This window comes from Telmatherina bonti (genome assembly GCF_933228915.1).
Source record: "Telmatherina bonti genome assembly, chromosome: 1".
NCBI lineage: Eukaryota > Metazoa > Chordata > Actinopteri > Atheriniformes > Telmatherinidae > Telmatherina > Telmatherina bonti.
In genome coordinates, this window is record NC_136619.1 from 28,566,655 (window position 1) to 28,691,719 (window position 125,065).

The 125,065-nt window shown below is 40.3% G+C and overlaps 5 protein-coding genes across 9 annotated transcripts; 4 read left to right on the forward strand and 1 right to left on the reverse strand.

Moving 5' to 3' along the window:
• The first annotated feature begins 19,324 nt into the window (after nt 1-19,324).
• Nucleotides 19,325-62,224, forward strand: cbfa2t3 (CBFA2/RUNX1 partner transcriptional co-repressor 3). Of its 4 annotated transcripts, none has more exons than XM_079240569.1 (12): nt 19,325-19,425; nt 42,956-43,111; nt 45,024-45,265; nt 45,446-45,535; nt 47,366-47,547; nt 49,286-49,569; nt 50,240-50,325; nt 51,412-51,694; nt 52,126-52,194; nt 52,875-52,928; nt 54,969-55,159; nt 56,908-62,224. In XM_079240569.1, the coding sequence occupies exons 2-12, from the start codon at nt 42,982-42,984 to the stop codon at nt 57,295-57,297; spliced, it is 2,001 nt and encodes a 666-aa protein (XP_079096695.1). In that variant the 5' UTR covers nt 19,325-19,425; nt 42,956-42,981; the 3' UTR covers nt 57,298-62,224. The 4 variants fall into 4 exon arrangements, with proteins under 4 accessions (XP_079096695.1, XP_079096696.1, XP_079096698.1 ...); XM_079240570.1 differs by lacking the exon at nt 19,325-19,425 and adding an exon at nt 28,944-29,049; XM_079240572.1 differs by lacking the exon at nt 19,325-19,425 and adding an exon at nt 28,944-29,049 and having other exon boundaries at nt 51,412-51,547.
• An 8,219-nt stretch (nt 62,225-70,443) lies between these two features.
• pabpn1l (PABPN1 like, cytoplasmic) lies at nt 70,444-75,041 on the forward strand. The gene is made up of 6 exons (XM_079245767.1): nt 70,444-70,706; nt 71,285-71,411; nt 71,839-71,906; nt 72,000-72,106; nt 72,191-72,278; nt 74,403-75,041. Exons 1-6 carry the CDS (start codon nt 70,635-70,637, stop codon nt 74,727-74,729), a joined length of 789 nt encoding a protein of 262 aa, XP_079101893.1. The 5' UTR covers nt 70,444-70,634; the 3' UTR covers nt 74,730-75,041.
• A 21-nt stretch (nt 75,042-75,062) lies between these two features.
• Nucleotides 75,063-77,223, reverse strand: trappc2l (trafficking protein particle complex subunit 2L). The gene is made up of 5 exons (XM_079245778.1): nt 77,180-77,223; nt 76,721-76,893; nt 76,026-76,113; nt 75,303-75,382; nt 75,063-75,221 (listed from the first exon to the last, which is right to left on the reverse strand). Exons 1-5 carry the CDS (start codon nt 77,210-77,212, stop codon nt 75,176-75,178), a joined length of 420 nt encoding a protein of 139 aa, XP_079101904.1. The 5' UTR covers nt 77,213-77,223; the 3' UTR covers nt 75,063-75,175.
• A 701-nt stretch (nt 77,224-77,924) lies between these two features.
• Nucleotides 77,925-101,365, forward strand: galns (galactosamine (N-acetyl)-6-sulfatase; the record flags this gene model as incomplete). The annotated part of the gene is made up of 13 exons (XM_079250646.1): nt 77,925-78,048; nt 79,981-80,055; nt 80,203-80,305; nt 81,188-81,331; nt 82,056-82,122; nt 83,730-83,857; nt 83,966-84,105; nt 84,215-84,318; nt 87,435-87,577; nt 90,107-90,209; nt 95,996-96,117; nt 99,586-99,703; nt 101,279-101,365. 13 exons carry the CDS (start codon nt 77,925-77,927, stop codon nt 101,363-101,365), a joined length of 1,458 nt encoding a protein of 485 aa, XP_079106772.1.
• Nucleotides 101,366-114,594: 13,229 nt separating this feature from the next.
• Nucleotides 114,595-121,837, forward strand: cmtm3 (CKLF-like MARVEL transmembrane domain containing 3). Of its 2 annotated transcripts, none has more exons than XM_079265123.1 (5): nt 114,595-114,739; nt 118,349-118,504; nt 118,605-118,700; nt 118,881-118,998; nt 120,426-121,837. In XM_079265123.1, the coding sequence occupies exons 1-5, from the start codon at nt 114,623-114,625 to the stop codon at nt 120,452-120,454; spliced, it is 516 nt and encodes a 171-aa protein (XP_079121249.1). In that variant the 5' UTR covers nt 114,595-114,622; the 3' UTR covers nt 120,455-121,837. The 2 variants fall into 2 exon arrangements, with proteins under 2 accessions (XP_079121249.1, XP_079121250.1); XM_079265124.1 differs by having other exon boundaries at nt 120,429-121,837.
• Nucleotides 121,838-125,065: the final 3,228 nt, after the last annotated feature.

Sequence of the window (125,065 nt, forward strand, 5' to 3'; positions counted from 1 at the left end):
AATGATTTTAACCCTACTAGGGCTCACACTTGTGTTCTACATTTTCCTAGTTTTATTTACCTTTTGGTTAAGTTTGGGTTAGTTGATTCCAATTAGTTATTGAATTGTTTTAAAATAAGACAATGACTTGTAATGCAACTTTCTCTTAAACCTGACTGAATGATTGTGATGTCCTTGATGCCTAAACATAACCAGTTAGTTAAATTTTTGTTTGTTTGTTTGTTTGTCCAAGTGAAGTTTAATGTTTTATTTTTAGTTAAAGTCAGTAGTGTCATGAGTTTCCTATGCAGTTGTCATCTGGTCTGCTTGGAGGAATGTAGTGTACAATCCAGCAAATTTTGTCCCGTTTTATCTATTAGCATTTTGTAACGCCACTGATCTTTAACCCTTTAACTTTCACACTAACAAAAATGCCAGAGAAAAATGATTTCTGTGTTTTTCCGTTTTTTTTGGACAAGAAAAACTTAATAAATATTTTTTAAACTTATTATTGACATTTTAAAAAAAAGTAGTTAATAATGTAACAATTGTGAAGTGGTTGAAATATGAAACAGTAGCGTTACAACAAACACTTACTTTGGGTTTTACATACCCAAACCAGTTGGTAGAGATGGCTCAAGCAGGTTTATTTCCACACATTTTAAAGAAATTCATCAAAGTTACTGCAAATTTACCTCTACCAAATGATGGACCAGCACTGCAAATGGTTAAATGGTAAAGGCTCTGTCCTTTTTCCGTGGACAATTTCTTTAAAAAGCTGAATTTTGGAAACCTTGTAGATAAACAAAGAAATTTAACATAATTCATCCAAGAGTTTCATTTGTAAAAAAAAATCATTTTGGGAGTAATTTCCAAAATTAACGCTGCAGTTCACAACATTTCTTTTTCTGAGTGTAGCGATAAAGGCCAATGTGCTCCACCTTGCTGCAGGTTTTAGACATTTACCTGTTGGAACATACATGAGTCAAATTAACTTGCTGTCAGGTTCTGCAAAAGCAATTTTTAAACTCATTAATAATTTGACTTAAATGTATTTCAGCAGGTAAACATGTAAAACTCTGCATTAGAGTGCATTATTACAAGAGAAACACCCAAATGTTTAAAGGACTTAATTTAAAACAAGTACTTGCGGATCCAATGAATATTCCTTACATTTCTAAATAAACACCTGTTGTAACTTTCTTAAAAAAAAAACCCATTAAAACCATGTTGTTTTAAAATGGGTCTGATCCCAGTTTTGTCCCAATTTAATGTCATCATGGCAAAGTTACAGGAAACTGTTTTCAGTAAATGGCTGACTCTTCTGAACACATTAAGTGAAGCCAATCTGATGGAGTTAACATTATTTTGGTACAAAGCATGTAACAAGCTAACATTTACATTGCTGTTGCACGCTTTGATGTTAACAAACATGGTTTAAATTTACAGTGACTCACCTCTCCAAGTGTGTTTTTATGTTTATTACTTGACACAGGTGATTTGGAAAAAGGGTTTGAAGGTTAAATTGCTCCAGACACCAGCTTGATGAATAATAATTAAAAAAAAATGGCTTTTACAAAAAAGTCTGGCATCTAAAAGAATCTCCTAAAGTGAATTGTGGAAGTCCGTCATTATCAGCTCTCCTTGCAAAGAACATCGACAAAGACGTTCATAAGTTCACATCGGGACCATTCATGAGACTTGCATACAAGAGACACATATAACACCAACCATGTATAGAGCATAGCAGTCATGCAATCCTAACAGAACTGACTAGTACAACTTAACTTAGTTAGCAGATACAAATTTAGTCTTCATGCATTTTTAACGCTGAGAATCGGACAGTATTAAGGTGGATAAGCATGGATGTGGTGAATCCAGCATCCTGGATTTTATTACCACAGATGTTGCTGTTTGCTGCCCTTTCATTTGCCCTTTTTATTATGTTTTTAATACCCAAAAGTTATAGCGGTGCTGGGGTAACAGATGTATTCACCGGTACTGCTGTTGTAATAATTCATGGTGCTTGTGGACAGCTCTGTGCTTGTGTGAGATTACGTCAGTGTTACATCTGGGGGAACGGCAGCACACAACACAGATGGAATACAGCAAATTGGACAAAGAGAAGATGAGGAAATAAAAAACAGAAAAAAATCAGATTTTTAACGTCTCAAATTGTGAGTTGAACCAACTCTAAATTAACTAAATTGACTTGAGTCCGAGCCCCAGACTTAAACCCCCATCTCTGCTTCAATAGGGTCTTGTTCATACAGTCATGTAAACCTCAGGTTTACTGGTTTACCATCAATGGATGAATCACCTTAGTGTAAAGCTGTATTGAGTACAAATGTGTTGCTTGTTCTATCTTGGCTAAGGTCTTAGCAAAAGATCTGTTGATCTTAGTCAGATCATCAGCATTTGTAAAAGTATGCTAAAGGGGACACTGTGAGTTAACAAAAATTGTACTGTGGTGATACTAACCTCTGTACTGTGAAGCATGGCATGGTAAAGAAAAAGACCATTCACAAAGTGGTCGGACATCTTTAAAAAAGAGAACGTCAGCCAAAGCTATGCATACTACAAAACGATTCGATCATATCTAAACTTTAAACTTATATCTAAGCTTAAAACTGCCTTACTACCTTACTACCATCAGTTTCACAGTCGCACACATTTTTCCTTAATGAATCTCCTCATCCTGGAGTCCCACCTGCATTAGTTCCAGTAAGGCTGATTCTTGTTAAGGTATCGCCCTCTGTTTCTGCACAAGATTTCTAACTGTAGCATATTCAATTCTTCTGTAGTCAGCACACTCAGGTGTGGATGCAAGTAAGTTCTCTAAAATGAGATGCCAGGTGTTTTTGTGTGTGTAGCGCATGTGTTGGTGTCTGTCCATCTGGAGGGGTCCTTAGGGCTGCAGTAATCTGGCACAGTGATCTCACACTGTAATCATTTCAGTGCTCAGCAGGTGGTGTGGGAGAAGGATGGGAAGAAAAGTTTTAGCCTGTTCTCTCTTCGCCAGGGTCTTTTTGTGATGTAGAACTGTTTGAAAAGTTAATATTGGACATGGCATGTACAGCCAGCTACAGTCGGGAAACGACTTCATTTGTGGGAACTTGAGGCATTACCCATGAGCTGCACAGAAGCAGCCAAGGAAAAATAACAAGATGTACAAAAGCACAAACAAAATGCATCATTACCACTATGTACAAGAATACGTTCTGAAGACATCAAAAGGCATATTTCCTGATAGCTGTTTACCTCGACGAGAAAACCATCATTTTCATCCAACGGAGGAGAGAGGATAATGATATATATGCTCTACCTCAGGATTTTATTTTATTCAGGACTAAGGCCTTAGCTCAATAGCATTGCTATTTCAGGGGATCTAGGCCTTATCAAGCTACCACACACAGGGATAATGAACTTGTCCTATCCTGGAACATTGAATACATGTGAGTGTGTGGGTGTATGTGTGTGTTCTGTTTTAACTCAGGCTCTGTGTTGTTACATAGTGATGAAGGGGGCTTGGTTATCTCTACCTGGCACCCTTATCGCATCTGCACATGTGACACCTTTCAATAAGCCTCAGTTCCCTCCTTTCACTGCTCTCCAAAATGGGTGCCAGAGAGATATAGAGTGTGCTGCACATGAATGTGTGTGTTAGACAGTTAAAGGGAGAAAAAGAAAATCTGAGCTCTTGCCTGAACGTTTTCCTTTATGGGACTTTCTACTGTAAAGGAATGTTCTACCTGATTAAAAAGTCTTTACATATCAGCTGACAGAACAATGACTAAATGCAGTCTGAAGCACATGGTTACTGACTAACATCTTGATAGGCAGCACATCTTCAAGACGGAAAATTGCCATAAAGTTATTCAAATTTTGTCCTCCTTGTAACTATGGGTTCTGGTTAATCATGTGAAAATAATGTCATCATATTTCAGCTGATACATAAAATGTCCTGATGTGCTTATTTGCTTTTTAGCCCAAAAAATCTTTAATTAACAAGACAATAATTTAAGAACGATACAGCAAATCAAAGATTTAAAATCTTGTAATGCATTTATTTTTGAATGAATAATAGTAGGGTTGCAGTCATGCAAACCTTCTTCAAATAAAACCCATCTCACCCCAACCAGTCGAGGCAGATGGCTGCCCTCCCTGAGCCGGGTTCTGCCGGAGGTTTTCTTCCTGTTAAAGGGGAGTTTTTTTCCTTCCCACTGTCGCCGCGTGCATGCTCAGGATGGGGGACTGGATCGAAGTCATGATTCGATTCAATCAGTTGGTTTCTATTATAGGATATGTATGAACTGGCTTAAAATGATGTGTATGTTGATTCGTGTATGTAAAGTGCCCTGTGACAACATTGTTGTGAAGTGGCGCTATACAAATAAAGTTGAATAAAGTTGAATTCTGTTTGTCAGAAACTGTTGATTTTTTATATATGTAGAGTACAGAGTAGATTAATCAATGACTGATGCTGTGAACTTTTGCCCAAACGTTCGGGGTCTGTGCTTCCAGCCTGAACTTTTCTGATGTGCTCTGTTACTGTCTCTGCTGTAGATATCTTCTTATGGATATTTAATACCTTTGAGGAAAAGCAGGTTATCTAGTTCTACTCTTCTACACAGGGGACCTGAACATCCACAGCTTAATCAGCCAAATGTTACAGCCTCTGCTTCTCCCCTCCATGTCATGTAGCTTCATTTTTTAGCTTATTCTCAATGAAATGCTGTTCAGAACAGCTAGTTGCTTATTATATCGTCAAGCAAAAGTCTGCTGCAACTTCATGTTGTGTCCAGGATGTAAAAGTTGAATAGTGCGGTTTCTCAGCTTTGGGATACTGGTGGGTAGCAGCAGCTCTAAAAATGCACAAATAGATATCACTGTGTCATCAAACAAGTCCGGGACGTGGAGTTTTGAGGTCAGAAAGTTATGTAATGTGTCTTCAAGGAAAAAAAAGACACATTAATTCCACAAATTAAGTTCTTTGCATTCAGTTGGACATGTCTTTTATAAATATCAAGTATACGAGTACTGGCACATAGAATTGTGTGATACCATTACTGGTTTTTGGTATTGGTGTATTGCTATTTCAGTTTTACTGGAAGTATATATTTCATAAGTTTAGTAATAAAATTGTCCGTACTGATGTGTCAATCAACTTGCTGACAGGTAATCATGTTTTTTGAAGACTTTTGAGGAACTTTCTCTTAAACCACCTGAGAAGTTTGGCATCAAAATTGTTAAAAATTCCTAAATATGCGAAGCAGAATTTCTGTTTTTGCTAAATGGATCCACAACAGGTGCTTTACTTATCCACATGACTTCTTATATCATTGTGCAAGAAAAAACTGAGAAGGGGCAGAAGGAAGGAGAAAAATCACATGAAGAAATCTAGAGCAGTGAGTCTGAGTGTGAATGGACAGAGTATGAAGCACAGAGCCAGGCCTGTTGGCCAGTTTCCAGTGGGGATAGTGGGTGTCCCTGTGCCAGCTGGCAGCCTGTCTATCCCATCTGTGGAGCCTAAGAGAGTGTGCAGTAATCTCCAGGAGACAGCGGCTCAGCCCAGGCCAGATTTAAAGGGATATGGCCAGCTGGCCAGGGATGAACAGGTCTGTACCACGGAGAGAAAGGAAGGGCAGGAGAAGGCCACATAGAAGGGAGGAGGGGGTGAGTGAGCTGTGATGAAGCAGGTCAGGTGTAATGGCAAGGATGATAGGGGAGCTGAAGATTGGTGGTCAGGGAGCAATAAAGAGCACTGGTAAGAATGATTATATTCCAGCTGCTAGCAAATAATGGAACTGGTTGAATGTAATGTTGTCTAACAATGAAAACTACAGCGCCAGATGCAGTAAAGTGACTGTCGTGTACCCATGTCAATACTGGTTTATGTAAAGCTGTATTTCTATGCTTTGCTGCCTTTTCTCGCAGTGTCACAAACCTGACGAAGCTGACTGAGAAGATGGGCTCTGTGTTTAGTTGAACAGGAAATAAAACAAGCTCTTGGCCAAGCAGCTCAGCTTTGCTCTACGTTTGTTCCGTTTTGTGATTATCACAGAACCCAGCTGGCCAGTTGGCTGCAGAAATCAGAATCAATCAATCAATCTTAGCAAGTTATCTAATCCAGTATTTGACCTTATTTTTGGCTGGAAAGGTTCCAGGAGCGTAAACCAATTTCATTAAGCTCAGTTCAGATTTGGTTTTATGAATTTGTGCCCTTTTTAATTTGGTTTTTCATTCTTACTAAACAAGCTTCCACAGTGGAACTACTTAATGAGAAATGAATAATCTTTATATAAAACTGCTAACTTGTTTAAAGAACATGTTTAGCTGTATACCAGGGCTAGTGACTTGTTAGATTGACTCTTGTTGTTGTGTGGGGCCAGCTGTGGGAAGGGGCATGTGAAAATGAAGACAACTGAGAGATTCAAACCCACAGCTGTGGCCTGACTACATTTGTTGACATCCAAGTGCAGAATCTCTGCATGCAAAACTACTTTAACACACAACTATACACCAACACACCTATTGCAGCAGAGTAGTTACGCATGCACATGAGTGCAGACTCTTATCTGACAGATATCTATGAACAATGTACACGTGCATGCACAGGTGTCCTCAACTAACAAGACTGAACCTCAAGAGCAAAAACACACACAGCCATATATGCCTGCGGCAATCTCAAAAGAATAAGTGAAGCCTTGCAAATCCCCAGATGTGCTGGAAGACAGGGGCAAGATGAGGAAAAAGAAGACTGGGAGGGGGAGTAGAGTGCCTGGAAGGAGGAGAGAGGGGGTGTCCAATGGAGGGAGGGAAGGAAGAGATGCGAGGGCTGGGTGTTTACCACTACTTAAAAGGCAGTGGGTGCTGTGTGCAGATTAATAAACAGGAGGTAATAGCAGAAGGACTCTATATTTATTTTTTATCTTAAATGTTGCTTGTTTGTCGGGCTGGATGAATATTGACTGTGAAATTGGGATCAGGGGCAACACATGCCAGTGCTTGGCCTTATCTCTGGGATGCAGGCAGGCCTGGGGCCGTTATCGCTATGCCACAGTGGCGTGCCGGCACTCCAGCGCTCTCAAAGCCGCCACATTCCCTTTGTATCTGCCTGGAGAAGCCTGTTTACCTTTCACTAGCTTGATATTCCTATTAGAGCCGCTGACTATTTACTCACTGCCTCCTCCTCTGCCTCCACAGGGCACATTGCTGTCTCTCATCTTTTCCTCTTTCTCTTTCTCTGTATGGCTGTGCCTATCTTGCCCTTTTTTAATGGTTGTCTCTTAGCAGTATACTTTTTTTTGTCCCGCCTCTGCTTTGACCTTCACTGTGGCACAAAGTTCTGGACATATATTAGACAGCCTAAAAGCCTGAACCCCAAGGAGCAGGCTTTTGTCATTACCTATAAAATGAAGTCAAAACCACTCAGGATATGAGACTGTTCTCACTAGGAAATATCAACAGTTGTTTTTTTTTTTCAGCCACTTTAAATAAATAATATTTATAATAAACACGTTTTATAAATGAGGGTTATTTTCAATAATTCACCTTTGAGCAGATAGTTTTAATCACTAAGGCTGTCTTTGTTACATAATGGCTGATGATGCACTTTCACTGTGACATCAGTGAAACTTGATATTTCTTATTTATTTAATTTTTGTATTTATGTTAAGCTCTGAACTAAATGTGAATGATCATCATTCAGCGCTGTCCCTGAACTCATGCAAATATGAAAAATCAGCCTGCTGCTGCTCTGTTTTGTGTATACACGGTGTTGTAGGTAACAACAAAAAGAAGTAAGGTAAAGGTTTGGATGATGAGGACAGCTGCTGTTGCAAACAGAGTTCATATGTAGGTATTTCACATTGAGTATGATTAGTTGTAATGCTTGATCAGAGCATTTATGGTTAAGTATAAGTGGGATTAAGTCAAACAATTCTGTTGATCAATCTGAATCTTTTCAAGATGTTTCTACTAGGGGCACCCCTAGCTCACCTCGTAAAATACGCAATTTAAAAAAAACAGTAGGAAACAGTGAACTAGATTGCAGTGAACTGGATTGCACCAGTTTATAAATAGATCACATTTGGATCGTAATTGAATTTTTTTTTATTTCCTCAAGAATAATTTTGTTGTGATTGGTGCAAGTAGAATTTAATCAAATTTAAATTAATTTAATCTTCATTAATTGAACTGAATTAAACTAAAAAGAATTAAACCAAATTTCCTTGATTTTATTTGATTGTGTGTACAAATGTGAATTATTCACAATGTTATTGGTTTCCAAAATCAGGATTTGTACCACCTTCTCCATTGGCATCACAAATATTCACCAGTGTCCTCTTTGTTTGCCTGGCTATAGCTGACTTAGCCATGATAGTGCTGATGCTAACCTAGACCTATTACATGTTTGCATATTACTGTACCGTTACAAGACAATGGGAACAAGAAACAATGCATCAGAATATGTTATGGAGAGCACTGTTAAATACAGCAGCTCTCAGCAGCAGAACTTGACCCAAAATACTTTGTTTTAACTTGGCTGTTTGGTCAAGATTTGATTCTGCTTCTCCAAACTGAGAGTGTTTTGATTGTTTTCCTTGTAAGAAAAAGACTGCACTTCTCAAATCTCTCTGACAATTATGTCTGACCAATCAGTGTATTGCACTTTATGTTGTCCTAAAGTATCAGCTAAAAGTGTGGATCCACCTTGGTGAAAAAGCAGCATAGCTGTCATTTCTCAGAAGGGAAGCACATTCAGATCCGTTAAATGACGACAGCTCCTTCTCGCTGACTACAGTCTTCTTGGATTCTTTTTTTTTTAATCTCACTCCTCCATGCGGGGTCTGCTCTGGCGATTGAGGCACTCTGTGCCACATGGCACACCACAAGGTGGGATAAGGAGCAAACAAACACACGGACAGCACAGAACAACCATGATCAGAGTGTCTGCCAAAATCCTGATAAGGTGACTGTCAGGAGAGGACAGCAGAAGTGGAAGGAGTGGGCTGTGGGAAAGCAAGCCTGTGACAACTGATGGTGCTTTTCCTGTCTGAGAACTAATAGACTACGAGATCCCATGGCCTATTTAGATCCCTACAAGCAGTGTGCCACTTCAGTCACATGGTGGATTTTTTACATATGGCATGCCATTTAAAGCTGCAAATAACAGAGAATTATTAGGATTAAGGCAAAGGTACAAACAAGATTGTCATCCCTTGACAGTACATAGTATGCCATAATATGAATAATGCAAAAATGCATCATAATGACACATAAAATGACATGGCATCATGTAAAGTAAATACACAAATAGGTGGAGAAACCATTTTCACACAATCTTACATACAGTTTCAGAGGAAATTGCTTTCAGATGAAAGAATAAACTGTTAATTATTGTTAAAAATACTGGGAAAAATTCAGTAGTATAATTGAAAAGAAAGATTAATCTCCTAGATCTGATTTTGTCTACATACTGCCCAGAACTGCAAGCTTTGAGCTGTGCTGGTTTTTCTTTTTGTGAGGTTTTAATCCTGTCTAATCCTTTTGTGGTGTCTCACTTTTTCTACACGGGACACTTGTGTAACACATGTAATTTCATGAGACCCGGTGAGAATACCTCTTACCCTTTTCGCAAAAATTTAGCCCTAACCCAGCGACCCACAGCCATAGAGTCATAAATGTTATGTAGGATAACCTCCTGGGATGTTACCAGATATGTTTGTTTTTATGTTTTATCTCCTCTGCAAAGAAATTAAGTTCAATTTAACTGTCTAACTATCTGAACATCTGCCTGTCTTTTGATGGTTAGTCAGTCCATCTGTCTGCTGATTAACACACATCTGTCTGTCTATCCATCTGCCAGCTTCTGGAGCCAAGGTGTGGGGAACATGAGCAATATTACAGTTCTGTTATGCAGCAGAGGGGACACAAGCCAGACACATATTTCAAATTCTATGACATAAAATGACATCTTCCTGTGAAAACTTGAAAACAAGAAAAAACAGGCAAGTAAGTGTATCAGATTTGATTTATTTACTTTTTAAAAAAAATAGTTTTAAAGTTTTTTTGGAGGAAGCTGGGGGAAGAGGTGTCCTATAACATGTTTGGTAATTCAATTCCTGTCTTCCCTAGTCAACATGTCAGTGTCCTTGGGAATAACACTAAACCCCATGTTGTCTCTGAAGTGTGTGAATGAAGGACAAAAGAATGGAGAATAAGTGTGTCTTATTCTTTTTCAGCAGATACATTCTTTTATACTACACTGCATTCAAAAAAGTGCCCTGCCAGAAGAGTTCAGTACTCTGATCAAAGAGTCAAGAAAGAAATAGTAGTTTCTGAATTTTTTGTTACAATAAACAACAGTACTTAATATACAATCATGTCTCTCATACAAAATACTTTGCTATTAGAAATGGGAATAGAATATACATTTTTTTCTAATATCAAAATCTATTTGAATCAATTTTCTAATCCTGCATAATCCTTTTAGTCAGTTTCTGTTAACTGCACAAACTTTTACCCGTGTAAAAGAAAAAGTGGATTTTAGTTTCATAAAAATGCGTTTCAGTGTAATCAATAGAATTTTGAGAAAAAACAAACAATATAGAAGTATTTGCAAATACTATTTGACCCCGCTCTGTTTCCAGATCAACAGAGTTCAATTGGCACCGTCAAACAATCTTTACTTTCAGGCTATCTGTTTCAATACTGAGACAATAACAGCATTATGCAGCTCAATGTCTCATATTCCTATGTGGCAATATCTCGATCCCTCGTCCTCTCAGTGCAAATCAATGCAGTGAGCTGGCCTTTGGCTTCATTTTTCATCTTTAATATTGATCGCTGTTCTACTTTGGAGTGCACTGTCAGTCCAATTACAGAGAATCTAATTGATTTTTTTTCTCACAAGCTGGATTAGATTGGATTGGTTTATGCAAAGCAGATCAAAAAAGAGTTCCCCCTTGACTCCCATCTATGTATAAAATACAACTCTAATGAGCAGGCGCACCCAGGCACATCTCACCCTGCTCTTCCTCCATAGTTCTCCAAGTACAAAGCAGCGCCGAACATTTACAGTAACATACATGTAAACAGGAGAATAACGTAGCAAGCTGCTTTGATGATTTAAGCAATGCAAAATGGCTTATTACCCTGCAAGATGTAATTGCCAGAAAGTATGTTTGGATGAGTTGTGCTAAGGTTTTACTCTGCTGGCAGATGAAATTAATGCAAAGTGTTGGGTGTGGTGTGAATAAAGCAGATGTCTCTACATTTCTAAATTCCACAATGACCTTTACAAGCAGCCTCTGCTAATGAAATATACATGATTCTGAACACAATATGTCAGTCAGCTAAACAAAGCTAATTAGCTGCAGGTAAATTCTGAACACCTTGCGCTTTGCTCTCACACAGACCCACCCTTGGCCAAAACACATGGAGCTTCTGTGTTATGTGATGCTGTTTTACAAGTCAGAAGTTTTAACTTCCACACATTTAAAATGATTTCGGTCACAAGCAAGTGCTAAACACAACTGCTTGCAGATGTGCATTTCAGTGCATGACATGCACTTTGAAGCAGCTGGTGAAAGAAACATCTTAGGTTTGTTGATGTCGGCTTTGTATTCACTCTACCAGAGCACTGCAATGTTTTTTTTAAATAAAATACTGTTATCTTCTAAGTTATGATTATTTCTTTTGCAGTTATGATGCCTTTCAAAGGACTGCACAGATCAGCATAGATCAGAAGCTGATAATGTAAAACCAGAGGACCCTGTTAAATGAAAAATGGAGGAGGCACCTGCTTGTATGTTTACTCAACAGTTTGAAATTTTTATTTACATAATTGTGTTTCTTTGTTTGCTTACTTTTTTTGCTTGTTTTGATAGCATGTATAAAACAAGGCCCAAATCAGTTCTGTTCTAGTCTTTGAAATATAAAATTGTGTTCAATAGTATCAAATGTTTTGCACAAATCAATGAGGTAAAAAAAATAAGCTATTATGTCAACATTCTGTATAGTTTAGTAGGATCAAGTACAAGTCTTAAATTGTTGGATTTGTCATCCTAGCATTATATTTTAAGCCCTACAGATACAAAAATGTGTCATTTTCCAAGCCGTTTAAATTTGTAGGGTGAAGTTACATCACTTCTCATAATGGTCCATCCTCAGTGATCTTCGCCATGATTGACTTGGAAGTGGGTTTTTGAATTTCTTTTAATTCATCTTTTTGCTTTGCTATTAATATCAAATTGCTGTTTGAGTTTATTGAGTGAACAACCTTTTCAGGACTGCCATCCATACTATGGAATGAGCTCCCCAAACTGGCCACCTGCTATGAAATGAATATTGGATGGCATTGGATTAAAGTAAAAAAAAATCTTTGTTTACACAACAAACAAAACAAAAAATCTAATAAATACCTACAAATACTTTGTTTTTTTATATTTCAACAACAACAACAAAAAAAAGTCCTATTTATTTATTTATTTGATTCGTAAAAAATTAGACATGTCAATCAGTAAATCAGTGGTAAACATCACTGGAAAAATTGGCTATTTGATATATATATATATATATATATATATATATATATATATATATATATATATATATATATATATATATATATTTAATAAACAGTTTTTATGGTGCTTTGCTGAAAACTCAATCAAAGCACAAAAAATACGATTGTCAGAGAAATTCCGAGTTAATCGAGCCAAAATGTGATAGAAAACTTGCCATATCGGTTCACAGTGATGTTAACAGCCATTGCAACACATTAACAGGACTATGCTTAAAATAGGAATTAATCGTCTTTTAGCTCTATGGGTTAGCTTACATAAGCAAGAACAATTTCCAGTCAAATATTTTTCCATGAATTTGGAATTTGGTTTGTGCTCTGAGCTTTCAGAATATTTCCCATAATCACTCCCAGACTATATTAAGATCTCAAAAGTCATGTCACTCCACCCTTTGAAGCTGCTAAAGCGAGGTCAACTCGTAAAACTACCATGCCCTCTTTTCTGTAGCCATTCACAGAGCTGTTCTTTTACAACTTAGATTTGTCTTTAAAACAAGTAAAATACAGAAAAGAAAAGAAAAAGAAGAGAAAAGGAAAAATAAAGAATAATCTGTGTTCAGAGCTTAACAGAGCTAGCATTTGAAAATTATGTAGAGCAGTTTCATACTTTTACTTAGATCAGTGCAACTGTTAATACAGGAGACTCCCACTCCCATTTCCCATTTGAATATCATGTACTGGTGATCACTTGTCATATTCATCTGACATGTGTCAGTGTGTCTATTTGTTTTGTTGCCATGGAGCTGAGGAAAAGTATATAGCTGTCTATCGCTTGTCTCCTCACCTAAATATCTACTTTCACATTCCTGGAGGCTGCTATTGGAGCTAACACTCCTTCATCTTTACACCTTCGCACAGCCTGCAAGTGTGTGCGAGATGGAGGTGGTGCCGTCTTCTATTTCTCTGGTGCCCCCTTGCTGAGCTGTCATCACTCCCTGGCACCCAGTACACAGCACAGCTGCAAGGGAACCACTCTGCAGGGAACCTTCGTTTCCATCTGTCCCCAATTCACAGCAGCACCTATTTAGAGCAGCTCAGCGGCTGCGCATTCCACGGGCCACAAGACAGGAGGGAGACTGGGTCTATGGGGGGGGGGGGGGGTCAAGAGAGGTGTGCATCAACATGTTTGAGTTTGGGGAAGAAGATTATGGGCTTAAAATGGTCTGATGCATTAAAAACCTGTTGTCTTTTACCCTAAAATTGATATAAACCTGAATGTGATACTGTTTTCTTCTAATGTGTCTTGCAATCATCTGTCAATTGTTTTCAGTTAATAGTCAAATATGTAAAAAAAAATTCAAACAAAATGAAGAAATAATGATCTTACCGAAGAAAAACATAATACACACAAAGTACTGGTCTGCAGCCGATCAGCCAGTAAAAACATCTTAACCCATATTAAATATTAGAAACAGTACTACTAACAGTATATAGCAGGATCTGTGTCCAACATATGTATCTACAATGTGTATATCCTGCACTAGTGTCTATGTGAGCAGGCTTGGCTTAATTTAGCAGGTGTGCTTTGACAGTTCTTGAATGAGTGCCAAGGCTGCTGTAAGAAGGATAAGAAAGAGGAGACGCTCAATGTGCATCTGTGTGGAGCTCGACTGTGACAGATGGGGACGGTTTAACTTATAGAGTTCTGTTAAGATCTGTAGGTTTTTCTGACGCAGTCTGTGCCAAACAGGTGTGTATTCTAAAAACACCACAGAGAGAAAAAGGTGAACAAGCCTCAACTGACTTATTTGTCTGGTTTTGCTGTTTCTACTGATGAAAGAACGCTGCGAATGTGTAGTTTGTTTTTCCCCTTTTTTTTTGTGGTGGCCCAAAATCATTGTGGGTTTTCCCTTTGGAAGACACTGTATTCTGGTGTTATTCATCTCTTTGCTTTTTGCAAAGGAAAACAAATTCAACAAATCTCTGTTGGAGGAAGTACAATAAGAGGTTGCCACTAATACAATTGTGATCAGCAAATAGCTTCAGCTCCCTGCACTACTCTTTCAAGCACCAATATTGTAGTCTAACAAGATAATAAGGCCCAGTGCTTCTGTGACGATGCAAATGCAATGCAACAAAGATGCAAATTATTTCAGAGATTTTATCTTCAAAGTTATGGCAGTCACTTTTCGCTTCAAGTTGTTGCATAATTGTGTTTTTCAGTTTTTAAATGTTGCACAACGCTGCAACACACATTGGCTCAACATGATAAAACAACGGCTGCAGGGTTGAAGAGTTCAGCCAGTTAGTGGTGGCCAGGTGTCTCACAGCCGGGCAAGACGACTCACCATATGGATGCTTCTCGCCACCAGACGCCAGCAGTCCCAACCACTGACTTTCACATGCCCTACTTTTGCTGCACAAGGTGAAAAGTTGCATCACTCCTGGCCAGCATGCCGAAGGAACTCCTGTTTTACATTCATACAAGTGAAACTTGTTCCATCAGTGCTGCAAAACTGTGCTGGTATTACAGTAGGATAATTAATAGGCTAGGATTTGAGAATGGTAGATTTGTGTGCATTCCCTGTGGATTTTTGATACACCAACAAAGTTGAAGATTATTTTGCTTTCCTCCTGCATGCTGATTGGAGTTTTAGAGAGGTAATGAAGTCCTGGTGTGTCCTCCTGCTGGGTTTGTATTTGGTGAGGGGTGCCTGTGTGTCGCTGATAGAGGGATCTCTCTGACACGGCTGCTCTAGCCTGCTGCATCTGGGAGCCAGTAGCTGCAGCCGCCGGGGGGAGATAAGGCAAGGCTAGCTGCTCTCCTGTAACTCACGTTTTGCCCCCCTCTGCCCTGTTCTCCTCTCCTCCTCTGCTCCTCCCTCCAACCATCCTCCCTCCCATCATCCCCCTGACCTTATCTCGAGGGAGAAGGGACCACTGGGTTGCTACTGTGATAGCACCTGCCAGAACCAGAGCTGGCCTCTGGTGATTATGGGGGAATCATTATCTCTCCTTTCCCAAAAACTCATTTTATACCTGCCAACATCTGAAGGGAGGGAGGGGGAGGAGGGCAAAGGAGCAAAGGCTTCTATAACAGGTAACACAGAAAAATGTGTGTGGGTGTGCACGTATGTTCAGGTGCGTATCATAAGAGGGGGTTGGGATACATATGTAAAAGGTAAAAAAGTACAGTCAATATTTCTTAGGTAATAAAAGTTAATATAAAAAGGACTGGGATTGATAGCAATCACTGACAGTCAGGCTTACTGTACTATTGTTTTGTATACTGTATAAAACCTCCCATATGAACAATAATGCTGTAGGGGGTCTTTGTCATGAAATGGACCTCTTCTCATATTGAGAGATGAGATTAAATCAGACAAATTGGAGGTGAAACGATATTCAGATTCTTTTATTATGAGTAATAATTGAAGAGTTGACACAATGTCAGTCATTTCTCTCTTTTGAATCATTTGCCTTACTGTGCAATCATCTTAACCTCTTTTATTTGTCTTTGATTAGTTCAGGCCCAACTCTTTGCTATTTTCGTCCAATTATCTAAAACTTCCTCTGTGCCTATTTTTTGCAGTTTCACTCACGTATGCGATTTGCTTCTGCAACTTGTTATGTGATCAGCAAATCTACCACCCCGAAACTACCACCTCCAATGTTCATACTTTTAGAGCATCTGTTTTCATTTAGCTGTTGCTTCATATAAAAAAAAAAAAAAAAAAAGCCAAAATGTAATCAACTGCAGAGGGAATTTGGCTCCTAAATGAGATACAGTATGCACTTTGAACTTGCAATCAATCAGATTTGCATTGGCTCTCTTATAGCAAATAAATATCCTCTGTATGAACTAATATAAATGGGGGAAATTCCAGTGGTTTAACAGATGAAAACAAATTTAAAAACCACCTAAATTTCATAAGCTGTGCAGAGTGTGGGTTTATAGAGAAATCCCTTCTCCGTCTCTGTACCATCCACACCCAAATACTGAGAAAGCCGCATGAGTTTCTCTCACTTCCTCTCTGCTAATGACCATCTGTGTGTTGGTTTCAGCCAGGCACTTGGCACATCTGTGTACTCACATCCCCTCTCGCTTCTCCCATCAGCACACTTCTTACATCAACAAAAATGTGTTGCAGTGCGCGTTTCTGTGTGTGTGTGTGTGTGTGTGTGTGTGTGGTGCATTGAGGAGTATTGTCGTCATACAAGCACAAGTCCCTCTGTTAGCTGTAGGGTATAATGAGTTCTTGGGGGTGAAAGGTCAAGAAGGTGATGACTATACTGCTGGAGGAGTTTTATGTGAGAGCTACTTTCAGCTGTTCAGGCTTAGCATTGTTTACTTTGTCTTATTTGACTCCAAATGTGTGAAAGAAATGTGTTGGCATTTGTTTCTCGCTCAAATCAGGCATGCATGCTTTTTTTCTTTTCTGTGGAGGGAATAGTTGCTGGTTTACAGCAAAGCTATGGATGAGACAGTCTAAGTTTATCTTTCCAATGACACTGTTATATTAAAGTGAACTTGAATGATTTAAACTAATTATAAAAACTTTATTTTGTTTTTCTGGCATTAATAAACATGGAGATGTAGAAAATGTTTGGAAATAAAATTTATTCAAATAAAAATAAAATGAGTTATTTATTTCTCATTAAATTGTCAGTTGAAAATCTCTGGTTTTGGGACACTTACAGCAGATCTTTCAGGTTACATATGTTTTAACATGAAGACTCCTTCAGTTTCACCAGTTTTAGCTCACCTACATATTTTAACTGGATTGAGATCTCATGTGATTTGATGCCAAAACTGAACTCTTTAATGTGTACCTCAGTTTTTGCAGTAAAGTGGAACAGATTTACCTGGTTTCAAAGGTGTGACTGATTTCAAAATTTAGTTTGATATTTTGGTCCTTACTTTTAAAGCCTTGCGTGGTGAAGTTGTTAATATTGTGTTAACACAGCAGTCTGAGTCTGAGATCTGATCTGATCAAAACAATAGACTGTGTATTTCAGGTTGTTGCCCCAAAACTTTGAAACTGGATTTAAGATCTATGTGCTTTGTGGACACTTTGAGGGTGAAAAAGCAGCTTAAAACCCATTTATTTAACAATATATTTTCTTTTTCTTTATATTTGTTGATTGTTTTTTTTTAATTGAATTTATTTACTTGATTTTCAGTGTTGTTTTTACATTTTTTTTTTTTCAGTTTTATACTTGTGGTTTACTTCTTATTATTGTGAAGCATTTTTTATATCTATTATTGAAAAGTACCATTTGAATAAAGTGTACTTAAAGGATTTAATTTACTTTGTTTAGGATAAAAGTACTCATGAAATTGTCACACATATCAATATTAAAAGCAGAACTAAAGTATGTATTCCTTCATATTGATCAGTTTAATTTCTTTTCCCCATGAGTGGTTTTCAATGTTGCAACTGATCAAAGTAACTATAGGCAGCTGCTTTCAGTATACAAGTTCATATAAGCTGCCTTGTACATGAACTCTCAAAAAAACATAACTGGAGGAGTTGATTTGATCAGCTTCTCGAACCAGTTTTGTTCTGTTGAATGAGTGATGTTCTGAAGTCTGCAAAAGTGATCATAACAACATTAATTTTTGCATTAGATACTGAACTTTCTACTTTACTTTGCTGTGAAATATCATGCAAACATGATAAAGTGGATTACAGGAAAAGACAAGCTGCACAGATTCAAACCCAAAGAATGAGACAACCGAGTGGTAACAAAAAAGGACAACAAAATTCTACGTTTTAGCCACTAGGCAAGGTGCATAGAGGCAAAAGAGAAGCCCTTCTAAACAGAGGATGCAGGAGGGGAAGAAGTGGCTGCTGGCCGACACAGCTGGTTCCTGACAAAGGAAGCCCAAACGGAGGCCCAGGTCCTGTTGCCTGCTGTCGTCTGCTGCTATCACTGCAAGCAACATTGCTGCCTGGCCTCCCTTGGGGCTGCAGACCTGCAACACAGAAAACAAAACACACAAACTGTAGCATTCAGGCGCACACTTCTCTTTTGAGCTGCAGCAGCAAGCAGGGCAGGAGGAGGGTTCAGATGAGAGCACAACCCCTCAGCAACAGCCACGAGACAAGCTGACCTGCAACTGACACTCACCCACTAACACCCGCTCTCGATTACTGCAAACACACTTTGCTGGAAAGGAGAGGAGACAGATCCAAGGACCTGGTTAACGGAAAAGAAGAAAGAAAAGGAGATTTACTTGCAAGAACTGCCTTCTGAACAGAATTAGGACAAAGACTGTTCCTGGCTATCACAGCAATGTAGAGCGGTTATACATTTTTCAATCAACAAACAAACACACACAAAGAACTACCAGGAAATTTCTGGAATATTACAACCAGGATAAGAGTCTTCGGGGAGGACGTGAAGCAAGGACGAGGAAATACCTGTACTTGTTTGTTTTATTTCATTATTTAGAGCTTGGACCTTGTCCTTGCATGGCATTTCAGCAGGTCACATAATGGTCTTTTAGGGGCCCAAAGGTAAAAATAGAAGAAAATAATGGAGAATAACAAGGAAAGCCCCTATCAAAGTTGTTGATGGTGAACACAGGCAAGAAAACCTGCTTAGAACTAAGACAGTCTCTGTTGTTAACTCATTTGGACTTGTGGGTTTGAAGTTTGTAAGCCTCCAAACCTACCACATTACAGACAGTCTGGAAAATACAAACATGTCGGCAGAGGTCCACTTGGAGCACCAAAAAAGGGACAGCCTCAAAAACAGGCCATCATCTTATCCCTCATTTGTTCCACGTGTCCCCACGGTCACACTGATCAGCCACCGAGAGCTGAGGGAGAAGCAAACTGTCCACAGACTCCAGCCTGGAAGCCTTGACTACAACCTGGCAGCCAGCAGCTACTACAGATGCAGCGAAGGTAGGAAAGCTTGTCATCGCACAGGACCTGCTTTATGAAATCTTTTGGCAGTGTGTTAACCATGGTGAATGACGGAGGGTCCCGGAGCTGTCAGGTCAGCTCATTAAGTTGGTATGATTGACGGGTAATCAGTTTGTGTTGACTTTGTGCCACATGCTATAAGGGCAGTAAGAGGTTTCTTCATTTTGCTGGTAGACCTTTTATTTCACAGTTGGAGCAAAGGTTTAAAGGTTAGAACAATATCAAACTTTCCCAGCTAAACAACATTTCGTGTTTAGCATGATTATGCGCAACCCAAGCTTTATAGCGTACAGCTACAGTTAAAGCACAACATCAGGACTAGACTGACCTCCAGGTTCATTTCAACAGCATGCTCTTATCATTGTGTCCTTATATGGGCTGTCAAGTACAAATAAAGTTGCTAACAAGCCCAGTGGAGCACATTTATCCTGTGGCACTGGAAAGGAAAGGGAAAGAGGGTTTTTAGAGCATTGGGTGGGGGTCTTCCTCTGGGCTTCCCCAGACAGTTACGGGGAACAGTAGATTCTTGGGTTTCATTCTTTGGCTTCAATGACTTCACACTGCACAGGCAGGTCAATATGGGTGCCAGACAGTGAATGGCAATAAAACATTTAAGGTAAGTGATTCATAAAGAACTGAAAACACTAAAGCAGTGCCTTCAGGTAAAAATGAAAGACTGACTTAGATTAGTAAAGGCTTTAAGAGACAGATGCATTAACAATCAGACTTTAAAAGACTAATTTTATGGACTCTAAATATGTAGAAACGGTAAGCCGGTGCGAGGTCTAATACCCAACGTAGTGAATTACCTGCAGCGCATACCGTCTCTTGGCAATAATGAGCTTTGTGAACGTTGCTGTGATAAGGCCTCTATAATTAGGCTTAGTCATAAGCATACCCCCTGTAATTCTGTGATAAAAACCCAGTAGAACTCTGGTGTTGGTGTTCCAACCAATTCCTCACACATGCATATGCATTCACTAAGGAAATCAAAATGTCCAATTTACAACTGTGAAGACATCCCTTTGTCTCAAGTAGTTTGTCTGATGTCTGTATGTATGTGTGTGTGGGTGTACAGTCCAACAGTATGTTCACACTGCATGGATAAGCAGCAAAGTTTGTGCACGTATGGGCATGTGTGTTTGCGTATTTGTATGAGGTGTTGTGAGCCACAGCATAGGCTTCCTGTGAGGGAGCAGATGTCGCAGAGCTCAGGCACAGCTGCGACAGGCGATAACTGCGGTAGCAAGAATATGTCGGCATGCTGGCTCTTCTCCCTGGGTCTTATCAGTCGCACACAGCATACAGACTATTTCACTTTCTCACTCTCTCTCTCTCTCTCTCACACACACACACACACATATAAAGACACCCTACAATAAGGAACTGCCACCCAGCACCAGCACACCCTCACAGCAGGCCCAGATAGAGCCAGTAAGGCGATGGAGAGTGGAAGAAAGGCAGCAAGGACTAAATCAAGGGACTTTGATGGTAAAGGTGCAGAGAATCCCCAACAAAGCCTAGGCTCATGTCTGCTGTATCATAGACTTCATAATTTGGTGCCAATCCTAATCCTCCATAGATATGGATAGAATTTTCTTTACATTTTTTCCCATTACTACACAGACCTGCATCCATTAATAACTCATACGGCAGATGTGCACTTGACTTTGCTGTTCTCCCTGATAACACTGTGATGCATGATCAAGTCCAACTAGTCAGGCAAAATGCACTTTTATAAAAGAAAAATAATTTGCTAACATTATTTTGAATGTTTTTGCTCGTCACCACAAGAATTAATTACGATTTATAAAAATAGCATTTGTCAATTCCATTAGAAAAAAAAACAAACTTGGTTTGCCCTGAGGATAAATCGTCCATATCCAACATGATGCATGTACAGTCCAAAGAAGTGTGGTGAGTCCTGACCTTTGTAGCTCTGAGAGTTGCTTTGGAAAGACTTGACAGTCCACTTTCATCTCAAGACAACATTGACCAAGGTACCAACAATCACCCACATTCTCTTCATCCCTTCTTCATGCACACCCCAAGACAGTTTAAAAACCATGTGCATATTGATGAAGTGATATAAATGCGGCTTGTTTCCACAATAAGCAAATGACCAGCATGAAATCTAAATTACCATAATAACATGTGAGTTGGTGGTTCAGTGACACACACGTGAGTCAATGACTTCAGTGAGTTTTGTGGTGCTAATGAGCCCTGAAGAGTTTAAAAACCTACAACCCCCTGCAAATCACGAAGCAAGTAAAGTAGTGAAACTACTTCAAGAGTCAAAAGTAAGTCCAATTCTCATAGATATCATCTTTGTAGTGATGAGATGTGAGAGAAAGAGAAAGATCTACAGACACAGAGAGAGCTGTTGTCCTCTTTATTTCCTCAGCACCAGCTTTGTGGTTTCTATGGGGAACAGATGTTCAAAACTTGATACAGTGCCTCAACCTCCTCTTCTCACTATCTTCACTGCAAGCACCACCAACTGTCTGTACACACACATTTACAACACCCCCCCCCCCCCCCCCCCCCCCCCCCCCACACACACACACACACACACACACGCACACACACATAAACACAAACACACAAAAAATTGTTACTGTGTTATATTTCTCTATCTATCTATCTATCTATCTATCTATCTATCTATCTATCTATCTATCTATCTATCTATCTATCTATACGTGTGTATATATATATATGTATAATATATATATATATATATATATATATATATATATATATATATATATATATATATATATATATGGGTGTGTGTGTGTGTGTGTGTATAAATATATATATATATGGGTGTTTTTCCCTTCAAGGCTAAGAGTTCATTTTTGGCCCAGATGTTTCTGTATACTATGCCATTTTCTTGTTTATGACATGACATGTGTTTTTTGCCTGCCAGTGTCTTGCACCCTGCTGTGAGGTTCTTGATTGTTTCAGGGATCTTCTTGAACAGTCTGCACCTGGAATCATTCCTCTGGCAGATCTAGGCCTCTATTGCCCATGTGTTTAACACTTGTTCCTGCTCAAGCTGCACATATTGCTCTTGGGTAACTTTCTACCACTCTTTGCAAAAACTCTGACTGCTCAACTTTGCTTGATGGTTTGTGACCGTTCATCTTCCTTTGATGCCATTCCAGAGGTTTTCAGCAGGGTTCAGATCAGGAGACTGAGCCAGCCAGGACAAGTTTTTGATGTGGCCATCCTCCATCCAGAGCTTGACTAGGTGCTCGGCAAAGTTGAAAACTGGACTCAGAGAAGACGACTTTACTTCAGTCTTCTACTGTGTAATCTTATGGTGTTTTTCACACCTTAGCATGAGGTCTTTGCTTCTGAATGATAAAGGTCAATTTGTTTTGTTTTATTGTGACTCCTGCCTGTTGGAGCTGGTTTCCAACTGTTCTTGCTGTCAACTTGATGTCACCCTTTTATTCTCAAGTTACCAATTTATAGTCATCCTTTTAATTTAACTGACTGATCCTTTTTAGATGTGCATATTGGCAGGTCCAGAGGCACGATTTCACCCCCATATCACTAAAGACTTTTAAACTGCATGCTACATCAAGTCTTCTTGTCCTTCAGTAGTTCTTATAGTTATAGTATATATAACTATATAGTATATATAACTTATATATAGTTATTTAGAATAAAGGATGATGTGTCCATGATTTCCAATATGAATCTCACGTTACTGATCCTTCAGTGTCTGTTTCTTTCTGCGCTCAGGCCTCATATCCTGTTCTTGAATCAACACTTGATGTAATCTGGTGTTGTTTCCTCCTCTTGCAGTTACTACTTGTCCTGTTCAGATGTTACCATGTGGACAGCCACCTTGTCTGGTCAACATACAGAGTCCTGTACTTCTACCATAATCCACATTTACTCATCATTAAAGTGAAGATTGGTAATATTTTCTAGGAGCATTTTATACTATATTGCTTAAAATCCCCTTCACATCCCAGTTGCAGCGAACTAATAAATAAATAAATGAAAAAAATGTTGGACAGAACTGTAAAAACATTTTCCAATAATTTTAACCGAACCGCTCTAAAAGATTGAATGATGACACACCTATCAAACTCCATTGCCATTTGTCCCTCCTTCAACTTCTCTGCAATATGCTCCTCTTCGTGCATGACTCATGCACTCTCAGAAGCTTAAAGTTTCCAGGATTTTCTACCCTACCATTAAATGTATCCTGTGTAACTAATTTGGGCTTTCTATTAGCAAAAAAACAAGTTTTGCTAACATAAAAATACATTTTACCAAAGTCTAATCACAATTGCATCCAAATGAAAATGTTTTTCTTAACTTAGAATCAGTTATTTATATACACATAGGTAGCAGCGCACCAATCAGAAGGCTGCCATGTTGCATGGACATCTTTGAATAGGGTAGCCGAAAAGAGACAAACATGTTATCCTTACGTGCTTTAACTGTCAATCCCTAATGTCCTCTCTCTAGTCACACGATGACATTAGCTAATAGCTTGAAACCAAATACATAGAGGGTGCATGCTTGTACCTTATCAGCTTCAATAACAACATAGACTTATGCATTGTTCTGTACCACATCACTTGATAGGACACTCAAACTTGTGCAAGATGATGACATCTTCATATTTGTGACTCCACAGCATCAGTAGTGGTAATAACATGCTTAAACCGTGAGGTGCAAGAGAGTACTACATAGTTGTTTGCATTCAATTAGTGCACCACTAGATTGGAGTAATTCTCATGCTGAGGCTTTAAGTTTGTGCCAAAATTTTCCAGCACACCTGTTTTTATTAAATTAAGTTTTCAATAGGACCATGGATGCATACAACAAAAGAATTAAGGGTAAAAGTTTACCATTTAACCTCATTAAGTGCAGATTCATTGTCTCCGTAAATAAAAGATAGGCCATGAGGCAATGTTTCTTTTGGCTGAGAAGTGAAAACCCTTAAGCACATGAAAGTTTTAAGACAATTACTCTGCATGAATCGAACATTTCAGCATTTAAATATGAAAAGTACACAGAAAGGACAATTTTACAGCCATGCTGGACATGCTGGAATAACTACCGTAATGCAATATGTCTCATTTTCTGGCAATACAAGAAGCAGAGCATCACAGAACACATATTCATATCCAAGAGCATAAATTTTGAATTCTCATCATGTCTAGATGATTCAAACAGCTGACACTTCAACGCTCAATTTCAAACAAAATGTCAGGAGGTCCGTAGGTTGCAATTTGTAAAAGCAGCATTCCAGCATATGTGCTTGAGTGGGTAGGTCAATGATCCATTACACCACACCATATTGCAGAGAAACGCTCACCCTCTTTAATGATATAAGTGAGCAGCTTAAAGACATACACATATTAGAGATGTTAACACCCAAAGTGAGAAGTCAACATCCTCTTAAGTATACTATCAGAGCTTAAATTACAAAACTCTAACACTAACACCAAGGGGTGTACGTGACAAAGGGGGAAATGTCTCAACAAATGCCAAATTTTTCCTATCAGTGTCACAATCAACACAGCACTTTTTTCTTTTTTTTTTTTTACTTAGTGGTGTAATGTTTACTTTTAAACGGTTACATTAATAGCAGCTTCATAAGAGTGTAGTGTGTTGAACCTCCCTGAGTGAGGAAAGGATAGTAGACGAGACAGGGACACAATGGGTCTAGCGTTCCTTTTCAGTCGGCTCAGGGCCTTATCTCCGTTCAACACACTAGCCTGTGACTGCCACTATAGGAAAGGATTTACAATGTGTGAGTCAAGGAAATGCTGCAAACTTCTCTCTTTCTCTCTGACTTACATATACACAGAAAGAGAGAGAAATGGTCATTTACATAGCAGCACAATGAACAAATTCACTTCTTATATCTCAGTGTGTGCTCAGTCATCCAGTGGATACTGTCAACATAATGGAGTCCAAAGCAGGGAAGGGGGTGTTTGTGAGGTGACAGAGATAGAAGCGTAAAAAAAAGGCCAGACAAAGCTGTCTTTGTCATTAATGCCATCAAAGGGACTTCCAGTCACCGTATTATGGTACTGGGAGTTTATCGAGGCGAGTTCTTACCTTGTGTGTGTGTGTGTGTGTTTCATTGTGCAGTTTATCATCCTAGCCACATGGAGCGTCAAAGCTAACCTGGTGACCACTCGACAAAAGGCCAAATTAAGAGGAGTGAGAGGCTGTCGTACAGGGAGGCTGACAGGTTGACCGACTCCCTTCCCTTAGAGAATAGCATCCTGTCAATCTTGGAGCTGTCACCTTGACAGGAGTCCATTCTTTGGATGTATCCCTCATTGCCAGCCTTTCTGTCAGTCAAGGCCATGCAGACGCATGTGTTGACCATGTTCAGTATTCAGCACAATTAGAAAAAAAAGCCACCCAGACAAAGATATGGAGAAGACACACTTACACAAAGAAATGGATGGAATGAGAGCGGGGGCATTCCCAGGATTTTGCTATATGAGGTTAATAAAACATTATTAAACAACTTTATTGCAGCAACCAACATCTTTAATACAGGTAGCATAAAAAAAAACTGGCACTTAACATGTTTTAGGTTGTGGGTTTTTTTTTTTAGGTTGACTCTTCTTTGTCAAGACATGGGACTGCGACAGAGCTTCTTGCATCTATTTACATGAATACTGGTTGTGCATTCCTCTCTATGTGTGTTTTGTCATATTAACATCACTAGCTTTATACTAAATCAGATCATTTAAATTGAGCAAGAACATCTGGACTGGACCTTTTACCTGCAGTTATTTCTAATTATTGTTCGCACATTGAATTGTTAGGCTCCAGTAACAAAAAGTAACAAAATTATGTAATTCCTGTTGCATTACATGATTTTAAAATGGTTTTATTTATGCTAGAGGATTTTTTTCAAAGATCTTTTGCCTCGATATGAAGGCAGCATTTGTGTTGTTGGATAGGCTGGTGTGACTGGTCTCGGGGCTCAGCAGCTGTCTGTGTGTACTTTACACGCTGGTTCTGTTTGTTCTGTAGAGACAGGTGGGGTCAGGAGGGTGTCAGCTTTGTCTTCTGTCCCCCTACATGGCTGTGTGTGTGTGTGTGTGTGTGTGTATGCGTGTGTGCATGCACAAAGAGAGAGGACAGGTGGGTTGGGCAAAGGGACTAACAGACCAGTGTGGACAGGTGGAAGATTCTCACTACAGAGGCAGCAGATGTACTGTACCTGCCCTTTTCTCCATCGCTTTTATATGTATTTCTGTTTACCTGTTTATTTAATGTTGTTTTTACTTTTTTGTTTCATTACACTGTGATGAATATTTCTGTGATTGAAAAAGGAAAAAGTCTTTTTTTATATGTGTTGAGTTTGAAAAATCAGACACACATATACACAAATTTGCATTACAATATACTTTTTAGGAAAAAGTCCATCATTGTATCTAACAATTCAAAAGTAAATATTTCCTGTCATTTTTCTCTAAACAGTTTGAGTTACTTTAAGTTCCAGAAAAGTCTGTAACTTTAAGTTTCCCTCACTTCTGTTAACACTTTACACGCCTTTTTTGGCTGTTCCCTAACCTTTCACAAACTGAATAATTTAGCGATTAAACCGAAAACTTGACAAAGTAATCAGAATAGATTTAGTTGTTATATGAGTGTGCAGTCATATCTGTTGTACCTTGCAAAGTATTAATCGTAAGAGTGAAATTCTGCAGCAAAAAACAATAAAATGTAAATATTAATTTTTACAATGCAACTAAAACCAGTACATCAGGAGCATTTTAATGCACAAAACAAAGGCCAATTATTAGGTTGATAAGAGTAATATTTACCACACAAGACACACCTTCCATCTGTCCATCTTCACATCAGCCGTCCTCACCGTTCAGAGCAGTTGAACACTTAATAAAAACTACAGTTTAACAGACTATGCACTATTTACTGGTATGTGATCACATGCCGACAAATATGTTCTTTTGCTTTCACTCAGCTCCCAGAAAGACATTGTTAAAATGTTAAATAAAACAAATAAAGTATGCAGCGTTGCGGTCCCTGTTACCGTGAAGGTCCTCGTGTGAGGAAACAGCGGCCCCTACAGGCAGACAGTAAAACAACCAAGCTCCCCTCAGCTCACGCTCCTCTTTGATTGGAGCTGTTTGCTTTCACCTGAAACAGTTTGGTGCAGTTTGTTACATGCAAGCCACACATGAGCCTAACTTACATTGTTTCGGATTTTTGTTGCAACTGACCCCAAATAAGTTGCCATTGAAAACATAAAGTTGCTCAGCTGATTGTGCGACACATTGTAGATTTTTCAGCCTCATTTGAAAGACTTTTGGAAATATAGGGTTAGATCTCTTTACTTTTAACAATTTCAGCTTTGAAAGGATTCCTGTACTAAAGCTGTCTGTTCTTGCTTCTGATGGTACCCGAGAGAGAGAGTGGGAGAGAAAGAGAGAGAGAGAGAGAGAGAGAGAGAGAGGTTAGGCGCTCCAGATGGTGTTTAAACGCAGACAGAAGGCTACAGCGAGGACACAGAGAGTAGGAGGAGGAAAGCGCCGCGGTTTCTGCGCACAGTGGGCTCGCCAGCTCCACTCATCACGAAGGACAAAACAAGTCCGAAAATCCCTCAAGTAGTTAATTAGGTTAGCAAATATGCTTCACTTAATGTGATTTCTTTTTTTTTTTTTTTTTTTTTTTTTTTTTTGGAGAAGTGAATATTTAGCACAACACTCTGAGTACAGCCCGGTGGAGGATCGGTGCGTCGGAGGAGGAAGACTACAGAACATAGAACCGTGAAGGTGGAGCAGCCAGTCCACAGGCTGTGAAGAAACAAGGGAAAAGGTTCATTTTTACGGATGTAAAGAACTTCCTCTCGACACCACAGACTGTGGCTTAACTGTCAACTTAAATGAAGACGCTTTTAAAGTTGCCACCGGAGGGATATAGACGCACGCCGCAGCCCGAAGGAGTCGCATCCGAACAGTTTGGCTCTGCGTGGCGAGGATTTGAGGACTTACAGTAGCAATAAGTAGCCTAACTAATCAATAGTTTGGGTTTCTTTTTAAAATAAGATACCAGAAAAGGACACATTTTCAGCAACTGAAACAACACGGCATCATTTTATCCATCTAGGATGTTTCAAATGTGCAGGAGAGCGGATTTACATGGGATAAGTTCTGAATCCATCACAAGAATCGGCTTGCTTTAAAACATAAACTCAAGACTACAAAACCAAAGACATCTGCTTGCGAAAGGATCGAAGAGCCCACACTTTGGTTTTGTTTGCTTTATCTTTCAACTTAACTTAGAAGATAAATACCTCACAACTTAATTTATTAAACCTGGACCCCGATTCAACACCCAAAGGAAAGTTCAAACATTTTCATGTGCAACTAGACTTCTATTTTCTCCTGATAGAAAGATAAAAGGGATAAAAGATCAGATGTTTTATTCTTTTTCTTCTTTTTTTTTTTTTTTTTTTTTTTTTTTTTAACAAAAGAACGATGAGGATTGAGACGATATAAAAAAGCGGTTTAGAAACTATTTGGTGTGGATTATCACCGTTACCTTTACCTCAGCTTGACCTCGCCCTTCATCCAAGTAAGTAACCCCTGCACCCCCCCCATGCATACACACACACACCAGCGCGCACCTTTATTTATTTTATTTGACTAAGTTTTCTTAAATACAGAGCATACCTGTGACGCACGGAATTTAGAATAATTTGACATGTTAAAAAAAAAAACCCTGGATAGCTGAGATGCTTTGGTCATTTTTTTTTATGAAATGTTGCGTTATTGATAAGCAACTGCTGGAAAATCTGTTTTTTTTTTTTTTCTTTCAAATGTTTTCTCTTACTAAAGCCAATTCATTGTCGTGGTCTTTTATATTGCCCTGTCTTCAGATGACTCATAAATGTGTCATTTAGTTAAACTATACTCTCTTTGCATGTGAAATAGCAGATTTAGTAATTATTTAGTTGTCCAATTAATTTCAGGATGTAAAGACCAAACAGAATATCATTTAGCCTCTGATAAGACACATCTGCATAAAAAATCCCTCTTTTTAAATAGAATACACGTTTATTTTATTTATTCACGTCAACAACTGATGTATGGCAAGCACATTGCAGGAGCTAAAAGAGGAAAACAAAAGATGGGCGATGAGTTGTTTGCCCCAGCAGACTGTGCTGCACATCAAAGGGATGCTGAGACAAAGTGATGACACCAAATCTGTTCTCTGTGATACTAGTGTCCATCTAGACCCGGATGAAGGTGAAGGGTGTAAAGGGATGAATCTAGTCATTTACCCTCAGGTGAACTTCATGGTGCCTCAAAATAGCTTCTACACCTTTTTTTGTTCGAGGTTGCATCATCACTGTCTGCTTTTGTGTGAAAAGAACTAAGAAACTGTGAAATGAAGCTCAAGTCTTCATTGTGAGTGCAGGGTTAATATGGTGATGGCATTAAGGACAGAGTTGGAGGAAGTTTACTAAAGGAAACGTGATAACCAAAGGAAATAAACAAAATACAAAGCTGAAATATAATGGAAGACGAATAACAACTCCCAAGAAGAAAACAACCAAATGTTTCCACCACTCTACTTGAACAGCCTCAGCAGCAAACTCCTCCACACACAAGTGCAACAGTAAAACACTTTTCCATTTTCTCTGCAGGACACAGCCCTGTATAATTGGCCCTGGTAAATATCATCTGAATAATTTAACAGTTGATAATAGTCTTGAACAATGGATGGGAGGTTGCAGAAGTGAAACCGCAGTGCAGACACCCTGCCTCACCGCACAATGTATTCCAGTGTCACCACCAAGCAAGCCTCCTTTCCTCTCCCCTTCCAACTGATCCGCAGGGCTTTCTGCCTGTAAAGGCAGATGTCCCTACTTCATCACTAAGTAGCTCTCTTAAAAGGCAGGCCATTCATTATGACCCCAGCTTGAGTGTTTATTCATTTCCCATTCACCACAGGTGCATGGTTTGGATGTCTTCTCTTTTTATATACAGGAAACATACCACAAGGCTTGGCTTGGCCAGTAGCATCTAGTAAAGCCCTAAACCAGTTGAGTTTGTCTGCACTCTAATGACAATATATATATTTTTTTGCCTCATTGCGATTTCCTCAGGTGCATCACAACTGTTGTACCAGCACTTTTTTCTTTATTCTACTGCTGGATCCAAACGTAGTTTATCAGTATCTATCGGGGAGAAGTGAAGATGGCTAAAAGTCAAGCATTTTTGGTCATCTCCATCCAACAGTGTCTGAGCAAAAGCAAACAACTCCTCTCCATCCTTGATGCTGCAGGATCTGGACACAGCTCAACGTGTTTATTGTGTGATTGCGTGGGCTTGTTGAGCGTGCTTTGTGTGCGGTAATTATTGTGATCTAAATGCGGGCAGTGCAGGTGAAACTGGCTGTCTCCTAATTAATGAGCAGAGCAGATGGCCTTGGGTGGGCGGGAGCTGCGAACATGCAGCAAGCTGGTCAGGTGGTCAGCACAACACAGACACCTGGGCCATCACAAACAAGGCGAGTCAAGCGGCGGACACAAGCCAGTGCATCAGCCTGTTTGCACTTGTGTTTACATGTCTTTGTAAGTCAACAGACAGATATATCTGGTGTCATGTTTGATATTTTGGGATCCATTAGAAGGGATTTGCTCACAGCAAGTCTTCAAACGTTAAACACATATGTTGACTTGGGAATGAGGGGGGTGCCTTTGCCCTTTGATATTAGACCATCTTTCCCCAGCTGTTTCTGACATGTATTAGCTGGGATCTCCTGAAATAAATGTAAATATGCATATTGAGACAAAGTTACAGTGCTTGTGTGGAGTCTTTTTCTTTCAGTGTGTTTATGTGTGAAGCACTTCCTCATTAAATTACTGTATTTATTGGAAAGCTGGAGAACTTAGCCCAGTTCTTAGCAACAAACTTTATGGTATTAATTCTTTGTATTGTAACATCGGTGATATTATGTAGTGGGAAGGGAGTAAGCAAAAAAACAAACAAACAAACAAAAACAAACTAAAAAGAAAAAAAGCCTGTAGCACTTCATGCAAGGATCTGCAGCCAAGTAGACAGTCCACTAGCATCTTCCTACGATGTCTTCTACTGTCTGATTTCGTGCTTGTGTTGTTCTCGCTCATATGTAAGTCGCTTTGGATAAAAGCATCTGCTAAATGACTGTAGAATAGAATAGAATAGAATAGAATAAATTACAGCTTTGGGTTTATATGATCTTTACAGGTAAATAACACTCTTCTTAATAAAAAAAAGAATACAGATTTCCCCTGACCACAAGTCTATGCTTATGTTACAGGTGTTAAGTGCAACATAGTTATTGTTTATGAATACATACTTCAAATTTTCTGCTCATCTGTGGCCCAAGCTTGACAAGCTTGGATGGATGAATGGAACGGTGGTGGTGGTGGATGAGGGTGTGTGTGCGTGGTGGAGGGGGGGGGGGGGGGGGGTTCTTTCATTAGCTGATTGCAGGAAGTCACACAATTCTGCCTCCAGGGTGAGATGATCTTTGAAAATAAGAGCGAAAGAACGTCACCTGTGTTTAATTAGTTCAGCATTTGACAATTGGAAGGGGGCGGGGTGTCTTTGAAGATAAGTTTGAGTGGAGTCATATTAATAATAGCTATGTTGTTTTTTCTTCGTTATTTCTACTTCCAGGGACATAAATCCCATCGCGAGTTCCTGCAGAACTGGTGAATTTGTGTGTTTTGTTTTTATATGGCAGCAACTCCTGGTGTGACTCGTCTGGTGAATGATGTGTGCTATGTGGAGCAATCCTGAGAAAATCAGTGTGGCTGTAGGTGTCTGTCTGCTGCCTCTTCTTTTGCCTGGTGTGTGTGTGTGTCTGTTGGTCTTTTTTTTTTTTTTTTTTTTTTTTACCGTGGTCTGCTCAACATGTGTTTGATATTACTGTGACAAGGCTGCCCGGCCTCTCTGGGGAGATGGGGGAATGTCAGAGAGCAGAGTCGAGAAACGAGCAGCTTCCCAACATCTGATGGAATGAGAAACACACTCGCTGGATGGTCGGCCTGCTGACGCCACAGCGTGGGAGCTGAGCGGAGGGTGGAGGCCATGAAAAACCACCAGTTGTTTGTCAGAAATGTAACTCTTTTACGTGTTTTCTCCAGCATATTTGCACAATTTGTGAAACACAGGGCACACACTCGGCATTTCTTCTGTCACTGGAATAATCAGGTGCTTTAGATTTCCAGTGTAAATGAGGGGAAATGCTTGAACTACTTTATGCAACAAATTTATTGAATTGACTTCTCTTACCTGAATTCGTCACCATATACGCAGCGCTGACAAATTACACTCTTGAGCATGCGTTTATAAAAGGAGGCAGATTTCCATCTTCCAGAAACGTTCAGCCATGAGTGGCTGCTAACAAATGTCACAACACATAAATTTCTGTCAGCTATAAGCAAGAAAAACACACATCCCCCTTCCTCCCTTCCATGTTTTGTGCCAAATTCACATCTTGCGCCTCCTGCTCACCTTTTACTTCTTCACATGCCAGTGACCCCCTTTTGACCATCTTCTCATTCTTCTTTTACCCGTCTTGCTGTACCTTCTCACCTCCCACCCTGCCTGCTTCAGTGTAGGAAGTGTGTTCAGATCACAGTCAGACAGAGGAAACAGCTGGGCTAATCTACAGTAGCATTGAGCTCTGTTTTAATCAGGCCAAGAGGACAGGCCAACAGAGAAAATGGGAAGTTCATATCGCCACCGGTACCAGATATAATGACTCCCTCCCTTTCCGTTTGCCCTACGCAAAGGCTTTTATCACAGGCAAGGAGTAAACAAGCACAAAAAGAACACAGGCCATTCCAAGAGGTTCTCTCTGGATGTCTGGGGAAGTGCTGCAATGGAGGAGTGTGCACACAGAGAGTGGGAAGGAAGGCATGTCGCTCACATTTGCTCTCTTTGTCTCCTTACAGTATTTGTGAAATTAAAAATGTCGTTATCTTCTGGAAACAGATCCTTTGCCACACAGATGGTTCCGTCTCTTCAGATGGGAAGCTGAGCCACTGAGCGCCGTTTTGTTACCAGTTAGTCGCACAGACCTTAATCTTGGCTCCAGTCTTCCTTCCTTTGCTTCTCCACATGCACACACAAACACATACAGACACATTCTGTCCCTCGATGTAAATGTATTGCCTGTGTAAAGTACTGGTTTAAATAGATTTTTTTTTTATATATATATAGCTGGACAAAGGTATTTGATGTGTGGAGACATTTCCATGGTCTCTTAAAGAGCAGTGGTGACTTTTAGGGGTAGGTTAGTGCTAGACTTTTTATAATCTCAGCACTGTGATAAGGGTTTGCTTTTCCATGCAGGCTCTCATAAATATAATCCTTTTGTGAATATTTGGACTTGGAAACTAATGAAAAAGGTTTAAACATGAAAAAGTGAAATTACAATGTTAGTCATCAAAAGGGACAACAACCTGATGACTTCCTTTAAACAGCACTTGGTTAAAAAGCCCCGGGAGACGTAGAGTTAGGGAAGAAAAGCTATCTGCTTTGAATGGCTGGGTTGATGTGACTGCAAAAGATTTTAAAAAAGAAAGAAACCAACAAACAAATAATTTCAAACTCAAAATTGCTTAATGACACATTTCTCATGGAACAGTCATAAAGTCATGAAAAAAAACTCTTTAAATCATAAAATGAGCAAAGATTAGTTTGTTTATCGTGCCATTGTTTGCCGTAAACTTTCCTTGACCATGACTTGACAGCAGGTCATCTCAATTTGCCAATTAGCTCAGATAATCAGCATGTTATTGGCACAGCATTCGCTCTTCTTCATCCACTCGCTCTGTTTTTGTGGCAGCGTCCTGTAGTCGGCTCGTGTCCCAGAGGAGGAGCTGGTATTTATTTCGGCATGAGCTGGCTGTAGGCTAAATGGAGAAACTGTCAGAGCTCCTCTCTAACCTGTCACATGAATGCTCCCCCCTCTCTGCTACATTCTTTTTCTCAGTAGTTTGTGTGTGAGGATGTGTGTTTGTGCATGTGTGTAAAACTATGGGGTCCTGAAGGATAATACACAACACCCTACCCCTGCCTGGCTAATGTCAGGCGCTTTTGTTACTGTGCCTGTGGGCCAAATGAAGAGGTATGAGAGCGCTGGCAGGCTGGGGAGCAGTTCAGGCTGCAGACAGTTTTGTCAGCAGTGACAGCTCCATAGTGACAGAGCAGACATTTAACACAGAATGAAATGAAATAGAAGACATCAAGCCGGAGAATGACTAATCTTTTGTTTGTTTTCCTATTTTAGCTGTAAACGATAGCTCAATGTCAGGTTTTTCAACCGCACAAAGCATTTCACACATTCCCTTTAACACTCACACAGTCGGAGTCAGGCTCTACGACAAGGAGAGACAGAGATGCTGCGCTTGCTGTGATGTGAGTGCATGTTGCCAGGGTCAAATCTAAGTCTTTTGTGCTCCATAAATCAGCAGGCAGCAGCGGTGACGTAAGAACAAACAGAGCTGCTCTCTGCTGCAGCTGGCTAGAAAGAGGGAGAAACAGGAGAGAGGAATACAGGAAGGGAAAGAGAGAACAGGACAGCAGCTGTCAGGCCTCCATCCCACACCTGTCACACAGGAAGCCATTGCTGGCCACCGTTTCCTGGACACACCTCCTCAAACACTGCTCCTGCAAGAAATGGAGAGAGGACATCTGATGTGAAGAAGACATAGCAGCTACGCTGAAAAAATCAATAAAGAAATTTGATTAGAATGAAGAGTAAATGCAGCGAAACTTGAAAAGAAATTGAATAGTTTTTCCCAAGTCTCTCTCATGGCAGCTGTTTCCTAGTCCCATTTGCATGTGTGTGTGTGTGTGTGTGTGTGTGTGTGTCCAGTTTGTACAGTTAAGAGGATGTTTGTGTTATGGCAGAGCTCTGTGACAGACAGGTCATTCTGTGAAGACTCCAGCCTAACTCTCCCACAAATACAATAAGCCCACATGTAATTCCCACGCTAGCTCCTCACAGCCACCCCAGCCACCCTTGCTCCTGTGACCAATATGAACTAATCCAGATGTGGAGTCGATGCTCACAGATGTATGCATAACTCTCTACAATGCCCCCCCTCCTTGGTCCAGCTTCTCCTTCCTCCCCAGCCTCTCTCATCACTCAGCTCCCAGTCTCGGCCTCCAGGCCGAACTGATCAGAGCAGGAGGTGATATCACTGTGCAACAGTGCTGCTGATGAGGCACTTGGAGTTATTGTCTCCTGTTTTGTTTCTTCTCACAGCCTCCAGAGCTGCTCTGTTGTGGCTGCTGTTGGTAGAAAACCTCCTCTTTGTTTGTCAGGCTTGTCAGGCTGGGTCCTCAGGAGGCCCTCTTTGTCCTATTCCCAGGCTGCCCTTCATGCTGCCTGTATGCAATTAACAGAGTAATTAAAAGCCTGATGAGCTAATAGGCATTAGTTGAGGCTCCAGGTGTTTGGATCAGGGAATCTATTAATGTAAATGTGCTCACTGCAAATATGCTCAGGCAAAAGTTTGCGTTATTCCAATCTCTTTTTTATATGTATGCAACTTTACTGTTATATGTGTGGTGAGGTGGTTTGTGCTACAGCCTCACAGCAGGAAGGTCACTGGTGCCTTTCTGTGTGGAGTTTGCATGTTGTCCCTATATTTGCATTCTCTCCATGTAAATACTCTGGCTTCCTCCCACCATCCAAAAAAGGTGCATATCAGGTTAACTGATCACTCTAAATCCTTCCAAGGATTGATTGTGAGTCTGAATGGTTGGTTGTCTCTCTTGGCACCCTGATGGGCTTCAGCTTCCCCGCATGACCCAGAACTGGACTAATAGGAAATGAATGAATGAATCATGTTCCTAAACAAGAAAAAAGGTTAACACAGATTGAGCATATTAACACATCATTGCAATGTTGTTTATGTTGCAAAAGGTAATCTAAAGAATTACATTTTCAAATTTAGCATGTGTTACTAAAATGCATTATGGTTATTGCTGTATGTCAGGATGGTGGAAGGCAAGGTAGCCACATGAACAAGATGATTTAGCTCTTAACAGTGGGTGGGCCTGATGCGGGGTGAGATCAGACATGCAGTCTGTCAGGCAGTGTGTGAAGACATTCAGACTTCACTGCACTGCAGGTCACTTTCTGCTTCTTTAACCAGTATCGACGCAGAAGCAGGGTATGCTTTTAAATTTTCAACAAATTCTGCTTTGTGTCCCAAAACCAGATAATTTTGTGGTAACCTGTCATGTTTGGCCATTACTCTGATTTTTGTCATGATTAATCAAAGCATTCCTTCTTACTCTTTTTTTTGCTGCCCATTCACGCCACCCTAACAGTTATATTCTCCAGCAGAGCTGTATCTCATACCACTGTATCAACAGGGTACTGGATGTCAAGGTGATTTATGTCATGACTGATGGAGTCTAATTTCTGTGCTCATCAGAGTAGAGACACAACAGAAAGTCTGATCAAATGTTAGTTTATGACAGCCCGAGGCTGAGCTCTCAGCTGGCAAAATTAGACACACAGCTGACAGGATTAGGAAAAGAAGATGTAAATGAGTGGGAACAAAGAAGTGTTTTCATTCAGAGCAGAAGCTACATGTGCATTCCCCTCTCTACTCATGTCTGTCTGTCTTTGCAATCCATCCCCAGATGCACACGCAGAAACACTCACTTCCTTATGTGTGTGTTTCTCTCTCACCTCCTCCCCCATGTCTCTGCTCTCTGTGTCTGTCTTTACCCTCACTCCCTCCCCTCTCTGTGGCAGCTGTGCTGGTGATGGCTGTGTGCCCATGGTGCAAGCTGGCTGTGGGGTCCCAGGTGGCCCACATGACAGTTATTGATGTTCAGGTGTTCAGCTTCTCTCACACAGGGACCCTGGAGCCACACACACAGAGAGACACATGCTGAACCAAAAAAGCTCAAGCATGCACTCAAATGTAGTTCACTTGCATACACAGAATACAAGCCAGTTGCTGTGTTCTAATAAAGGGCATATTAGTCAATGGCTTCTCAGGTAGTGTAAACAACACATTGACAAGTACAACAGAGAATTTGGGCGTGCAGATTCCAGGTTGTCTCAAAAAATATAGTTTCCAGTGTGACATGAAAACAAGCTTCGCAGTTCAGTTTGTATGTTTTCTCTGGGTCCAATGATTTTTCTGTGAATCTATGTGCGGTGGGATAGCCAGTGCCCAGTGCAGGCCTAACACACTCCAGATGTGTCTGGCTAGCCAGGGAGTTGTTCTTGGCACAGCCTGCCTCAGCCAAATGTCACAAATACTTTCCTTTATTTAGGAATGGCTCTTGGTTTAGTGGCTGGAGAGAAAGAAAGCGGCGAGGATGGATGGATGGTCGGGAGGGAGTCACAGGAGGAGAGGTGGATGAAAGGAGCATAATAAATGATTAGCAATGTAGAACGACGGAGGAGAGTGAGGAGGAGGAAGAGAAAGGGGCACTCTGAAAGGAGATGTGAAAGGACAGAAGATGGAAAGGGAGGAGAGAAGGAGGTGGGAGGGGAGCAGAAACTTCTCCAGTCTAGCATCTGTTTTTTTGTTGTTTTTTTTTTTAGCAGCCGTTGGGAAAATCTGAAAAGGAAGTTTTTTCTCTGTGAACACATCGGCAGCAGTGATATGCTGCACATAACCACTTCACTGCCGACGAGAGGAGCCAGGCCCTCCCAACGGAGAACAGATGGTCGCTAGAACTTCAATACAATTACATCAACAGCTCTCATAGATATAAGCTCAGTATGACGGGATCCCTGCAGCTCAGAGAGACAGAAATACAACTCCACTAACCTTAGCACCTTTGGCCCTGGATAAATTGTCTTTGATTCATCTTCACTCCCTGCTTGTTCTCAAGTTATTCTTGCCAGTTTAACTATTAAAAGGAAATATGGATGCATTTGACTTGAAAAAGATGGTGACTAGTCTATGATTTGTTTTTCATAATCTGATCAAAGACAGAACGGCTTTTCTTTTCTTGGGCTTATTAGGGGGAAGGGATGACCCCCAAGTCCTTCAATCCCCCTGTTTGTTTTTTGTTTGACATGTTTGTTCAGCCGGCACTGCATGTGTATCTCAGAGAGTCTGGAGTAACATCGGGGAAATGTGTCTTTGTGTTTGCAGCGGGAGCACATCCATCTGAACACTTGTGAGCATGTGTGAACGCATTTGTTTGTCTGGTATTTGTGTGTTTGAGGAAGAATTGGAGTTTGAATAAACAGGAGTGTGGACATTTCTGGAAAAAGAAGCGAGACTAACTTTTCTTAACTTTTAGTAATGCCATTAAAGGGCTGTTTCCACTGTTTAAGTTAAAGTTAGGCTTGTATCGGAGTAAAGGAAAGCATGTCAGTGAGTATGCTCACAAAGACAAAACAACAAATGTGTGTGTGTATATGTGTTTGCATGCAATGTGCTGGTCTCCCACCCTGTCATTAGGGAGGACTTTAAAGTTTCTGAACTCTAAATCAGCTCAAGATGAAGTGGAGTCAGATTTTTCTGTAGAGGCAGCCTCTGTGCAGACACATAAATATATCCACACTCATTTTCCCTTCCTACCTGTGTTGGAACACAAGTTCATACTGACAACAAGGCAATTTTAAAATACCAAAACATACTGGCAGACAAATAGAAAATATGCTTTTTTGTTTGTTTGTTCTAAGTTGAAATAATAGTTTTGTGCTTATGATGTATCTTGTAAAAAAAAAAAAAAGGGGGGGGGGGGGGGATTTAGCAGGTAAAATAGAAATAAATGGTGTTGTATCCCAAAGTCTTATGTCCAGGGCAAAGGGTTACAATCCCAAATGTTTTGATATAAAGGCCTGGTGGGGGGGCTGGGGGCCAGAGGCTCAGGCTCTGTTTGTGTGGACTCCACAGCGGCCTGATAGGGAACAGATGTGGAAAGGCAGGCGGCTGGGCAGCCAGCCAGAGCAGCTGGGAGAAATTAAAAACAACAGCATTCCTGGAGACTGGGGGAATTACAGTGGGAGGGAGGGAGGGAGGGAGCAAGAGACAGAGGGAGAGTTTTAGGCCTATGTGGTCACTGACGAGAGTCTCTGTGGAGCATGAGAGATTGAATAGACGGGGGGATTTAGGGGGACTGTTCTGCAGTGGTTAGCCATAGCTAATAAGTTGCAGCTGTATTTCTAGTGGAAGCACAACTGCACACTCATATTTATACACAGTACATACAGTCGACATGCAGATGTCTATGTAGAATGAGATAAAAGCGCAGTACCAGCACCTGAATGACCATCTAATGTGTTTTTTCATGATAGGACTATTTGTGCATATGTATGTTTTAACCGGCTTAAACAACAGCACGTGTCTTTAAATCTTTAATGGGACTCCAAAATGATTTTAGAAAGTTGGACAAACCACTGAAGTGTGCATGTGCAGTTGTACAGCATGCTTTATGTGGTTTTGTGTGTCTTGCAGTGAATTGTTTTGCATCTTGTTTCATCATGGCACAAGGGGAGAGTAGAAGACAGAGAACATTTTTAGAACACAGACTGTTTCTTTGGTGAGCAATCTTTTAGCCCTGATTACGTCAAACGAACAGACATACAGCTGTTCGGAGACTCTGAGAAACAGACAAACAGGCACAGGCTGCAGCGGCCAGGTAGGTAATCAGCGATTCATGCTGTTTTGTTTTCTACATAATAGTTGGTATAATATAAAACAGATATAACGTGACTGAGCAGATCTAGTTTAAGCTGTATTAGTTTTAGAATTGCTCAACTCAGATTCGGATGTGAAGAGGAGAGGCGGCTTGCAGGCAGGAGCATGGTTCATATGCTAGAGGTGATAGCAGTCTCTCTCTTTTTATATTTGTGTATAAATGTTTTGTCCTTCAGCACAAAACACAATGGGAGCGCAGATGGTCACAGATGGGGTTGCAGACCAAGCAGACTTGCTAATGTATTAAAGTAAAATCCAGAGCATGGTGTGTATGCGTGTGCCCCATCTCTGTAGCTGGTCAGATTAAACAGCTGTTTGTAATCCCACGGTGGGAGCAGACAGACACGACGGTCCCCTTATCCTTCTCGTCTTCTCTCCTCTCCTCTCCCTTTCTCTCTTTCATACCTTTTTCTTTTTTTTTTTTTAAAGTAAACTTGGATCCAGATTTTGTTTGCTTAGGTCAAACTGTAAAGTCAGATATTATAATGTAACTGGTCATTATTGCCAAGAAATTTTGCTATACAGTATATTCTGCCTGGAAGAAAGGGAATTTGCAATTTCCCTCTGGATTAATAAAGCATTTTTCATTTAGTTTGCAAGAGGAGCTGTACTGAAGCATCCATCCTGGAATCAGTGCATGAATTTAGAGGCATGGCGAGCTTGTTAAAACATTTAGAGCTCTAGAGAAGAGAATGGTTGCATCTATTTATATCAGCCGCCTCTGTCTTGTGTGTTTATGTTCAGAGTGTCTGGCATGGAGCAAACAGCAGCGTGCCCCTCGTGTTCTTGAGGATCACTGTGTCAATGGCCCGAGTACAGCACACTCCAGTGTGGTGCTCTTTAAATACAGACACCAGCTGTTGATCGCTCCTATGAGCTCTCAGAAATAGGCTTATACCGAGTACTGAGGCCAACTGACGCAGGTTTTTGTGGAAGTCGCATGAAATGAAAAACACATTATGTGATAGCGATTTAATATAATAGTTGATGACTACAATACATTTGCATACAAACATAGGATTTAAATCCAGAGTATAAATGCAAAAAGGTCAGGCCTTGCGATAATTTGCTTCAAAAGTGTTGCTGCTAGGTTTTCTGTGACATTTATTACATGTTCTGTTATATTTACATTGCTGTTATTTGGTAGGAGCAAACAACAAATTACATTGATTGAACAGTGTTTATCTGTTTTGGATTTTCACTTTTTTCTTCAAATAATAAAAGAAAAATGAGAACATGTCAGACATGCAAAGGAAAAATGTTAATTTCTTTAAAATAATATTTCATATGTTGTGTTTGATAAAAGAAACCCCCTTTAAAAAACTGCGGAAGTGGAAATTGTTTTCTTCGTATGAAATATTATGTTTTTATTTAAAACCATCATTTTGGGGTGCACAATATTTGTGCTTTTGCTATAATAAAGATTTTTTTTTTTTTTTAATTTCTAAAAGATACATAAATTTCCAGAAGACTCAATATAGTAAAACAGATTTTTTTTTTTAAGTGTCTTGCTATAAGAATCACATTATAGCCAATCAACTTCACCAGTGTTTTTCTAATGTCTACTGCTGGTTTGGTAGAAATGGCTCTTTCCCTTCATCCTTACATAAGATTTTTTTTTTATATTTATACAAAAAAGTGTTAAACAGTAAAGTACACACCTGTACTGATCCACAAACCGTGTGATATATTTTAAACCATTGTTTGTCACTGGATGGTGCACATTTCTTACAGTCTTTGAAGGTTACAGGCATATAGATCCCTAAAAGTTAAATTCTCACAGGCTGAAAAAGTCATCACACTCTCAGCTCAGGTTTGCATTGCAGAAGGATCTTGTTCCAGCAGCTGCACTGACAGGCAGACACATAGGGAGACAGACAACACTCCATAGATAGATAGATTAAGTCTAATATAGGGCATGCACTTTTGTGCATGACAATGATTTTGTTTTGTACATTTAATGTGGTCCTTTGCAGCTAAAACATAATGTAACACAACATTCCTTGCACATGCTGGTGGTTGTGGCACATTCGCCAACATGTTTTTCTCATGTTCCTTACCGCATCATCCATTACCTTCATGCTACACAGCTTGGCCTTGCCCTTGTTTGGTGTTGGATGGTGTCTGGCAGAGGACAGTGAAGCCTCTGGTAGGAGCACGGAGCTCTGCTGAAAGCCGGTGTGCAGTGATGGACAGCAGCAGATCCAGCTGCACTTGTCAGTGGCTGTCAAGCCGGCTGTCTGAGCTAGAGAACGAGAAGGGACAGGCGGTGAGGTGTGTGTGCCTGTGAATGCGTGGGTCTTGGGAGTTGGAGGTTACAGCGTGATGGTGGTGGTGGTGGTGGGGGAGGGGGGGTAGGGGCACTGATTGGGATGTCATTGCTACATGGACTGTGTATGTGTGTGAAGGAGAGAGCAAAAGGGAAGAGTGTGTGTGTGTGTGTGTGTGGGGGGGGGGGGGGGTCTCAGTCAGCAGCAGCAGCTGAGCGAGAGAGCAGGTGTTACTGTATGTCTCCCAGGCCCCATGAATCTCTAACAAGAAAGACAATACAAGTTTGGATTCATTTCCACTCTGCATTGATTTGTTGTAGTTCTGTACACAGGGCTTTTGGTTTAAGGAAACAATCAATGGCTCCCAGGTGAAAATGTCAGTGCTCTCCTCTTTAACCAGCTGTCTCTTTTTTGAAAGTATGTTTTTTTTTTTTCTCTCTCTCTAACCTGGAGCTTCATCTTGATAATGATTCTTTTTTATGTCTCTTTTTTTTACTTTCCTTTTATAATGCAGGTAGCAGAGTGCAGAAGGTTGGAACAATGCCAGATTCACCTGCGGATGTGAAAACCCAGCCCAGGTCCACCCCACCCACTATGCCTCCTCCACCCCCGGCTGTCAGCCAAGCAACGAGTCGCAATGCTTCATTCACCCCAACCACCAGTAAATCAAGTAAGGTTCCTTTATATTCTGAAGAAAAATAACACCTTAAGTCATCTTTAATCTGTGGAATAGATGTATTTACTGCTAGTATTGTCAAAAGTCCAAACTCTTTGCCATAAATTATCAGGCCGCACCGTGAGTAACCCACAGTTACTTGCTGCTGTGAGATATATGCTTTCTTGAAGTGTCATGTCAGCAGGCAGTTAACTGAGCAGGTGGGAGAAAAAGACTGGGAAAGGCATGTTGTATCAGACACCCATGGAAGAAGCAGCTCTAAGTCCTAATTTTAGAGACAACAATGGATATAATTGCAAATGATCTTATAGATAAGATCAGCAGCTTGCATATAATAACCTCTTCCCAGAGCTTACATGTATTTATTTTTCACTCTCTACTTGCTTTTTTATTCCTCAACATTCTGCAACCCTACATGCACCACATACCACGGCCATTGCATTAATCAATTTGTTCGTCATTTGATTCTAAATAAATGACTCTGTTCAGTAAATATTTGCAGCAGCAGCTCAGGAGCTGTCTACAATGAGCATTGCAGCATCGCATTTGTTCCTCTTAGCTCGACTGTCACTCTGTGTGCCTACAGAAAGAGGGAGTAGGGGGGGTGGGGGGTCCAAATATGTGTTTATTCCTTCTTCTAGTGAACAAGTGTTGCAATCATGTTTGTGTCAGGTGTGTGTCTCTGCAGGCATGTGTGTGTCTCTTAGTGTGAACAGTGCCCTTGCTGGTGGGACAAGTGTCTTGGGGCACATGTGTGAGTGTAGCTGTGGCTTTGTGTTTGCATGTGTGTGTCTGTGTTGTTTATCAGCTAGTCATTGGTCGATGGGGACAACAGCCAGGATGGTGTTGCAATGTGTAGACTTTCTTCCCTATATAGCAATGACAGGCTATGTTGTCTCACCTGTCGTGGCAGGCGGTCAGCAGTGCAGCTCTCTCCTTGCTGCTCTCCCTCTCCCTAAAACCAGAACACAAGTGCTGCCTGTTGGGGATCACATGGGTTAGTCCATATGTGTTCAGGCCCTCAACCCATGGATTAGAGCAACAAGCATGCCTTAGAGGAATCACAGAAACTAGAACAGTGAACAACTGAATACTATATAGGATTTATTTAAGAATGAGGACCAGGTGTAGTTCTGCACTCAGCAGTGTTTCTCTGTAGCATCCTGCTCAGATATTTGAAATAGATGCTGTATCACAAAAACAGAAAAAGCTACATTGCACATTTTCTTAGTTATTCCAGGAAACATGCAAATGCACAGATACATGTTGAGGAGAAGACTGAAGGAGAGCATTTCAGAGGAGAGGTCAAATTATTCCTGTCTGAATGAGCTTCTGTGTATTTACGAGTTTGTTTGTGCCTGCATTAAGAAGAAAATGTGAGTGATTATAAATGTGGATAAAAACTGTGTCTATTCTGAACCCCAAAGCTGCAAATCTACTTTCAGCTGGCGGACATGTGCAGGGCCAGATTTAGCTCCACACCTGCTACTGGAATAAAAGTAACATAGGCCATGTGGCTATTTTTGGCTCCTCTTTAACAAGTTCCTCTTATAGCTGTGTCCTACTGAGTGAGTGAGAAGCAGGTTGGAATAGATTGATTTGGGAGAAGATGGAAGGGCTTGAGGGGGGGGGTGTCAATTTGTAGCATTTGTGAGACAGCTGAAGTTCCTGCAAACATACTTGCTGAATTCAGAAAGTGCCAGATTGTATCACTTCAGTGACTTTAAGCATAATTGTTTTGTTTTTTTGTGCACTCCTTATATTCCATCATGAATGCGCAGTCCTATGCCAGGAAGTTGTAATGGCCACTGCCCTCATCATGTCCCTGGAACAGCTAGATGCCCTCCAGGCCACTCCAAAACTACTGACCCAATTCACACTGTTTCATCCTTCTGTCTAACTGCAGTGTTGAACGGGAGCAGCCACTCTCCTACATCGTTAAACGGTGCTCCATCCACTCCCAATGGCTTTAGCAATGGTCCAGCCATGTCCTCAACGGCCTCACTGTCAAACCAACAGCTCCCGCCAGCTTGTGGTGCCCGGCAGCTCTGCAAGCTCAAACGCTTCCTGACCACGCTGCAGCAGTTTGGCAATGACATTTCGCCTGAGATTGGAGAGAGAGTTCGCAGCCTTGTGTTGGGATTGGTGGTGGGTTGTCATTATTTTTCTGTTAAGTTTGGATTTTGCTACACGATAACATACTGTCTGATTACATTGTCATAATATTTTACTTTCGCTTTTTCTAACTTTGGTTATTCTGTAGAGCATTATTATTATTCTTTGTCTTGTGTTCTCTCTTGGTTATACATGTTTTGATGTCTTGGACAGAACTCTACTCTCATCATAGAGGAATTTCACTCCAAACTCCACGAGGCTACCAACTTCCCCCTTAGGCCTTTTGTCATTCCTTTCCTAAAGGTATGTGGCTTTTTGCAGTATTTATATATAACAAATCAAACTTGTTTACATTTTACAGACAAAGGAGGTGGTTTAATGGTTGTTGGAAGTGCTCGGTTAATTTTCTCTCATAAAAGTTGGTAGAAGTTAGATAGAAATGGAACAGCCATACATCAGTACCAGGTAATTGGTTTCTGAACCCTGTAATTTATAGTTTTATTCAATTTTTTATCAATGGAGATAAAGTTCAGCTCAGGACTGGATGGGTGACGTGTTCCCAAACAGCAACACCTCACTAACCAGCAAAATTGTTGCTTTTAAATTGATTTGAAGCACAACTAAAATAAAATGAAAGCCTAAATAAAGTTTCTGAAACATTATTAAGGCTTGGTTTTCTTCATGATTCAAACTTTAGAATGAATTTAGAACTCATTTAAAAATGAGTGACTTAATTAGTAGCAAAATTTGAATATGAAATATCCGAATTGAATATAATAATAAGACAGCACATGTTCAGTGCTTTGAAGATGAAGTTAGAGGCCAGATTAAGATGGTTTGGACATGTAAAAAGAAGAAAAAGTGATTAAATTGGCAAGAGGATGCTGATGTGGAAACTATCAGGCAAGGAGCACATGAGGAAAACCAAAAAGCAGTGAAAGTAATATGAACATGAAAGAAGGTGATACAGAAGATAGAGTTAGACAAAAGTAGTTGACTTGCTGCGGTGACTCCTGAATAGAACAATGTCTGCAGTATTTTACTATTTGAGCTTCTTTTGCTTCATCTGCTCTGCTTGCAGCTTTCGTTCCAGATACAAAATGAGGGGTTTTCAGAGGTTTGGCTTTCTCTGCACACTTTAATCACTTACAAATGAATTGATGCAGATAAAATGATGCATTTTAGTGGGAAAAATTCATAGATTTGGTGTTGATATGAAATCACTGTCATTGTAAAATTCAATGTAGCTGAACGTATTAAATAAATGTCATAGATGCGCATGCGCACTTTTAAGATGTGAAAGTAAAACTATTATAAATTGGCATGAATTGGATATATTTTAGTAAATATAGCTATACTTTGATACGGCATATAAATAAATATATTTAGCTATTTCTTTTTATCTCAGTCCTAATTCAAAGTGTTCAGAACAACGATTTTCTGTGTGTGGCTAACATCTCCTTTCTAATCGCCACAAAACATGAAGGGTTGAAAAGAGATGTGAGCGGAAACCTTGTCATAGTTCAAAACACATTCATATATCTTGTGTTATAAACCAATATAAATCAGCTATTACTCCGAGCTGCCTTATAAAAATGTAGACAGTAGGAGGATGCGCATGTAAATATGTGGTTAAAATGGTATGTGTGAACTTTTGTGTGAGCATGTCAGACCTCCTGGCGTGTGATGATCCTCCACATCTGGGACATTGCAGCTTTAGCTGTGTTATATCAGTCAGACAGGTCTGAGAGAGTTATTTGACAGCACTGTTACATACGCATTCACACATACATACATACACACACACAGATATAAAACACAAAACAGCACACCCCAGAGAGAGTGAGACACATGGTAAAGGAATGTGTCAAGGGATCTGTCTTATCTCATCCTGTCTCTTCATCTATCACCCCCCCCCCTCCCTCCACCACCATCACCTACTATAATCTAGCATTATTTCACTCTTACCCCATTAATCTAGTGCTCTACCATGAGTTTCTAGCACCCCTCTTGTCCACTTGACTCTCTTCTCACTGTTAACATAGGTTCAATAAATCTATATCCTTTATGCTCAAACCTATTACTCTCCTAAGCAGAGATGTCTGTCTTTCTGTCTTTTTTTTACCACTGAAGGCGAACCTGCCCCTGCTACAGAGAGAATTGCTTCACTGTGCCAGGTTGGCCAAACAGACTCCAGCTCAGTATCTGGCTCAACATGAGCAGCTTCTCCTGGACGCCAACACAAGCTCGCCCCTTGACTCCTCCGAGATTCTGCTTGAGATGAATGAGCACGGCAAGAGAAGGACTCCCGACAGGTAGCATCTCTGTTTAAGAAAAAAGGAAATGCAGACTTCAGATGTCCACGTGATTGCAGTCTCTCACAATTGTATATGAAATATTTGAGATTTTTTTCAGAATGCTGAATGACAAGGAGGAGCTATAAATCCTCCATTCAGGAGGCAAAAGTCTGGACAGTACTGATGCTTGTCTGCTTCTGCCTGCTGTCTGGAAGTGAGGAAGGAGATAAATGAAGAAAAAGAATGATAGACTAAGGAGTTAAAAAAAAGTGCTGAAAAAGAGAGCAGGGTGTGAAGTAAAGAGACTGACAGGAGGAGCAACAGAACTTTATTATTGTCCTCCATATTTCTCCTCTGCACTTGAACCAAGCAACAGAGAACACATCCTTTTTTAATCTCTCCCTTCTTCTTTACTGATCACTTCTTTATTTATTTCCCTCCCTCTGCCTGTCTGACCTACTGGCCCCCCCAGCAGCTGTCCATATGTTAGGGATGTAACCAGATGGTAATGAGCTGACCGCAGCACTGAACACATCCTGAGCGGAGTATTGGGAGGCAATTGGTGGTGGTTTGGATAGGACTGGACCAGGGGTTGAGGCTGGATGTGCAGTCCCACTGTAATGGAAACACCTCCGCCTCCTGAACTCTGGCTTATGCAAAGTATGCAGATTCAGAGGAGAGAGGGGGGTTGTTTCAGGGGTGCAGCCAACATTGTGCCAGATGTTTGTCTCATTTGTTGGCTACTACAACCGAGGCTGTGTACAGTTATAGCTAACATACACAAATTACACACACAAACACCTAAAGTGATCACACACACATAAAAACGCATGTCATCTACATGTGGCTGCAGCGTTGCTTGTATTTGCTTTTGATAACTGTGATGATAAAGAGTGATTTCCATCTGAATGCCTGGCTGTTGCCATCCAGCTAAACAGATTAATATCAACACTCCCATTTAAACTGTCCAGATGGCTTTAAAACACAACCTCTCCCTCATACACATACACACTCATGTAAAGTACACAGACAGAGATGAGTGCGACTAAACATCTGTCAAATACTCAGGCTTCAGCCCCCCATTGCCCCTTAAGCCCAAGAGCAGGGTGGGAGGGAGAAATACTCGCAGTCTAAGAGTAGGCAGAGGGATATTCAGATTAAGAACTAGAGATGCAGGGTGTACAGTTGGACTTGGTTTGATACATATGGTGTACAGCTGTGCGAAAGCTTTGGAGAAGCAGTGCCTTACTGTAACTGAACAACCAGCCGCTCTCATTCATGTGTGTGTGCGATTACAGTGTGTATTGGTATACACCATATGGGAGTTATTGAACTAAGAACAAAACAAAAGCAACAAAAAAAAACATGTTTGTGTTCCTTCCTTGAGCTTCACAAACATGAAAGGTTACCATACTAGATGCTGTAAGCTGTGAATTTTTAATGTTTTACTTATTTTAAATTGCAGCAGAGATTCAAAATGATTTAAAGGAGATTTTAATTATTAAAATGCATGTCCTCCAAAACTGCAGTGTCAACCCTTTTAACTTCTTTGCCATCACAGCAAGTCACAGTGCAATCCTTGGCAGCTGTCTGCGTTTTTAGACAAAACATTACAAATTGTGAGAAGCTCATATTATCTTTTGCTTGGTTACATCAACAGGTTGTGTTCTATAAAGCCACTTTATCATGTTTTAACTGCAGCTGAGTCTTTTAACAGTCAACCATGTTTTAACTCACACTTTCTGTACCTCTTTAGGACCAAAGACAGCTCAGAGAGAGATGGGTTGCACCCGGAGCACCTAGCCAAGAGGCCCTGCACCATTAGCCCCAGTCAACGCTTCAGCCCCAGCACAGGCCTCCCTGCTCACCCGCCTCCCAACGGCCTCTCCACACACCCTCCCAATGGCCTACCCCACCCACCCAATCCCCAAGTTGGACCCCAGCACTACCGTTTAGAGGACATGGCCCTGGCACACCAGTTCAGAGACGCTTATAGGCATAATGAACACCGCGACGCACGAGACAGGCACCGGCAGTCAGGTAGAGCAGCTGCAAAGTCTTCATGCGGATTAATAAATCCATTGATCTATGGCCATATGGCATAAAGTTACAAAGTCAAGACTGGGTGAGCTTGTTTAAGTATAAGTGGGGTGTATGTAGAGAACAAAGGCCAGTTGTCAGTCCATAAGATAATCCTTGTGGCACTGCTTCTATATAAAGACCACAGCCATACATGCCTGTGTGGCCAACTGTGGCAACCGTGTATGTTTCCATCTGAGATGAATCCTGAATCAGATTTGTTTGCTTATTAAATATAAGGTCATCATATATCTATGAGTGTGTGTAGCCCTTTATTTGGTTGAAATATGAGGGGGGAAAAATTTGCTGGTATGTGCACGATATTGTTGTAAATTGAAAGCTTTATGCAAATATACAATATATTCCACAGAATTATATAACTTATAGCAGCATGTTTTCCACAGCAATGGGTAATGTGTGCAGAAGAACAATTGGCATTATATATATATTTTTTTTATCAAGGCATCATTTAATTTTAGGGCAACTAACTCTAAATATGTAATAATAAAAAGAACTGGGAATAATTGTTTTCCATGTCAGGACTGTTTAGTTTTTATTCTAATAATCCAAAGTGTACAGTGTAAGTGATTAAAAAAGATTATATTTTTTATGTTGTTGTTTTGTTTTGCAGCAGTGCATGGAGCCCGCCAAGAGGAGGTGATTGACCACCGTCTTACAGACCGAGAATGGGCAGAAGAATGGAAACACCTTGATAATGTATGTATTTACATGACAGTCAGACTTAATGACGGCTGCTCCCTTGTGTCTTTAATATTATCACTGTGGAGAAAAAGAGTGAAGAGGTCAGCAGGTGATTAAAGTTAGTGTTAGAGCTAAAGATGGCAAGCAGATGACATCAACAGGAACTGTTGACAGACAGAACAGCCTCTGTCCCAGCTGAATTGGCAGTTGACGGACAGCTGACCTCAGGAGGTCTATGTCAGGGTGGTGAATTAACAACTGACAAACACCTATCTGGACACCTAGTACGCGACTCCATGAAGAGAAAATCATGTACACTAGGCACACAAGTGTACAAACACACACGCACACACAGACAGAGTGTTAGCTAGAAACAGAGCCCCAGATGGAGCTCAGGGCCCAGCAGAGAGCAGCTCCAGCTGGGTAGAGCAGCTGAGACAAGAGCTGCAGTCATGGAGCGAACCGGCCAGGCTTGGACTCGTGCCAAATTAGAAACACTTCGCTGAAATAAATATAGCTAACTCTGAGAGGCGGGAGGTGGTGGAGAGACAGGGGGAAGAAGGCAGAGGCAGAGAAGGGGGAGAAGATGAATGGGAATAATGATATGGATTGAATGTCAACCATGCTAAACCCATTTAGCAGACCTTGCCGGGTCTGGAGAGACGGGGCACAGTGGAAAGAAAGTGACACTGTTTACACCGGAGGGAAAAAAAGACAGGAAATCTGTTGAGTTGGCAGGGAACTGAGCAGAGGGGTGGAAGGAATTGGCTCAACCTTTTCATCAACAGGCCAGCTGTTACATTATCATTGTTGCAATGGTCTTAGTCATTGAAATTCACTGACAGGCACACAATCCATTAACAGATAGGCAGACACAGAAACACACAGTCACCTGCTAGTAGCCATGCCTGCTAGCTAGGTGGTTAGATAGAATAAAGTAGCATACTGTATATTCCCATGTTTTTCTTTATAACAATCTTATTTCATTTATATATATTATTGTATGGCTATACTGTTGCCAAAACTGGTATTTTAAATCATTTCCTCTCTTGCTCATTTATAACTTAAAGTAAACCTGTTGTCCATATTTTGCCTTCACAGCTCCTGAACTGCATCATGGACATGGTAGAAAAGACACGACGGTCTCTGACGGTGCTGCGTCGCTGCCAGGAGACCGACCGGGAGGAGATGAATCACTGGATTCGGCGCTACAGTGACGTGGAGGAGATGAAAAAAGGTGGGAGCAACGGACAGCACTGCCTTCCTCCTCCTACTACTCTTCCTCCTCCTCACCACAACTCCTCCTCCAACACAGCTAGCAGCAGCGAGTCACTGCCCATAGGAACTTCCTCGGCTGCTGAAAGGCAGACAGGCAGACAGACAGGTAGACAACACACACAGGGTTTGTTTGGCAAAGCAATACAATTGTAGCAAGGTTGGAGCTTATTTCAACTGCTGAAACAGCCTTACTGGGTCATAAAAAGTCAGTCAGTCAGCTTTGTTCTATTTTTTTCTTTTTTCTTGTTTTTTTGGCGCATTTGAAACTTTGATCTCACATGAGGCAATACAAATCTAAGTTTTCTAACTAGCATTACAGCATTGTTGACTGCATGTTCATTATTAGTAAGGTTCATTTCTAATTCTTGTTTCTTTCCCAGAATTTGCTGAAAAGGTTGTTGACAGCCTATTTGCTACTGCTGCTGAATACATTATTGTTTATTGATCCCAGCAATAGAATTGGAAACTAATTTGGATGAATGTGTGAGCATGTTGTTCAAGAACTTTATTTTCTGTGTGTACCTGCATGTGTTCCAGAGATCCACAGAGACTTCTTACACAGGCCTCCCTCAGGATACCTGCCTGAAGAAATCTGGAGGAAAGCTGGTAAGAGTGGAGCATCCCCTTTCTTCTACTGTATTCATGACTCACCACACACAGTGTAACAACACGCACTTCATCACTCTTCATGGCCCTCGTCCTGGCTACAGAGACAGGCAGAACAGTGGCCTTACAGCCTTAGGTCCATCAAGCCAGAGGACTGGAGGCCCTCTGTGTCATTAGGGCTAAATGCCCTCCATCTGTCACCAGTATGAAAGGCCACTGCAGTTAAAGGTGCAGTGAAAATGCAGTCACCGGTCCTATACTGGGCCGCAGCCGCGCAGCACAGGATGAAGCTTAACTGGTCTCTATTATCCTGAGAAATTCACACCGTAAAATTTCTTTATGCATAAACTTATAGATAATATACGCAAGCAACTTAGATAAATAGATAATTAAGAAAAAATATTGAGTGCTGTTACTGTCTTTGGCTCCTTTTGTAGCCACAGGGAAGCAGGTGGGAGTGTTGCATTGCATGGGCCTGTGTGTATACTGCATATGTTAGACAGAGCCAATCCCAAGAGTAGTCAGATTCAGCCTTTGTTCCACCTCACTCCCAGCACTATTATGTTGCATTCAGACTCCAATACCCTGCAGACGAAAGATGCTGCTGCTGTCGGCAAAATACTGTGCTGCATTTTCACCAGCAGAGAAGGCTCTTTTAATTGCAGTTGTTTTTCATACAGGTACTACAAGCATCCCGCTCTCCCCAGCACTAAAGCACCTCCAAAGCAAGCAGGGTGAGTAACACATCTCACTCTTGACATCTCACCCGTAGTCTTTGTGTACACATATATTTATTTACTTGTATATGTCACGTCTATCTTTGCAGCCAGGTAGACTGCCTCATGCAACTTCAGCCCCTCTTGCTTTTTTAATAAACCCAGAGATGTACTCTGGTTTGCTTCAGGTTGCAAGATGGCAGCGTTTCACAGAACTAAGATCTGAAGTATGAAAAAGTAGACAGAAATATCACGTCTCAGGGACTTGCCAAATCCCTGTGGAATTAAAACGTTAATATTGCTGCCCCCGTGTTTTCCATTAAGTGCTAATTGCCCCAGCATCTGCTATGCAGTCTCCTTGATAAGAATTAATTAAATTTGCAAACTAATCTTACTGGTGCATGCATTAGGCCAGATAATTGAGTAGCTTGGAATAATGCAGATAGTGTTTGCAAGGGAGAGAAGAAAGAGAATGGAATGTGTGTGTGTGTGTGTGTGTGTGTGTGTGTGTAAGTGGGAGCAGAAATAAAAGGTGAAAGTAGAAACTGCATGACAGAAAGACCTGAGAAGTGTGACTGTGTTTACAGGATTGACAGAATATCAACTTTTAGGATATAAACATATGCGTCAAGCACAGCTATGCACATAAGTTCACACAGACATACATGAGCATACAGCCATGCGCATGTACACAGCAAGGTGTGGATAATATTCCCCCACTGCCTATCTTTTACCACAGTAGTTTGAAACACCTGGAGTGGAGCGGCAAGGAAAAGTGACAGATATTTATGAGTTTCCTCCCAAACAAACATGGAGTGGAGGGAATGGAGAGCAGTGGCGAGAACAGTATCAGACTCTCCTACTACTTGGTTGGTCTTCTGCACCTGGCAGCCCTCTTATATGCGTGTTATTTGTGTCTTCACGTGTGCACCCGGGTCTGCTTGGCACATCTGGAGGAGCTGGAGGAAGAGTGAGAAGCATTGCTTAGTCTTTAAAAGTGCTGCTGTCTTTGATGGCAAGATGTGGAGGAATTATTATTTGGCAACCACACCGTGCCAAAACATTGTATGATTAATAGGAAGTCTGCTGTATAACTGACAATCTATTTTATAAGGTGAAAATAATTTAGTAAGGGGTTGCATAATTTCCTTACAAGCCAGGAATGGAAGATGGTAAATATGTGTCATACTGGGGCTGCACGGTGGTATAGTGGTTAGCACTGTGGCCTCACAGCAAGGAAGTCGCTGGTTTGATCCTCAGCTTGGCTCGAACAGTGGTCTTTCTGTGTGAAGTTTGGATGTTCTCCCTGTGTATAGGTGGGTTCTCTTTGGGTACTCCGGCTTCCTCCCACCATCCAAAGACATTAAATTGTCCATTGGAGTGTGTGTGAGCATGAGTGGTTGTTTGTCTCTGTGTTGGCCCTGCAACAGACCGGCGAGCTGTCCAGGGTGTACCCTGCCTGAATTAGGCTCCAGCTCTCCCGTGACCCTTAATCAGACTAAGCAGTTCGGATAATGATTGAATGAATGTGTCACTGAAAAGGAAATTTCTGCCATCTGGAAAAAGATCTGCACACCTGCCTGATCTAAAAAAAAAAAAAAAAAAATCTGTCCACTCACCCAATGTGCTTAAGTTTGGAAGATCCCAAGATAACATCCTATGTAGACTATGTCCTGCAGGGGTGATAAAAAAGCCAAATGCTGCAAGAATCTGTTCTCTGAAAACTGTCAAACAATCGCTGTTAAAATTATTCTTATGACAAGAATGACAATCATCATGACATTGAATATCTGAGTGTAGGATAAACGTCCAAGTAGCTGACATCTGCTGCTGTCAGCAGTGAAAATTATTGTGACCAGACACGTTTTGGATTAATTACTTAAATCTGGCTCTTCTACTTTTCTGGCAGAAAGTCTTAAATCTTGGATGATGTACATCTGCTTGCTGATCTACAACAGGATGGAAGCTGAAAGGGTGTTGAGAAATGATATAACAGGCAGGATGGGATGAAAGCCAAAACCTTTAACACCCTTTTGTCCTTTTCTCTCTTTTTCTCAGAAGAGGCAGTGAATGAAGTGAAGCGACAGGCCATGACAGAGTTGCAGAAGGCTGTGTCCGACGCTGAGAGGAAGGCTCATGAGATGATATCTGCCGAACGCTCTAAAATGGAGAGGGCACTGGCCGAGGCCAAGAGGCAAGCCTCTGAGGATGCACTAACGGTTATCAACCAGCAGGAAGACTCCACTGAAGTGAGTATCAGACCCCTCTCCCCACCCAAATTTAGTCTCTAACTTAATCTTTCATTCAGTCACTCAATCTTTGGGAGCTCTCTTCAACTAATAGAGCACACCCGTGTTTGGGACAGTGTTAAAGCACCACCTAATGACAAGTCAGCCAGTACAAACCATGTTGGATCAAAGGAGAGATCCTTTGATCCAACATTTAGCTTTCTCTGACAAACTTCAGAAGGTGAACATTCGGAAAGGGGGAAGTGCTTATATAAAACACAGAAAATAATAATTATAGAAAAAAAACTAATACCTGGGCTAGTTAGTCTTATGCATTTTTGCAAAAACACAAAATCGCTTTTTTGCTGCCTCATAATACCCCTTTTTTAAAAGGGTGTGTATGTATTCACATGTTCCTTTTCCAAGAAGTCCAGGGAATGAAATTTGTTTTGATTATGTATAAAAAAAAAATTATATGACTACAGAATAACTTTTATTTGGTAAATCTTAAGATTTGTTGTCAACATTTAAAGAAATAAACAAATAAAAAAATCAGACTTCAGGTTTTTACGGAAGCTTAATAGTGTCACCCAATTTTTTTTTTTCTTTTGAAAGGGACCGAATTACATTATAACGTGATATTTTTTATTGTGAAAACATGGAAAATAAACGGTATTCTCTTTGAATGAGGAAACTGTGCATACAGTTGGTCGTAGAAATGTCTTAATTCACCAAATGGGATTAAACTTCATGAAAGAGATGGGATGGTGAAACTTTTAGGACACTGTTATAAACCAGACAGGACTATGTCTTCATGTCAGCAACTAAATTCTCCCATTCCCAGTAGTGCATATAGCCTTTATAATTTTAGTTTTAAGAAGACAGTAAGGCCATTAGTGTAATCACTGGTGCATGTTAACCGAAAGCAACACACACACCTAGACACATGCACACCATCTCAGTGCATGCAGGCAGGGTGATGTACCGTGTTGCTCATAACTGTCCCACATTCATGTGTGTACAACAATAAATCAGAGTAGAGCAATAATCTTCGATAAAAAGAAGCAAAATGTTTCTGCTTGACGAGAATAATTTCCATAAAATGCATTTTCCTCCAATATTTATAGGTTGGAACATCTGCATAAAGAACTGCTTAATGTTTACAATGAAACATATGTTATTATGTAATACATTTCACATTTTTACAATAAAATATCATGTTATAATGTGATACAATCCAAGGTTTTTTTTTTTTTATTTGGGTGACAGCTGTATGCTTCTGTAGGTATAATTACATATCTATGTTTAATCTTAACTACTATTAACTGGTACTGAATGCCTGAGTCATAAAACTTGAGTGGACTTACTCAGTATAACCAGCATCTTAACACAACTTGATTTCATTTGTTGGAATACTTGAAACCAGATAATAATAATAAGAGTCTAGTTATGATGAGCTTACTTCCTAATACAGACCGTGGTTTTCTGTATAAATAAAAGCAGACAGACCCAGATGGCTGAGCAGAGTGCCAGGCTCAGACCATTACAGAGCAGTTGACCACCACCTGCTGGTAACACAAACCAGTTGTCTTCCACCAAGATCCCCTGTGCAAACTGAAAGGAAAAACTAAGTAAAATTCAAACACATAAACTTTGTTTAAAATTGCTTTCTTTAAGTTTAATCTTTTTTTACAAAAAGAAAACAGCTCTCTTGGGATACAAAGGAAACTTATTTTTATCGATCCACTCTCTCATTACTGTCTCGACAGAGCTGCTGGAACTGTGGCAGGAAAGCCAGCGAGACATGCAGCGGCTGCAACACAGCTCGCTACTGTGGCTCCTTCTGCCAACACAAAGACTGGGAGAAGCACCACCATGTCTGTGGTCAAGGCCTACAGGGGCTGCCAGGGGGCAGCAGTGTCCCTCTAGGCACCCCCTCCTCCTCCTCCTCTTCAGCCTCATCAGCATCCTCCAATGCACCCCCGACCCACTCCGAGAACACTCCACCAGGGCCTTTGTCCCTTACAGTTCAAAGCAGTATTGCGGGAGGTGTTGGCAGTGGAAGTGTGTCCGCCAGCCCCAAAGAGAGCAGTTCTAGCAGTGCCTCTCGCTCCACAACTCCAGCCACCCCCGCCCTACTGGATGCCACTTCTCGCTGACATCTGAACCTTGTCCCTACCCAGCCTACTGAAGTGACAGTGCTCACACTCCATACAAAACCGAACTGAGGAATCTTCATCGCACACTGCTACCTTTCCTGCTCTCATATCCCCCCCCCCCCCCCCCATTTCCCTCTAATCGCACTCTTCTGACAACAGATTGGCTTTCTCCTTCTCCACCCATACATTACTTTTTCCCGTCTCTTTAATAACCGCAGCCACAGATACAAAGATTCCAGCCAGGGGTTTGATGTAGTGGAAAGCATGAATATTGCAGTGTCTCCTATCTCCGTCATAGAAACATATCAGATGCGTTTGCTGAGAACATGAGGATGCGCCTTCAGTAATGAAAGCATGTTGAATATTGTCCGTGCAAGGACAAAAGTGCTGTGATAAAGCAACATTGATGGGAGATGACAAGCTGATAAGCACTTGGATTGAATTTCCATTTGTTTCAGTATCAAAGGAAGAGCAGTAACCAGCCCTGAGATGTGCACTAACAGACAGGCACAGAGCACAACTTTTCATTTTCAAACCACAAGGGAAGCGGTTATACTTGTAACATCATTTGTTACTCAGAAACACAGCTTAGTATTTATTAAAGGTTTCTTTCTGGCTTTAAGGGAAAATAAAGAAAAGTCCAAATATTCTAAATAAAGAATGATAGTGATGACCATGCTGATGATATGAAAATAAATAAATTTTAAACTGCTAACTACCTTGCTAGCGAGCCAAGAAAATCTACACCGGACTCACCTCTCTGCACCATTATAAACCCAAATGAATTCAAAGATAAAAAAAAAAACCCAACATGATCCAAACCTTTGTATTACACTGCCAAAGTGAGTAAGTAAGCGATAAAAGAGAAGCACTCATAACCAAACGCAAAGCAACATCACCTCCTCAGCAGATAAGCCAGCCCTGAGAGGAGTAGGCTGCGAAGGAGCTGCAGAACAGGACCCAGAGTCCAGCGTTAAAAAACTGCCTCCTGCAGTCTGGACAAAACCACAGCAGCTCCTCCGTGATGGTCCAGACTAGTGAAAATGGACAATGCTGTGAACTTACATATAAGAAAGACTTGATGAAATTGATGGAAACCCTGCCACAGTGTGGTTCTTTTGTGAATGGACAAAAAAAAAAAAAAAAAGAGGAGAGGAGAGGACAAAAAAACACCGGAAAAGGAAAGCTACCCCAGCCTCAAATGAGATGAAGATACATAGAAGGCAAAGGAGCTGCCAAAAAACCTCAATGCAAGCTTGAAAACATTGTCTGAGAAAGCATTGGATAGTATGGAGACGTATGGGAAACTGTAAGTCATTTTTTTAAAGCTATCAATGAGGAAATATTTCAAGGAATTGCTCTTACCTTTACATTCACTCCCTCCTTTTCCAAAGCATGACAGACAAGAGCCTTGTAGAGGGCGGTGTAAACTTTGTTTTCCTCTCTTTCTACCTCCCCTCACCCCACACCTTCCTTTTACGCTCTTCCCCAACTACTTGACTCAAGTCTGCCCAGCCTGCTTTGGACAGAGCCACAAAGCAGTCAGATGGGGAGAGTTGAACCTGGTTGTAGATATTGATCCTCTTTTCATTTTTTTCAATAATGTCTCTTGTTGCTGATGTCCACATGTGCTGCCCTTGTGTATAACCAGAAAGATGGACTTTTGTTTTGGCTTTTTTTACTCTTCTTTTTCCTCCTTTAAGTTTGGGCTGAGCAGTGAAGACAAAGCAAGCACGCTTGTTTATGAAAAGAAGCCCCACATTGTACTTATTGTTTGATTTGTTGTATCTATATTAATGAGATGAAACCCCTCTTGTAGAATATTTTGTATTGCTCGCATTGTAAGACAGTGAGAGGACGGAGGTGCAATATGAAGAGAATTCAGCTACTGAATGGAACCTCAGCAACTGCCCATAGGGTGTCATATAATATAGATACATATAGATATATTTAAAGTAACATCAGTAACTTAATGTGAATGTACATAGTATTTAAAAAGGTCCAAAAATGTGTTTGCCAAATAACAAAAACCTTTAAAGCTTAATGTCCAGAATATGACTTTCTCACAGTACATTTGTTTCTCAAATTGTTTCACTCATGCAAGCTTTTTTCAATTTTTACTCAAATCAAAGTGTCATGTGATCCTGTCAGACTGTCGGCAACAGAGGTAAAGTAACTTCATGCTGCAGGAGGGGACTTAAAAGTGTGTGTTTAAGTCAGCTGTTGATAGGAAGGTCCAGAGTAGTCTGTAGTTAAACAGGGTTTATAATGGTGGCGTTTTGTAATTAATTATTTCACATCAGATTTAGGAATTGTTAAACCAGTTTGTTTTTTTTCTTTAAACCACCATGTTAGCTCAAAAGCCTCTCTAGTGTCTGTAGTGATCCTCTCTCTTGGTCGATAACAGTGTGAGTGTGTTTGTGTGTGTGTGTTTGTGGGCGTGTGTGTGTGTGTGAGAGCGTTACCCTCCACCATTGCCGCCCCGCCCCCCATGGAGCAGGACAAACCTTTACTGTAGGGTTAAGTGATGCACCAGTGTTAAGCTAACATCAAATTTTGAAATATTGGTTTTTGTCCGATTGTTATTTATTTGTAAAGATACCATTTGAACCGAAGCTACAGAACTAGGACAGGCTTTTATTTCCAGGTCAAGAGAGCGGCATTACCTCTGCCAGTGTCCTTCAGTTTTCCCCATAACAATCTACAGAGGGTATTGAAACCGATTTATTGCCTTTTTTTACTGACCACTGTCAACTCTCTGTTGCTTGCTTCTTTCTTACTTGGACCAAACTTTGACAAAAACATGCTTTGTAATCAAAAACAATTTTTTTTTCTGTTTTCCTCTTTGACTATTTGATAAGTGCAGTCCAAACAAGATAAGCTGCAAGGTACTCCTGCATTCGTGTGTAGCATTTATGTATGTATGTTATAGTTACTGTGTTAGTGTTGACTTCAGCCTTTTTGTGTAACGTGCTCTTTTCTCCCCCGATGTCTCATTTCCTCCACCACCAGACCACTCCTCACAATCACAGCCTCCCCTCTCCTTCTCCCCTCACACTAGCTACCTCCTGTGAGCATACAGCTAACCACCAGGAGAGGCTGACCTGGACTTTAAAAAGTTGGGCTGAGAACAGACATGGACACACACTCACATTCATAAGCAATCTTTTGAACCTGAAAGGAATTGTCATTGCTCGTGATGTGGAAAAACTATTAATTCTCCAGACTACAACTTTGTGATCCCGTTAAACAAACTGATACTGCTGGAAATCAGTAGTAGACACACCGTCAGTCCTGCATGTTACCAAACTGAATACAGAATCAACCGTGATGTGCCATTTGTTGTCCAAAACCAATAAAAGCACAAACCAAAGTACTCCTAATTTGCCATTGTATGCTCTGACATGTGCATTAGCAGACTGCAAGTAATAAGGTTAGAGCTCCACTACAACAGTTAACCAAAGTGTCTGAAATACATCCACTCAGAGTCAAGCAGTGAAAAGCACACTCAACAAACTGCTTGAGTTTTACATGTGTAGAATTCTCACTCAAGCAATCAAAGCGCTTGTTGACTACATATTGAGTAGTGCTTCTCTATAAATGACAAAAGCATCTGTGAAAAAAAAACTGACTGCATGTTCTTACAGTTACAAAGCCTTGCAGAGGGGGAAAAAATGAGTGGATGTTGAGTGTGTGCGTGTGGATGATGGGTCTGTGTTTTTGTAAGAAAAAAAACATATCTGTTTTCTTTAAGTCTCTGTACGAACTACTTGAAACCTTCAGAGCTTTAATGAAACATCCCAGATGGACAATAGTGGCACATTGATTCATAAAATGTAGCAGCAGCTTTGTGCAGTCAAGTGCCATGTTGGTTTATAACATCCGCATCAAAAGAGGATTGTAATGACAGCTCCATTCACGCCGAGTGCTTTGTGTGTACCTCCTTGTCTGCAAGTAAGCCCTCAGATAAACAAAACCAAACCCAGTAGACTGCTTATAAATGACCAAAATACAACCAAAAGCTGCAACTTTCTTCTTTAGGTTTCATGTTTGTGAAGGGCTTTGTGTTATGTCCCAGCAGTAGAGATCTTCAGCTTGATTGTGTGGGATGGATGGCAGCAAACTTACATACAAAAAAACACACAAAAAAAAAAGCTGTAGAGGAAAGAGCAAACTGTTCCTCCCTGAGATTATCCCTCTTGGAATCATCGGTTGGCAGGATACAATATTCTGCTTGAAATTTGCGCTGTGGCATCATTTACTTTTCTCTGTTAAGATATTATAGATGGCAAACACATAAGGGCTCTGCTTTTACTTTACATCAGCCAATTTCTATTTGTTAAACTGTGTACCTAATATGAGCAAAACACATTTGGAGAAGACAGATATGAGCAGGATGACATTGGTCTCTCTATGTCCCAACCAGTTAAGTCTGCTAATGAAGTTTCAAAGCTTATCTGATGTGATGGTGACACGTCCTTCCTGTGAAACAGGCAACGATGACTAGAAAGCTAAGGTGGCAAGCAGTGGATACAGCACTTGTTTTACCATAAGCCGTGGCTCAGGATGGTGTTGTTTTTATCTTAACGTAAACTGAAAAAAGTTTATGGTTTTCTATGTGTAGGGAAGCATTCTATACTGTATTGTGCAATACATTATTACAAAGAAAACATGTTTCTGTAAGAAAGGTTGGCGCCTTGAAGATCTTTCCCTTTTTGTTTCATTTCCATCTTTCAACAGTCCTGTTGCCATTTTTAGATGAAGTAAACTGTGCCAGAAGAACTCAATTCTGATTTGTATTTATTTCTTGCATGCTTTCCTCCCTGTTGCTAATACCGCTCTTTTAACTGTTCGCTCTGTTGGATGTGTGAAGCTGTAAAACATTCTAATTCAGGTTATTGTCTGTGTTGAACAATGTAACTGTGTAATTAAAACAAGAAATGAAATATCCATCCCTCTTGTTGTCATGTTTCTTTAAAGAAGGACTCAAGCTGCCGAAATTTCAAATGGTAACAGGGTTTTAATCTCAAAATTTCTTTAGGGAAGGAATCAAGTGGAAGAGATTGACGACAGTCTGGTAACTACCAAAGTAGAGTGATCTGGTTTTGTAATGGTAGGGATGAGGGACAGGTGTGCTGAGGAGAGACTGAGCAACAAGAGCAGGAAGGCCTTGAAAGGAAGGAACCGTCACATGACACTTGTGTTTATCCTATTTTAAAATATTTTCTGAAGCTACATATCCAAGAATTAAAAACTGCTGTTATTCAGCAGAGTCATCACATTATTATATACATTTACTTATGTTGCTCTCATAGTGTCAATTTTCAGATTTTTATGTATCAAAACAGTATTTATTAAAAATTCTCAGCAGCTAAATATGCTGCCAGGCCAAAGATAAAGTCACCACCTGGATTTTACTAAGCCCTGGCAAAAAATTAACTATAATCTCTTATTGGATAAGTACTGCATGGGCCACTAACTTTCATTTAACAAGTTATTTACCCACCAACTAATGCAATGAGTAGCTTTTCGCTTCAACCATGTAAAAAGACATCCTATGCTCATGAAAAAATGTTTGTGTGTTTAAGAAGGGTCAAATTACTGACATGCATTAAGCAGAGAAAATGGTCCTGCAATGGACTGATGACCTGTTCAGGGTTTACCCCACCTCTCACCCAATGATTGCTAGGATAGGTTCCAGCTTCCCTGGAATCCTTAATTGGAATAAATGGTTAAGAAAATAAATGCAGAGAACATCTACAGAAAATGGGATAAGAAACGTCCAACACAGTATTAAAACTGGAAGGATAGTAGGAAACCATTGTCTTTGAGGAAGAAGTGTGGTTGGAATAAAATCCTGAATGAACCTCTGCACTTGAGATGGAAATAAATGCAAATAAATGAAATTGCAAAAGCTTATCAACACAATGCCAGAGCAAATTTGTGCCAAAATGAGAGCTAAAGGGATTTCGATGAAATACACTATTCACAAAAAGTTAGGGATATTCAGCTTTTGGGTGAAATTTCACAACAAGCCTAAAATGCATTCAAACCTGTTCAGGTGAACTTAATGTGATCTTCTCTAAGCTTTTAAATGCACATGTCCAACTGTTAAATGTTTCAATAAATTTTGCACAAGTTGCGGCAAAAATCACAGCAGGTGTGTGATCCTTGAATTGACCAATAAATGTCCTGGTTCAATTAGAGCTGGTGTTTAAATAGTTGTCCTCATCATGCTGTTCACATTTTGACATCATGAGACCAAGACGACGCCTAACAATGGAACAACAGTCCCTTGCCATTGCAATGCTTCAAACAGGACGTTCTCAGACAGAAGTGGCCACTGAGCTTGGAGTGTCACAGAGTGTCATCAGCAGGTTGCAACAGAGATATCGAGAGACTGGAAGAGTCACAGAAAGGCCTAGAAGTGGACGTCCTTTGGCCACATCCCGTGCTGATGACCGCTACATTGTGAACACTGCCCTGAGAAACTGGATGATGAATGCCACTCAACTCCAGGCACATTTAAGAGAGGTGAGAGGCACCCAAGTGTCATGTCAGACCATTCGAAACCGTTTACATCAGCGTGCTAGACGACCTGCACGGGTACCTGACCACACCACCAGGCACAGGCATCATCGTCTTGCATGGGCCAGGGAGCATTTACGCTGGACGAGGAACCAGTGGGCCTCAGTGCTGTTCTCTGATGAAAGTTGATTCACACTGAGCAGAAATGATGGCCGGCAACGATGTTGGAGACGTCAGGGAGAGCGCTATGCATCAGCCACTGTTGTCACCAGGCGAGCTTTTGGTGGTGGCGGTGTTACAGTGTGGGCGGGGGTGTCCACTTGGTACAGAACTGCCCTACACTTTGTGAATGGTACAGTGACAAGCCCATACTACCTGAATAACATCATTAATCCAGTGATTGTGCCCCTACATGAACAGCACAGGCCTAATTTCATCTTCATGGACGACAATGCTCCTGCTCATCGAGGCCGCATCATCAGGGAACGGCTGTTGGAGACTGGTGTACCTCAAATGGAATGGCCTGCACTCTCTCCAGACCTGAATCCCATTGAAAACCTGTGGGATCAGCTGAGCCGTCGTGTAGAGGCTCGAAACCCTGCACCCCAGAACCTCAATGACCTGAGGGCTGCCCTTCAAGAAGAGTGGGATGCCATGCCTCAGCAGGCAATAAGTTGCCTTGTGAACAGCATGAGACGTCGTTGTCAAGCTGTAATTGATGCTCAAGAGCACATGAGATATTGAGACGTTCAAATTTTTTGTTGTGGTGTGACTACCATTGTTGTTACCTTTTGTGTTGAATGAATTTTTTGAGATGAGGAAATCAGTAGTGCATCCTTCTACTTAAATGTCTTACTTTTATGATATTATATCACTGTAGCATGAACATATTGCATTTTCCATAAATTTCACCTGAAAGCCAAATATCCCTAACTTTTTGTGAGTAGTGTATTATAGTGTTCAAGTGGTTAAATTCCATCATGGGCATGTCATTCACCTCTGCAGAAGTCTGACAATGAGATATTCATTTGATTCAAGACAGGTGTGTTGAAAAAGGGATGCATTTAAACGTTGCAGGTTGGTAGCTCTCAGGGACTCGACTTGGGCATCCCTGACTTAAATGTTTGTGGAAATCAAGAAAAAAGCATGTGAAGGAAACTCAAGGGATTGGGACTGAACAGCTGTGTAGACATAAATTACCCTTTCCAGTTTGATCTATCAACAGCCATGGAAAATTCCTGATAACGCCTTAAGTCCTTTTTCTAAGAAAACTACTTATCACTTTGGCTAACTAAAGAAAAAGGCTTCAACACTGGACTGGAACGATAGAAGAAAGTTGTGTTGTCTGATAAGTTCTGGTTTATCCTGTTCCAGAGTGATGAGTGCATCATGGCAGTAAGAGAGGCAAATGAAGTGATACAGCCATCAAGTGCTTACTGCATGAGCCTGTAGGGGCAGTGCTGAGGTCTGGAGATGCTGGAGTTGTTCAGGTGAATATACTAATTGATCATGTCATTACATCAAGAGAGGTTTCTTCCCTGATGGCACAGGCACAAGACAAAACCATAATTCATTGGGCCCAGATTGTGAAAGAGTGGTTCAGGGAGCGCGAGACATCATTTTCAATTGCAGATTTCAATTGTAGACCTAAACCATATTAACAATCTTTGGGATGTGCTGGGACGACTCAATTCAGTGGTTGAGCTCTCCTGTCATCAATACAAGGTCTTCGTAAAAAAAAAAAAAAAAAAAAAAAAAAAATCAATGTATTAAAGATGGAAATAAATCTTTTTTCTAAGTCTTTGGAAGAAAGCTTTTGGGCTTTTGCAAAATTGCAAAAGCTTATCAATACTATGCCACAGCCAATTTGTGCCATAATTAAATCTAAATGTCCTCCAAAAACAATATTAGAGTGTGTGGTCTTTTTTTTTTAATTATTTTGGTGCAGGCCTTTTTTTTTGACAAGGCAGTATATCAGAAAAGTTAGCATACATCAGAAAAATAAATAATAAATATGCTCACTATATGCCTTTGTATATATCGTTATAATACTCATCATATAATTTAATCCATTAGTGCACCTATTATTATTTTGTCATTAGTGAGTTTCAACTCCCACCATCAGCAGAGCTTCAACCATGTCCGGAGTCAGGCTGGGGACATTGAGTCACAGTGGCCTGTGTTCCATGCCTCTATTGTTGAGGCTGCCAGCCGGAACTGTGGCTGTAGGAAAACTCGGGCATGGGAGGAGTTCGGCGAAGCCATGGAAAAAGGCTTCCAGACGGCTTTGAGGTGATTCTGGCCCACCATCTGGTGACTCAGACGGGGGAAGCAGTGCTCCGTCAATACCGTGTATAGTGGAGATGGGGAGCGGCTGACCTCAACTCGGGACATTGTGGGTTGGTGGAAGGAATACTTCAAAGACCTCCTCAATCCGACCAACACGTCTTCCGATGAGGAAGCAGAGCTGGTGGACTCAGGGGTGGACTCTCCTACCTCTGGGGCTGAAGTCGCTGAGGTGGTCAAAAAGCTCCTTGGCCCCGGGGGTGGATGAGATCCACCCAGACTTCCTTAAGGCTCTGGATGCTGTGGGGCTGTCCTGGCTGACACGCCTCTGCAGAATCGCATGGACATCGGGGACAGTGCCACTGGACTGGCAGACTGGGTTGGTGGTCCCCCTTTTTAAGAAGGGGGACCGGAGGGTGTGTTCCAATTACAGGAAATCACACTCCTCAGCCTCCCTGGTAAGGTCTATTCAGGGGTCCTGAAGAGGAGGGTTCACCGGATAGTTGAATCTCGGATTGAGGAGGAGCAGTGTGGTTTTCGTCCTGGTCACAGAACAGTGGACCAGCTCTATACTCTCTTTGGTGTCTTGGAGGGGACATGGGAGTTTGCCCAACCAGTCTACATGTGCTTTGTGGACCTTGAGAAGGCGTTCGACCGTGTCCCCCAGGGGCTCCTGGTGGGGGGTACTCCGGAGGTATGGGGTACCGGACCCCCTTGTGCGAGCTGTCCGGTCCCTGTATGACAGGTGTCAGAGCTTGGTTCGCATTGCCGGTAGAAAATCGGATTTGTTTCCAGTGAGGGTTGGACTCCGCCAACCCTCACTGGCAGAGGGTTAGCACCGATTCTGTTCATAAATACATGGACAGAATTTCTAAATCAAATCAAATCAAACTTTATTTCTTGAGCACTTTTCATGCCTCAAGCAACACAAAGTGCTTTACAGGATAAAATTAAGTCATAAGGATTAAAACAAACAGTGGATAAAAAGGCATTTAAAAATAATCGACACAAGCTCTTTCCACACACTCACACACACACACAAGGACAAAGAGCAAAGAACCCCCCCCACACCCACCCACACACACCCACCCACATTCCCCGAAAAACATCATTCCCTGAATACTGTCTCTTTAACTGAATTCTGGTTAATAAAACAACTAAAAACATTCAGTAAGTGATAAAAAAAAAAAAAAAAAGACACATCCAAGGTGTTGAGGGGATCCGGCTTGATGACCTCAGGATTGGGTGTGTGCTTTTTGCAATGATGTGGTCCTGTTGGCTTCATCTGGTCGTGATCTCCAGCTCTCGCTTGAGCGATTCGCTGCCAAGTGTGAAGCGGCTGGAATGGGAATCAGCACCTCCAAATCTGAGATCATGGTCTTCAGCCGGAATAGGGTCATTTGCCCTCTCCTGGTCGGGAGTCAGGTCCTGCCTCAAGTGGAGGAGTTTAAATATCTCGGGGTCTTGTTCACAAGTGAGGGAAAGATGGAGCATGTGATCGACATACGGAGTATTGCAGTAACGCGGACTCTGCGCTGGTCTGTCATGGTGAAGAAAGAGCTGAGCCAGAAGGCGAAGCCCTCGATTTACCAGTCGATCTGCATTCCTACCCTCACCTATGGTCATGAGCTGTGGGTCGTGACCAAAAGAACGAGATCTCGTATACAGGTAACTGAAATGAATTTCCTCCGCAGGGTGAACGGGCTCACCCTTAGAGATAGGTTGAGGAGCTCGGTCATGCGAGAGGGGCTCAGAGTAGAGTCGCTGCTCCCCGCAGCAAGAGGAACAAGTTGAGGTGGCTAGGTATCTGGTTAGGATGCCTCCTGGACGCCTCCCTGGCAAGGTGTTCCAGACATGTCCCTCTGGGAAGAGACCCCAGGGAAGACCCAGGACACGCTGGAGGGATTATATCTCTCGGCTGGCCTGAGGATGCCTTGGGATCCCCCCTGCAGAGTTGGCAAATGTGGCTGGTGTGAGGGAAGTCTGAGCTTCCCTGCTTCGGCTGCTGCCCCCATGACCCAACCCCGGATAAGTGGCAGAAGATGGATGGATGGATGGATGGATGGATAGTCAGTTTCATTATTGTTTTTCCCCCTTCTTGTATAAACATTTTATGCATGCCATTGTACAAAGTTGGATATTTGTATGTAAACTTTTATTAGACATCCACAAAATCCCAGTGATTCCGCCATTTCAAAATTACAATTGCTAAAAATGTGTACAAAATCACACACACAATGGTTTGAGAAAGAAAGAAAGAAAGAAAGAAAGAAAGAAAGAAAGAAGTTCTTCTTGTGAATATAACAGGTTTATTTTTTTAAGTATTAAAGTAAATGGCAGGATTTTGGTGGCTCACTTATACTTAAATAATAGTTTTGTGCAAAAGAAAAAAATAACATTATTCACAGTAGTAGTAGTAGTAAGACACATGATGATAAAACGACTGATTAAAGAATTCCATTGTGGTGTTGGTTGTGTGGATGCTGGTTCATTTGCCTATATGCAACAGAACAGTTTCTCAGTCTTGTTTCACAGGACCCACTGCTCTGCATATTTGAGATCTTTCTATTCTACTGTCATTTGGCAGATGCTTTTATCCAAAGTGATGTATATGTAACAAGTGATCGATTAACCTAACATGCATGTCTTGGGAGGAAGACAGGGTACCCAGAAAACCCACACATACAAGGAGAGAACATACAAATGCCACACAGCCAAGGCTCAAACCAGTGACCTTACTGCTGTGAGGCTGCATTGGTAACCACTACTCCACCATGCTGCCTTCTAAACATTCAAACATCTGGCTGACATGAATGGCTTATTAACAGGATTGCAAAGGACCTGATGAATAAGGTCATTTATCTAAATCAGGTGAGTTGGAGTATAAAAATCCAAAACACGCAGAGCAGTGGTGAGGACCAGCACTGCCAAACACTGCATTACAGTCACACAGTCACAGGCAGTTCAGGATTAAATAGTCCAGTGATAGTTGTGGACAATCCCTACCATAAATAAACAAATAAACAAATAAAAATAAACAAATAATAATATAAATAGAAAGTAAAAAATAATTTAAAAAGTAATAAAAAGAAAAGAAAGATCACTTGCAGGAATGATGTGTTTAAAAAAGAACAGAGGATACCTTATAAACAACATGGGGGCTCTCTCAAAGTGCCTTCTGCTGTTCATTGGAAGAAAACTAAAAACAAATGTTAGCATGAATGGGAAGGAAAGTGAATGTCTGAAATAATGAATTTATATTAAACCAAAACATCTTGAAGGAAATTATTTGAATATATTTCTGTGAACTCTCTGTATTTATTTAATTTTTAAGGTTTGTTTTACGATTAGAACTACTACATCACCAGCAATGTTACCTTACTGTCTCTGGCAATGCTGTGCAGCCCAGCGCGTCTGATTCACATTTCTTCTGGGGCATTTTTCAGAACATTGCTTTAGATTTGGTTAGTGAATGAAACCCATGGTTAGTGACTCTTTACACATGAGCTCCAAGGGAATGTGAAGATGTCATGCATTAGTTTGTTTAGATACAGCACTGTATTCTCACTGGCTCTGAAGTTAACTTTCGTGTGCTTAGACACTGAATTCTAATGTTCGCTCTGCAATGATACATCAGATATTTCAGCAGATCAGATTTGGTCACATTAGCATGTAAGTAAGTGGTGCACTTCAGTTATTCCAAGGAAGGTCATCGCATCTCCTTTCTACTGAATTTGACTGGTTTAAGACAAGCAAATTTAATTCTGACCTGGTAACAATGCCTGTAAATAGATTAAAGAACAGTATTTTCTTACAAGATGGCACTTCTAGTATGCAACATGGCATGGCACATCTTCCCATTCTACACAGAGTGTTGTGGAAGGACTTGGAGTAAACAGTTCATCTGAGGAAACTCATGAACATCCAAGAGCTATGAACAGCCAAATGGCCTAAAAATGTCACTAAAGCTATTACTGCAAAAATGGGTCCATCCAAAAACATACAGGTTACATTTGCCCCTTTCCATACAGCAAAGTATTGTTAATTATACCATAACATTAATATACCATAACTGGCATTAATTTATTAACTTCTTTTCTTGTAAAAATTTTACTATGTATTAAACAGCATTTATATTTAATATTGTTATTGGTTTATACTTTTATCTTCCTTTTTTGAAGGTATATTATTAAAAAATTATGTATTTTAGCCCAATTTTCTTTTTCTTTTTTTAAAAAAAAAAATTTGCATATGAGCCCCTGAAAGCAAGCCTCCTTCCACCCCCATCCATGCGCCACCACTCTCACGTGCGCTTTGTGTCAATCACATAGACTGTAGGTCAATCAGTCCTGCGCGTCATGAACCTCGCGCACAGGTGATATATATTAGCTTACCTCATATGCCTTCTGGTGTCTTGTCCATTCACTGCCGAACAGTTTCCTTCCGGTGAGAGTTTTTTTTTTTTCGTGTCGGGTTTGGCGAGCAGCGGTTAGCTTTGCAGATGCTAAGTCTTAGCAGCTAGTATGTCGGAAAACCATATGGAGTACCGCTATCTAGAGAGTGAGACCATCGGTGAGCAGTTCACCGAGGACCCGGTGAGTCATCGTTGTGTCTGTGGAGAATCTAAGGGGTGCTGACTCGTTTGTTGGCACGCGTGTAATGAGAAAGGGTTGCGACCAGCCGCACAAGCATGGAGCGCTGTTGATTGTTAACAGAGAAAGCTACATCTGCTAGCCTCATGCTCGTGCAGACACATGCATACCCAGCTGTGGGCCAGTCGGGTGCGGCGACTGTAATAGTATGGATTGTGAAAGATATTTACTCCATTGTAACTAGCTATAATGCATGAAAGCAAGCGCCTTAGGTTTCCTGGGAAAAAAAAAAAAAAAGCAAGATTTCAGATTAAACAGCCTTCTGGTTGTAGTGCGTGTTCATTAAGCTGCAACAAATATTGGCCACCAAATGAGTGCCATTATTACAGAATTATCTCCTAAGTTTTTATGTAGTTTTTTCTTTTTAAATGGACATTCAACAAAAGAAGTTCTGTGGATTTGTGTTTTGACGACACAAATTGATACTGGCCCATTTCACACTCATTTCTAACACCTTAAATATGACCTAAGCACTCTTTGGCCATGTTAGGCTCAAATGTTGGTTTCCATTCTTGTCTCAGGAGCTGATGGCTATCAAGGCCAGGGTCCAGGAGCTGGAGATGGAAGAAGAGACTGAGAGACTGAAGGAGGAAGAGGAGAGGTGTGTTGCAGAAGAGATGCAGCTAATGACCAACAGCCCTCGGCCCGGTGAGAGCAAGGCTCGCCCGTTTCATCCACTAAGTTGTTTGTTGTCGTGCCTGTTTGGTGTACAGAAAGGTCCTGATTCTGCTTTTTTAACCATCTGGCTAACACCTGGGTCACTTCACTGTGGACAACAGTGTTCACATGTGCCTGATCACTGCCCAGTGAGATGCAGCAGTGAAACCCAGTAAACCAGAAGTGTCCTTTTCTGCCTGTGGCTATTTTCTGCCTCTGTGCATCTCCTCATTTCTTCCTCCTTTTCAGTTCTTCCATAAGACTGAGATTCAGTCAGAAGGGTGCCACATCTTTTATGAAAAGAAAAGAGATGAGAATATTAGTCTTCATTTCACCTGGAGGGAATCCCTGTGTAGACAACACACTCTTTGTTTTGTCTGCAAGCAATTGTGTATTATGTTTTCTGTTTTCACCACAGGACCCTTCTATAATATGACTCCTGAGGAGAGGATAGATGCAGACAACAGATCGGTCTATGTGGGAAATGTAAGCTATGTATCACCTTTCATCATACTTATAATGTTTTCGTTTTTATTACCACATTCTGATGTTCTATGGGGGGGGGAATAAAAATCTTAGGTAGATTATGGAGCTACTGCAGATGAGCTGGAGATCCATTTCAATGGCTGTGGTCCTGTCAACAGAGTTACCATCCTGTGCGATAGATTCTCTGGTCACCCCAAAGGGTGGGTGTATAACTTCTAATTTTACCTACCTGTCAATTGTAAAACTATGTATAATCATAACATTTTCTTCTTTGTCTCCTCCAGTTTTGCTTACATTGAATTCTCTGATCGAGACTCCGTGCAGAGCGCTATTGGTTTACATGAGACGTTGTTCAGAGGAAGAGTCCTCAAGGTAAAGTTGACAACAAAATATCTTGGTCTTGGAATCCTCTTTATAATGCTGTCAAATTTGCCATTAATCACATTTCAGTGGGTTTGTTTCGCAAATGCAGTTTATAGCACTGAGAGCTGGGGTTTTCAGCAACATCATACTTCCTTTTGTTCTCAAAGAACTGGTTTTTATAAAATGGATGATTTGATGCACTCTTTAAAATGTCATTTTATTTCTTTGTTTGACTTAAAACAACTGAAGGGGCACATGCTGATCAATTGAATTATACTATAGGGTAAATTCTGTTGTGATTGACTTTTCTTTTTTCCCCCCCTTTCGGTTTCTTGAGAGAAATGGTCATTTTGTGAGCTTGTAAGAAAATTTGTAGCCAATTCTTGGATAACTGATTTGCTTTGGAAAAAAAATGAGTTGGGACTGATTTTTGATCCAAAACCTTTATCAGGCTCTGATACCAACATGATTCATGAATGAAATCTCAGACGGGAGTTTTCTAACCCAACTCATGATCCAAGGAGAAACCTTTCTGGTTCCATGTACTTATAAGAATTATTATGCAGGTTCAACCCCACCTACATTATATTGATGCAGAATCAGTTCATGAAATGTATGCATTAGAACTCTGTTTGTATATAAATGATTTTTTTTATTTTTTTTACTATGTGTTTCTTGTACAGTGTCACACCTGCACCCACAAGTCCAGTGGGGAATTGACTGATTTTACTAATTTAGCAAATCACTCATTTGCATGTATTCTAGTCTGGAAACATAAAAAAGGAATACTGAAACTTGAAATGTGCGTACAGTCAAGGCTTTCAGGTTTAAATAAACTCTTCAGCTAAGAAGGGAAGAGAAGATGGTGCAGCGCGCACCTGACTTGTACCCGTGGAGCTGTACATTTCCATTAGACAAGGTGAAAACAAGGGATTAGCCCATAAAAGTTGCTCTAATTCAGTCTGGACAATCAGTCTGTAAGAAAAGTACTGAACGTCTGCTAGCTAAAATGTTGTAATCCTGTGTGAAATTGCAAATCGTATAATCAAGGTAAAGCAAGACTTGGGACTCTGTAGTTTGGGTTGGTTGCTGCAGCTTGTTGAGCATGTCAGACTGATTTCACAAAGCAATATTACAGGTACCCATGCCTTCACTAATGCGTATAAAACTGTATAGCACTTTAAAAATTTGCAACTGGCACAGTCCTATTTTTATCATCAAATTGAACTAAAAGTTCTTAATTGGCTACAGGATGTTCCAGCCATGGTAAACAGTAGCTTCTATGATAAATTTTTTTAAGCTGAAAGGAGCCCTGAGTCTAACTGCTGATCAGCTTGTCTGCAACACCCTCTGACTACCTCGTGTTCCCATGTTATTTGCATATCCTGCTTCTGTTTCAGCACATTCCCTGGATCTTAAATATAAAAGTTGATCTTTAATGAAAACAAAAAGGTGGTTAAAATTAAGATTATGAAGCAGCGACAGACATTATTTTCAATTTACTTTAGGTTTTGGAAAACATTGAAATTGAAATATCTCTTTTGAAGTGATGTGTGGTTTAATACAGCATAATAAAACCTTACATCATCGGACAATCGCTGGCAAAAACGTGACCTCAGTGGAGGTAGTAACACCAGCAATAATGATCATGATTACTGTCATGTTTACAGATTAAGTTTGGCTTTGCCATCATAACTGGGGAAAATTTACACTGATCCTTAATATTTTCCCACATCTTCAAGGATCTCTGGGTTTAATTCATATTGTTTGTTTTTTTTTTTTTTCTTTATAAAAGCTTTTCAGTTGCCTGTCTGTCCATTTTTGACTAAGTGATCAGATTTAGTAGGAATACTGTTTGTAGCTTCTGGACACCTGAAATGCTACCAGATAGCATTCGTGTTTTTGGGAGGGAAAAAAAAACAAAAACAGCATCAGTCTTTTGTTCCTAATGGCCTTAGTTTATGCTTTGGCAATCATCTGGGGATCAACATAAACAGCAGTTTACTTCGTCCTCTGAATTCAGTTCAGATAAACTCGAGACATCTTGTGTGTTTAGGAGAGTCAAACATTGTTTTGCTCTGAATGGTAAACTACTTTAAACTGGAAGAGTAATAAGTTTTATTTAACTTTCAGGTATTGCCCAAGAGAACCAACATGCCAGGCATCAGCACCACAGACAGGGGGGGACACAGAGGTGGCCACTCCAGAGGCAGAGGTCGCGGTTACCGTCCTCCCAGATACCAAAACAGCTCTCGAGGCAGATTCCGGTACCAGTCGACAAGACCACAGCACCAAACACCACACCCCTATTATGGAGGAGCATCAGTTGGAAAGAGACAGGGACACATGGACTACCATGAACAAACACCGAAACGTTACCCATGTCTTCTTCTCATCACACCACCATCAGAGGAACTGGGAGCAGCATCAAGTGGACAGCACTACCCTCAGCAACGTTAGCACTACTCCCAGCCTACATACTATTTGTGTGGATGGGTTGTGATTTTTAAAAAGCAAATACTTCCAAGTATTGTGATGTACAGAACTAATTCCTGCATCAGTCATTCATAGGTGAAGTGACAAAAGCAGACTGGGGTCCCTGTTACATTATAAGCTTATGTTGCTGTGAATGCATGGGACAGTTCTTACATTGTTACGCAGTTGCATCTGTTTTTACAAATTGATGGGAATGTTGTGTTGCTGCTTGTAATATATAAACCCTACCTACCTATGTGTAACTTAAGTTCTTTTGCTATGTGCATAAATAAAAGTAAAATAACACATGCAGTCATATCCAAGGACCAAGTTTACTCACAATCTTGCAGTTGAATCAAAAGAACATGTAAACAAAAAAATGTAAAGTGATATGTACAGTAGATGCTCAACAGAAGGGGGCAGGAAGGACGTCAGCCAGTTGAAACCATCATTCCAGAAACGATCCCATTGAAGACCCTGGATAATGATTGGGGCAAAGTTAAATACAAGGGGCTAACTCAATCCTTTACAATAGAAATGTGTAAGAGACTGACTTACTTGGACTGTATGGGGTCCCCAGGATTGTGGAATGGGTTGCACATTACATCGGTGAAAGAGTTGTGCAACTTCCTAAACATCTGTAAGAGACCAAATGCAAGTTACTAACCTAAATTACTGAAATTGGCATCATTATACCAGATCAGATTGTTCAATTGTTAGGGGAAAAAAAAAAAGGTATTGTCTCTTGACAGGTAGACTCAAAATATTTTACCAATAAATAATTGGCTTTGGCTGGTGTACTACAAAATGCGTTAAACCAAAGTAATATGTCAATATAAAGACATTTCTTTTATTTTAAGTAACATGAAAGCACAGTGGACTAGTTTATAAAATATGAAAATTTTAAGATTTGAAGTAATATTGGAAGCGAATTTTTGAATTAAAACTTTCTACATAACTTAAAGGAGTGAATGACAAAGACAATCCACATGTCTTAGTGGACCGGCAGACCTACATGGGATCAAAAACTGAGATGAAAAATGATCATTTCTGAAAATTCTGTGAATCTATGATGACTGCCTTTTGATTTGTACAACTTGTTGGCTCTTAGCTGATATCGGCAAAGGATCACAAAACAAATTCATAAAAATGCAACTGCTGCATTAATTAGCATCTTGGCTAAAGCTTAAAGAAGTGCAGAGGAGCAGCAATACAAAACATAACTGGAAGAGTCCACTCACTGGACTGAACATATTTAAACAGTTTATAGATTCAACATACACTCCTTATTTCGTTGTCCCGTAATGATGTATTTGATGAGTCCACAACGATTACAAATTTCACCTTGGAGTTGGTTACATATCCATATCTATTTTTGTAGTCAAGGATATAAGAAAGGTAGTTGGTATTCAAGTATTTCAACACGTTTACAGCCTTGATGAGGTCCCATCTGTGGTGATTCACCAGTACAGTATTCCCTCAAAATTATAATACATTTCCTTCCCTCTAGGAGACATTTTATAGTCAAATATTAACATTTCAAGAACTGTGACACTATTTAACTTTTCATGAGGCAGTAAGTCAGGAGACAGAGCAGGTCATCCAATGACCAGAGAGCTTCCAGTAATTTGTAGTTGTGTCCTTGGGTGCATATATCGGCTGCCACATTTCCGCCAGTCTGCCCAGGGTACATGTGGCTACACATGTAAGCTTACCATCACCAAGAATAAATGTGGAGTGCATGAACAATGGATCCAAGTTGTCACCAATAAAGCACAATATACAGCTTATCCATTATTATTATTATTATTATTATTATTATTATTAAAATGGTTCTCATTATTGTTAGATAATCCAGATATACATCACTTTACCTTGACACCTAATGAAAGCTGAACCTCAGTAATAGTAAGGAGGAAGTGCTGCATTTAAATCACTTGTGTTCTGAGCTTTTACCAATTAAACTAAAAGGATACACTTTGTAGTCTTCAGTTGGGTAAAGCAGACCCAGGTACAGCTCTCTCTGGTCTCCCAAAGATTTGCCCACCGCGGAGATCTTCTCCTCCACCACATCCAGAGAGGTGTGCACTGTATAGTGAAACTTCAGCTCATTTTGAGATGGCACACTGCGGATATACAGTGGGTAATTCTAAGGAAATACATAAAATAACATTCAAACGTTAAAACATCTGTTAAAAGCACAATTTCTGGATCATTTTTCCACAAAATCTCCATTAAAAAAATGTGACAACACTGAATAGCAGATAGCCTAAGATCATGCTAATACTTGCTCTGTCGGAATATTTTAACTTGCTGGATCTTATATCACACAGAGAAGGCTGGCCCTTATCTAGAAAGAATAATAGGTTTTAAAGAAAAACCTTCTGTTGTCATTAAACAGGTAGTGAGAAAATAATCGAGAGCTTTACAAATACCTCCTTTGCGATCACAGCTACACACACCGCCATGTTGGTATTCCTCCAGCTGTCAGCTGTGGTCACGTGATGCGTTGCATTCAATACCGATGGAAAAATAAGTGTCAAGAGGACACCAATTCACAACCAATTTGCATTATAAATATATTAATTTTACCTTTATCATTCATAAAATGTTCCAATAATATAAATATTATTTTATCTACAAAAATACGATTTGCTAAATTAACGTTAAAAAATGTTTGGCTGATTTTGAATTCAAAGACAAATATGCACAATTTATCTGCAGTCAGTGAACACAACACAAAACAAGGAAGTTATACCTTCAAATATCGGACCTTGTATATGCTATATATTTGATGATGAGATGACAGTAAAAGAAACTAAAGTTAAATTTAGCAGACTTTCTTAAATAGTCCTCGCTGGCAACGCAAGTCATACGCTGAAGAAGCCAAACAAACTCTTACTTGAAGTTAGTGCTCGTATGAGTACAGCAGCCCAGCAATGCAAGTGTGCGCTCTAATAGTAATTGTCTCTCGAATAGTAATATGCTCTGCTTTGAAAGAAAAGTCGTCAAATTTTTCATCTCCAAACATTATCATCATGCTTATGGATGACGTAAGTTACTTGCCTCTTTTCAGTTCTTCACATCTGGGAATATCGCATCTATGCAGTGATGTGTTCAGATCTGCTCCCTGAGTGGTTGCTGCCAGGTTGATCTGAATTATTTCATCTGGTTTTTCAGATGGGTTGGGGGGACTTGGGGGTCTTTGGCCAGCCCTCTAGAGAGACCCCCAATCTGGATGCGATGGCAGCTCAGGGCATGTTATTTCCAAACTTCTACACTGCCAACCCACTTTGTTCCCCATGTGAGTATGCAGAAAATGTTACGAAATAGAACCTGAGACAACAAATTTCTGAACATGTGCTTATCTTGTGATTGCTTCATTAATATAGTGTTGAAACAACAGCCTACTTATGTTTTAAGATCACAACAACTGTTGTGAAGGAGGCTACTATAGACTCACAATAGGGTTTATCCTCTATCTGATCATAAAAGGATCTCAAAATACTACAGAAAAATTCTAAAACATGCTGGATAGTCAAGTCATAAAACTCTTTTCTTCTCCTTATTGGTGGACATGTTGAGGCACAGTTTCATATTGTGGACACCTGAGCTGACGAGTCACTCATAACAGCTGATTTGAGTCTTCATTTAAAAAAAAAAAGCAGAACTTGGAAGACATAATTAATGTAGAGCCGGGGTGCCCAAGTGTGGTCCTCGAGATTTACCATTCTGCAACTTCTAGTTCCGGTCCTCAAGGGCCACAATCCAGCAGGTTTTCTGTGCATCCCTGCTCCAAAACACCTGATGACTCCAAACAATCAGTCAGTGTGCAGAACTTCATTGGCTGTTGGATCCATTTAATGGAAGCCAGGTGTGTGGAAACAGGGATACATAAAAAACCTGCTGGACAGTGGCCCTTGAGGAGTGACTTTGGACATCTCTGTTCTAGATGCATCTCTCTATCACATCTGAATCGAATGTCTGAACTCCCTCATCTGTATGTCATGCAGCTCCGCAGAGACCTGCTAACAAGCTATTCATTTGATTCAAGTGTGTTGGAGAAGGGTTGTATCTATCAATGGTAAACTTGAGCTCCCCTGTTCTAGAGTGTAATGATTTTCAAACCCCAATATTTACAGGTGACTTGTCCAGTGTGTACCCTGTTTTTTAACCAATGACTGCTGGGATAAGCTCCAACTTCCCACGACCCTGAATTGGACTAAGTGGTTAAGAAGATGGATGAATGGATGAATGGAACCCTGCATTTAAACTAGTACACAAGCAAAGCATTTAAAAATCAAGAAAAATGTTGTTTTTTACGCTAGTTGTTTTGACTTAAACTCTGCTACATTTTTCTAAAACTTGAGGGAGGAGCATGTTTATTATTGAGTTTCATCACCGTGTTGCTTCCGATTTGGAAATGAAATGCTTTCTCATTTCCACTAGATAGGTTTTCTAATGTTGAATGTTTCAGTCTTTTTTTTTTTTTTAATTTCATACTGAAACAATGAATGCCATAGGTTTCTCTGGGAGACACAAATGAAATGGAGATAGGCCAGTAAAGCCACCTCATACTAAATATACTGTTGTAATATGTGCACAAACTTGTTGGCATTGTTTTAGGGAAAGGCTTTTGCAGAAAACAACCCTAAAATCTATGATATACACATCAAAAGAACAGACTTAATTTCCTTTCACTCTCTTCTACATGTTGGCCAAGTTTATATTATTACCACACTGTGCCCACAAGCTGTTATTTATCTAAAGCCATATTTGTTTACTTAATATTGAAGCCATCGAGACCAGATGACCTTTTATTGTGTCCTGATTTATTAGAAATTTAGAATTTAAGAGAGCATACTTTTCAATTGACATCATTGTGTTGAAATTATTTTAAAGTCTTTTGCAAAACAAAAATATCTTAAGAAATATTAATAAAAAACATCTTAAAAAACTTAAGATGTGTTTTTCTCCTAAGTTTAATATGGCCGCGTATTAACATTCAGACGTGTGTCTGGAAATTTCTATCCTGCTGAATTTGGTTATTTAGAACTCAGCCAAGTGAGTCTAATGTTATATGATTTGTAAAGAGGAAAAATTGTAATCTCCAATGCTGTTTACTTACTGATAGAAGATGAAGAGGAGATTCTACTCAGTGAGTTTATTTAGAATTTTCCGATGAACATTTAAGAAGACAGTATTAAATTCTTGTGTCATTTTATTCCGTCCACAGCCAGAGCTGCGCTTCTCACTGGGAGACTTCCTGTCAGAAATGGTTTCTACACCACTAATGCTCACGCCAGAAATGGTACACTTGCATTCATGGTTCTTACTTTACAGATCATACAGCTACCAACGCTATCCTGCAATTGACTCAAAACTGTTTAAAATTTAAGATGGATATATTGAAATGTTTGTAATTGTTTATTTATTTCTTTTTTTGTTTATTTTGCAGCATATACCCCCCAGGAGATAGTAGGAGGAATTTCCAAGGATGAGATTTTGCTGCCTGAAATGCTGAAGAAAAAGGGTTATGTGAGCAAGATAGTTGGCAAGTGGTGAGCGTTGCAATTTGGATTTATAGTTTTTCAGAGGTTTATAGTCAGCAGGGGAGAGGATGTTCAAATGATTTAATAAAGTCAAACTAGCAATACATAACTGTAAATGTTTAAATGATGCTTGTGTGTTTAGCCAGTCCATAATAACAGTGATAGGCAATAAGTTGCTGTCAAACTTCAAAGCTCTGCCTTATTCTTTACTTATAGATGGGTGATCATGAACTTTTAGTGGAAGAATGTCATAAAAGAAATGGTTATTTATGATTTAATTGTCTTTTTGTTTCTTCTTATTACCTTGCTATGGACAAAGCCTATAAATTTAATCATTTATCAGACAATTATACAGAATATCAGCCATTTATTCAATCTGCGCTTTAGAGTTTTTCTATGAAACATACACATGGTAGATATGACAGGCTCACAGCAGTTAGAGGGTTAGGGTTAGGTACAGGGTATGAGAGGACAGGAGAATCAAAGATGGTCAAGAAGTGAGTGAGACTATGTTGACATTTCTCTAAGGCTTTTTTCACATGTGAGTAAAGATGATTATGCAGACTTAATTTCACTTATATGAAACCAGTGAAACTATCCGATAAGTCATGATTAGTAAGAATAAGGCTTCTCGTCCAGTGATTTCTGGGATATGCTCCAGTTTTCCTGTGACTCTTAATAGGCGTTAGTGGTTAAGAAAATGGATGGATGGATGAATGGATAGATAGTAAGAATAACTATGTTGCCCTTTGAAAAACCTGTCTATATTAACTTTTATGTGTAAAAAAAATAAATAAACAAAAAAAGACCTTTTGGGCAGGTGGGGGTCTCATCGATATATTGATTGTGTGGCATTGAGGGCTCTTTTTTTTTTTTTTTGTAATACAACAGGCATCTGGGCCACAGACCTCAGTACCTTCCTTTGGTGCGTGGTTTTGATGAATGGTTTGGCGCCCCAAACTGCCACTTTGGCCCTTATAACAACAGCATCAGACCCAACATCCCTGTCTACAACAACTCAGAAATGTTTGGGAGGTATCAGCACACTCATGACACTCATCACACAGAAACAGAAACCAGGATGCTATAAAAATCTTCCCCATGACTCAGTTGTATTAGTCTGTCTGTCTGCTCCTTCGGATGAGTTGAATGCCCCCCCCATCTTCCTACTCTGTACCAGCTGGGCTTGTGTATTCCATTTTCCGCCTATTTGTTTTTCCCAAAACAGCCATATGTGTATTCAGGGTCATTGGAACTGGCAGCCGGGCGTGTTTTTCGCTTAGCCGTGGGTTTAATCAGCACTGCATACCTGAGCCCTGGACACACACACACACACACTCAGACACATATGCACGCATGCAAAGAGACACACATGTCCTCAAGAGATGGCAGGTTGCGTTGACTGCATGTGAGGACACCTGGAGGAAGTGAAGCGTAAGAAAGAAATTTCTGTCACTGCTTCTCTACTCACCGCTTCCACGCTTCAGCAGCACCTCATAACAGTTCCCTCTGCTCAGCTTTGCAGAGACTTCCCACATATGTCTTTCACCTACATTTCCTCAAAACACAGTCAACAAGCAGGAAATTTACTTCCTTTGTCTTAATGAAATTGTCTGCACGAGTTTCAGTCAACTGGAAGTCCTGATCATCAAGTAGGAATCATTTTATGGAGTTAAAAAAAAGAAGAGAGCGGATTTTGTGTGGTCTGAACAGTGATTTTAGATGGCATGATAGTGTCATGTCAACATCTGTTTTCCAGATACTATGAGGAGTTTAAGATTGACAGAAGCACCGGAGAGTCAAACCTCACACAGCTGTACTTGATGGTAAGTGAAGGACAGCCTCTCGTTTCCAGCTAACGCTAAAAGCTTGTCATCCTGATGGACGTCAAACTTTAGCTGCCTGTTGACTGTTCAACGGTGGTACACACAACCTAAAAATAAATACATTTGTGAAAGATTTTTGCAAGTTAATTATAAGTTGGACCAAGTCTTTTTTTTTTTTTATTTCAACGTGTGCACAGTTTTCTTTTAAACATACAGTAAACAGGTCAAATTAGTTCAGTCTGATATGACAATTTGTCATTAACATCCTCCTGTAGGAAGTTTATCATGATTTAAATCTGTTTCAAGTTCTACACTTAGGCACACAGTTATTGATACCTGAGCCAAATACTGTTTTGTCCTAAATTTTATTTGTGTAAATGGTTTGATTTTATTGGAAAAGACTTAAACATGTGAAACAAAGACTGTTAATATTTTCTGAAGACTTTAGCTGTATGCTAATGATCTTTGTTTTAGTAACTAGTTTTAGGGTCAAGCTTTTCCATTGACTTCCTGATGTTTTCCTCCATTATCTCAATGCAGTCCTGTTCTCTCCTGACATAATTTATTTGAGGTTAGTGTTCTGTCCCAGAAGCTGAAATAATAATCAGAAGCTATTTTGACTTTATTTCTGTGGAAAGAGGCTTACCTTAAAGGTGGAGTATGTAAGATTTTCAATATTTTCAAAATAAATTAACTAATATAATAACTACAATCATAATTTAATAGTTTTTTTTTAACATGTAGGTTCCATTCTGTCCATATTTGATGCGTTATTAAATTACAAGTTTAATTAATGACAAATGACAAAGAGCACTTTTTTTTTACTGGTAAGCAAACATTTAAGAGGGTCTTTGTCATTAATTAAACGTGTAATTTAATAACACATCAAATATGGACAGACTGGAACCTACATGTTTAAAAAAAACTATCTAATTATGATCGTAGTTATTCTTTTAATTTATTTTGAAAATATTGAAAATCTTACATACTCCACCTTTAAGGATTTGAAGGAAAACTACAGTCTGCATAAATTATCTTTGTCATGGAACCATTAAGTCACTGATATGATTAATAACATCCAGAGTCGTAGACTAAGGGTGTCCAGATCCAGTCCACCAGAACATACCTCAACATCCTCAACAGGTTGTTGTTGTGTTCTGCCTAAACATGTCAACCCATCTATATGATTTAGGTGTGCTGCACCAGGACACATCCAAAATTTGCAGGAATGCAACCCTGAAAGATACAACTTTGGACACCTTTATCAGAGTTTTCTAAGACTTAACACAAATAAAGTCTTTCAGCCTCAAAGGCCTGAGTATTGTTGCAAGAGAGGAACAGTCTAAAAGCTCCTCAGGCAACAATGTAAAAAAAACAAAAAACTTGCAAACTATTGAAATTGTGGTTATGTGTGCAAAAAAGGCTTTGTCTTTACCAAGGAAAGTAAACAATGGCACAAAATGTCATCTCCAACCAAAAGAAAATTGCTGGACAAACATAAGCATGTTACACATCCAAACTTGTCACAAGTTTGACAGCAACACTTACAAAAAGCCATGTTAAACTTTATGCACCTTGAGTGACGTAACAGTTTCTCCCACCTTCAGGAAGGCCTTGACTTCATACTGCGCCAGACAAAAGCCCGGCAGCCATTCTTTCTGTACTGGGCAGCCGACGCCACCCATGCCCCTGTCTATGCCTCCAAACGCTTCTTAGGGAAGAGTCAACGAGGCCGGTACATCATACATCCCCTCTCTCATTGTGTTATTGATGCACGATCCTGCACAATCACAAGGTTGTGTTGTTGATATCACATTGTAAACTGTGACTGTGTGTGTTGCAGTTATGGAGATGCAGTGATGGAGCTGGACAACAGCGTTGGTCAGATCTTGTCCTGGCTGCGGAGTTTGGCCATTGAAAATAACACTTTTGTCTTCTTTACCTCAGACAACGGAGCAGCTCTGACATCTGGTCCAAATGAAGGCAGGAACTAAACATTTGTAGATGACTCATACATTTCACTTACCAATACACTTTCTGTCTTGTTTCTGTATGCCCTGTGATACATGCGTTTCTGTTACTGACTCCTCAGCTGGCAGCAACGGGCCTTTCCTCTGTGGGAAGGAGACCACTTTTGAGGGGGGCATGAGGGAGCCTGCCATTGCTTGGTGGCCTGGACACATCAAAGAAGGCACTGTAAGAACAGCTGTGTCTTTTAGCACTTCTACCAAATTAAGCTGACAAAAAAAAACTACAAGATTATCATTCCCTAAATCCATTACATTATTTCCTGAGAATAGCCTAGTCTTGGAGTGAGACTGTAAAAATATTGTTTTATTGTTCTTCCGTCATGTTCTGCCTTTGTCAGATTGCACCAGAAGCAGAAATGCTAACTGTAAAGCTCCAGGCATGACACTGTATTGTAAATCAGGTTGAGAGTAAAGGAATAATTACATCACTAATCCTTTCCTTCAAATTATTGTGATTTTTTTTTTTTTGTTTAGTTTATGTTTTATTACTCTCTTTACATGGGCAAACTGTGATCTGCTGGCTCAATTAATCTTGATTATGTTCAGCTTTTATCCAGCGACTGAATTTCCTAAACTTTACTGATAGAACTATGTGATTTTAGTCACAAAGCATGTCTGCGCTTTTCCCACTGTTTCCTCAAATATTTTTTTGGTTAGAATTAATGCCCCAACTCTTTATTTTTTTCCTTCCCATTCCCCAATTTACCCCCCCACCCACCCACACTGTGATCCCCTAAGCCTGTGCGTTCTGCAAATGACTTTTAATTGTATTAAGGGCAGCTGTGACACGGGGCTGTGACGCAGAGGGATTTTGTGGAGGAGCGAGCGGAGGCTGCAGTCTGCAGTAAGCCTTGCCCCTGGCTCATCTCACAGGGTTGTGCTAGGGCCTGATAGCGCAGCAGAGTAGCGAGGGAGAAGGGGATTGGGAGCGTCTTAAGCGGCTAATCTGTTTGTGTGTTTGCTGAGGTTGGATTGAGCCGTAATGAGGACTTCAGTATCTGAATATGCCAGGCGCTCAGGATAAAGGAACAGGAGGGGGTCGAGGAAGGGGGGGGGGTTTCAGGGAAGGAAGCAAGGAAAGAAGTTAAAAAGGTGGCTTGTGTAAGAATGAGAAAAAGGAGCAGTGCACAAGAAAGGAATGTGTTGGGGTTTGCAGAGTTTTGCTACACCTGAATTATGTGCCTGTGGAAGCATGTGTGTGAATTTGTGTGAATAATTTTGTTGCTTGTATGACGAATAACCTTGTGTCTATTTCTACCACATAAATGGTGCATGGGTTTTGCAAATGCAGTTGTGTCTTGGCTCTGGAAAAAAAAAGGTCTGTCAGGTCAAGGCTGCTTTGTTGAAACTACTGTACTCTATAGATCTGGATTTATCACTGTATTTTGCTTGGAAAAGAGGGAAATCTAGACACAACGTCTGCCCCTTTCTTATTTGAGCCTTTTGAAATCTCTGTTGATCAGTGCATTCAAAAGTTCTTTAAGCTCTTGGGTCCAAATGGTGGAGCCAAATATCCATACAAGCCGTTGTGAAAAGAGGATTTCAACAGGTTTATCGTACAAGCTAAACACAGTTTCATCTCAGTAACAAGCTGAGGGGGCAAATCCTCTGTCTCTGAGTCTGAGACTTGTGTGAGGGTTGACAATTAGATACTTAGGGGGATAGAAGGAGGTGTACTGGAATGGCAGAGCATGGCCAGTCTAAAACAGATGCAGATTCAGCATTCTGCTAGTGCCTGAGGCGGATGTGGAGGGGGGCGGGATGATGGGTGGTGGTGGTTGCAGGAACAAAGCTGGGGAGGTGGGTGGGCTGTCAGGCCCACAACATTGTTGAGCATCACAATCCTTTTTGTTGGGTTATCAGCAGCAGACACACGGACAGAGTCGAAGAGATGGGGATGGAAGCTTTTCTTCCTTAGATAACCGACACCGCAGCTCGGAAAGAAATGAGAGAAAGCTATAGAGCATGATGACTCAGACAAAAAAGGGAAAGAACAAAGCACAATGAAAGAAATAAGTTCAGTGCAGACTGCAGAAGAGGGCAGAGCTAATATAGGAGGAACATAAAAAGAAGGCAAGTCATGCGATAAAGTCGTCTGCCAGGGCAATCAGAGTTTGAAAGTTGTGGTTTTTGGTCATGCAAGTTATTACCACCTAAATGTCAGCGCTGCATTTCCGCTTTTGCTTTTGTCCTGTCTTCTTTAATGGTCTGTGCCTGTCTGAAGGGGAGTTTAAAAAAAAAAAAAAAAAAAGAAAAGAAAAATGGTGTAAAGGGCTGAATCTGTTAGTGTTTGTGTGTATGAGAGAGAAAGAGCGTCTGGATGTGCAGATAGATCATGCAACGCATTGCAGAGGCTTTCTGTGGCTAGTTCTGTGGATACAGAAGAAAAGGGAATTCATTTCAGTGCTTAGGAGAGTGTGTGTGCATCTGTGTGTGTGCCGGCCGCCGATAGGAGCACAGCGGCACATGGTGGTGCAGCTGCAGAGGCCTGATAGTGCTATCTGATTGTGAGTGTGCCGTCTCCCTCTAAGGCTCGCTCAGGAGAGAATGGAACGGAAGATCAAGGATGACAGCGAAAAAATGGCATTTTATCTGAAAATAGTTCAAAGTTTATAAATAAAATAAAGCTTTTCACGGCGACTGGGAGAAGGAGATAAAACACCAGCTTGCTCCAGCCTCAGCGGTCTGCTTGCCAGGGCCGTGTCCTATTCCTACTTCCTCTCCTCCTTTTCCCCTTTCTGCCTCCAAAAGGAGGGGAAAACAAGGAAGAAAAAACTCATTTAGGAAGGAAAAGCATTTTGAAGTTTTGATAAATACCTGCATGCAGAGATTAGCGAGTAGACTGAAGAAATGAATCTCTTCTCCATCATGTGTTACAGTCAAAATGCACATGTAAGCATCCTGTCATTCACATGCATTGATGCCATGTTACCCTAATTAATAAGGAGTTAAGCCATCAAGTGGTAACCCTGTAGTAAGAGGTTCTCGAGAGCCACAATCCTGCAGGTTTTCTTTCATGTGTCCCTGCTTCAACATACTTGACTCAAAAGAATCAGTCTTTGTGCAGAACTTCATTGGCTGTTGGATCTATTTAATGGAAGCAGGGTGTGTTGGACTTTGGATACCCCTGAACTAGACCATCTTTGTGCATGTTGTCAGTTATGGATAGGATATTTTTGTGAAGTGAACAGACAGTGACTAGATGTTTTTGTTTCATGAAATGGTACCTTATGCCCATGTTATGTGTTTTTTTGTTTTTTTTTCTCATCTCCTTTTTTTTAGGTGAGTTTCCAGCTTGCCAGTGTCATGGATCTGTTCACCACCAGTCTGGCCTTGGCTGGGATCAGCCCTCCTAATGACAGAACCCTGGATGGAGTGGACTTAAGTCCAGTCTTGATTGGCCACTCACACACATTCCAGAACAGGTGAGCTTAAACACCAGTTTTAGCTGCCTTTCATAAATAAACTTCATCTAGCTCCTCCTGTGGGATCACCAGCCGCTGCTTAGTTTGGCATGCCTAGTGAAGCCCGGGAGGCATCCTTATCGGCTGCCCAGCCCTCCTCACCTGGCTGCTCTCCTTGTGGAAGAGCAGCAGGTCTATTAGTGATTCTCAGGGCTATGTTATCTGGAGCTCCTACAGTCTACATCAAGAAAGACATTGGGGGTGGGGTTCCACTCAAATGTCAATCAATTAACACTTCATGTTAAAAGGATAAATAAAACTGTTACACTGCCTTGGCGAGGGACACTGGGATCCACTTCTGGAGCCAGGCCTTAGGGGGAGACTTTGTTGGCAAGCACCAGATAATAACAATGCCAGCTGAGCCTGGTTGTTTGTGTTGTTCTGTTGTTTATGCATGTTAAAATGTCATCATTTGAAATATTAGATGGGTGGTCAGAGTTGTAATATAACCCCAGTTCAATTCTGAAGTTGGGACGTTGCGTCAAATGTAAAATAAAAACAAAATACAATGATTTGCAAATTCTTTTGAACCTTTATTCAATTGATTATACTACAGAGACAAGATATTTAATATCTTAACTAATAACATTTTGCAAATACTCGCTCTTTTTAAATGTGATGCCTGCAACACGTTGAAAAAAGACTGGGACAGGGGCATGTCTTCCACTGTTATATCACCCCTCCTTTAAATACTCAATAAGCGTTAGAAAACTCAGGACACTGATTTGTTAAGCTTTGTACATGGAATTCTTTCCCATTCTTGCTTCATGTACAACTTTAGTTGCTCAAAAGTCTGTGGTCTCTGTTGCATTTTGTGCTTCATAATGTGACACACATTTTCAGTGGGAGGACATGTCTGGACTGCAGGCAGGCCAGTGCTGTACTTTCACTCTGACAACGAAGCAATGTTGTTGTAACTCACCCAGAATTTTTATTAGCATTGTCTTGTTCAAATCAGCAGGGATGTCACTGAAAAAAATGTTGCTTGAGCTTTGCACTGATAACAACCTGGAGAGTCTTTTCTCAGGCTGAATGACAAGACATCTGTGATTTCCAAAAACTATTTGAAATATGGACACATCAGACCACAACACACTTTTCCACTTTGCATCAGTCCATCTTAGATAAGATGGCTCGAAGAAAAGCTGGGTATGTTTCAGGGTGTTGTTAATATATGACTTCCACTTTGCATGTTTTAACTTGCATTTATGGATGTAGTGACGAACTGTGTGAACTAATCATGGTTTTCAGAAGTGTTCCTTTACCCATGTGGGCACATCCATCCTTTACACAATGATGTTGGTTTTTAATGCAGTGCCACCTGAGGTTATCAAAGATCACAGGCATTCAATGCTGGTTTTTGGCATTGGCATTGCGTTCAGATATTTCTCCAGATTCTCTGAATTTGAATGTCATGATAAAGTTAATCTGAAGATGATGAAATCCCTTAATTCCTTGCAATTGTATGTTGAAAAAAAATTGTTCTTAAACTGTTGGACTTTTTGCTCACTCAGTTGTTCACAAAGTGGTGAACCTCGCCCCATCCTTGCATGCAAACGACTGATCCTTTCCTGGATGCTCCTTTTCCAGTATACCCAATCATGACTCTGACCTGTTTCCAGTTAACCAGTTTACCTGTGAAATGTTCAAAACAGGCGTTTTTTTTTAATAATGGCAAAAAGTAATAAAGTTTATGAATTTGAACACTAAATATCTTATGTCTGTTGTTTATTCAGCTTAATAAAGGTTAATAATGATTGGTAAATAGTTCTATTTTAATATTATTTACATGTTAAACAACTTAATTGGAATTAGGGTTGTATGTGAAATGCATAAATTAAGGAAACAACTACAACTCTGTCTGCAGTTTGTGTTTAATAAGAGGTTTTTTGGGCAGTTAAAGGTTTTGAGAAATATGTCTTCTAATACATGTTGGATGGATTATAATCAATTGCTTACAGGACGCTGAAAAAAATCATGTATCGGCAGTCAAACCAAAACTAGACTTAAAATTTGTGTAAATGTGTTATTCTGACCAAACCATGACTCAAAACCAAATCAATACACCTAGATCATGTGATAACAGGTCAGGTACCTTCTACATGTATGTGCTCAGCTTGATTTAAATTGGCCAGTGTATACTGTACAAGCTCCAAAGTATCATCTTTCTGTCCAGTAGAGTTAAAGTAGTTTGAACTTTCATTTTGCCCAGTTTTCATATTTATAGCCAAACTTATAATGTAAAAATAAATACAGCTAAACAGTCCAACTTAACCTAACCATGATTTGTAGTATTTTTTTAAGTACAGTTACTAGTTGGTGTAGTTTTTGTATGAAACAAATCATAAAAAAGTAAGTTTAAAACATAAAATAAAACAGTAAAAGCAGGCTTCAAATGTCTGCATGGCACAAGACAGAATCTTTCTTAAACGTCCACTTTGCTGGAAATGAAATATGATTATTATTTCTCCTCCTTCACTGCCTTGCCAGACCGATATTCTACTACCGTGGGAATGAGCTGATGGCAGTGAGGCTGGGACAGTACAAGGCACACTACTGGACCTGGAGCAACTCATGGGAGGAGTTAAAAAGTGTAAGGCTCCCTTTTGATACCTCAGCTATGTCCCATGTCTGTCTCCTCAGTTCTATTTTTTTGCACTGCTACAGCCTACCCTTTTGTCTTTCTTAATCTGACGCACACCCACAAACACTTTGGTTGTTGCTGGTGTTATCTTCAAAATGGCTCATCAGTTGACTGCTGTGTACATCAGAGTGTAATGAATATTAATGAAGAACCCCCACATGAGCGAACTTGCATCATTCATCAACCAGTTGACTTGTTTGTTCAAACTCCAGTGGAAATTTTCTCCCCCATTTGCATATCGCCATCCCCTGCTTGTTCTTTTGGCATCACGGAGCTTGGCAATAATTACATCAACTCAGCATAGATTAAACGTATCAGGAGAAACATGAAATGTGATACCTGAGAAGCAAGAGCGTATGGTGTGTTTTTTTCCCCCTTCTTTCTGTATCTCTGTCCATAAAAACATGTCCTCCTGTCCTCCCTTCCATGGCTGTGCTTTTCCTGTGATCCAGTTTGTTTTATGCCCCATCGGTCGCTTAAATTGCTCTCTCCTTCAAGGCAGCTGAATCAATAGTGGCCTCCTTTATCAACTCAGGTGAACTGAAGTGGAACTTCACAAATAATGGCATCTGATTGCCTGTGAGTTGCCTATCGATCGGTGTGTATGTGTGTGAACAAGGTAGAGAGAAAGAAAGCATAGGAGAAAACATGCACACACACACACACACACACATTTGGTTCTCCATGCTGAGGTGCATATTTGTGTGTGCTGCAAGGAGCTACTGTTGAATTTCTACACCGGAAAGTTAAATCTTCAGTGTGCTTCGTGTCATTATTTCTGAAACCTTAAACTGTTTTATGTGACTTCTAACAATGCATTTCATTTACTTAAGTTTTCTAAACAAAATATCTTTCCTCTCGCAGTGAGATTTTTAAAACATATCAGCTTCAGAGAGAAATATGCTTTAAATTTCATGCATTTAGTAAAATAATCTTTTTTTATGTGTATCATATTATATTATTTATTTTTCCTATAATCATTTTTTCATTTTCATTTCATTTTAAGTTATTTGTGGGTTTAAGTGAAGCAACTTTCTACTCAGAAGGTACATTTATTTTACCATTTGCACCGCAGGAGTTGCTTATACCATAATAAATTAAACAGTTTTTTTTTAATACGGTAATCTTAAACTTCAGAGTACACATCACCTTAATGCAATCATACATTAGTAGAAATAATGATATTTAAAAACAACTCTAATGCTAATAAAGTAATGCACTCCATTGCAAGATGGTCTAAGCAGTCCGTCTCATACATATCCATATTTGCAAGGTTTCTTTTCAATCTGCAGGCTGCGACCTTGTTTCATCTCATGCAGTGACTAAAGCATATTAGCCAATAGAGGCCAAATCGACAAACACTTCGGTCTATAAACATCACATGTACCTAAACTAACTTCTGTAGGAGGTTAAAGAGAGCCACTTCAAAGCAACAGCAAATTAAAAACAGGTGTGTCAAAATCAGGTGTGAGACCACCACCTCAGATAAAATCGTATTCTGTGGCAGTGTGTGACATGGAGCTGATAACGGCGCAGCTGTCTGTGATCAAGGCCAAAACAAAATTTCATCTAACATTACATATGCTCTCCTCCTGCTTCAGATTCACTCATTGCTTTATAGGTCTCTTTTAAATTTCAGTTTTGTTAAAGTATCAAACCACTGGTGTGTAAATGATTTAAGTGTGTTGACTTGTGCTCTATCATGGCATGTTCTGAATGAAGCCGATGGATGCTGTGCCTCTATGGTGTGAACTTGTTGCCGTCCTACAGATTCTCAATCGTCTTAAAATCTGGCTCAACACCTTTATGCTTTCTTTTTTTTTCTTTGAGCTGTTCCTCTCCATAGCAATGCAATGACTTAATCAATGGTGTTCATGTCACCTATCATCAGTTTTACTGTTGTGGTTCATCTGAGTATAATTTCACTTTATTTGCTGTTGTTAAAAAAAATAGACAAGGGAAGATTTCTGCATGGGAAGAAGAATAAAATTACAGATTAGTAGTTGGCACTGTCTTGGCTCTGTTCATGCAGCTTAACTCTGAGGGAAATGAGAAATTTAACAGGCTTAAATAGTTCTGTTCAGGTAGTGTTGTGCCGTAATAATGTAAAATATAATTTGTCATGACTCTGGCTGCTGAGTAACCCATGCTGCAGAGGAAGATTTAGGACATCAGTGTTTTTTTAACCTTGTGAAATGTTCATAAGGCAGTGAGTCAAAAGTGAAAAATAACTTGGTCCTGAGACTCCTGGTAGTCCTATGGTGGATGTAAATTTTCAGTATTCTTTTTTTTTTTTTTTTGCAAAAGTTGTCAAGAAAAAAACTTGCAGTTCATAGTGTGGCACTCCCTATGCCTTGACTTAAGCAGAACTCATGATGTTAAAGCAAAGAAAATGTTTGCTAAAAACAACCTCAGTTATGGCCATTATATATTTCTATATCTGCACTGTAGAGATCCTGTGGTACCAGTCAGCTTTTAGCAAGTCACCCACACTGGTATAGATAGTAGTCAGAGTCTTTTCTCACAAAAATAACACCATCAAAACACCATAACTTTGAATTTTAAATAAGTGAAATTACAAAGATAATTTAATCAATTTTATGTTTGACATATATTGTGCATAATAATATATGTTTTCTTTCACCTCACCATCTTTAGAACAGTTGTCTGAAAAGTAAAAGTTTCTGTTGAAGTGACTAGAGATAACAGGATTGGCTTCCTCGAGGAGCCGGTTCAGGTCATAAAAACCACAACACGTGTGATGTGAAAAATATTCCTCCTCTCTTTTTAGGAATTTCAGACTATTATTAATCATTTTCCCATTTTACAGGAATAGTACTTTTACTGTTGTAGCTCCATTTCACCGTTCACTGATTTGGAACTAATTCATCTGGCTTATAAAGCCAGGCAGTGTATCCTCATAATTCTTTACTACAGTAGCCACAAGATAAATTTGAAGAGTTGTGATATAACTAATTGGGATGGAAGAAAGAAAAAGGAAAGTTCTGCAATTCAAAAAATCTTTTTTTTAAGAAAAATATTAAATAGAATTTATTATTTATGCTGGTAAAATTACTTTATGTCATCGTATTGGTAATATAAATAACCATTATTTTAATATTTTACAGCCACAGTCTGCACAAAATACTGCTTTAAAATCATGGATCTTTCTTTTCATCTGAGGTAGACGAAATATAGCTTTTTCCAAATTCCACCCATCCCTGGATGGTCCTACATCTTATCTTGTCACCACTGCTGTGCTCCAGTTTGAAAGCTGCCTTGCTGAATCCATACTGTTAATGTCATGGGAGATATGGAGTTCTTGCTGTAATATCTTGGACACAAGAGACAGAGTCAGAGAGATACACACAGCGGGCCTTTCATGCTGCTCCTGTAGGATGGGGTTTTTTTTTTCAATCTTTTCTGCATTTCTAAGCCATGTGCTTCAAAAGACAGGACAAGTCTGGATCAGTGCAGGATGGGGGGTATCAATCCTCACTCTTCTTCTTTCATTCTGTTCTGTATGTATTTTGAGGTGCCCAGATGAGTGATCTCAGAGGGGGGCAGCTACAGTACCTTACAGATGAATGCTTTTCAATATTAGCTGCGTTCATCAAAAAGTGTGTGTTATTGTATGTGCACTGAAGAAGGAGGCACATCTCCAGGGGGTTCTGAAGGAGATGGCGTGACTCAATCAGGCTGTGATCACTGCCAGCCGGCTTAGAATGGAGTCTTGGAGCAGGAGGAAAGAGGTGAAGACGACACAGCAAAAGTCCTCTATTGTTTGAGGGGCTTGAAACCCTTCATGATGCACCAGCAGAATCTGCATGAATAATACAACAGATTGGGAGACAATATGCATATAGACCAGGCCACAATGAGCAATTCACGATTCAGCCCAGAGTAGCAGGTAGCTGGAAGCAAACATCTAAAAAAAATAACCTCTATTGCAGTTTATAGTAAACACAGGAATGTCTATGTTTGCATGCATTTCATTTAAAACAATTAAATACAGCAGAAGATGGCAAAATTGCACTTTACTTTTTAGTTCCTAGGTTTCATCTTAGTGGGACACAAAGTCGAAACAAATATGTGTTTCTCTTCCCTGCAGGACTGACCTGAGATGCTGTTGTGTAAATGTAGGCTGACCTTCATTTTACATTTCTGGAAGTTACGTAGCCATATCAGGGCAGAAATGCTCTTTTCTGTTAAAGATTAGTCTTGGACCAGAATACAAGCAAAGCGTGGCGACCCTGAAGTTCCTAAATTGCAGGCTGACTGGTTTAAAGAACATGTGTTTTAAAGAACACATGCTGCATCAGGCAATGTAAGAACTTGATTACTTAGAAACATTGAGAGAAGAAGCATCTCTTATCTCCTCGATTCTTACAGTATTACACCTTTATACAGTAATTTCATCAGTGTTGAATATGGCTACAGTCAGTTTTAATGAATGTTTATATTTCTAGAATGCAACATGAATTGTTTTTTACATTTTTGTTTGCTGGTTTTAAAGCTGTACTGGTGGAATGATTTCTGCTGGGACTTATGACAGTTTTTAACATCTATTCTACTCTTTAAATAACCATGCCAAGGGGAATTAAAAGGAAAATCATTAATGTGTGTGTTGGAGCAGCATTTAGCTTTGAAAAAGCCCAGAATAGGATTTACTTAATCATTAATATGAGACTGGAAATCACCAGTATTTGTTCATCAGACCAAAACTAGACTTTTAAAATGCAGGTTAATATTTAAGTCCAACTAAAATCATCTCAAAGCTCTCGAAGTCTGACTAACACCCTCAGATTATGCATTTGGGAATAATAATGCTCCTGCATTCAACAGCATTCAGATTAAAATATGTATGCTGCACAAGTTTCATAGTTACAATCTATTTGGATTTTTTTTAGATGTATTTTTACATTTTCTTTTCACATGAGCCAAATATAATTTCCAACATAGCTGCTGTCATCCACATATTTATGTGTTTCTTTTGTAAAAGAAAAACAAAACATATCAGATATGGTGATTGAACAGCACCCCATTACAACTACATGTCAGCTTACAGTTACATAAAGCATTCCCACACTTAATCCTGCTCTCATACCACATCTGACAAAATTGCTATTCAGATAATGTAAAGATGATATCGCTGTAGTGATAGATTCTTAAATGCACAGGGATTTTCAATGCAGAATGTTGACCACATTTTGTCACTTAGTGCAAACTAACCAATTTTAATTTATTTCAATCGAGTATTACCCAGGTTTGATGAAATGTTCATGGTTTTCATGTTTTTTGTATGTATAACATGCATATTTCTAGAGGTCTGCAAGGATGCCTGTGAAGGCATTTCACTGCATCAAATGTACATACAGCAAACTAACTGACTAAGAGGTAAAAAAAAATTGTGAGTGTAAAGCTGGATGTACAGTAACTCCTGTCCCATGAGTTTGTGCACAGGTGGTTAAGCAAGATGGAGAGATTGTCACCTATCATTAAAAGTCTTGTTCTGCAGGGCAACAAGAATAAGCTTTTTCTGTTTTGTCAGCACAGCAATTCATTTTCTTGTAGATATGAGAAATGACCATTTTAGCCACTAATCCATCACATGAATGTCGTCATTTAAACCCGTTGATTGATCTTTATTTTCACAAGATGAAAAGTGAGTTTAAATAGAGTGTATCATTTAGTCATTAAAAATAAGTCATATGTTTTTTCCCCCATCTATATAGGGTATAAACTTCTGTCCAGGACAAGAGGTTCCAGGCGTGACTACTCATGATCAGAGAGAGCACACTCAACAGCCAATCATTTTCCACCTGGGACGAGACCCTGGTGAAAAGTTCCCACTCAGGTCAGTTGAGTTGAAGGTAATATTTTAGCCTATTTTATTTATGGATAGGATTTGTGATTATTGTGGATAGGGTTGAGTAAGGAATAAGAATGGAGTCAGCCAGAAAAAAAGAGTAGAAATAAAGAAGAAAGGCATGAGATTAGGAAGGTTGTTTGCCCATAGTACAAAATGTGTGCAAGATCAATGTGGAAAAAGAAGGTGGTGGATTGATCCTCTCAGCCGGAGCGTGCATCATTACACCCTCCTCTTTGTGATTGCAAACAGCTCCTTAAAGATCGCTATCTGGCCCTCAACCCTTCTCTGGCGGACCGCTTGCAAGTTAAAATTGCAAGATGAATTGTTTAGGTCTGAACTGAGAGCGAGTGCTGTTTAATGCGGTTCGTGTGTCTCTGCCTCAGCTCCAAGGAGAGTTAAGGATCAGTGGGGGGAGAGTAATGCCGGAGGAAACACAAACTGTTAAGGATGAACTGAGACAGTTACTGAATAAGGATGCAAGGGTGCTTCTTTTTTACTATGTACCTTCAGTATGGGCTCCTAATTAGATCTTGTAGGTAGAAATGGCATAGCTTGACACCATGACTAGTACATTAAAATAATCACAGAAAATATTCTGTTGTTTTGCTCTCTGGCTCCCCCCTGGCATAAAACCTCCTACATTGACCTTTCTCTTCTGGCTTCTGCTGCTGTTTTCCACGTTCTTGCTGTGGTTTCATCTCCTCTTTTGCTTCCAGCTCAAACTCCTTTCAGTTCTGCAGTGAAATTGGATGATAAAACATTCATGTTGTTTTTCATTTGCCCACCTCTTAGCTGTGCTTTTCACTCGGAAGAATACAAAAAAAAAATAGCCAAGAACCAATCAATATGCAGCCATGTGTTGTGCTGAGTGCTGCACATGTACACACACACACACACACACACACACACACACACACAGAGACCACTTATTTTTTTTACTCCTGCAGTGAGAGGTGCATGAGTTTGTCTCCAAGGTTACCGCCTCCTGCAACCCGGATGTCCCTTTATTGTTTATGCTCTCTCCTTCTTATATCTGTGCTTTTCTGCACCTAAAGTTCTCTGTCTTCTCCAAACCTTTGTCTAACTTTTCCCAGGTTCTCTCAGCAGATGTCCCTCTGCCACCTTTGGGGACGATCTCCTCCACCCTGTTTAAACCTATCTGTGTGTTCACGTGTGCGTTTTGTCCGTGTACTCTTAGGTCCCCCAGCTGGACTGGTTGCCTAGCCATCATTAATCTCTGTCACCACCTAAAGAGCCACTTAAGATGATGTAGGGGCTGTCTGCACACATACCTTCACCACTGTCGCAGACTGTGATATAGCAAAGACCACAACAAGCAGTCACCAGTTTAGTACAGAAAGAAATGTTTAATATTTTAAGCAGTCTAAGAGATGAGTTTTTTTTGTATAGGTTAATGTAGCTGGTACAGTGGAGCCCTGTGCTCCATCTGTTCAGGGTGAGTGACAGTTACCAACTATGTCTGCGGCTACCTAACACAGTGAGTTAGCTGCCTATTTCTGTGATCTAATACCCTGAGATTAACACATCCTACTTTCTCACCACCCACCTCAGCTCATGTCCCCAGAGCCCCCTGCTCATCCACAGTGAAGTCTCAGCCCTGACACTGCAGGCAGCCCTGCACAGTCTGGCCTCATCTGCTGCTTGCCACCATGCTCCCTGCATCTCCAATCAATAGTCCTCACTGAAGTGCTCAATTTCCACCGGGGTGGAGAAGATGGTGAAGGGGAGGGGTGGGCAGGACAGATGTATTTGATTGTCTCCTCAATTCCCCCACCTTCTGCTACTGTGTGCTTGTTTGGAAATGTGTGTGTGTTCCAGCAATAGTGTTATGAATCAGTAATCAGAGTGGTGACACACCTGAGCAATGCCCCCATCCCCCCTGGGTGCCATACATTATAAATCAAAAGACTCCATTTGCATAGAGCCTGCTTATTATTCCAGATTTTGCCTCTACACAAGTAAGCTAAGGGTTATAATCATGATAATGAGCATTGCTGACTGTGAGCTTTTCATTAGTTGTTTGCAGAGGGGGCATAAACAAGTGATATTATTAGTTTTTGATTTAGAGGTCTGCACTGTAAGATTTTCAGTGCATAAACAAAACAGCAGAAAACTTGGTGTTTCGTGCAACTTTCTAGGTGCATCACATGCTGTGTTTGCACACTCACATGCAGATATCGAATACTTACAGCAGTATGACCAGTATCCCTCACATCTACCCCTGTTAAGACTCTGCATCCCTAAAGGAATCGCAGCAAGCAGTAGTAGGCACAGATAGGAAAGGGAAGGAAATATTCCTCACGCTGATCCAGACCAGGCAAAAAGCAGACTTTGCGATCTGTAGATAGCTGAGGCAATTTAATCTGAATGTCTGATATTTAACCAGTCTTTTTTCCCCCCTCTCTCTCTAGCTCTCGCTCTCTCTGTATTTGTACAGATCACAATGTATTATGATAAATGTGGCACACAAGGAGATGGATTAATTGTAGTCAGCTCACTACCAGTCAAGTAATTGTAGGGGAAGTAAAGAGTGAGTATCAAGAAAAGGAGCAGGTGCTGAGCTGATGGAGGAAGCCTTGCTGCCCTGTGGGAGATCTAAGAGGGAGGGTAGGGGTGAGCTGGACAAGGCCTGGGGTTATTACTCTAATTGACACTTCACCTCACACACATGCACATGTTCCCCAGAGGCCAATCAGAGGGTTGGCTTTGCAATGGAGGGATGGATAGAAGGCTGGCACAGGTGCTGCCGGCGAATGTATCAGGGGTGTAATTGCACTGCTGATATTTGTCTATCCCTGTGTCACGCCACCAGACGCCCATTTCCCCCAACACATACACAGCCCATTAACCCTACAGGTTCTATTGAGAGCAGCGTTCCTTTGAAAGCCTTCAGGGCCCCTGTGTTTTACACTCTGAATATAATAATGCACAGAGGTGCTCAGGCTCACTGGTGTCCACCAGCAGTAATTGAGAGACAGGGGATGTGATGGGGGTGACATAGTTCACTTTGTCGGGTGTGTTTTACCAAAGGTGGCCAGACTGTGTTTATGTTTCTGCTCTCTGATGCTTCAGCATGTCCCCACACAAGTTAAGCTTTTTCATTGTGTGTGTTTTAGGTGTCTTCATTTGTCGTACACAATTTTAAAACAAAGCAGCCTTGCTTGAATGGATTGCTACAAATCAGGTGGAAAACTGTATTGTCTAAATGTGTGTGGTAGATAATTCCTTTAGAAAATCATTTTGGCTTCATGTTCTTGTTGTTTTATGAAATTATTTAAATTCTCTGTATTTTTGTGATAGCTTGCTAAAAAGGTTTTCTTGCTCATGTGAAAAATATTCAGACAAAAGTTGAATAGTTTGGAAACCTCACTAAGCGTTTAAAACAAATTTCTGAGGATATATTGTCTGTCTTTATTGTGTTTGTATTTTTAGCGTTTTGAGTAAAGAGTACCAGGACGCTCAACGCAGAATTTCTGCAGTCGTGCAGCATCATAGAGATACTCTGGTACCTGGCATGCCGCAGCTCAACCTGTGTGATCTGGCAGTGATGGTGAGATTTATGTTACACAATAATATTTAACCTTTTCTTAAATTTTTTTTAATAATATTGTGAAATCCATTATTTTTATGTGAGTTTAAGCTTTGATGTATGCTGCACCACCTGGTCTAAATGTGTTGGAATGACAGGATTTTTTTTTTTTTTTTTTTTTTTTTTAGCGCAACACCACTTATTATGCATTATAAGGCACGATTACAGCCTTTAATTTCAGACCTTTTTAAATTACCAGGTGTGCTACGGTCGGTTTCACACATGTTTATTAAATCAATAAGTGATGGTGATAAAGTTTATCAAAAAGATGCCTATAGATGTAAAAACGGTTGCAGAATTGTTTGTTTAATAACTTGCTTCATAATATTTGAAGAATGTAACAGCTTGGCCAAGACTTTTTTTTTGTTTTGCATATGTGTTTTTTGAGAAGAAAATATTTAAAGCAGCTGTTTCCTCCTCGGCAGACACCAAATATGGTTATTGGCATGGTGGCACAGCTCCACATTTATCTGTGGTAAATCACTGCCTCCTTGTGGTCAATTACGTAACTGCAGGTTTAAGGAGGGTCCTATTACAAGAATATTTCAACACTGTCTTGTAATTTATCAGTCGTCAATCATATGTATGTGGGTATAAAGCTATTTAAATATATATTAAAATGAAGCAGGCCATTATTTTATAGTTCTGTCCAAAGGTCTTCACTGACTCATTACTTCATATTATGCTTCTAATGGAGCCAGACTTTTCTTATCTGTTACAGTGGGTTTGAGCACTGTTCTGTGAAAGAGGGCCATAAAACTATCTGAGGCAGATTATCAGTATCTTAAACAGATGTCATCAGAATAATAAATAAGGGAAAATAATCCAGATTTGACACAAAATCTGAACGATGCATCTGGACCTTCAGATAAGCTGTTTACCGTCTGCTGAAGCCTCACCAGAAATGGAAGGATATTAAGAATATAAAGAAGCATTTCTCAAGAAATTGAAACAGAAAGAAAAGGTGAAGGTAATCCAAATCACTGAACTAAAAAAAAAAAAATATTTGTGGCAATGTGTCTTTTTAAAGCGATGAATCCCTCCCAGAACCCATTACAGAAGCAGTGTGGGATCATCTTGTCAGAGATCAGAAATAAAAGCAGCCAGGTTTAAAATGTCCTTCCAGGAGCCTGGAGAAACATGTAGAAGACTTAAAGCAGCCATGTCTCAAAGATCAAATTGGCCAATGCAAATAAAATAATAACAACTTTGTTTTTGCCATATCTACATACTGTAGTTCTAGTTATGTTTCCATATGGAAAACTTGTTGACTTTAGACTTTTGCACAGGACTGTCTGCTGATGAAAGTTAATTTCTTAGAAATGTTAAACTTTTGTAAATGTTGTTTTTATAAATCATTGTTCTAAAAGTTAAATTATTTTCTGAAATTTTCTGACTAAAGATCATTCTGAAAACATGACTGTAGAGTAAATTACATTAAATAAATATATTGAACTAAACGAATGTAAATTCAAACAAAGTAGAAACACATAACCCTGGCTACAATAATTTATTTCATGTTATGATATTTTACAGAACTGGGCTCCAGCTGGCTGTGAAAAATTGGGAAAATGTCTGAAAGGGCCCAAGTCTAATCCCTGGAAGTGTGACTGGCCACATTGAGAGCAGAAGCACAAATCTGCGTCAAGATCAGGGACCAAAACTTGAAATTGTGCCTTACTATAGAACATCAACATAAATGTTTGTCAGATTGTGTAAATATGCTGTTAAAAATCAAACTAAGAGAATTGTACTGGTATGGTATAATCCCAGTCTTTGAGTAAATGCTGTTATGGGTGCATCTTTAAAGGATCATCAATACAAGTTATACCATCCATTATGTATTTATTTTACCCACAGTACTGGAAAGTTCCATTGTGTAGCTTTTTTTCATCTGCTGTCAAATTGAGCTTTAATATGTTTTGGGTACTGTCAGAAGTCACGTTAGTTTATGTTTGTTACACATGCATGTCAGAGCAACCACAAGCTCTGAGGAATTCCTCTGAACTGTTTTTTGTGGGACTCAGTGGTTTCATATTACATGTTTAAAAGAAATAAAAACAGGAATTTGTTTAATTAATTTTATACTGTGGGTGTGTATGAGATACCACCCACTTACATGATTGATTTAGAAGTTCTAAAAGTTCAGATTTTGTCTTTCAAGTCGCCAAGGCCTTTTAACTTTCTCTTTGTGATTTACTACAGCTTCTCATCAGATCAGCCAACAAGTGAAGTGTAGTTCAAGGAAATCAGTAAATAAGAGTTATCACTTACAAAAGGCTATAACTATTACAAAAAACATTTTTCATGAACTGCTGATCATAATTTCACATGCATTTACTGCAAGTTAAGCCTGTTTTCAACAAGTAGGCTACTTAATGATAGTTTATACTACCAACATGATGGAAATAAAGCAGACAAATGCAAAATTCACAAGTTCCAAAAGAACCGTAGCCTTAAACATGTTCACAGAATGGATAAAGCAGAATATCAACATTTTGAAAAGGCCTGTCTGAAGGCTCTTAGCCCTTAAATATGTGTGCAAATACAGCTTGATCTGTGGTAAACATATAGGTCATTCAAGTGAGCTCCAATTTTACCAAGAAGTTTGATAAATACGATTCCACCAGAAGCTTCCTGATGGGATGCAGCTCAGTACATCCAATCAAACTTGGCATGCTACACATTAGTGTGTAATTGTACACATAGAGTTGTATTTTTTACTCACTAATGCAGCAACATGAACTGGGCTGACACCATGATGAGACAGGTTAGCGCCACTCCAACCAATGACGTGTTAATGTAATGGTCTCTTTATGTAAAATCACTTCTAATGTGTAACATTTGTCTGCCCACACTGTTTACATGTTGATGTAAAAGCCCAAAATGTGACAACTGTGCATAGTTAAATGGCCAGTTATGCTGATAAACTTTGTGATTTGGCTGAAAGCAAGTGTTTCCCATTGTCAGCATGACTAAAACCATCTACCGCAGGAACATCTCAAATATACAATTGTTGATGAAAAACAAAACTTATTGGCTGTCTGCTTTTCAAATTTTTCATTATTAATTCATTTTTGTGCATAAGATGGTTCCTTTAATTATAATAATCTGAATTATTTCTATTATTATGGGCTATCCTGCTCTTAACCTAACTAACAAGCAATGCAGTCGTGAACAAAGCATCTTGTTTTGTCTTTTACTGAAAGGGATTTCTGCACAGTATGGTAGACCTGCTCAAGACTCTACGGCTTAATAAAAAGTCTTCAGGTTAAAACTGACTGACCTTAAAGAGAAAATAACAAAAGCACAATATAATATCTCTGTCGTGGAATTTATCCGATAAGAAATAAATCTATAAATCAACTGTTTTCTCTTCAGATTTATTGATCATGTACAGATGTTGCGAGCGAGAGGTCTCGAGAGCTCTGCCCTCCTCAGAGTGTTACAGCGTTCTGTAAACAACCTCTGCCTGGCAGCACTAGTCAAAACAACTCCTAGCTTGAAGATAACAACAGTCAAAGCTGAAACAGGCCTTGAACAGAACATTTGGTTTTATGCATGAATCTACTAAAGCAAGCTTACTGAACTACTCTAAACTATGCAGAATATATAACTTGTACTACATAAAAGAAGCTTAATAAATGAGTAACATCTTAAAACAGGATCCCTCCACATTTCCCCCTTTTGATCCTCTCCAGGATCAACACAAAAGAACCACAATACACAAACACAACAGAGCAAAAAAACAAAAAACAAACCCATAAAACATCACTAACTACCCAAAGAGATACAGGAAACCAAAACATCAGAATGGTCACACCCGGCAGGGTTTGAAGAACATTCATCATAAAACATCCTGTAAGGAAAAACAATCACACATCAGCATCGGAATCAGAACTACCATCACTATCAAAACAGAAGGGAAAAGGATCAGAGAGAGGAAGATCTGAAGTAGTGAGTGGGTCATAAACAAGCTGAGGAATGCGCTGACCTAAAGCAGCATCAACCAGCCTAAGCAGCAGAGCCCTGATACATGGGATGCAACAGCATCCACACAAAAGCAGCAAAGCAGAGAAGGATGCAACAGAAGTCAGAACTGATGCAGCGAGGGCCCGAAATCTACCAAACCCATCAAACCAGCCATTCCCAAAGGGGGGGCATCAATGCCAGAGAGCACAGCCATCTTACTACTAAGGGATCTAAGGCCATCCATAGCACGAGTGAGCTTCCCCATAGGAGCAGTGTTGTTAGGAATGTACGTGTAACACTGCTCCCCAAACAGAGAGCAGACACCCCCTCGCTCAGCCAAGAGCATGTCCAACGCCATCCTATTTTGAAGCAAGTGAAATTCTGCCGAGCCACACCTGAGTCAAAAAGGGGAGGGGAATGCGTGCGGGACGTAATAGGGAAAGGAACATCCCAGGAAATGTACCTCTGAGAGGGATTTGTGGAAGATAGCAAATCAACCATACAGGCGGAGTCAAAACCAGGCGGAGGGATGATTACACGCAATACAGGTCTGGGCCCCAGGCAGACTACACAAGCAACTCCAACAGACATCCCTACCTGCTCAGCCAGCAACAACCAGTTCTTACTCTGAGCAGACATGCCCGTCATCACCTCAAAGTAATCATCCACTTCCAGGTCACCATTACGCACAACCAACACCTTACTCAGGGCAGACTTAGGACCCGGGAAAAGACCAATGACGGGAACATCAGCATAGGACGCAGACAAGATACGAGGTGGCGACACAACATCACTGCAAGGATAAAAATCCACAAACGGGTCCCGGTGAGGGCCTGGAATATACACAAATAACCTCATATGATAACAGGAGTTATTAAAAGTGTCACCCCGATACCGGCTAGGAGGAGGATGCTGTAAAAGGGATTTAGAAGTTGTGTTAAACGTGAACACCAGTGTAGTCTTAGTAAGGTCCAATTTCAACACACGAGACCACCTGCGAGAATTCTCATTATCCATGTAGGAGGAAGGAGACCAGTTAGTCCCAGTATAGGAGAAAATGGTCCCCCAAGTAGACGCAGAAGCGGAGTCAGACAAATACCACTGGTAACCAGTCCACTGATCACCGCACTTCTCAAAGAACCGGAGAGAGGACAGAGGAAGAGACACCGTGGCAGAAAATGAAAGGGTATTGTAACACACATAAGGCGCAGACGTCTCAAACATGGAGGAGGAAGACCCTGAACAGGGGCTCTGAAGAACGCCAATCGGGGTATAAGAGTGGATGGGCTTGCTTATCGGAATCCACCTAGACACCCGGCGACCAAGGTATAAAGGAGGCGCTGTAGGGAGAGGCAGAGGGGTGGTTGCCACAGTGAGGTTAACAAGAGGCGAAGCAGATTGATTAAAGAAGACAATAGGGAACACAATGATTACACCAAAAATGACCAAGCAACACATTGAGCCTTTTAATGACCAGCCATGAACCCTGACTGGGTGCCAGGGTCGATTCCTCTCCATGACACCAGGTGGGTGGAGCTTGCGTTGGAGCTTGGCACGCTACTGTTGCAGGTGGACGCTAATTTCACTCCACACTGAGATTGCTTGAGAACGGCGACTGAGAACGGCGACTGGTCTTCAAGTGTGAGAGTAGACTGTCTCACTACCCACGCTACCACAGGGATTATTCTGCCCTTTTCCTTCAGAGGGCGAGAGTTCAATGAAGTCCATCATCACATGTTCAAACAGCCCTGCAGGGGGTGGATGTGCTGCACTGTGAGCTTCCCATGCCTGCCTGCCCGGATTGTGGGAAGCACAAACCAAGCACGCCTGGCAGTACCTCTGAGCACACACCGTGAAACCCCTTGTGAACCAATGCGCCGCCACCATGTCCATCATTCCCCCTGTGGACACATGGTCCAAACCATGTGACAACTTAGCAAAATGATGAAACAAGGCAGAGGGCAAGCAAGGTTTACCATCAGGCCCAAACCAGCCCACATCAGAGCAGGTGGCACCCGCTTTCCTCCAGAGACGCTTATCATCCTGCGAAGCCAAGGACTGCATCGCAGAGAGGTAAGACGGAACCGCCGAAGACACTGCAACAAGAGAAAAGGAAGACATCTGAGAGGACAGGGGCCCCCGCGCAACTGCCTGTGCCGCAGCATCCGCCCGTGCATTCCCTGTAGAAACGGGGTCTGAACCGTTAGTGTGAGCGGAGCACTTACACACAGCAATCTGTGAAGGAAGCAAAATAGCAGATAAAAGCCTGTCAATCAGAGCATGATGGAGCACAGGTTTACCGTCCGACCTGAGGAAACCACGGTGTTTCCAGAGCGCCCCAAAATCATGTACAACCCCAAACGCGTAACGCAAGTCAGTCCACACGGTCACCGTCCTGTCCCGAGCCAGCGAGCAAGCGCGAGTGAGTGCCACAAGTTCAGCAGCTTGCGACGAGAAATGAGACGGGAGAGCTGCAGCCTCCACGACATCATTGGCGAAGCAAACGGCATACCCAGCATTACAAACTCCTGTGTCAGAGTCCCGAGAAGCAGAGCCGTCAACATAAAAAACCAAGTCAGGACCTAGCAGAGGCCGGTCAGAAAGGTCAGGCCTGGGGGTGCAAAGGATGGTCAGTTCAGCCACACAGTCATGGGGTGTGCCATCATCAGGAGTGGGCAGGAGGGTGGCCGGATTGAGAACAGTGCAACGCTTCACAGTGACATTAAGGAGGCCCAAGAGGCTTGTGTGATATCTCAGGAACCGAGGAGCAGAGAAGTGCGAAGTTCTGTGCTCGGACAAGATCAGGTGGACTTCATGAGGGACCAGCAAGGTGCGGTCAGAGTAACCAACTATGTCCCTTGAAGCATCCAGAGCTCTGTCAGCTGCAGCCACAGCACGCAGACAGTGAGGCAAACCAGCAGCAACCAGATCCAGTTTACACGAGAAATAAGCAACTGGTCTCAAAAAGCCCCCATGGTCCTGAAGGAGAACAGAAGTCATACAACTGCCATGCTCACTCACGGTCTGGGTGAGCATGGCTTGGATGGATCAGGGAGCCCCAGCGTAGGAGGAGACTGAAGGACCAACTTCAGGGCCTTAAAGGCCGATGAGGCCGCCGGAGTCCACCGCAGCCTCGCTGACATGGGCAGGGAATGTGTCAGGGCACGAAGGGGTTTGGAGTACTCTGAAAAGTTAGGAACAAAGGCTTGGCAGTATGAACAGAGTCCTATGAATGAAAGGAGCTGCCTCACCGTCTCAGGCTTGGGAGCCTTCTGAATCGCTGTGAGATGTTTCGAAGAGAGACGCCTGCCCTGCCCAGAGATGCAGTGACCCAGAAACACAACCTCAGGTTGAGCAAACTGCATCTTCTTTTTGCTGACCTTGTGACCCTCCACCACCAAGTGGCAGAGCAGAGCCACAGTGTCAGCCACACATTGCTCCCTCGTCGGCGCACAAAGAAACAAATCATCCATGTACTGGAGGAGGGCAGACCCTCCGTCAAAACCAAAGAAGACAGAGAATCGGCCAGGGCCTGGTTATACACAGTGGGTGACTCACAATACCCCTGTGGCATCCGAGTGAAGGTGTAGCCCCGGCCAGTCAGGAACCAAACTCAATTCAGAGAAGTGGCCATTCTGTGAAGGGGAAGAAACAAGAGAGGCAGTCAGAGCAATATGGATGACGTGAAGCGATCTCAGAGCTGGAAGCTGGAGCTGACACGGGGTTTTGCAGACGTTCAAGCAAGGAAAAACAAGACCGAACTGTCAGAAGTGGGCAGCCAGTCTGACGCAGATAGACAGGCCCTCATCCAGGGCCCTAGGTCCTGCCAGTCATCCGATTTCCCAAGAGCAACATGAGGACTGCTATTCTGCACATCAAAGAATTCCTGCTGGTCTGGATTAAGCAGAATAGAGAGGGCACATCTCGTGGAGGACCAAAACAGATCTTGGGAGTGTACAGCATCTTCTATGCCTGCACAGAAATGTTTTTCAAAGTCAAGGTCAGGAGCACAGGCCATGTGTGCAGCGCAATGAAGACGCTCTGCAGGCATGTACTGTGCAGCATGTGAAAGCCGCTCGCGTGCCATAGAACACAGCCGTTCAGACTGCTCTGAGTTTATCCACCACTGGTAGATAAACACGCCGCCTGAAGATACATGATTCACTAAGGAGTAGGCAGATTTAGAATTTGGATAGACCTCCACTCCAAGTGGGGTCGAACGAAGTTCAATACCCATAGCAATCATAAGATCCCGTCCCAGCAGATTAAACGGACAGCATTTAGAAAGCAAGAATGAATGTTTGAATAAGGGTGCACTATCTGAGGAGCAAGTAAGAGGAACAGTAAATTTTCCTTTACTTCCGAACCACTTGCACTCATAGAATAGAGATACCTCCCACTAAGGCTGGTGTTTGGCAGGTCAGAGTGGCGAATCACTGAAAACGTTGCTCCAGAATCAACAATAAAACTGAGTTTCTTTGTTCCAACAGTCAACATCGTTGTGGGCAGATTTAAAATACTCTCTTCAGTGGGTGTTTGCAGCAATGTGTGTGTTAGTGTGGGTGTGCACTTATCTGTGTGGTCTGGCGCCAGAGAAGGGTGGTCCTCAGTCGAACTCTCCTCTGAAGCTCAACCCTGCTTCACCTCTCAGTCTGCCAATTGGGGTCTGGCCGGTCCCCTAAGTCCTCCCCTTTCCCCACTGCGGAAGTAGCCACGTCCACGACTTCTCCCCCTGCAACGCCGTGATCTCAGGGGGCACTGCATAGCCCAGTGGCCTGGTTGGAAGCAACAGTTACAAACATCATCACGATGTTGCATGTCAGGAAGTGGATAACGGCTTCCCATGTGTGCGAGGAGGTGGAGCTGCGTCTTGTGATGAGTGTCCTTTTTCTGCTGGTCCTTGGCAGCCTTGTCATCATGCCTGCGCTGCTGGTGTTTAGCATGGCGAACCACATCAGCCAGACGCACAGATGAATCAAAACAACCCACACATGAGTCCCTGACCGCGTCAGCAAGCCGGGGGTCCATGTTGTTGAGAAACTGCTGCTTCAGAAGGCCCTCATAGGGGCCCATGCGAGCGTCGGGGTACCCCAGGGGTTTCTCCAAACCACTATGAGCATCAAAAACAGTTTGCAAACGTTCCAGGAAGTCCTCCACGGCTTCACCTGGCTTCTGTGTGCAAAGACTGATCTTGGAGAGATCACTGGTAACTGGGAAAAAGTCTCTGACAGACTGCAGAAACCGAACAACCCACTCCCTGTAGTCAAGGTCTTGGTCCTTTGCGGACTCATGGTTCCAGGCAGGGGTCGCCGGCTGGAAATGCATGTTGAACAGGGGTCTCAGAGGAGAGAATTGGGAGGGGGTGAGGACGTTCATCATGACTCGACCCAATTCACCAGAGGTGGGAGTGAAATCCCGGATAAACTGCTCCAACGCCTTGGCAAGAACATCTCCTCCCTTTTCAGGAGGCGGCAGGTGTTTTGCAGCCTTTATGATATAATCCGGAGTCCACGCTCTGTAAACAAACATCGGAGCCCCATGTGGTCCTCCTACCTGTACCATCAGCAGCTGGGGAACATGAGCCATCGTCGGCTGTCTAGTACGGCTGGAAATGGGAGGATCAGACTGTGTGGAACTGATGGTGCATTGTGCACCAAAGGCCCCTGCAAGATTGTCCTGTAGCGACGCCTGGTGGACTGGACTTAGTACCGGAAGTGGGGAAGTGGCAACACGTGGCACAGCCTCGGGCGACACCTGGTGTACTGGACTGAGTACTGGAGATGATGGGGTGGCGACACGTGGCAAGGCCTCGGCCTCAGACGATGATGACTGCGCGCTGCTGTGCTGTGAGCTTGGCCCGTCATCTTTTCTCTCCCGATAGTGCTGATCAGTTTGACCATAAGGCGGAAGGGCGGAGTCCAGAGAGTAGTCGACTGCAGATGCCCACATGGATGTCTGTAGTGAAGGATAGAGAGAAGCTGAGGTTCCTGGTTTAACATTAGGTTTCTTAGCAGGCCTCTCCTGCCCCTTATCACCATGTGCTACTCCAGACATAACTGTCTGGCTTCTCTCCTGGCCTTTACTTCCTCTTAATTCACACTCTTGTTCCCATTTCTTTAGACATTCGTTCATTCTGTACATCATTTTCACATCTTCACTCTTAACCGTTTTTCTTTCCAACATCTTACAGCATTCCTTTTCTAGTTCACCTCTCAACTTCTTCAACTGATTCTTACTAAGTGATCCACCATCAGGAAACCCGAACCTTTCACACCACAAAACGAGAAATTCACAACATTCATTCCCATATTTCTTTTTCACCAGCATCATAATAGGTGAATCTGGTTTAGATTGCTCCTCCTTTCCCCCTATGTTCCCCATCGTCACCTGGTCTTATATTTCTGTTATGTCAGTCCTAAAAGTCTACTCACAGGGCTTCGTTTAGTAACCTGATCTCGCACTCACAGGGCTTCGTTTCGGAACCTGATCTCGTATTTCTACTCACGGGGCTTCTTTTTGGAACCTGATCTCGTATTTCTACTCACAGGGCTTCGTTTAGTAACCTGATCTCGCACTCACAGGGCTTTGTTTTGGAACCCGATCTCGTAGAGTCTATGTCTCTATTTGTCTGTTTGTCAAAGTCAGTCCTGGGGAAAAAGAGCGCAACCACCAGTATTATGAAAACAGTCGACAATTTTATAAACAAAACTGTTTCAGTTCGATTAGCATTAAGAATCACTCAGTCTATAATATTATATCAAAACCACTTTCAATCAATTATAATTTGGAAAAATATACTTCTCACCAGATAAACCCACACGTGGGTTGAGATCCCTTCGTGATCGACCGAAACCGTTGACTGTGGCCCTCGTCACTCTCAAGGCCTACACGAGGTTTGAGGATGAATCTGTTTGGATCCAGGTGGCCTGCCCCTCAGTCCGGTCCCGAAAGAAGCACATGGGATCCCACTTCTGACACCAAATTGTCGTGGAATTTATCCGATGAGAAATAAATCTAAAAATCAACTGTTTTCTGTTCAGATTTATTGATCATGTACAGATGTTGCGAGCGAGAGGTCTCGAGAGCTCTGCCCTCCTCAGAGTGTTACAGCGTTCTTTAAACAACCTCTGCCTGGCAGCACTAGTCAAAACAACTCCCAGCTTGAAGATAACAACAGTCAAAGCTGAAACAGGCCTTGAACAGAACATTTGGTTTTATGCATGAATCTACTAAAGCAAGCTTACTGAACTACTCTAAACTATGCAGAATATATAACTTGTACTACATAAAAGAAGCTTAATAAATGAGTAACATCTTAAGCATTTAAAAAAAAAAAAAAAAAGGGTTAATAATACATAATATTGAAAAACTCAGAGTTAAGATACCACACTCACAAATACCTCCACTGTTTGTGCAGACAAATACTCTTTGGTGTGGTCATCAATTAACACAAGGGATGAAGATTACCTCCTGGCAGAGGTTCATTTAGGCCCACTACGTATGTCAGAAGTATTTACATTAGAAAAGCTATTCAGATTAAACTTTATTCAGATTTAGGATATCTCACCTGTGATTTACCTGCAAATTCAATAATAAAATAACAGGAAAATATCTCTATTTGTTGTTTTCTCCTTTCTTGTTTATGTACATCACTAAATTATTGCTGCAGATTTAATTATCAAAGGAAAATATTTTGTATATTTGTTTATCAACTGTTCGCGCAGTTTGACTGATTACAGACTTTGAGTTACTTCTCTGGAGAATTATGAAAATTATGCCACTTTGTATCTTCACTGTACCTTCCCAGAAGCAGAGCAAGACCTATATAAGGGGTTCATGTGCACGATGATTTTCACTGCGTAAACCTGTGAAAGTGTGAATAAAGAGTGATGCTTTTTTTGGGGGGAGCTCAATGTGCTTGTTTTTGCATCAAATCTCTTAAATTTGAAGAAATAATGAATAAACAATGTCAGTCTTCAGCTTTCATTGCTGCTGACAAAGTCAGGAGGCAGAAAAGGTGTCAGCCCGCCTTTGTATATTTTAGTAGGATGCCTTTGTAGTGCTTATAGGTTAAAATGTCAAGTTGTTGCTAGTGTAAAAATACACTATTCTTGCAAACAGTCATTTCCTTTTCAGTTATAGGAAACTGCATATTTCAGGAAATAGGTCTAACTGTCTTTTGCTAATGAAATCGCGCATCATGGCAGAGAATGAAAACAACACTGCAGCTGTGGGCATGGACTTTGCTTTCCTCAAATCCAAGCGAGGAGGTATAAAAGTGGCAGGGATGGTAAGATATTTTTGTATTGCTTCAGATTTTTAAACAGCTAAGATGTGCTTAAACTGCAATGTACTTGTTAAAAACAGGAAGAGAAACAGTTTGTGTGGCAATGAGGTGGTATTACAAGTATATGTAGTTCAGTTTAGTTTAGTGTTACACACTATAATACAGTATAACATCAACTAAAGTATTCTAAATGCTTAAAGCAAAAGCACAGTTTTAGCTCTGTCATGAAATGTGCATTGTGTTGCATGAAGGAGGAAAATGAAAACCTGATGATCAGCTTCTGCCGTAAGTTTGGCAAACAAAATTTTTGCTTATGTAGTTTGATTTTTTTTTTTTTTTTTTTTTTTTTTGCTCCTTTAGGTGACTCTGCTTGTTGCCTTTGTGTGTTTTGCCACAACATCCACACCAAAGTACATTGCAGCCACAGTGTTGGAGTTTCTGATCACTTCACTTCTACTGCTGCTATACCTCTTGAAACTCAACAAAAAGCTGACTTTTCTCTTTTGGCCTCTCATTGTGAGTCCTACTTTACAACACTGTGTTTAATCCTGTGTTTAGTAAAGCTGCTGAAAGTTTGTGAGTAGAAAATGGCAATTTTTGCTGCATTTTAAGTTCCTTTTCTGAGATTTTCCTGTTTTTGTTTCTTTCTCTTTGGTTCATCTCTTCAGGATGTTTTCAATTCAGTGTTTGCAGCAGTTTACCTTACTGTTTTGAGTCTGATGGCTTTGACTTTACACCCTGTCCCTGGCAGACTGGCTGGAGCGGTGAGAAATTTTACTTTTTTATCTATGTGCATGTATGCCCCAGTAATATGAATCACTCTTTGGCCTCTCCCTTGTACATGCAGACACACACAGACCTGCTTCCTGTTGATATTTTATTGACTGCTTTATTCAGACATTAATTTCCTGGAGACTAACCCTAAACCTAACCTATACTCCATAATGTAACAGGAACTTGATTTTATCTCCCACAGAGGGATATTTCAGCAAAATTTGAAGAGATTTTCCACCAGCAGAAGGACTGGATGTGACGACATGTATTGTAATATAATGTATTTATTCTGGGATCTGCTTTGTATTTACAGATAGTGTGTTTCGTTTCTGTTGGACTGCTGTGTGCGGACAGCTTCATGCTCTTCAAGAACATTACATTCAACAAACCAAGAAATGAAGTCCAGAATCAAGTTGATGAAAATTAATTAACCTAAAAAACCAGTCAACAAATAATCCCATTAATAAAATACCAACAGTTATGCATACATCTTATTGAAACAAACATAAAGCAAAAAAACAGAGCATTTACATAGCTAACAAGCTTCAAAGTTAATACTTGTTAGGAGCACTCATATTCTTAGACACTCTGGATTGTCTTAGACAAGCTTTTTTAAATAATTTTTATTATGTAGTTTTCAGGCAGAATTCTTCAGGTGTCTTAAAGGACATTTCCAAGCTCGTCTTTGGATGTTTGCTGACTTTCTCTGTTCTGTTCTCTGTCAAGATGATCCCACATTTCTTTAATAATATTAATGTTTTGGGCTCTGGGAGTGGTTCTCACTCCTTAACATCTGTTTAACTTATTTTCATACCAGTTATTGTGCAATTAAACCTTTAATCCCAATTTCTGTTCATGTAAAATGATTTCATGTCAGCTAGTAGTTCATAAAAGTCCATTAATGGCGAGACTTCAATGAACAATTGATGGATCGGGGTTGGGTCATTTCTGGATTTAGTTCTTTCTGAGTTTAATTCTCAGAAAAAAACTTCTGAGTTTCCTCCTCACATACTTTAAGGACACACAGCACATCGTCCTGAGTAATACCAAGGTTTTTGGTTTTTTTTAAATCAAGTAGCTCTTTTTGGAATCATTTTATTATTTTGTAAATTCTTTTCTTTAATAAACTGTGTTGTCTTTGTCATTTCTAAAAAAAAAAAGTAATTTAGCCCCTTTTATTGTATGCAACTAAGGAAATGGGGAAACTGGTTTTGGGCTAGATTGCCAAAGAGCTTTCAGAAACATCTTCATATAACAATTTTCTTTTCTTTTCTTTTTGCTATATTACTACAACCGTGCTCATCGTTGTTGCTGCATTATTCTGTGTTAAATTAATGTACAAATAAACACATTCCCCTAAAAAAAACAAAAAAAAAAAACCTTAGCTACTAGACATAACTGAAAAGGCAGCCAGGATACAATTAATGAAACACTTCGACATGCATCCAGACAGCTTGATAAACTGCTGCTCAAGAGCATTTTATAAGGTCATAACACAGTCTGGCTCCAGGAAGGCAGTTATGACGAAATAAGGGATGGCACAAAACTTAACCGAGAAAAATCGATGCAAATGTTTATTTGTCTCGTGACATCATGAGCTGGATATTTCCCCTGAGTGATTTAGCATGCAGCTGGGGGCGTCACGTTTCACATCTGGAGAAAACAGATGTTGCGCCTTTTCGGAGCTGCGTTTCCGCGCTGTCATTGTTTCCGTTTCCACCTCCGAGAAACTTCACGCCTCCACGTTGCCCACAAAGCCCATTATATCTTGTTTTGCTTTGACTTGGATCCGCTACGTTACGAGAGTTCAAGCTATCGAGAGTTTGCGGAGAGGAAATCATTCAACAATGGGGGACATCGAGGCTCCCAACTCGAACGGCCCGGGTCAGACCGTCCTGCTCTCGTTTCTTCCAAGCAAAGAGTTCGCCACCTCCAGGAAAGGAATGCTGCTTATTGGAGAAGTGGTAAGATATGACCAGAAAATGTGGAAGATGCCGTTGCTTCAGCTAAATGCGCACAAACTTCAAAGCGCGCCGTGTTTTTGGACATTTCTACTTACGTCTCGCGCACGTTGCTGTTGGGTATTTTTTAACAGACCACTTTCTGTGTAATTTCCTTTTTATACTAAAGGGGGTAGAGTTAAAGCTACTTTAGTGCCAGCATTATTAAACATCGATTTAAATGACAAATTTCTAAACAGGCGAGCAAAATGAGCGGATTGTTCAGGCTGCTGGATGAACGTACAGACATGTCGGGCTGCAAAATGCTGAAGTTTGTTGTAGTTTTTAGTGATAGTTTAGGTGGATTTAAACAAACCAGGAACTTTTAGTGTTAGTGTTGAACAGTAGGGTGGGGTGGGGGGAGGTGGAAGTGGTGAGGGTCGTCAGCATCATGTGTTCATACAAGCAGGAAGGGTCTTGTTTCAGAGTGCTGTAGGAACCCTTGTGTCATGTGACAGTCAGAGTAGTCATCTTCCTCTCAGCCATATCAGTCTTGTTGCTAGCCTGGAGCTGAAAGTGTAATCCAGAGTGCCACATCCCCCTGCAATCATACACACACACCCACACGCACAATAAAGCCTCTTGTGTAGCTTTACAGTGTGACTGGTCTTCATCCCTTAGGCTAAAGTCCTTCTGAAACCCATCCTGTGAAAGACAAATCTGTTTTAGTGTGTCCTGTCATATAGTGGATTTAGGGGGCCATTGTGACCCTGCCCAGTTCCTCCAATTAAAGTAAGCTGTCTGGCCATACCTCCTGCAAATGCTCAGTAATGTCCCCGCTCTGTGGAGAAGAACAGTCACATACACTTGTGGGAATTTTTCTCCAAAAAAAAAAACAAAACAAAAAAAAACAAACAAATTCCTGAAATAAGTTTTTGACTTTTTGAAAGTTAAGAAGATTTTGAGTTTTCAACTATTTATCTGTTGATAATAGAAAACTAATGTAAGCAGCGTCTCCTTGCTGCAGGCTATTAATTTAACTTTGTCATTTTGTGTTCATAGAGACATTATTTGAATGAATCCATATTGCCACACTGCCTCTTATTCCCATGACAGTTTGCACAGGCACACAAAGTTATAGAAAATGATGGCATAATGGATGGCTAGATCCCTGATATCTTTTAAAAATGGTTAATTTCTTTTAAATTGCATAACTTTGGGTCAGTATGACCTGTTTTTTGTCACTGTTAGAATTACCCCAGTTTCCCTACATGTGGATTAAAATGCATAATGTGCACACCTGTTGCAGAAAAGCAAAAATATCATAAACAAATATAACAAATATATGTTGTCTAATGTAAAGCAAAACCACTTCTTGTTGAAAAAGAATATCAGAAAAAAAGTTAATGAAAACAAACATTTAAGACTCAAGCATTCATTCAGACATGGACAAGTTTAAAATGAAGGTGCTGGTTTGATCTTCATGATGTTTGTGTCACATGTGTAGATCAGCACTTATTTTATACTTTACTAACTGTATAAACACTGAAACTTAGCAAAAACTCCACAACTGTACATAAAAACTGAACAAACTGAGTGAGATTAGAAAGTTGTGAAAGTTGGAATGTATACATGAGAGACTTTCTTCTATTTGCTGAGAATTTATTCTGACCAGAGTGAACTGTCACACTTTAATAATCTTGTTACAACTGAGAGCTTGCAGGCAGTACTATATCAGCCCACAGTTTCTCTGTTAGAGGTGAGGCCTAAAAGAAAACAGACCACAGCTCTGCTGTTCTTAACAGCATTTGTCAGCCTAATATCCTGCTGAGCTCACATTATTACACACAGTGACTCAGACCACCATGCATTTCTCGTCACCATTCTCAGCCAACAGCATATCTGATAACTACTGTAAAAACAGGCACAGGTTTATTACATGTTGGAAAAAAATTCTGGATTTGTTTAAAAAATCAAACATTGAGTGGTAAATGGGAATAATGTGTTGCCTCCTTCTGATGTGATACAAACTGACACAGGGAGGATTGTTGGGATTTCCAACTCACAATGTAGTTTTATAACCTCAAGGCCTAAAACATTTAATATCCGTTCATTTGTCTGAACACATGATCCAAGTTAGACAGATCTAGCTTCATCATTCAGAGTAGAAATGACTGCATCAAAAATGAATTGAGCAGAAAATAAATCATCTACAACTCTGATTCAGTGTTCCATACACTTGTATATATAAGTATAAACGGAATATTTCTGACTTTTTGAGTGACAGAAGAAAGCATTTTATGATATTATCATTGTCAGGTAAATTGTGATAGATGTTATTTTTTTCTGCTTTTATATTCTGATTTACTACATTGAAGCATCACAGTGTTTTAGTGTTCAGCGCTGTTTCCTCACAGCCAACATTTCCTGGTTTGGATTTCCATTTATGCTTCCTCCCACAGTCCAAAAAAAACATGCATTTTTGACCCATCCGTGATTCTAAATTGTCCTTAACCCTATGAAGCTAAATATATAATGTCTGATACATACAGTTTCTGGGACATTTTTCATCACTTTATGATAGAAACTTTACTCAAAACGTCATTGAACACCATATGATCTCGGGCTCCTGCACCCTGGTGGATACAAAACAGCAGAGGATTTTACTACAATTATTTTGAGCTGTCACATGATAATAAATGGGAAAAATACTAAAAAATAAATGAAGTTTTTCAGATTTTGTTAAAGGGTCAAATAAAGATTTCAACTATAAAGGGTTAAGAATGTGTGAGTGTGAAGGGTTGTCTTGTCTCTTTCTTAGCCCTGTTATGATCTGGTGATCTATCCAAGGTGTGACCTGGACCATGCCCAGTGTCAGATAAGCAGGTATTGGAATAGATGGTCTATTTATGTTTTAATATAATTCATGCAGTTAATGTTAGAATTAATATTTATCCACTTGCCCACAAGAAACTGTAGAGATTTCCTTCATTCTCTCCAGTGATCTTTGTAAGAAATGAGAATACATTCAGTTTCAGAAAAAAATTACAAACTTGTAATTTTTTCCTATGCAACTGTATAAGTTTTACAGCTTATCTTCAGTATGCTGCTCAGTAGCAACATTTGTACAAAAGAGCAGCTGCAGCTGTTTGGATTCATTCAAAGGGAGTTTTTTCCTCCTTCAGTGACACTGAGATGCATCTGGACTTGTTTTCATTCGCTCTAAAGTGATGTGTCCGCCAATTCTAATAGAAGGCTTCAAAGAAAACACAGTTACAATCTACTTGCATAACAGTTAACTGCACATTTCTTTTTTTTGCACGTCTGTTTTGATGGGTGTTTGCACAAGTATGTTTGTGTCTTTATTGCACAAAATTGTGTGAATTAGCCCGAGCAGCTGTATCTCCCCACAGGAAGTGGGCGTGTAGACTTACAGTGAAGCAGTGTAAACTTATCTTAAGAGAAGAAGATGGAAGAAAATTTTTACTTTCATTAGTTGTGTTACAAACATAAATGTGCCTCAGAATTCAAGCCGACTTCATCATAGATCACATAAATGCAAAACAGGTTTTAGTCTGAAACACTGATCTGACGTACAGTAAACCTTTTTTTTCTGCTTATCTGTCTTCTTAGGCTCTTTCCTTCATATCATTTGTATGTTTTGCGGCATCTTTAGCAGCAGCCTTTGTGACCGTTCCTCTGCTGGAGTTTCTGGCTGCACTCTTCTTGCTGTTTGCCTACTCCACCAAATTCAATGAGAGATTTAAAGGCTTCTGGTGGCCTCTTATGGTGAGAAGAGCTTTTCTATTAAATTTACTGCTGCATGTTCTTGTCTATACAACAATGAAAAGACAGCTAAGTACAATTGATTATGTCTCCAATCTCAAAGGACTTCATGAGATGTGTGACTGCCTCCATTATCTATTTCATCATCTCCATAATGGCAGTGTCCAAGTACGCGGATGGTTCCTCTAAGGCTGCTGGGGTAGTTAACTTTGAAAAGTGTCACATCATAGTCAACACAGCCATAAGTATATGTGTTGTTAAATATACGGGACACACCCGAGTCGCTGTTTTACAGCTTTACCAGTTATTTCTTTATTTTATTATTTTCTGTATTTTTTTTTTTTTACTGCATTTTCACCAAATCTCTGTTTTTCCACAGATATTTGGATTTATTGCCACTATTGTGTTCGCTTTAGATTTTTATCTCATTTTTAATGAGCTGGCCACTTTCCTAAAGCAAGGAGGAGAGTCCAACGAGGAACCATCAGGCCATCAAGGTGACTGCACAAAAACATGTTCATTCATTCATTCATGATAAAACAAACCATCATTACATGACAAAATGTATAAGTTCTGTATCTTTATTGAAAGATGAGCTATTTGTACATGACTGTGCCGACATGATCTTCGGGTTGCATTGTCTTTTAGCTTTGGAAATATAGTTTTCAGTGTTTTGGAAAAAAAAAAAAAAAAAAAGACTTTTTGTTTCCATCTTTCATCTATTATGTGATGAGCAAATCGTAAATAATGTACTCCATTTTGTTATTCTACTAATGCAAATGTATTTCTTTTCATTGTCTGATTTAGTGATAAAGAAGGTTCTGTAGGATACATTCTTGATCCACCAGTTTGGATATGCGATGTATCAAACAGATTAACACAATACAACACACAGAATTTTTGGTGTATTACAGTCACAAAACTGGAATTTACATTTAGGTTAAAAGCTTACCATTTCACACCAGGACAAGTAAGCTGCCAACTTCACGATCTAAATGTTGGTTATGTGTTTAAAGCTGCATAATGTAGATTGCATAGAAATAAGCAAATGACTGTCACTGCCAGTTTAGCTGCCTGCAAAGAAAGTGGGTCAGAACCGTGGGTCATTGAAAAGGATTTGAAAAGATCTTATTACCTATCTGTGTGAAAATATACACAACAAGCCAAAGATGTAAAAAACGAAGAGAAAATTCTGGTTCTTGCTTAAATAAGAGCAAAGAGAAGTGGATACAGATCACACTTCCTTTAAAAGAAAAATAAGTAAAGAGGAAATAAAGAGGTGATGTTCTCCCTCCAGTATGCCGGTGTAACAGTACAATATTGTTTTAAGTGATATTAAAGTTTTTGTGATTGTTAGAGCCATTTAAGTCCCCCACACAGCTCATGTCACTATCTCTTCCCAAGTTTGTTTTAAAATGAATAATTGTTAAATAGTAAAATTGCACTGGCTTGGTGAATGCACAGTTGTTACACATATGTGAAGCCAGTTATGTGGTTTATTATTAATGCCATACATGCAATTTATGATACAGGATACTTTGCTGAATTAACAATTCAGGTGTTTATACAAAAGTACTTAGCCACTGATTAAATTACCTTAATTTTTTTACACTATTGCCAGCTTTTATTATTTGAAGTTCTTCCTCATAAAGCACAAACATCTGTGCTTTACCAAACATCTTCCACTCCATATTTTAAGAATGTTAACTACATCAAAAGTTCATTCTGTAAAGTTTGTCTAAAAAGCTATTACTTCAGATTCTTTTGAAAGCTCAAACTTTGATATGTGCCATATTTTGTCCACTTGTTGTTCTTGCAGTGAAATGTGTCTCTGTCAGTTTACACTTTTTGATGCAACTGTTCCACAGAAAACACGAACAGAGAGGAAACACGTGACCTGTTTCTCCTTTCCTTTGTTTTCCAGAAGACTTTTCAGACTCAGACTCAGATTGAAACCACAGGGATTTTCACCAGCAGCTTTGTGGAAGAATAGTGACCCCTGTTAAGTTGCCATGTGGAAAAACCTGCAAGTGTTTCATCAGTCAGTAATGTTGCATTAAAACTGTGTGTGGCTTGAATCACAAGGCCACACCAGTTACATGCTTTTATCTGTAGCTGCAGAGCTTAAGTTCAAAAGGAGGAAGCAAGTTTTTACTTACGGTGATACGTTTGTTTTGTTACATAGTTCTGACATTAATCACATAACACCAGTTACAGCTGATGTTAATTTGTTTTTAAATGTAACACTTGTTTTTTTTTTTTTTTTATGATAATGCTTCTTCTTTTTTTTTTTTTCTTTTTTTTCTCATATTCATATCATGGGTCCAATCCACTTCTACTTGTAGGCTGACGGAACAAATGTGTTTTTACCAAATAATCTGATACTATTTTGAAGCTGTGAAACTATCTTGTGTCAGTTCTTACAAGCTGTTTGATAAAACTGAGGGAGAATATGTCCAACTCTGAAATGATGACTAACATAGATTTTTGGGATTTATTGTGACTATTGGGCAATTAAAACACTAAATTAATGGCCTGAATAAAAAACCAATGTACTGATCATTAAATTGTACTAAAATATGTGCAAATGAAAAAGACAAAGATCTTCATTTGTACAGTTTCAATATTTCAATGTATTGAAGAGGAGATTGGTTGGCTGGTTACAACCTCTGTCCAGAATTTTTTTTTTTAATAATTGAGAATAATGTGTGCTTACTGACTGTTGAATTCAGCCTTTCAAGTCTGATGACATGTATCCTCGTGTGTGACTTTGCTAAAAATTATGTTCAGGTTCTGCTTCAACAATGATGCCTATTTAGTCAACAATCCTGTGAGGACAATCTAAATTACGCCATGTGAACAAAAAAATGTGTTTTTCGTGAACACTTCCCTTCCCTGTGATCCTGTAGGAGTTCGTCCACTGCCACTTCTGTTGCACTAGAGCGCCTCAGTGTTTATGCGATACACACTGCACTACATGACTGTCACAGCAGCACTGAATATTGGAATTAGTTGGTTTTAATTGGAATGTTGAATTTCAGCCATTCTCAGTAACTAGTGCATTTATAGGTAGAATATTTGAGGGCTTAGATGTGCTGTTACATGCATTTTTATTTTTTTGTATTAAAAAAAAAAAAGAAAAAAAGAAAAAAAAATAGATTTAGCAGGGAAAAGCAGATCTGCATCAGGTAACAACTTTCTCTTTATACTGACGGATCTGCAGTGCAAAAGAATCACACATAAAAATATGAACTTTTCATAAGCTAAAAAACAAACAAAAAACATATTTCTGGAGACTTTTAGGTGATTTGTTTACCCTAAGAGGCGCCATCTAATACACAAGACTGTTGCATGTGAAATCCTTTTTTTTTCCCTGTTCTTGGCCTTTTGTGCAAAAATGTTTCAATAAAAAGTTACTTTCAATAGTGTCACTTTATTTTATACCATCACTCAAAAGTCATAGGAAGATGCTTTGAATATCTCCAATACAAAAATACAACCAAGCATGGCTCCACGCTTTACACACAGGTGGAATTGTTACTAAAAGCACAATGAATCCAAATCAGTTTGCAGTGCATGACCTGGAAACAAGCACAACCTTTCTTTATTGTTTGTTTTATCTCATAAATACAAATTCTTATCAACATGTTGCAGGAAAAGTTGTACAAGAGAAAAAGTTGCAGCTTGGTAGTTTTTCACAAATACATGGTTCATTTTGAACTAAAAGGCATTATGCGCTTGTATGAATTTATTTCTGTACAAATATTTATAGCATCACTCAAAATGAAATTCTTTAATGAAAGATACAAACATAAATAGAAATGTGATTGTCTGTTTATACAACTGCTTCAGTCCATGAAACCAAGAAAAATAGTGAATATTTTAAGTTAAATAAAACATGAGATGCCTGATTAACCAAGCATTTTGAGACTAATTATGAAGCCATAGAGAATTCATTTTTTCATTTCAATTAACAGGAATGTCTGGTCCTTTCTTATAACACACAATGTAAATGTGCATTTAGGCAAAAGAAAGCATTTTAGATGACCAGGAGGTGGAGCTAAAGAGTAGTTTTTAAGACCATGCAAGTCGTCCTCAATCTTATTCATACCCTTTCATTAAAGAAAAGGCTGAATTTACAACAGTCACTCAAATAACACACACACAAAAAAAGGAACAATAACTAAAAATGTGTAAAAAAAAAAAAAAAAAAAAAAAAAGTAATTAATTGATATGAGACGGTTCTGTAATTTAATTGAGTTGAAGAAAAAAAAAACTCCAAAAAACCAAATTGGAACACTTTCTGATGCACAGTGGGAAAAAATACCTGTTGCCAGGTGCAGAAGTGTCTGATTGAGAGGTACAAAAAGGTACACCTGACTGTAGTGGAAACCTCTACAAAATTGTTCAACAAAATATTAGTTTATGAGTGATGTAACATATATTATTTTATCACGTGTTTGCTTTTTAAAAAAAAAAAATTCTATTAAGCCAGTACTAGCAAATAATGCTGTGATTTTCATAAAATTATTATTTATTACTTTTCTCAATATCAGCCTTTTTCCTAGGCAGCTGTTTTTGTTTTTTTTTACCTTCTTTAATAGGGGGAGGGTGGGTATGAATAAACTTGAGGATGACCATAGTTAAGCCTCCTGAAGTGTGAGGTGTTAAGTGTAGATTTAAGACGTGAGAACGCTGTAAAACACCGGAAATTAAGTTTCATTCTTCATCCTTAATACAAAAGAATACAATGTTCCTTCAAATTGATCTTCCTGTTAGCTACAAAAATCTGGACAAACAAGAAAACATGGATGGAATAATAAATCTTTGTGAAATCTGAGCCATAAAACATATGCAGTATGGAATGATAGAGAGATCACATATATAAGCTTAAACATTTCAATTCAACTAAAAGTGATTAACAAACTGGACCACGTTTCCAGTTCACAATCTCAACTTTCTCATAATATTTCTTTCATTTTCTACCACAGCCTTGCCATGACTGATTTGAAGAAGGCATTAGGAAAGAACAGCATTCAGGTCGAGGCATCCTGTGATTTTAGTTGTTTTCCAAGAATCAAAGAGGGGGAAGGACTGTCAGTACCTGAGTAAAAGTATGTCAGCCAAGGTCACTGGTCTCAACCACTACATAAATGTTTGGTTCAACAATAATCTCAGTCATGTTTCTTATTACAATATTTTCTTATTTGAAGCCTGGAATAAGTGCAAAGGCAACAAGGTACCAATTATGTTATTGCAGTTTAATGTACTTTATAATGTTGATTGAAAACACTCAATTTGAAAAGATTTTAGAGTATCATAAAATTTGGAACAGAAGTTTTCAATGGAGGAAGAAAACACCCTTAAAGTGGCACAAAAAAATTCAGGGATGACTCCTAAGTGGAACTGAAGAAGCACTATAATTCTTATAAAAGGGAGCTGAAATAGAATCACATAAGTCTGTTTTAAGGTTAAAAGTCTAATATATGAGCTACATATGAGCAACCACTGAGAATCTTAGCTCCAAAACCAAAAATGACAACTTGGAGCCCCTCAAGCTGCTTGTAGAATTATTATTTCTGGAAAATAGAGAACTGTGGAGTGGACTCAGAACCAGAATCCACAGTGCACAAATGTGGTTTGTTCAGGAAAAGAAAACCTGGAGGTCTGCTGACTCTGTACGGCACGGCTGGGTCTGCAGCCACAACTCAGAGCTGATGAGCTCTTATTACAGGACATGCAACAGGAGAAAGCCCCACTAAAACTGCTATTTCTTCATTTTGAAAATAGTTGTACATAGAAATTAAAGGATATAGCTCTGCTATACTAGTTTTGGGGACTTTTTGTGTTTTTCATATATAAATAGACTCAGACAAATAGTCTTTGGACAGGCCTTTTACAACCATAAGAGTTAAGTGTTCTGTGAGCTTATGTTGAGCAGCAATATTTGGCCATCTTTGCTTTGTAGGAGTGGGATGGAACAAGTTAACCACTATTCTTGGAAATGAGGGGGCTTTGACAGAACTTTCAAAGTGGACAATCAAGCTAAGACTTTGAAAAATTTAATATTTGGATTGTTTTTACACAACTTGGGCCAAAACATTTGGAGTTAATCACTGGGATTTCATTTGTATCAAGCTTATTGGATGTGCAATAAAATATTCAGACCTACATTGTTACATTGCCCATCTGTTTTGCACTTAGGAATGACCTTGTTATGCTACCATATGACTGCTGATAGCGAATGTTTCAATAGTGGCTTGAGGTCACACTATAAAAGCAACAGAAAACAGTTTTTTTAAGCATGTTTATAGCTTAGCGGAAAGAATGATCATTAGGCTTTGTCACAGGCTTCCACATAGAATAAAGTGATGGAATTTATGTTGTGCCGCAGGTTACTGCATGCTGCAGGTCCAAGATCACATTCATTACCACAGACTTCACAGACACGACAAAAGCAAACTGTACAATAGTTGACCTTCTACTCAAACCCAGCTTCATTCATATAGAAGGGCAAACTTTCAAACAAATCAACAGACTCCAAAGCAAGAGCTGAAGCACTGT

Bases quoted from the DNA above. Each gene is read 5' to 3' on its own strand.
- cbfa2t3 (XM_079240569.1), top strand. From the start codon at position 42,982: ATGCCAGATTCACCTGCGGATGTGAAAACCCAGCCCAGGTCCACCCCA. The intron at 47,548-49,285 runs GTAGCATCTCTG...GTACCTCTTTAG, and splicing joins AAGAGAAGGACTCCCGACAG to GACCAAAGACAGCTCAGAGA. The intron at 49,570-50,239 runs GTAGAGCAGCTG...TTTGTTTTGCAG, and splicing joins AGACAGGCACCGGCAGTCAG to CAGTGCATGGAGCCCGCCAA.
- cmtm3 (XM_079265123.1), top strand. From the start codon at position 114,623: ATGGGGGACATCGAGGCTCCCAACTCGAACGGCCCGGGTCAGACCGTC. The intron at 118,505-118,604 runs GTGAGAAGAGCT...CCAATCTCAAAG, and splicing joins GCTTCTGGTGGCCTCTTATG to GACTTCATGAGATGTGTGAC. The intron at 118,701-118,880 runs GTAGTTAACTTT...GTTTTTCCACAG, and splicing joins GTTCCTCTAAGGCTGCTGGG to ATATTTGGATTTATTGCCAC.
- trappc2l (XM_079245778.1), bottom strand. From the start codon at position 77,212: ATGGCGGTGTGTGTAGCTGTGATCGCAAAGGAG. The intron at 75,383-76,025 runs GTATGTTGAATC...GGTCTCTTACAG, and splicing joins GGGACAACGAAATAAGGAGT to ATGTTTAGGAAGTTGCACAA. The intron at 75,222-75,302 runs GTAAGTCAGTCT...ATCATTATCCAG, and splicing joins GGGGACCCCATACAGTCCAA to GGTCTTCAATGGGATCGTTT.
- pabpn1l (XM_079245767.1), top strand. From the start codon at position 70,635: ATGTCGGAAAACCATATGGAGTACCGCTATCTAGAGAGTGAGACCATC. The intron at 70,707-71,284 runs GTGAGTCATCGT...TTCTTGTCTCAG, and splicing joins AGCAGTTCACCGAGGACCCG to GAGCTGATGGCTATCAAGGC. The intron at 72,279-74,402 runs GTAAAGTTGACA...TTTAACTTTCAG, and splicing joins TCAGAGGAAGAGTCCTCAAG to GTATTGCCCAAGAGAACCAA.